The sequence below is a fragment of the Lissotriton vulgaris genome, chromosome 4_1 (genome assembly GCF_964263255.1).
Source record: "Lissotriton vulgaris chromosome 4_1, aLisVul1.2, whole genome shotgun sequence".
Taxonomy (NCBI): Eukaryota; Metazoa; Chordata; class Amphibia; order Caudata; family Salamandridae; genus Lissotriton; species Lissotriton vulgaris.
Window position 1 is genome coordinate 2,077,340,495 of NC_141691.1, and position 121,896 is coordinate 2,077,462,390.

At 47.2% G+C, this 121,896-nt stretch overlaps 1 protein-coding gene and 1 pseudogene across 4 annotated transcripts; both read left to right on the forward strand.

Annotated features, from left to right (window-relative positions):
• Positions 1–463, forward strand: part of LOC147725064 (uncharacterized) — a 755-nt pseudogene extending 292 nt beyond the window's left edge.
• Positions 464–11,345: 10,882 nt separating this feature from the next.
• Positions 11,346–121,682, forward strand: SLC33A2 (solute carrier family 33 member 2). 4 transcript variants are annotated; one of them, XM_086966528.1, is made up of 6 exons: positions 11,346–11,501; positions 22,380–23,166; positions 34,848–34,995; positions 53,499–53,605; positions 100,853–100,962; positions 120,707–121,682. In XM_086966528.1, the coding sequence occupies exons 2-6, from the start codon at positions 22,461–22,463 to the stop codon at positions 120,878–120,880; spliced, it is 1,245 nt and encodes a 414-aa protein (XP_086822654.1). In that variant the 5' UTR covers positions 11,346–11,501; positions 22,380–22,460; the 3' UTR covers positions 120,881–121,682. The 4 variants fall into 4 exon arrangements, with proteins under 4 accessions (XP_086822654.1, XP_086822653.1, XP_086822650.1 ...); XM_086966527.1 differs by having other exon boundaries at positions 11,444–11,718; XM_086966524.1 differs by having other exon boundaries at positions 11,457–11,580.
• Positions 121,683–121,896: the final 214 nt, after the last annotated feature.

Genomic DNA, 121,896 nt, shown 5'->3' on the forward strand with positions numbered 1-121,896 from the left:
GCATGGAGCAGGGCCTTCTGATGAGACCGACCAACTCTACAGTGAAAGGTGCCACAGGAAGGTTCAAGCTGGCACCAGCCAGACCGAAAACTCTGAAGAAGGTATCTGAGAACAGTGACCCAAATGGAGAACCGGTGCCCAAAGCCAAGAAAGTTGTGTCCAGGAAACCTAAAACTTCTGGAGCAGCTGCTAAGAAGCCAAAAGCACCTGGTGATGCGGCTAAGAAGGCTGCGAAAAAAGTGGCAGTAAAGGTGAGACTGCTGTTCCTAAAGCAAAGGTGGACTCGGACAAAGCTAACAAAATTCCAGCCAAAAAGCCCAAGGACAAGGTGGCTGCCAAAGTGTCAACCAAGGAAAAGACCAGTGAAAAGAAGGGGGAACTGGCAGCAAAGGCTGCACCCACAAGCAAAGATAACATCGATAAGGACTCTGCCAAACCTACCGCCAAGCGTGGCAAGAAATAGTTATGAAACCATGTTGGTTATTTTAATTTATTATAATGCAAATTATTTTTACTATTCAATAAAGGTTCTGTTAACTTAAAAAAAAAAAGTAAATCTAAATCTAAATCATGGCATCAAAGTCATCTCCAGGGCCCACATCGAATATTGACTTTTCAAACTTGGAGAGCTAAGTTTCTAGCGCTGAGATGCACAGAGTACAGCAGCAGGTGCGTGAAACCAGGCACAGAATCAGGAGTGAGTGAGGGCCAGGTCAGGAGTAAGAGTCAGGATAGAGTGAGGGTCAGGATTGAGTGAGGGTCAGGAGTGAGTGAGGGTCAGGAGTGAGTGAGGGTCAGGAGTGAGGGCCAGGAGTGAGTGAGGGCCAGGTCAGGAGTGAGTGAGGGCCAGGTCAGGAGTGAGAGTCAGGATAGAGTGAGGGTCAGGAGTGAGTGAGAGTCAGGATGTGAGGGCCAGGTCAGGAGTGAGAGTCAGGATTGAGTGAGGGTCGGGATTGAGTGAGGGTCAGGAGTGAATGAGGGCCAGGTCAGGAGTGAGAGTCAGGATTGAGTGAGGGTCAGGAGTGAGTGAGGGTCAGGATTGAGTGAGGGCCAGGAGTGAGTGAGGGTCAGGAGTGAGTGAGGGCCAGGTCAGGAGTGAGTGAGGGCCAGGTCAGGAGTGAGAGTCAGGATTGAGTGAGGGTCAGGATTGAGTGAAGGTCAGGAGTGAGTGAGGGCCAGGTCAGGAGTGAGAGTCAGGATTGAGTGAGGGCCAGGAGTGAGTGAGGGCCAGGTCAGGAGTGAGTGAGGGCCAGGTCAGGAGTGAGAGTCAGGATAGAGTGAGGGTCAGGAGTGAGTGAGAGTCAGGATGTGAGGGCCAGGTCAGGAGTGAGAGTCAGGATTGAGTGAGGGTCGGGATTGAGTGAGGGTCAGGAGTGAATGAGGGCCAGGTCAGGAGTGAGAGTCAGGATTGAGTGAGGGTCAGGAGTGAGTGAGGGTCAGGATTGAGTGAGGGCCAGGAGTGAGTGAGGGTCAGGAGTGAGTGAGGGCCAGGTCAGGAGTGAGAGTCAGGATTGAGTGAGGGTCAGGATTGAGTGAAGGTCAGGAGTGAGTGAGGGCCAGGTCAGGAGTGAGAGTCAGGATTGAGTGAGGGTCAGGAGTGAGTGAGGGCCAGGTCAGGAGTGAGAGTCAGGATTGAGTGAGGGTCAGGAGTGAGTGAGGGCCAGGAGTGAGTGAGGGTCAGGAGTGAGTGAGGGCCAGGTCAGGAGTGAGAGTCAGGATTGAGTGAGGGTCAGGAGTGAGTGAGGGTCAGGATTGAGTGAGGGCCAGGAGTGAGTGAGGGTCAGGAGTGAGTGAGGGCCAGGTCAGGAGTGAGTGAGGGCCAGGTCAGGAGTGAGAGTCAGGATTGAGTGAGGGTCAGGATTGAGTGAAGGTCAGGAGTGAGTGATGGCCAGGTCAGGAGTGAGAGTCAGGATTGAGTGAGGGTCAGGAGTGAGTGAGGGCCAGGTCAGGAGTGAGAGTCAGGATTGAGTAAGGGTCAGGAGTGAGTGAGGGCCAGGAGTGAGTGAGGGTCAGGAGTGAGTGAGGGCCAGGTCAGGAGTGAGAGTCAGGATTGAGTGAGGGTCAGGATTGAGTGAGGGTCAGGAGTGAGTGAGGGCCAGGAGTGAATGAGGGCCAGGTCAGTAGTGAGAGTCAGGATTGAGTGAGGGTCAGGAGTGAGGGCCGGGTCAGGAGTGAGTGAGGGCCAGGTCAGGAGTGAGTCAGGGCCAGGTCAAGAGTGAGAGTCAGGATTGAGTGAGGGTCAGGTCAGGAGTGAGTGAGGGCCAGGTCAGGAGTGAGAGTCAGGATTGAGTGAGGGTCAGGATTGAGTGAAGGTCAGGAGTGAGTGAGGGCCAGGTCAGGAGTGAGAGTCAGGATTGAGTGAGGGCCAGGAGTGAGTGAGGGCCAGGTCAGGAGTGAGTGAGGGCCAGGAGTGAGTGAGAGTCAGGATAGAGTGAGGGTCAGGAGTGAGTGAGAGTCAGGATGTGAGGGCCAGGTCAGGAGTGAGAGTCAGGATTGAGTGAGGGTCGGGATTGAGTGAGGGTCAGGAGTGAATGAGGGCCAGGTCAGGAGTGAGAGTCAGGATTGAGTGAGGGTCAGGAGTGAGTGAGGGTCAGGATTGAGTGAGGGCCAGGAGTGAGTGAGGGTCAGGAGTGAGTGAGGGCCAGGTCAGGAGTGAGTGAGGGCCAGGTCAGGAGTGAGAGTCAGGATTGAGTGAGGGTCAGGATTGAGTGAAGGTCAGGAGTGAGTGAGGGCCAGGTCAGGAGTGAGAGTCAGGATTGAGTGAGGGTCAGGAGTGAGTGAGGGCCAGGTCAGGAGTGAGAGTCAGGATTGAGTGAGGGTCAGGAGTGAGTGAGGGCCAGGAGTGAGTGAGGGTCAGGAGTGAGTGAGGGCCAGGTCAGGAGTGAGAGTCAGGATTGAGTGAGGGTCAGGAGTGAGTGAGGGTCAGGATTGAGTGAGGGCCAGGAGTGAGTGAGGGTCAGGAGTGAGTGAGGGCCAGGTCAGGAGTGAGTGAGGGCCAGGTCAGGAGTGAGAGTCAGGATTGAGTGAGGGTCAGGATTGAGTGAAGGTCAGGAGTGAGTGATGGCCAGGTCAGGAGTGAGAGTCAGGATTGAGTGAGGGTCAGGAGTGAGTGAGGGCCGGCCAGGTCAGGAGTGAGAGTCAGGATTGAGTAAGGGTCAGGAGTGAGTGAGGGCCAGGAGTGAGTGAGGGTCAGGAGTGAGTGAGGGCCAGGTCAGGAGTGAGAGTCAGGATTGAGTGAGGGTCAGGATTGAGTGAGGGTCAGGAGTGAGTGAGGGCCAGGAGTGAATGAGGGCCAGGTCAGTAGTGAGAGTCAGGATTGAGTGAGGGTCAGGAGTGAGGGCCAGGTCAGGAGTGAGTGAGGGCCAGGTCAGGAGTGAGTCAGGGCCAGGTCAAGAGTGAGAGTCAGGATTGAGTGAGGGTCAGGAGTGAGTGAGGGTCAGGATTGAGTGAGGGTCAGGAGTGAGTGAGGGTCAGGAGTGAGTGAGGGCCAGGTCAGGAGTGAGAGACAGGATTGAGTGAGGGTCAGGATTGAGTGAGGGTCAGGAGTGAGTGAGGGCCAGGAGTGAGTGAGGGCAAGGTCAGTAGTGAGAGTCAGGATTGAGTGAGGGTGAGGAGTGAGTGAGGGCCAGGTCAGGAGTGAGGGTCAGGAGTGAGTGAGGGCCAGAGTGGGTGAGGGCCAGGTCAGGAGTGAGAGTCAGGATTGAGTGAGGGTCAGGATTGAGTGAGGGTCAGGAGTGAGTGAGGGCCAGGAGTGAATGAGGGCCAGGTCAGTAGTGAGAGTCAGGATTGAGTGAGGGTCAGGAGTGAGGGCCAGGTCAGGAGTGAGTGAGGGCCAGGTCAGGAGTGAGTCAGGGCCAGGTCAAGAGTGAGAGTCAGGATTGAGTGAGGGTCAGGAGTGAGTGAGGGTCAGGATTGAGTGAGGGTCAGGAGTGAGTGAGGGCCAGGTCAGGAGTGAGAGTCAGGATTGAGTGAGGGTCAGGATTGAGTGAGGGTCAGGAGTGAGTGAGGGCCAGGAGTGAATGAGGGCCAGGTCAGTAGTGAGAGTCAGGATTGAGTGAGGGTCAGGAGTGAGGGCCAGGTCAGGAGTGAGTGAGGGCCAGGTCAGGAGTGAGTCAGGGCCAGGTCAAGAGTGAGAGTCAGGATTGAGTGAGGGTCAGGAGTGAGTGAGGGTCAGGATTGAGTGAGGGTCAGGAGTGAGTGAGGGTCAGGAGTGAGTGAGGGCCAGGTCAGGAGTGAGAGACAGGATTGAGTGAGGGTCAGGATTGAGTGAGGGTCAGGAGTGAGTGAGGGCCAGGAGTGAGTGAGGGCAAGGTCAGTAGTGAGAGTCAGGATTGAGTGAGGGTGAGGAGTGAGTGAGGGCCAGGTCAGGAGTGAGGGTCAGGAGTGAGTGAGGGCCAGAGTGGGTGAGGGCCAGGTCAGGAGTGAGAGTCAGGATTGAGTGAGGGTCAAGAGTGAGTGAGGGCCAGGAGTGAGTGAGGGCCAGGTCAGTAGTGAGAGTCAGGATTGAGTGAGGGTCAGGAGTGAGTGAGGGCCAGGTCAGGAGTGAGTAAGGGCCAGGTCAGGAGTGAGAGTCAGGATTGAGTGAGGGTCAGGAGTGAGTGAGGGCTAGGTCAGGAGTGAGAGTCAAGATTGAGTGAGAGTCAGGATTGAGTGAGGGTCAGGATTGAGTGAGGGTCAGGATTGAGTGAGGGTCAGGACTGAGTGAGCTATGTTTAGATACATGAGCAGATGCCACCCTGCGTCACTGACCGAGCACTTCAGTATGTATAGCCAACAGCGGTCGAGCCGTCGGTTTCCGGTGCAGTATTATGCCTTTGCTTGTACTTTGTTCGCTTTTGTAACCTGCAACCTCCTGTGCACCGTTTGCTCCTCGTGTATTTTGTTTGCTCACGATGGTCACTTTTGTCTCATGTAAAGTAACGTTTGTTTCTGTAACATGCTGGCGTGTAATCTTCTCCTCATGCTTCAGTTCTGTTCCTATTGTGAAGTGTTGGTTAAGTGAGCCCTGCACACCAGGTCTGCAGGAGGCATAGAGGGGGTCTCGGTGGTCTCAGGATACAGGACTGTGGCTCTCGGCTGCATTCACCGCCTGACGTCTCTGCACACGTGCTCGGTGTGAACAGACTTAATGCCTCATCTTGTAAGGCCCTCAGTTCCTGAGACTCATCGGATTGTAGTTGTCAAGTTCACCCTTAGATAAAAGGAACACACCGAGGCAGAGGCTGTTTACTATGTCTTGCTTTATTCCCTGACAGCCTTAGACTGCCTTACAGACTAGGAATACCGCTTCCTGTGTCCTCACTTCCTTTTCCTCCTTCCTGCTCGCCTGTCCTGTCTCGAAGGTCAGGCGAGACGACGTGACATCTCCCCGGTTTCACAAAGGCTTGCTTCTGCTACATCTCCTCTACTAACCGCCGAGGTTTCCTGATGAGGCGGTGGGGGCGTCTCTCTTGTTCCCGTGGTGAGCTCGGACGTCTTGTGGCTTCTACAGTTCTGGCCGGGCTGTGAATGTTTTGGTCGCTGCTGTCACTGTGGTTGTGAGATTCACTTGAGGTTTGGCTCGACGAGGTCCCTCGTCTGGAGTTTTGGTTGCATTTCTTGAAGTGCGAGATGTTTCTCGTTATTTGTTTGTGATCCGATTTGGCTGTAATCATGGTCCCTTTTCTTTTGACGACCTGGAAGGGGATGTCGAGGTACCGGCTGTCTGCCTTGGCGCGCCGATCGCTCCGGACAATCACCCGGTCTCCTTCTTGTATGTTAGTGTCTTTGGCATGTCTTCGTTGGTCAGCGTAGGTCTTCATTCGGTGCTTATTCCTGTGGTCTATCTCGACTAGCGTGTTGTGGTCGACGGTGACAGGCCGCTGCTGGAGTGCGGGATCTGCCATGGGAAGTCGAGTCCGTGGTGTCCTGCCTAACATCACAGTGGCTGGGCATTGATTGGTGGTGCTGTGAGGAGTGTTCCGATATGCTCGTAACACTTCATTTAATGTCTGTTGGACATCTCTGTGGGTTAATTCAGTCTGTTGAATCACCCTTTTGAGGGTCGCCATGAACCGCTCCACCATGCCATTGGCTTGTGGCCATAGTGGAGTGATCTTCTTGTGTTTGAAGTTAAGGTGTGCAGCAAAGTTTGCGAACTCATGTCCATTAAAAGGTGGTCCGTTGTCTGTTTTTACTCGAAGTGGAATGCCCCATGCAGCGAAGGTTTCATCCAGCACTGGGATTACTGTCGTTGCTCGAGTTGATGGTATTAGCTGTGCAAAGGGGAATCGGGAGTACTCATCCATGATGACAATGATGTACTGTCCCGATTGCAGTGGTCCGAAAAAGTCAACTGCTACTTGCTGCCATACTCCTTCTGGTAGGTCCGACATTAGTAGTGGTGCTGGGGGTTCTTCCCGACTGACCACTTGGCAGGTCATACAGTCTTTCAGGGTTGTTTCTACCATGTGGTCAAGTGTGGGGAACCACACGCGTTCTCTTAAGGCTTTCTTGGTTGCGTTGATGCCTCGGTGTCCTTCATGTGCCAAGTTGACAACTCCTTGGCGCAGGTTGAGGGGAATCACGATCCTTCCCCCCCTCAGAAGAAGGCCGTTGTCACTGATGGAGAGTTCGTCACGCACTCGCTGAAACGCAGCCAGATCGTGCCGCGTGGAGTCGGAGTCCTGTGGCGAATGTTTCACATCTCTCCAGGAGTTCGTGCGGATGCGAGCCATGACAGCTTGAATAAGCGGGTCAGACGTGGATGCTTCCTGAATAGCGGCGATGGGGACTGTGGGTGGACAGGCCGCGTCAATGACGAAGTGGAGATATTCATCAGCTACAGACAGGGCGTTCCGGGCTCCGGCCACAGGGTGGCGCGACATGAAGTCAGCTGGGTTCTCAGCTTTGCCGGGTTTATGTATGATTGTGAATATGTAGTCTTGCAAGCGTAGGCCCCACCGTTCGATACGAGGAGGCATCTTGGCGTTGGGATTGCCGAAGATGGTGATGAGAGCTTGGTGGTCCGTGATGATTGTGAAGTGCTTGCCGTACACAAACAAATGGAAGTGTTCACAGGCCCACACTACAGCGAGGCTTTCTTTCTCAGGTTGAGAGTAGGCCTTTTCAGTGTCCGTGAGGCTGCGGCTTGCATATGCGATGATGTGGCGTTGGTCTGAATCATCCCGGTATTGGGCCAGGATGGCGCCCAGACCTACTGGGCTGGCGTCGACTGTGATTTCTGTCTTTTTTTTTGTGTCAAAGTACGCCAGGTTTGTGGCAGATCCTACTGCTTGCTTGATGGTGTTGAAGGCTAGTTGGCATGGTTCAGTCCAGTCAAAGGATTGGCCCTGGCGAGTAAGTTCACGTAGGGGGTAGCTGATCGTGGCGTAGTCGCGAATATATCGCGCACAGTAGCTCGCCATGCCTAAGAAGGAACGGAGGTCACTTACATCTCGAGGTGTCGGAGTGTCTGCAAGTGCTATTACCTTCTCGGGATCGGGTCGCATCCCCTCCTTGGAGAAGATATGTCCGTAAAATTTCAGGGTGTCTCTGTGAAATTCACATTTGCTGGCATTGAGAGTCAGGTTAGCAGTCAGCAGAGCGTGACAGACTCTGTCCAGCGCTGTGTCATGTTCGGTTTGATCTTTTCCGAATACCAGTAGGTCATCGCTGTAATTGAAAGCATTGGGGATGCCTTGAATGACTCATCTGATGGCTTCTTGGAAGATCTCGGCAGCCGAAGAGATGCCAAAGTTCAGCCGTTTGTATCGGAACAGGCCTTGGTGCGTAGTGAATGTGGTGATATATCTTGATTTTTCATGAAGCTCTAGTTGGTGATAGCCTTTGTTAAGGTCAAGTTTTGAGAAGACAGTGGCTCCATTTAGCTTCGTAATCATGTCACTGATGTGTGGCCCAGGATGACGCTCCCGCTCGATGGCGGTGTTGGGTGCACGCATGTCAACACACAGGCGGACTTTGTTGTCTTGTCCTTTCTTGGGGACTACCACAACTGGGGACACCCATGGTGTGGGTCCGGACGTGCGTTCGATAATGTCAGTCTGGAGTAGATCCTGTAGCTCATCGTCCACGGCTTGTTGGAGGTGGAATGGTACCTTCCTATGGTGTTGAGCAATGGGCGTCACCTTCTCATTGATGTGGAGCTTTACTTTGAAGTGGTTTAGTCTTCCAAGGCCTTTAAAAAGGTTTGGGAATTTTGCTGTGATGTCTGGAGCATCTTCTGTCATGTAGAGGAGCTCTACTAGTTTGAGTCTTTCCGCCGTTGGTAGGCTGAGGAGACAATCCGCCACATCTGGACCCTCTACCACATGGATATATGCGTCAACTGTCCGGTCTTTGAATGTGAGGGTGGTGTGGAATCGACCTAGACACGGCAGGGGCTTGCGCGACATCCAGGTGAAGATGCGGACAGCAGCAGGAGACAGCTTGGGCTTTTGTTTCATGTTATGGTATTCCAGGGCACAGATGTAGTTTAATGATGCTCCTGAGTCCAGAACAAATTTCGCCGGATGGTTGCCAATGAGGATGTCCAGTTTCGGGTATCGTTTTAGACGGTCTGGGTCGGATACCATGCAAATGTATTCATCGCTTTCTTGAGATGTCGGGGTGCGTGATGAGGAAGACCCGCTGGATGTGTCTCTACGTGATCGATAGGATTCAGATGTGTGATGCCTGGTTCGATGGAGACTCTCGGAGCGGCTTCTGGACTGGCCAGAGTAGGCAGACCGGGCGCTGGAATTTGATGAGCTGGAGGATCGGCTGTCTCTTCCCTTGATGGCCCTGGCATGATGGCGGGTGTCACGATGGCGAGTGTCACAGCTTCTGGTCGATGATGCGTGGGGTGACCGCTTGGCTTGGCACGCCACTTCGAAATGATTGTCGCGCCCGCAGCGATGACACCGCTGGCCAATTGCTGGGCACTGCCCTGAGTGTGGGTAGTCTTGACCACATCGGTAACAGGTGGGCGCGGATTTGGCCGAAGTGGAGTGGTGCGAGCTTCTTTTGGATGGTGTCTTTCGGGAGGAATGGAATTTGTGAGAGCTCGACGTGGTCCTGGATGATTTGGATGTTCGGCGTGACTGAACGCGTAGTGCGTGATGATCTTTGTGGTCGGATTTCTGCGTGCCCATTCGCTTGGCATAGTCTTCTGCCTGATCGTTTATCCTGGTCAGCTCTTCAATTTCCTCCAGCGAATGCGGTTTCTTGAGCAGTCGTCGGCGGAGGGTTTCGGAGTAACATCCACTGATGATGCGGAGCCTCAGGGCATCCTCAGTTTTGAAGTTGTCGAAGTCGCAGTATTGGGCTAGCCTCCTGATGCGCATGATGAAATCACTCATGCATTCGTCTTTGTCTTGTGCGGCTAGATGAAAGGTGTGCCGTTCGTAGTCCACATTGCGTTTGTGAAGGAATCGTCTGTCAAGAGCAAGTTTCACTTCATCATAGGTGGCGGTTGCTATATTTGGTAGTTCTTTGATAATTTGTGCAATGTCCGGACCGACGAGGTTTCTTAGGGCTACTATTTTCTGTTTTGAATCTTCTACTCGGGACCCAATCATGTAGTCCTCGAAGTCTTCACTCCATCGTTTCCACGCGGGGCCCATGCTGTTGCCTGGTGTTAGAGGTAGGGGCAGTGGTTGGCGCATGAAAGACGCTCCAATGGGATTGTTGGCCATGGTTGGTGCGTCGCCTGGAGTATGTGAGGTGGATGAAGGACCCCTTGGGTTTGGTTGTAGAGCTGCTGTGGTTGCTTGCCCTGGGTTTGGTGGTAGAGCCGCTGTGGCTGCTTGTGTTGGGCTCGTGCTACTGGATGAGCTGTCAGGATGTGTGTCGGACATCTGTACTGTCCCTTCGGAAGGATGAGTGAATTGGCCTGGATGCGCAGTGGTCTCAGTCTTTTTAAAGAATTTTCAGGGTCCTCTGTGGCTCTGTGCGCACTTTGTATTGCTATCTGCACGTGTTGCTTGTCACTTGTGGGTTTTGAGAGCGTTTAGGCTTGTATAATTGTATTTTTGCGCTCTTTTGACTAGGAATGTGTGATTCTTAAATGGCGCCTGACCTCAAGATGGCCGCCATTGTTTGAGCGTGTGCCATGTGAAGCGCCGGCGCCTGACTTCAAAATGGCCGCCGCGCGGGACGTCTCACGTCTTACTTGTGTTGAAGGTTTATCTTCTTTTCACGCTTAGCGTCGCCGAGATTGCTGGTCGCTGGGGCTGCTGGTCGGGACTCACCCTCCGCTCTGAATGTAGGCAGCTTCTCCCTTTCTCCCTCGCGTCAGGATGTCAGGGTAAGTCGAGTCGGCTGGCGCTCAAGTTGAGACCACGTGGGGTAGCGCTCCGGCATATGCGCTCCCTTTCCTCCGTGGGTGCTATTCTTCTTTCGCTGCAGCATGCAGGGATCGCTTGGGCCACTCGGCGGATATTCAGATCCGCGCCTGGCGTTCTGTGGATGTTGGCAGCGCCGGCATCAGTTTAAATTTTCGCGCTCTCCGCGCTACCGGCAGGCAGGCTGCTGAGCTCGGTGGTCGGCCGCTTCATTCGGCTGGGTGATGTTAGGGTTGTGGGTGTTAGGGACATCCCACCCTCGTCGCCATTTGTCAAGTTCACCCTTAGATAAAAGGAACACACCGAGGCAGAGGCTGTTTACTATGTCTTGCTTTATTCCCTGACAGCCTTAGACTGCCTTACAGACTAGGAATACCGCTTCCTGTGTCCTCACTTCCTTTTCCTCCTTCCTGCTCGCCTGTCCTGTCTCGAAGGTCAGGCGAGACGACGTGACAGTAGTGAACTCCTGGTGCAGGTGACTTCTGCCTGCGTTACCCTCTGTGGCCCCATAGGAGCCCTGCCTCACCACACCCGCTGCTACAGCAGCCATCCTCTCAGCGGCAGAGCGAGTGGGGGGGGGGAGGGGGGGCGCGCTGCACTCCAGGGGGGCGGGGGGGGCCGCGCTGCACTCCAGGGGGGGGGGGGGCGCGCGCTGCACTCCAGGTCCGTTGCGGCGGCATTTATCATTTATTTGGTGACACTCAGTGACAGTAGTGTCATTGTCCCCAAATAAATGATAAATGCCGCCGCAACCAGTGTTGCCAGATTGGGTTATTTTTTCCCCGCACAAATGGGAATAATGTCACGAGAGAAAAACGCATAAATAAAATGAATAAACCGAGGCACGCATGCGCACAGTGAGTGACACTCGTGGGGTGTGCAGCGAGACGAGGAAGCACGGATACACAGGCAGAACCTGCATGAATCGACACCCCTCTGACGTAGGGGGTGTGCAAAAATATGGGGGTGGAAATCTAGTTAGAACAGCGGCACCAACTAACCGCTAGATGCTCACCGGAAGTTGCAGCAAGTGCCATCACATCCGCTCCGTCGCCTGTACACCCGCCAACACCTGAAAGGCAAACTGCGTGTCCTCACGTCACGTAGCAGCTCGTGACTCAAACTTCGACAACCGGAAATCCGGCTGCTCTACTGACGTTCTTTCATTCCAACTCTTAGGTGGGCGCCTAAAGTGACACCGGAAGTGCGGCACTGGCCTGCCAGCCTCGCGCCTAGCCCCGAGAGCGGAAGTGCAGGAGTGAGTGGTCTCTCTCACAACAAACTGTTGCGCTAGAGTTGCAGAGACTCAAAGGTCTTCGGTGATTCCGCGGGTCCTCGGACGGGGCTTCAGGCGAGGCTGAGGTACCCGAAATATAGTCCACAACGCTTGTTTAAGGTCTGGAGCTGCCCCCACCAGGTGACCTCGCGGCATCGTGACACCCTCGACCAATGCCGTGTCTTTATGCGTGACCCCTTCGCCTAGTGCCGTCTCTTTATGCGTGACACCCTCGACCAATGCCGTCTTTTTTAGCCAAATAGACTTTGAATGCTCCGAATGCCCAGCCCAGTTTTGCACCGGTAAAAGCGAAGCTGAAGAGCATTATACTGCTAACCTCTATTAGCTATAAAGCCTTGACTGTGTGAAGGTGTCACGCTTGAAGAGGGAGTACTTTTCAGCTGGAAATAGTTGCACACTCCCAGGGGAGGGTCTCCTCCAGATTTTGATAAATAACGAGAACATGCCAGAAACATAGAAGTGGGACTACAATTTTGTGTTGACCACGGATCATACAGTGGTTTAATTGCTTGCACTGACAGAGGCATCTCAGATACTGGAGCACTAAGAACACCTCTCGTCAGCTGGGCAACATCTGGATTCTTCAGGCACTCAAAAGTGGTGGGAGGAATGCTTGCATCACTAGAGTAGTATTCCAAAGTTTGAATCAAACCATATGCAAATCAGTCTTGACCCTGGGAACAGTCCAGCCCGACCTGCTTGGTCAGGTTCTCCCTGAACTGGAACACAACAGCAAACCAAAGACCATGTTTGCCCTGATTAGGGCTCATCAGTGTATAGGTTGGTCTCAATGGCATAGTGAGCAAGGTCTTCACGTCTGGCCATACCCATGCCACTTAAGGCAGTCGGTCAAAAACACAAAAGGTGATGGGAGGCATTCCTACAATCACCTTTTGTCTGTATAATGTAGTGCACCTAGTGGCCAAGAGAGTATATATATATATATATATATATTCAATTCAATTCATAATCTTTATTCGATTGTAGATTTTACAATCATAAAAGTTCATTTTGAAAACGCACAATTAAAAACGGTTACAATTCATTTTCAAAGGCAATTAATGACACAATAGACAGTACAATATATCAGACAATAAAGCATGGGAAGTATATGGTTAAAAATATAAATAACTGTAGACTTAAAAATCACCAGCACATTTTTACAGCATGGTTAGCCGTCCATGCTTTTCCTAAAGCAGATGGCTTTTTTAAAAAAATTACTAATAAACAGGGCACAGTCAATATTCAGTAGTTGTAAGTAATAAAGTGCGGGTTTAATTTGTGTGAAGCTCATTTTTTTAAGACACGGTTTAAGGTATAATTTCCGTGGGGTGGAGTAGTAAGGGCAAATAAAAAGGAAGTGAGCCAGATCTTGAGGAGACTTTCCGTCGCAGCCACAAGCTGGCAACACTTCGCCCCGCTGAGCACCACTTGGGAATGCCAGTAGAAGGTGATAGAGGTCAAAGCGGAACCTTGTTAAAAGAAACCGTTCATAGCTGGACATAGGCCATGTCAAATAAGGTTCTATTTGCAAGCATGTTTTTAGCAATAGATGTTTCCTAACACTGACCTTCTGTGTCTCAGCCTCTTCTCTGTCGGTACATCTTAACAAAACTATGGCATTCTTGACCAGGTTCACATCAGATTTTCTAATTGTATTTGGGGCATAAAACAAATCATGTCGGCCTATTGCCGTTAGGCTGTCCTTTATGTACTTTACCCACGGTACCTTAAATCTCCCGTCTAACTGTAGAGCTTCTTTCAGTAGGGCATGTGTTAATGGAATTTCATTATTTAACCAACATTTCAGCCAGCATGTGACTGGGCTTACTGCTATTCTGTCACCTAGAAAGGGGACCCCCAGCTCCTCGTGTACTGAGTAATTCCCAGTACCCCTAGGCAGTCTTAAGATCTTTTTTAGGAAGTTATTTTCTGCGACCTCTAGGTCTTTAGCCTTGCGATAGCCCCAGAGCTCGCTCCCATAACAGGCAACAGCAACGCTTTTTGCCTGGTACAATTTAAGCAATGCGGCCAACGGGCAATTGCCGATTTTTTTTGCAAGGCCGAGGATGGCCGCATTGACCCTTGTAGTTTCTCCCTTCTTTTTGGAGACTGCTGGCCCCCATGATAACTTGTGATCTATCAGGACCCCGAGGTAAGAGAAGGAGTTGGTTGATGGAATTTTTTCCCCGTTTAAACTGAAATGACCAGGTTTCAGAGTGCCCTTACCTGCCTTCATGACGAAGGACTTGGAGTTATTTATACTTAAACCGCGTGACTCCATAAATTTGTGGAAGGAGTTTAAAAGTTTCTGGAGGCCGATTGCTGTTCTAGAAATAAGAACAGCATCGTCGGCGTAAAGTAGAACAGGTACCCCTTTGCGCTCGACTAAGGGGTAATCTGCTTCTACAAGTAAAAGAGATTCCTCCAGTTCATTAATATACAAATTAAATAAAAAAGGGGCCAAGATACAACCTTGTCGGACACCCCGATTTATTTTAAATTCATCCGTTACCTTAAGGTCTTGAGAGTAACGGACGTTCGCCCTAGTGTCTGTATGCAGATCAGCGAGGAAATTGACAAGGTTCCTCTCTACACCCATTCTCAGCAAAGTGGCCCATAATAGGCTTCTGTCTACGCAGTCGAACGCGGACGACAGGTCCATGAAGGCCATATAGACAGTGCCTTGTCTCGCCAGCGTATACTTGCTTAGGATAAGGTATAGGTTCAGACACTGCGTGATGGTCGAGTGATCTGGTCTAAACCCGTATTGTATGGGTGAAAGGATTTTGTTTTCTTTAGCCCAGGTAGATAACCTGTTAAGAATTACTCCCCCCACCACTTTAACTACTGAATTCAGTAAAGAAATTGGCCTGTAACATAACGGGCTACTGCGATCACCCTTCTTAAAAATGGGGACTATAGTCGAGAGACCCCAAGTTCTTGGGCAACCAGTTGTTACCGCTGCATTTATTACAGCCGTGAGAACCGGGGCCCAAAACGGGATACTGGACTTGAACAGGTCCGGTGGTAAACCATCCGGACCCGGGGCCTTGTTGGTAGTTAGACCCTGTATTCCCCTAACGGTCTCTTGTACTGTGAAACACAGTGGGGTCGCAGTTGGAATTAAAAGATCGGAAACTTCCCGTTGCTCATTGCTCTTAAAAATTGTACTGAAATGGGACACCCACTCCCCCTCAGGGATGTTTGTTCCAATAGCTGTGTCATTTGGGTTTTCGAACATAGGTTTATTAATTATTTGCCAAAACTTACTGCTATTCCCCAACACAGATGGGTCTAAAAGGGATTCAATAACATTTGCCTTAATTTCCTTTTTTCTAATGGCTATTATTTTCCTGTAGGCCATGCGAAGATTTTTTATCAATTCACGATCTCTTGGTTTAGTTTTTAATGCAAGTTTCAAATCCCTGCTTGCCTTTGAGCAATTATGGTCAAACCATTTAGAGTTATTCTCACTATGACCCTTTATTGGCACTGTGAGCATGGAACCAATTTTAGCGACCAGCCCCTCGAACCTAAACAAAGTGTTCGAAGGGATTGAATCAGATGAGAGACAAACGGACAGCTCCTCTTCACACGCGCTGGTTATATTAGAATACAAGGTGTCTTGATTTACCATTGACCATTTAATGCGACGCCTGCCATTTACGCACCTTAACATACCATGATCGAGACGTGACTGGCGTTTAGCAATAAATGGACCACTCAAGTTTATAACAAGGGGATTATGATCACTGTATATACTAGTGAGAATAGAAAAATGCAAGACCCATTGAGCAGCATCTGGAGATAATAATATGTGATCAATAAAGGAACCCTGCCCATGCCCTTTAAAGGTTGGGGTGTCAAAGATTTTTATGTCGGGGACCAGCGACATGGCTACAATCAAGTTGTGCTCGTTCATTAGGTCGTTTAGGTTCTTACCACCCCTACTATGGGAGAAGTGAAAACCTTCCTCATTATGGCACCCTAAAAACCCCATTGGCGTACTAGCTGGGTTACCGCATGGTTGAACATTAAAATCACCTGCTATCAACAAATGCCGTGATACATTATAAACATTTTTGCTCAGAATGTCGTTTAGAGAGGCAATATAGCAAGTTTCATTGTTACTATTAGCATTGTAAAAATTAACCAGTGTCATCACAGTCTTCCCATTTTTTAGATCAATCTTCTGTAAATTCAGATTTGCGCTATGGTAGTTGCTTATATTACATTGCAGATCTTGGCTAATAAAGATAGCCAGGCCACCCTTGGCTCTACCCCTGGTCGAGGCGACTGCTGGAGTAATGAAGCTTAAGAAACCCTCCATATGAACATTATTTTCCTCTAACCAGGTCTCTTGGAGACACACAATACTAAATTTTCTGATAAATGATAGCCATACTAAATCTCGTAACTTATTTGCCAAACCTGCAATATTCCAGGAAATTAGTTTTACACTGTCATTGGGTACAGGACAAACAACAGACTCTCTAGTTGGTTGTGAGGATGTTAAAGTAGGCGACATTACGGCTGCCTCCACCGGGCCCACAGTACACACTGCATCCGGCTCCCGGAGCCCAGATATATCACTAGTAACTACCCTTATGTCTGAAGGAGGTGTGGGGGGCACCACATTTTCCCCTGTTAACACTGTGGGTGGTGTTTTAGGGGGGCTACTGTTTTTAACAGCGGTGGTTTGGACAATATGTGCATTTATATCATGACACCGACCCCCTAGCTTCTCAGATGACCTTGAATTACATGAAGCACTTACCCCGCCCCCCGTAGCTTCTGTGTTCCTTAACCATCAATCGCAGTCCTCTAGGCTGCTAAAGACCGTGAACCTATTGGAGAGCTCTAAGGGCGTAAATGGTAACAGGCTTAACATGTTCCCATTGAAACCAGTTTTGTGATTAAAAGGTATGGTGTTCCACCCAGGTATGGCTGGTGGTGGAGCCAGTGGGTGCATATATACGGGGTTTAGAGCCGACTCAATGTTAGGGAACTGAGAAGAAGAGAAGGTATTACTATTATAGTGTTGTGGAGGGAAGACAGTGGCTCTGGGATAAAAATATGCCAGGGGGCGTGGTACAATGCAGTTCTTTTCATTTCCGTAGGGCCAATTCAAGATATGTTGTACGGCTCTCCTGTCTCTAAAGTTTATTACCACGACATCACCACCAATGTCCTTTGCTCTGCCCCCCAACCAGGATAGGCGCCGGACATGAACTATCTCACCGTTAATCGCAATGGGTTTGGGTCTATATAGAGAAAGCCAATGCGTTATTTTGTTTTTTAACTGTGAGTATCCCTCTCTTTTACCGTTGGGCAATTCTGGGACCCCGGTGAGTATGACCACATACGGTAATGCTTCTGGGGGAAGTTCTATCGGTGGTGTCCTAGACGGGCCCCCTCTTCCCCAGTTATTCTCCTTCCCTTCAGGTCTAGGGGATCTTCCCGGGAGAGTACTAGGTTCCCTGGGTGGGATATTTGCGGAAATAGTTGGTAATAAGGTAGTTGGTTTACCCTGTATATCGGTTGAAGTTGTTATTAAAGAGTTTTTACCGGTGTTACCGCCAAGTGCTTTTGGTGCCACATTTAGGGAGTTAGGGGTGGCTGAGGTTGCTACAACAGCCTGGCTATTACTTGCGCTAGGTTTAGGCAGTGTGGGACCCACTGTATTTTTTAAGAGGGGTTGGGTTGTTGTGGTGCCTTGTTGGTGCTGTACTTTAGACTGACCTTGTAGACGTACAAAATTCCCTAACGCAGTCAAATCCCCCTCAATTTTACCTAAGCGTGCCTCCATCCCCTTAAATCTGTCTGACAGGGCAAGCATGTAACTACGTATGATCAATTCAATATTGTCCAGAAGCGACTTAGGGGTGGCGGGTTGCAAATCCTCCTCCATCTGGATAAAGGTAGAATCAGAGTCTGTAGGTGCTTGAGGTAAGGATAACGGTAGAGTAGGGCTAACTGTTATAGTTTGGTTTGTAACAGAGGATCCCATTAAAGGTAGTGTAACAGTGTTCTTCTTTTTGCCAAACTCAGTGTGACTTGTTTTGGGCTTGTTAGCTGTTATGGTTTTCCTTCTTCTTTTGGGTGGAGGTGGCCCATGCGTTTTATCTGACACTGGCCTCGTACTTTTACCTCGTACAACTTTACCAGGCCTTATTGTGGGGGATATTAGGATCTTAGAAGTATTATTCTGTTCTGTGGTCACTGTAGGGACGATTTCTTGAGGATGAGTGGGTGACAATGCCGGAGCTAGACATTCTTGGAGGAGCAAGGGTATGCTGCAGGTCAGTAAGGTGTTATCTACTGGGGCGCTACTCAGATCGTCGTCTAAAGAAACAGACATTATGGGTTCAGAGAATGTTCTGTTTTTTATTCGCTCAATGGAACGACGGCGGTCTGCCCTCCTCTCAGCTAGCGAAAGCTCCTTGTTGCCATCTATGGATGGTTTAAAGAAATAATCATCCAATGTTCGGTTGGTGATGTTTTTGTCCAACCCCACTAATGCAGGGCTTATTGCCGCAGCGGCCATTCAATAGTGAGGAATGTTCACGAGGTGGGCACACAACAGAGACAGTTACTTACGTACACCTTATACCAGGATCTCTGGCCCAGCCCAGCCTCTTCTGGCCGATGAGGGCCGTAGAGGGCCCGCCCTTTGCCCGGGCTTCGCTCCGGGCGTCCCGCTCGCGTCCCGCGTTGCGGGCGTGTGGCCGCTTTGTAGCGCCGCCTGGCGCTAGATGATGACGCGCTCCTATGCGCGATAGCGGTGCCCCCTGGGAAAGCTAGTTCCTACTACCTGCGGCGCTGTTGCTTCTCGCGTCCCGGCAGGGAGGAACCAGCGGTGAGAGGCAGTCAGGTGCGTGGGCGTCCCGGTCAGCATGCAAACGTTCTCCCTCCTTGCGTGAGCCTTCACAGACCCGTCTGTAAGAATCAGCAGTTCGCCCCAGTCACGGAAAGCCAAAAGATGCACTTGTTCTCCTCAGCGCCCAGCAACACGCTCCAAAGCAGAATAGTCAGTGAGTGGCACCCGCGAAGCGGGTGCCGCGAAAGGTTAAAGGCTCGGTAGATGAGGGGGCGTGGCCGCTGCGGGAAGAGGCTGCAGCTGTTTCCAAGCCTCGCAGTCCCGCAGCGGTGAGTCTACAATCAGCGTCCTGATGCACTCTGGTAACACGAGTGCGACGCTTGAAGCGCCTCTGCAGTTCGCCCCAGTCACGGAAAGCCAAAAGATGCACTTGTTCTCCTCAGCGCCCAGCAACACGCTCCAAAGCAGAATAGTCAGTGAGTGGCATATATATATATATTTGCCGTGCTTGAGAGTGCTTATTTTTCCTGTGACCCGGCTGGGCATTTTCAGGATTTGGGAGCTGTGATATATATATATATATATATATATATACCCTTATGTTGGTCTTGTGCTCACCGAGCCAGCTACACCTGAGTGAAGAGTCCGAATCAGGCAGAAACCGATCTTGGGTTGCTTGTGTTCTGGCCCAGAAAGGACCTGGCTTGGCAGTTGTGGATGAACTGTTCATATTTAAGCAGGGTCTTGACCGATCTGCAAATGTCTGGGTGCAAACTGAAGTGGTGTTGTGGGCAAAAGAATTGTGGACGAATGCCTAAAGTTAGTCTTCGTGCAAGCATTCCTCCCATCTCCTTTTCTGTGTTTAACATGGAGATATATTACAGTGTCTGGACTGGAGTCAGTGTTATGCTAGAAGGAAGTGAAAACAAGCATGTTCAAATGCATTAGATTTGTGAATTATTCTGTGATTTTGCACACATGTATTCAGATAGAACCATGGACTTAATGCATACACAATAAACCTTCCATAAAAAGTACTTGCAGATTTTCACACAACTAGCACGCATAAAGGTATCTGAGTAACTAGTGCAGATATTTAATCAAATAATGTACAAAAATATACCCAATGCATGCCCAGGCCCATATGCCAAAGCACGTTTACATATTCATTCATTAAATCTTTATTTCGGTTAAAAACAAACCATAAAAGATACAGTACAATATTTGACTTTTAACTTGCATTAAAAGACCAAATGGAATAGGATAGGACTTTATACAACCATACATAAAGCATCTGAAAGGGTTGACAGTTAATGGCTCAGGGTATGTCTAAAAACCAGGAAAATTTACAAGTAAGATACATATTAATTGGCGAGGAAATTCCTGATAATATGGATTAATACAATAATTTAGTTTACATTTTTTTTTTAAAAATACCAAAAAACGTAGTTATTAAATGAAGTAATCAGGTCAATATCTAACCATCTCATGGCAACCTATCAGCATTATCGAAAAATAATTAAGACAGAGGATATAGTAAAATTATTGTGGTTCACAGCCATCATACATCAAGTCAGTGAATTAATTTTTCAAGACCAGTACATGTAATAATAGTGCAGACCTGGAGATACAATTACGTTTACATTTTTAGGCCATGTCTTTTTCTGATTATTGCCACAGCAAAGAGGAAACGGCTCAAGCTGAAAACTATAGTCTGCGATGTGACTCCCTTAAAAATTATTTCACCATCATGTATTGTCCTAGGAGAAGACAAATAAGTTTAATCCATTTTTTCCTAGCCTAGATGCTCAATAGAATAATAGAGCTCTAATGCATCTTAAGCAAAATGCGTCCATCACATACTTTAGAACATGTGCACAAAAGGTTTGTTGAACTTGTCCTTACAAAGCAACTCCTTCCTAAAGAAGGAAAAACTTCCACTCGCCCACCACAGGAGTCCATAAATACTACAGATCGAATGCAAAGCAAAACTACAATTAAGCTCCCTATGAACTAAACAGTTTTTGAAAACCATTTTGAGTCATCTTCGTTTCTCAAATTCAGGAGATTCCAGTTAAAAACACACATTTAGTAGAATTAGGTCAGCTTCTCACAAATACACAGGATTTATTTTTATTTTTAATTAATTCTTTATATTGAACATTGCTTCATACATCTTTCCAAAACATTTCACTTAAGATGAAAATATAGAAGGCTACAGATCAGGGGGTCCTTTATGACTTGGTTACATATATAGATCACACAATTCAGAGGAGTATATCCACGGTAGATACTGGCATATATACCAACGCCCCCCAGCTTTGCCCCGCCCCACCAAACTGCACTCTTTACGACTCAGCAATAGTTATAGGTTGGCTTTTCAGAAATGTGTAGTTACAAAATACCCCAGACAATTCAGCTGGCTTGGAATTATTAATAGCATTCTTAGTTTTTTTATTATCGCCTATGTAACAATTGTGCAGGAGGCAAACATCATGGTTGTAAATATACACCAAGATAGAAAAGGTTATCACTAAAAGTGGTTGTATAGATAGTAATAAATTTGGTTATTTGCTGTGGATATGATCCCATGTATATTATGATGGTTCTATAAAATTAATTTGTTGCACGTGCAGATCTCTGGATTTTTTTAACCGAGTTTCTGAAATACTGCAATATCATTTAACTAATGGGCAATAGAAAAATAGACTTTATTATATTGAGTTCATAAAAACATATCAAAGTAATAATCTGAGCAGAATCCTGCAGATGCTGTGCATCATCAATTTATGTTGTGGATCTCATTATACATATACAAATAAGAATACTAACTTTTAAAGGAGTTTAACCAAGTCTTGAACTGACCCAGACTCTTAGACTTTTTATTTTTTGGGTGAACGATGGGGACTGCAGTGCTTGGGTCTCTTGCTCTAATTGTGGACCAGGCATGAAAGCTGAGTCATTTAGTTCTGAGATATAATCTTACCTGTAGAAGAAATGGCCTAGTAACAGAGTTAGCAGCTTCGTAAGAGTCTGCAGAGGTATGAGAACAATTATGTGAGTTTCATCTTGGGAATAGTAACACCCTTGGTGTACACTGGGGTAATTTGTCTCCTTAAATTATGGGCCACGCTTCTCCAGCTACTCTGCCTTTCCCATGCACTTTTCTCTGCTGTCCCGCGGTTCCTCTCTTCTTCCATCTCATGATTTCTTTATTCCCTTAAACTAACACCAATAGTAATGAAAAGCTAAACGTAGGAAAGACAACTAGATAAATTATGTAAAATGTTAAACATCAAATTCGACAAAATAGTACAGTACAGACACGGTGCTTGAAATTATTATCGTTCAGAAATGGACAGAAAGCTATTAGATGTTAATAAGTAATGAGGAACTGGATATTTATGTGTGTCTCGCGTTTTGACCAGCTGTCGCCAGTGAACCATCATTGTTCCACGCCAAGTTTCACTATGATCCTCCTCCTCTATGTAATCACGGTGTTTGTATCCTTGTGCAATTGTAATGGCCAGTTCAAGTGCTCGTTTCCTTTATCCTCTGCTTGCATGATGATCTCTGATCTGGCACTCCGAGTCTGTAACTTAGTTAGCCCCAACATAGAGCCAGCTGACCAGAATTGAAAAACACCTTTTGTATGTGCTGGCATGATGCATATCTCTTCTATGTCCATGGAGAGTGACAGTCTAATTTAATCGGCTGAAAAGGGCTATATTGATGGCATTAAGTTTTCTTTTAAGATTATTTGCAAAACTGGTAAAGGTAAGCCCCATGTGTGCAGTTAAAAGCTAGCTGAAAAGCCAACTATGATTTGTTTTTATAGCAACTCCTATTGTTTGTAAACAGGAATCACTGTGTTTTTTATTATAAAACAACCCTATGCTTATGTTGTTCTCTAATTGATGTACATTGGTCTTTTTAGGTTTAAACATCACATTCCTGCCCATCCATCGCACATTCCAGATTAACCTTGGCAGTCCGAATACTTGGGTTGTAAGAGCAGATGCCGACTTTGCCTTTACAATGGACATCAAGCAAGTATTTGCTTCTTGGAGTGCTTTACTTTGTGCAAGGGTTGCCCCATGGATTACAGTCTGGGTTGTTGCCCATTTACCTGCGAACTGTTGGACATTCCTTCACACGCATTGGTTTAACCAAAGCATTCTTTTTCCCCTGGCTGCTCAAAGTTGTCTGGGCTCCTTTTGTGGATGGATATTGGACAAAACAAATCTGGCTGCTGATGAGCATGTGTGCATTAACTGTGGCCTGCCTAATTTGTGCCACATTATCTCCTGAGGTGAACTTTACTGCCCTTGCCATAGTACTGATTCTGATGAACGTCATGGCCTCAATTCAGGACATTGTAGTTGATGGGATGGCAGTGAAGCTTCTAAACAACGATGAGATTGGCTATGGTAACACCGTCCAGGTGGTGGCATACAAGCTAGGCAGTGTGCTGGCAGGCGGTCTCGCTCTGACTATTATCTACCTTATTGGGTGGTCTTCACTTTTCCTACTTTTGGCCTTTGTCTACTTTTTGGTGATTATCTACGTTTGGCAAGTAGCACCGTTCCAGAGCATCTCCAGTACTTCTGTCCAAGAGGAAAAACTCCACCAACGACGCCTCAACCCTTGGAAGTTGCTGCAGGAGCTTCTCAGAGTACCGGGCACCGCTTGGACTCTTTTCTTTGTTTTCAATTACAAACTGGGTATGTTTCATATTTTACTTTATTGTAAATATACGACATTGTGTATTCACTGCATCCTTCCAGTCTTTCCTTGTTGTCTTGTTTTTCCATGTCTAGCACTTTCCCACCGTTTAACATTCTTTACCACACAGTGCACCATAGGTGATTCTTTGTGAAAAATAGGGAAAGTTATTTTGTTTGTGGAGGCCCTCATAGATATCTGTCTGCAGGCGTTAATACAAAATGTACATTCTTGAAAACATAGAATTGCTGAATTTGTTGTTTCTTTCACAATCCAGTTTAAATTATGTTGGGTACTTCTTCCTCTTGATTCTTCACCTTATGAACATCCACAGACACCAGGCTGAATCTGTAAACCTTTTCATCGAGCAATAGTTTTTCAATACCATCTAGTGTTGCCACATGACTCCATATTTGGCTTCATCTGTCCAAAAGATGACAACATGGGCCTAAATATGGCCTGGCATCTGTTCCTGTTTTTCCTCGCCCTACCAATGTAAGCCTAGAGTTCTTCTTTGGTGTTTATCAAAGACCTCAAACACTAAACAACTCTTCTACAGTACATTGGGTCGCACTGGCATCTGTTCATGTTTTTCCTTGCCATGCCAAAATCCAGTGTTCAGTGCTTACTATATTAAACATTCATCCAGGTTTCTAAAACACTTTTGGTCTACTGCCACCCCCTAAGGTCTCTGGCTTAAAGTCCTTTCAGTGATGTTGAATGATGTATCTCTCAGACTCGCATGAAATTCGCATATGGTATTTGACACCTAACCGTGACTCCTCCGCTTATCGCTCCTGTACTTCCATGCAGTCGAAGACCATCAGGGAACAGAGAGCCAAACTATTTCTGGTACAAGCCTTTAAGGACACTCCCACACTATCTCTTTCCCGTCCTTCAGGTAAGTCCCCTGACAGGGAGAGATCATCGAACAGGTTCTCCTGTAAAAAACAAAAGAGACCCCATCAGAAGGAGACCTTCCCTGAGGAAACAGTCTCACTCCCAGAATCATTCAGAGTTAGTTGTACTGTTCCCTGACACTGGTTTCTTCCTTATCATTCACAGATCCAATTCCACATCTTAAGAAGCTAAAGAGTTTCTGTCTCTAGTCATAGACCCATCTCAGGTTAAGGACTTTGGGAAGGCCATGTTCGATAGCTTCAAAGCTGTCCCACATCATTGTGGGTCAATTTCCCTTGTTGGCCTTTTTCCCAGAGTACAGAGTCTCACTTTTGGAAGAAGTCTGTAGCTCAGATTCAGAAGCACTGGATGTGTCCAACCTGAACTTTAGGTACACACAGGAGAATGCTTTGGAAGCTAAGTGTTCCCCTAGTTATTTTATAGATGTTGGACTCACCTATACTCTCAAGTTGCCATTGAACATGGTATGTCCTCTGAAGAGGAGGTCTTTTATCCTTCAGATCTTCCTTCTGAGGAGCTTTGCATGTCCTCTTGTGGTGCATAAGTCAGTTGAAATTCAAAATCCTTATGGCGATCCGTCAGTCATCTAGGATGGCCCCTGGGCCTCTTTTTAGGTCGAGATTGAGAAAGCAATGCAAAGCATTGCGTCCAGCTCGTTAGGTCGAGCTGGAGAAAGCAATGTGAAGTATTGCGTCCAGCTCGACAACTAATGTTGCCCGTCTCCTGGGAATCTGAGACAGGGGTCAGGCACGCGCGTCGATTGGTGTCTGTGGACGCGCACTTTCAGGCCGGAGCCGTGCACATCTCCTGCCTCAGATTCTCTGAAGTGTGCACACACACACATACACACACACAGGCAGGCAGGCACATACAAGCGCACGCGCGCACACACACACACCCTCGCCCCCCACGGGCTCACGCGCACACAGCCACGCACGCACCCCTCCCGACCCACATATACACACGCACAGCTAACAGACACACAGTCACACATATACATACACACACACAGCTACACCCATACACGCGCACACCCCTCCCCCAGCTGCCACCCCCACTACAACTAAGCCCCACTTACAGCATTGGCGCAACTCCGGACTTCAGCCGCCACCGCGGGGCTCTCCCTCGGGGATAGGAGCCCCGCGTCACCACTGCTCCTCTCCTAGCCAGCCACTCCGTGGGCTCGAGCTTCCAGCAGGAAACTGAAGTCCCGCCCCACGGCAGTTTTCGCCACATGCACATCTTGTTAATTCTGTATAACAATAAAATTGTCGTAGATGCTAAAGACTCTGAAAGCCGGCTCCAAGACATTGTGCATGGGTGCAAAGCCTTGTCATACTCACATCTTCATCCCAAACACTCCTCGTGAAAGACCCCGAGAGGACCGGGCACGAGCGCCTTTCACAAACAGCAGACACACTTATTGTTTTCCCACAGCTCAATAGAATGGGGTGCGTGCGACATTGACACGCCCATCCGCGGGCAGCAGCCAATCATTATTAAAAAGAATGAGACCTGCCGGCTCCATGAGAACCACGGCAAGCAGGAAGTGCTCTAGAAATGTTCACCTCGCAGCGGCATGACAACAATGAGCAACTCCACAAAGTGTGTTCCGAGATCCTTTCCTGCACACTTTTGTCAAAAATACAATATTCAATTAACAACTAAGCCAAGTCTTAACTGCACGTAAAGATAATGTTGGTAAGTTAAATTGTTCTCGTCCGCCTTTTAGATTTTATGGGTGTAGCCTAAGTTCGTGTGCACAAATACATTATTTAGTTTTTTTTAACAATTCATCTCATGAGTAAACAGGATCTCTATTGGTGCAGTGGTGCTGTTTCTTATCAGAAATCAATGATTGTTCTTCTCTGATCATACACATTGGCAGCAGGGACATTTGATGGGTGGAGTATGTTGGGGAGGGGCATACAGTCACATTTATGCAAGTGGTTGCAGGCTGTGGGCTTCAGCATTCATTAGGTGGAGCCTACTACACAACGCAGGCTGTGTGTGTTGCAAGACACATTGTGGGCTTACTCAAAACGTACAGGGATGTGAAGCCTGTCCAATGCTTGGCTTTCCAGTCACTCTTGTTTGCCTGCCTTTTTATTGGTGTTCTAGTTTTCACCGGGGTGACGCACTTTTTAACTTTGACGATTTAAAGCGAAAGTTCTCGATTGCATAACCTGAGGTAATAGCGACCTTGACGTAGGTGCTTTGTGCGTATTCCGTGGCTTCTACCAGCAGAGTCTTTATGTAGATGCATCTCAGGGTGGAGACGTCACAACGGCCAGTGTCCACATTCCAACGCCTCAGGCCAAGAGCAGATGTCCCCCGGATTACATGTCCTATCAACAGCGCACATGCCAGCAACTGACGAATCCGGTGGCGGTGTGGGTGACATCTGGCCGTCATGGCAGACGGTGGCGGGTTCCCTTAGGCCCCGAGAAGAGGCCCAGGTGGCAGAGCCTGCGGGAGAAACCTTGCTGGTTTGCCAGACCTTGCCACACAATGTTCGCACCTAAGAGAACATCCTAAGTACCATACAAAGGTATTCGCCAGCTTACAGGCCTCCCACCTACTACGGGACTCTTCCCAGCGCCTTAGAAAACGACTCTTACCATAGAAAACTCTTAACACAAAGAAAGTGCGCCGCCCCACAAAGAAATTTCCTTCTACCATGGAGAATTTCCCTTCTACCACAGACAACAACCCTCCTCTCGCAATAGACTGTGACAGACAACTTCCCTTCTGTTTTGCCATCTCAACTGGTTTTAAAAGGACAGCAACTACGTTTTTTTTGCATTCTTACTGCAGACAATTTTGCATTCTTACCACAGGCATCCGATTGGCAATTAAGTCTTGTCACTCAAAATGTTTTGTTTTTTTTCAAAATATTAATTATTCCAATATGCCCCCAAAACCTATTTTTCCCCAAATACAGCAACCTGACAAACAGTGCTATATCATGCTTTCTTAGGCTCAGACCTGAGTAGCTAAAGCAGTGTTTCTTAACCTGTTGTTTGTGAACCCCTTGGGGGGTCCGTTATGCCTGGCAAGGAACTTAACAGAGGCAGCAGCAGTAGAGTGGAACTTCATGTACTTGGAATAGAATGCAGCGCACCATAGATCTTCACTCTCAGATCCCAGTAAGATATCTTTCTCCTTACTACTCTTGTAGGGCTAGCATTTCCACAATCCCGGGACCCGAGACAAGGTGTTCCACGACCTGCGCAGAGTGTTGGCCGAGAAGGAGAAGAACGATGTCAGAGGGAGTTCTTCTTATCATACCGCGGTATATGTGGGTGTGGCTAGCCTCACATTTACTCCTGCCCAAGATAGTTACCTTTCCAGTGTTTGTTATCTGAAGTTCCCAAACCAAGATGGTGCTATTCTATTTCCTGAGATGCCATCTCCTGCTTTCACCATACATAAGGACGTTTGACCCGGGGATGGACGCATCACAAGGCATCTGTTCCCTTTTATTTTATTTTTTCCAACCATGTGAGGGTATTTTTGTCTCAGATTTTTTTGTTTTACTTTTAAGCTGGATTACTGCTTGGAATTCTACTTCTGGAATGATCTTGGCTTGGCTGTTTCTCAACTCTTTCCTGGGTGTTTTTTTGTGCCTGGTTTATCAACTCTTGTAATCTGGATTGTCTTCAATGAAGAATCTACAAAACACAACAAAACATAGCATAACAAAACACAACATAGCATAGCATAACAAAACAAAGCCTAGCATAGCATACCAAAACATAGCATAACAAAGCATAGCATAACAAAACACAACATAGCATAGCTTTGAGGAAGCTGCTGCATTTGTTTTGCTCTGACCACCCTTCGCTACAGAAGTAGCTGACGGAGTTCCCTACCTGCTGCTGAACTGATTCAAAAGTGAGGACCAGCATTCACCACCTACAGCTGGGTCCTCTTCCCGCGTGAGCCGCGCAACCTCCCAGTGCCACGCCCCCAGCCAATTGCGATAACTTCTCGCGGCCCCCGCTTCGCGGGCGCCGCTCGCTTTGAGGAAGCTGCTGCATTTGTTTTACTCTGACCACCCTTCGCTACAGAATTAGCTGACGGAGTTCCCTACCTGCTGCTGAACTGATTCAAAAGTCAACACCAACTCCGTGGCCGCAGAGGAGGGAGAGGCGCCGGCCCCGGGACTGTGAGGACCAGCATTCACCACCTACAGCTGGGTCCTCTTCCCGCGTGAGCCGCGCCCCCTCCCAGTGCCACGCCCCCAGCCAATTGCGATAACTTCTCGCGGCCCCCACTTCGCGGGAGCCGCTCGCTTTGAGGAAGCTGCTGCATTTGTTTTGCTCTGACCACCCTTCGCTACAGAAGTAGCTGACGGAGTTCCCTACCTGCTGCTGAACTGATTCAAATGTCAACACCAACTCCGTGGCCGCAGAGGAGGGAGAGGCGCCGGCCCCGGGACTGCGAGGACCAGCATTCACGACCTACAGCTGGGTCCTCTTCCCGCGTGAGCCGCGCCCCCTCCCAGTGCCACGCCCCCACAACTCAATACAGTATTTAAAGAACCCCGTAACGCGCATAGCGGGACGCGCGCGGGCGAGCCGGGCGAAGCCCGGGCAAAGGGCGGGCCGTCTGTTGGTCAGAAGGGCTATTATGTCTATGATATTCCTGCTAAAGCTACAAACCAGGGCCATGCAAAGGGTGGACTGGCAATTTTGTTAAGCGAGGAATACTTATGGGATCAAGAAGTTGTCAAATCTAACTCTGAAAATTTTCAATGTATCAAGGTTTCGTTGAAGACACATAATCTCGATCCAAAAAAGGCTTTTCTAATTTTTAACATGTATGCCCCACCCGGCGCCAACCAAGATGCCACTTTTGCGGACACCATGGAAGCAATTGCAAAGATAATAGAAGATCGAGCAAATATGTCATATCTAATAATGGGGGATCTGAATGGAAAAATTTCAAACGCTGAGATCAGAAAATGGGCAAATCTATACGTAGACGAAAAACTAGAATTGTCCATTCCGAAATTTCCCAAGGGTAAAACTTCAGATAAGAGAGGAAAACTGTTGTTATCATATTTGCCAAATTTAAATGGGACAATTTTGAACGGCAACGTGGAAGGAGACATTCCGGCCTCTTTTACAAGACGAGGAAACGGAACCCTATCAATAATTGACTACATAATTTGTGGCCTGGAGCTAGTGGAGACAGTATCACATCTGAGTATCAACTTTTCAGATGAAAGTGATCACGCTCTTTTGCACTTAAAAACTGATTGGTCGGTTCATCCTTCCTCGACAAATCATATCGCGTTCCATAAAAGCACTGTAGAAGTCAATAAAAATCAGCGACGGATATTTTGGAATTCAGCAACTCTGGACAATATTACCGCAATGATTACATATTCTCAACTTTTAACTAGCATTCATTCTGCTGACTTAATTACAAACTTTGAATGTATTATCAATAAACTCAAGAGTACTCTCATAGACATGTTAAGACAAAATACAACTAGAATTAATAAGAAGCACAATAATAGTATAATCAGGAAAACGCTCAACAAACTCATTTGAGCACTGTAACGGGGTCGGGTCGGGTTTTTGGGAGGACTGGTGGATCCCTGATTGTGCCCCTTCTACTCTACAGACTGCAACTCCGAGGGATGATTGGGACGTGGATCAAGCCGAAGAAACGTCCACAGCCCCCTTTAAGTGGGAGTATGATGACTTCCACGAGGACCCGCCTACCACTGACGTCGACAATCCTGGATGGTTGAAAACAGGGGAAGCCCTGTACGCAGCGTGTGACGTCATCGGCGAGCCGAAGAACAGAGGACGCGAGGAACACCGAACGGAGGAAAAAGACGAGGGAGAAAACAGAAGACGAGAAGAAGAGGGAAAGCCAGGAGGCCAACGACCCTGTGCTCCGCCGTGCCACACTCCCGAGGGAGGAGTGTGGCTTAGCCAGGTACGGCGGCGTTGGGCGGCTTGGGTGGGGAGAAAGAGTGCCCCGTGTGAATAGTGTAAAAAGCTCCCTGTTTGTACTGAACCTCCGTGTTTCCCATTTCCCTCCTTTTTCCCGCTACCCTATCCCCTTATCGTACCTACCCCTCATTCCCTCACTCTACCCTCCCTGTACAATCACATACTCACTAGTGTGCTTGTAAACTACACCGGTGTCCCTCACAACCACGGGAAACCCTTGGGTGCAAACGCTTGTCGGATATAGCGACTAACGGCCTCCCTCTGTACATCTTCTTTCTTCCATGTTGCTGCACCGGGAGGAAAGTAACGTCTGAGACCGTACCTTGCCTGGGGTATCCACGACGCTGCTTCTAAAGAAGATACCACTCATCCTACGCCCCCTGGAAACCGGGAAACTTTCAATCTGTAACCATGCGTGCCCCGAAGACCACCACCACGGATAAAATCGAGTTTGCGAGGGAGAGACTAACGTTCCGTACAAAACGTACCTTAAAAATAAAACCGAGTTATACTGGTCAAGTGTCTGTTGAGCCATCTGTTGTCACCACCAAGAGCGTCCCCAGCCCCCCACCCACGGCTACAAGCACAATACCTGAAATTTTCTCCCTTAATTCAACGAGACATCAACAAACTAAAAAATCAATTGAGAAGAGAAAAGTACAGACACCAAACAATATTGCAGGATAATAACTGGGTAGATATCCAAATTGCTGCAAAAAAACACAATCAACGAAAGTACTGGTCTTTAATTGCTAAAATGACAGGAACAAAAAAGAAACTACACGCCATACCAGTCCCACCTCATGAATGGGAAAATTATCTGACTGAGTTATACAAGGAAAATCTAAATAAATCTGACAGAAAAGACTCGGATATTGGTATGGAAAAGAAATCTTCTCTGATAGCATATACCACAGTATTTTCCATAGAAATGCACATCAAAAAAGCAAGAAGTACCGCTGCGTCAGGTCCAGACCAAATTCCCATCAAGGTCTTGCAAGCAAATCCAAAGGAGTGGAGTCAGATGTTACTACCGCTCTTCAATCATATCTTTAAAACCGGGAGAATACCCAAGTCATGGCAGGAGAGTATTATAATTCCTATCTACAAAAAGGGAAGTAAAACTGCTGCTGGTAACTACCGTCAAATAGCGTTGATGGACGCTACAGGGAAAATCTTCGCCGCAGAGGTACTGGATAGATTAAAAGATTGGGCCTTCTCGCAAGGTTTAATACCCATGCACCAAGCAGGTTTTCGACCTAATCATTCTGTTATTGACAATATTTCCATTCTCCAGACTATCTTAGACAAATACATTGTACGAAATTCACAGCCAGTGTACGCTGCATTTATTGACTATTCTACTGCTTTCGATCGCGTAGATAGACCTACACTGTGGAAAAAGTTAAGGAGATTGGGAATTCCAGAATATCTGCTACAGGTTATAATTAATCTCCATACCAACACTTGGTCGCAGGTGCAAATGGGTAGTGAAAAAGGATTAACAAAATCAATTGGAACGGCTAACGGGCTAAAACAAGGATGCCTTTTAGCACCGATATTATTTTCACTATATCTCAGCGATTTACCATCCCAACTGCAACTAAGTTCGAGCTTGCCTCCTAAGATTGCCTCACAAAGTGTACATGCTCTGTTATACGCAGATGACATAGTAATGTTGGACCTTACGCCCTTTGGCTTACAAAAGCTCCTAGACATCTTAAATGAATACTCAAAAGACCATTTTTTAATTCCAAACTTAACAAAAACCAAAGTGGTAGCTTTTACTTGTATGAAACAAAGCGTTAAATACTGTTGGAAGCTTGACGGGGTAAAAGTAGAAGAAGTGGACGAATATACCTACCTCGGCAGGATCTTCCCAAAGAACTTACAAAATACAAAACAGATAAATAACTTAAAGAGAAAATCAGAGATACACGCCGGGGCTCTTTCCAGACTGTACTCTGCAACAGGAAATAGGCACTTCTCTACATTGTTAAAAGTGTGTAGAGTAAAAATTCCTCCGGTTTTATCTTAGGCTACTGAGAACATTCCAATTAAACAATGGTCTTATATGGACCTAAATGAAGGGAAAATTTTGAAAAGCATAGCAAAACATAGCATAGCATAACAAAACACAGCATAGCATAGCTTAAGAAATCAAAGCATAGGATAGCAAAACATAGCATAACAAAACAAAACATAGCATAGCATAACAAAACAAAGCATAGCATAGCATAATAAAACACAACAAAACATAGCGTAGCATAACAAAACAACCAAATGGTCTGAGAGGTTTGGCGCTCTTCGATATGTAATTGAAGGACCGGTTCCAATTTCTGTACCTATATCCGGATCTTTCATTAGTACATGCCAGTATTTAGAGAGAATTTTTTGAATTTTATAGCTCTCTTTATTGTAGGTAGCTATCATTCTCGGTCGTTCATCCTTGTCTTTCATTTGATTTTGTACTTCTGGCTGTGTACTTTCCAGGTTCAGAGTTTTCAATCTAGTTTTTGCTTTGTCTTTCTCTTGTCCTTTTGTTATATCCATATGTTTGTAGCCTCTTTCAAGAAAGCGATTTTTGGTCTCATCAAATTTTTTCTCTGTTTCTTGTTCCGTTGAGCAGTTTCTCCTCATACGTATGAGGGGAAACTGCTCAACGGAAGAGCTATAAAATTCAAAAAATTCTCTCTAAATACTGGCATGTACTAATGAAAGATCCGGATATAGGTACAGAAATTGGAACCGGTCCTTCAATTACATATCGAAGAGCGCCAAACCTCTCAGACCATTTGGTACAAAGCCATTTCTCGCAGAAAAAACAAAAAGATTGGCTACAAAAAAGGAACATTGGATTTACAAAATGTACAACGTGCAAAGCGTGCAAAATAGGACAAAATACAACAGTCCTATCTGATCCATCTGGAAAAGACTTCTTGGTAAAAACAAAAATAACTTGTGAATCTTCATTTGTGGTGTACATGTTAAGATGCCAATGTGGAAAAGAATACATAGGGAGCACGAAATGCCCCCTAAAGAAAAGAATCTTGGAACACATAAGAGCCATACAAAACAACGACACCACATATGCCATGGCGAAACATTTAAAAACACACAATGGAAAAACATGGCAAGATATCAAGTATCTGGGACTAGCATCCATCCCCGTACAGGAAAGGGGGGGTGATAGACTTCTGAAATTAAGACGCCTGGAGTCTAAACTGATAATCAGATTCAAAACAAAGCAGCCTAGAGGATTGAATGCAGACGAGGAGATGCACGTACACCTATAAGAATTATGACTTTGATATTGAATCTGTGTGATGAGATAAAATGGCCGTAAAATGCTGACATGAAAGGTCAATAATGTGGGGCATGGGGCACTCAGCCCGTATAACAAGGAACTAACCATATGATGAAGTGGTTATATGTCCATCAAGAATTGCTCACTTTAATGCAAATTTGGACAATACGATTTAATTTGTGAACATAACGTTTATTTTATTTCGTATACATGATGATCTCTTTTGTAATGTTTCCCACATTATGACCATTTAAAATGATAAATGTAAAGTGCTGATAAAAATGATTTAAAAAGCATTTAATGTTAAAACCACAAGGCCCACAATCCCTCACTGGGTAATATGCAGTGAGCGTGTATAAAGGGTGGAAAGAGAAAAGGGACTCTTGTAGAACACTGCCGTGACCAAGAACGTTTGTTCGAAACGCGTAGGAGTTTTGCTGAGACCTAAATAAATCTACCGTGATCAGAAGAGTGCCGCGTCCTTGCCTTTGTTACTATATATATATATATATATATATATATATATATAATTTTTTTTTTTTTACAATTTAAGTACTGTTTTATATAATGTAAATGACTGCAACACAGTGTCCATTTAGCCATGTGGTTTTCGGTGTCTTGCATGGGTCAGTGTCTTGCAGGATTTTCAGTTTTTAAAATGGTGTTGCTGAACGGAATGATTTAAAAAATGAAATGTGGTAATACCAAACATCATTCTCTGCAAATGTTGCTGAAGTAGCTGTAATGTCGATTAGATGAATAAGTTACTTACCTTCGGTAACACCTTATCTGGTAGAGTCTCTATGTAGCTGCAGATTCTTTACCTTAGAATTATTCCCAGGTGTCAGACTGGATCCAGAAATTGTTCATGAGCAGTACCCCAGGAAAAATATTTTTCAAACCCAAGTTGTTAATGTGCTATACCTTTTGACATACTTTACATTCCCACTTACTGGATCGTCTGTAATGCCACAACACAAATGTTCCATTTCCTTTTCTTGCACCAACAAAATTATTCCTCTTAAAAACTGACCTAACCTCTAGCGAGTATCATTAGATGGGCATTTTATTTGAAGTGTAGGTCTAGAAAAATGCTGTATCTCGATGTACCTCTTCCCCTTTTGCAGTTCTTCAGGATCGTTATAGCTAGAGTAGGTGACACTCAGATATAGTTGGGTGACATTGGAATATTGATGGAAAATGTGTGTGTTGCAAACAATTCTGTATGTGGTTACATAAAAAAGAAGCTATGCAAGCTCTTTGGTACATTTTACCCAAGATTAAATCAGCCACAGGATAAGCCAACAAAATTATTCTTTACTTTCGGGAGGATAATAATGGCTGAGCTGCATCCTTTGTAGGGGTCATAACAATCTCTGGTTGGTATTGCTTGAGTTCTCAGAGAACATTTGAAAAGAACTATAGGTTCTTGGATATGCTCTTCCGTTTCCTCATCAATAGGTCCTTCTCCTTTCAGGTGAACAGGGTGCTATGTCCATGTTTCCGCTCTTCTTGCTCGATGGCGGCTTCTCATCCCAAGAGCTCGGATTCTGGAGTGGGATGGTGGCCATGTGTTTCTCCATTGCCGGTTCCACTCTGGGCGGAGTGCTGATATCTAGACACAGGTAACATGTGGCTTGAAACATGCTTGTAATACACTGCTCACTGCTTCTTTGAATTACTTTTATTAGTGTATGATTTAATCACTGAATAAAGTATGTATTGTCTTATTATTTACTTATTTACAATTGTGATTTGCTGAAATAATTTGTATTGTGACTGCTGCTTATGCCAGGAAAGGATGTATTGTAGCCTGGTTTCTTTTAGTCCTCCAGGCACTCTGACACACTGCACAGCATAAACAAAAGGTAAGAACAAAAGATGAGAAGATGCTACCACATCATTTAATAGGCCCATCCGAATCAATTTGTAAGTGTGTACGTGCATTGTGACGCATGCACGTGACATGGGCACCATTTTTGTTTTATTTACAAAATAGGTTGGTCAATAGAAAAAAATATGAAAATGAAGTAGCGCGAAAGTACTTTTATTTCTGTAGAGCAAAGGCTGGCTAAAATTTCATGCTTGGCCCTCCAAAACAAAACAAACAAGCATTAAAAAGGCAATAGGTCTCACCTTTGATTAGGTTAAAGCCATTTGCTTTGCTATACAATACCATTAACAAAGCAAATGGCTTTAACTTAATCAAAGGCGAGACCGATTGCATTTTCATGTATTGGGAAACACCACAACTAATTAAATCCAGGCAGAGGCAACACGCAATGGAGGTGGCAGTATACTCACAGAGCGGTTTTTAGAGTTCAAATGGACTAGGAAGTTGGAACCCTTCCTCGACCTCATAGCCAAGCCCTTGGATAGAGCCCTTTATCTAAAACTCAGGTATGGGACCCTTCCGGTGCACAAGTTCACCGCAGGGTGGTCCAATGCTGGTGGCTCACGGCGTACCTGCCCAGGGTGCGCAGCCCCAAAGGAGTCTGTGGCGCATCTATTTTTTGCCTGCCCCGCCTACAAAGTTGCCAGGAAAGTTTGGTTGAAACCAGTATGTATTGGGTTGGGTTTGAGATGTCACAAAATGGCTTTAAGAGTTCTCACTACTGATCGGACCTCCTCTGCCATGGTATGCGGGGTGGCCAAATTCTTGAGCAGTGCATGGTTGACTCGTATTAGAAGGATGAAGCAACACCCACCCGCCAAATAGTTAGTTGGCCCCTATTGGTTGGGGGATACGCTAAGACTAGAACTGCTCTGGTAGTCACTCTTACATTATGTATAGTGTAGTGATGAGAAGGTTGGATGGGGCTCAAAAAAACCATTATCGTACTGTATAAGGTGCAGCTTTACTATTTTAAGGAATTATTGCGTAAGGTTTTATATAATGTTTTTTTATTCTCTTCTCTTTTTAAGTATATAGTAATGTATAATTGTATAAAATGTATTCTTTTATGGTGAAATTTTTACCGAATAAAGATTTACAACAAAATTAAATAAATAAATAAACAAGCGCGGCCGAAGCGAACCGCACTTGTGCAACTAATTAGGGAGGGAAAGCGAAAGCATGCAGCCATCTCTTGTCCATACACGCTCACATTTTGTCCACCCGTACGCATGCACATGAAATCCACATTGATTCCAAAAGGCCCTCGCATGGCGAGAGCAGCGCATGTGCGCTGCAAACACCAGGCGAGACCTAAAAAACTAAAATGAAAAAGAAATAGGGCCACTTGGGGGGTTAGGGAGGCAACAGAGGAGGGGATCTAGATAGCGGGTGGAGGTGAAGGGAAATAAAGAACAGGGCAGAGGCAGACACAAATGAGGGACGGAACAACACAAAGGCGAACGGAGACGCACGATCGCAAGAAAAGCGGTACACAGGCAGAAAGAAGCACACAGACGAGATGCGCGCAAATGAGTCAACTGGAAAACTCATGCATTCTCATGGAGTGCTTAGCTAAAAGAAAAAGCAGTTCACTGAAAGTGAGCAGCAGAAGGACACAATGGTCTGTGATCCAAGGGAGGGACAGACACAAGATGGACAATACAGGCCATTGAATAAGAAGCGAACACATGAGACTGACAATATAGCCAACCAATGGTAAGCTCACTGTCAGTTCTTCGTAAGTTGCAAATAGGCAACCCAACAGTTTGCACTGTCTATTACGCTCAACCTAAAAATTACTTTCCTTTAATCAAGATTGAAGGCAGTTCAGTAAATGAATAAATGAAAATGAATTAATAAAGCGCAACTGCTGCTTCGTGAGAAGTGTCCTGGCGCTAAAATAGAGCCAGTAAGTAAAGTAAAAGAGATTCTAAGGCTCGAAGAACCGGAGGGTCTTCAGTTGGGCTTTGAACAGACTTTTGTAGTGTAGTTCCTATATTCTCAATAAGCTCTGCGCATTGAAATAACATATACTATAGTTCAGACGTAGGACTGAGGTCGACTAGGTCTCTATCGTATATATTAGACTTAATTGTGAGTGCCAGCTAGCTCAGAGGTCACTAGAAACTTTCTCGAAATTAAAAGAAGGGATTAGTTTCTGACATCCGCATAAACATTACAACTTTGTTTCCCAAGAATAAGAAATCAATCTCTAGAGTCGCGGAAACAATAGATAGCTATTTTACCCAGTCATTCGTGCATGCTTTGTTTCACCAGAGGTGCTGAGAAAATAGAGACTGGCGTTTTCAATGAAAGTATTAATTGAACAGTCTTCTTTCTCAAGCATAAGAAATGTACTGCTACAATCGTAGTACCGGTAATAAAGTACGGAGTATATAATACGAACAGCATTATAAAGTAGTACTGTAAAAGCATGATATGGTTTCTAAGCCATAAATTGCCTTAAAACTGATAAAATACATACAGTGTTAAAATGATGGCTAAAAGTACTCAACTGGTGCTTCTAAAATACGCCTACCCCGGTGTACCTGACCTAAGCCTAGCACAAGGGAAGAAGTAAGTGAGGAGTAATTTTAGGTTTAGTATTTCTTGCCAAGAATCTAATCAAGAATTCTTTAAGGGTCTAATCAGCTCCGTACCTTGGTTTAGAAGGAAGGATGTCTTGTATCTCTCTCTCAGGACTCGATTTCTCAGATACCCGCAAGGGTAAGCCGGAAATACTGGGGCTGGATTTCTCGGCAAGAGAAAAGACAGCGTCTCTCAGTGCGTCAGCTGGAGGGTCGGCTTTCTTCGGCACTTGCTGCTGCAGGGTGTCGGGCAAGTAGTTAGTCGATCTGATCCAAACCACTGTGTGTTTGTCTGGGCAAACCTAGGCATATTTATACTTTGAAGGTGCTGAGTTTGACGTGTGATTGGACTTAATAACGTCATCAAAGACTCAGTTCTCTGAAAACTCCATGATTTCCTAGATAAATTAGTATTCAGGCAAGGGGAAGTCCCTAGCTGCTGAAGGCGGGTTTTTCTAAGAAATCGTTGGTGATTCTTGGAACTTAGTGGAAGTAGCCATGCCGTATTTGGGCTGCATATCCTCAGTCTAAATATGGTTATGATTTCTATGCCTATATAAGGATTGGATAATGTATACCTATATAAGGGCATGAATCGGGGACATTTACACTAGGGTCCTAGATTCGTTTACAACACTTTCACTAGGAAGATTGTGAAGGTACAACAGTAGAAAGTTCTAAATGGCGGGTGCAAGAAAGGTAAACAATCTTCCACCTGATTTGACTCTTCGCACTTTAGGAACATAAAGTACATTATGATTTGATGTGCGAACTGTTATTGATGTACACCGGGTCATTCTCAAAGCGTGATCAAAAGAGTTTTACATTTAATTCTACGCGTGATTGTGATTTTAAGCAAGACCTGATGGAATGTATTTTTGTAATATTCAGTACAAGATGGCCAGCAGCGTTCTGGACGCTCTGAAGCCACGTAAGCAGATCTTGAGAGGTTCCCAGATAGAGAACATTAACATAGTCTATTCTAGATGAAATAAGGGCATGTATAATTCCCTTGCGGGTGACTAGAGCGAGATACTTTAAAAACGTTTCCAGTGATTTCAACAGACCGAGGAAGGTAGCAGCCATGGTAGGTACTTGGATTTGAAGGATAAAGTTAAATCCAACAACACCCCAAGAATTCTAGCAACTGTTGAAGGTGTAGGTACTTGACCAAACTTAGGAGGCCAAAGTAATGAAGAATCAATTGGAGAAAGTGTACCAAGTATCAAGACTTCAATTTTGCCAGTGTTAGGCTGTAAGCAACTGTTGTGCATCCAGGTGACAGCGCAGTAAGACAGCCCTGAAAATAAATGGCCATGGAATCATTAGGCTTTTGAAAGTCCAGCAGAAGTTGTGTGTCATCTGTATATGATACGATGGCCAGGCCCCAATATTGTGCCAACGGAGACGTGTACTTAAAAACAGTGGGACTCAAAGATGAGCCCTAGCGGACACCACAACATACGGATCTGGGCTGAGATGTAAAAGGAGATAAAAATACTTTTCAGATAGGTAGGAATACAGCCAATCTAAGGCCCTGCCCACTGTTCCTATTTTCTCCAATCTCTGAATGGCAATGTTATAGAACACAATGTCTAAAGCAGCTGAAAGATCTAATAGAATGACAACTGTCTTACTTCCCAAATCAAGGTTTGTTCTTATATATTCTCTGAACTCCAAAAGGGCATATTCCGTGATAAACCCAGCACGGAAACCAGATTGGGAGAGATGGAGAATGCTATTCCGCTCCACATAATTGGTGATTTCACAATTCACCAAAGATTCCAGCATCTTCCCTAAAACAGAGAGATGGGAGATTGGTCTAAGTTGCTCAAAGTTAGTCGGTCAGCATTTGTTTTGTTTTTATACTTGTACAAATGCTTCTAGCATGTTTGTACCCTACCTTTGGAATTAAAATGCCTGATATGACATGCAAAACCCATTAAGATAGGTCAATGACTTAAGTGGTTCCTGCTGAAGTGGATGTCCTTGAGTGTGCGTACCCACTTGCACACTGAAAGCTAGCCCCGGATGCTGCCAATGCATATGTAGCTTATCAAGGGAGATACATTTAATTCCATTCTATTGAGTCATGACACCTACCAAATTTTGAGCACAAGTATCGTGCAATTTATTCTTTGTATATTTCTTCATTCAAATATTTATTTTCAAAAACATATTTACACAGAAGTGTAAAATAAATCAAATGCTAAATCCAATACATAACAAAAAAACATTGTACAATAACACTTTCAATCGCTGTGGATGTTGATGGCCCAATGCATTTCGGAACGTAGACAAAGTCCCTTCGTCAGAGGCAACACTAAAAAAACAAAATATTACAAGCAATTAAATCTGGTTCCATAAGCATAATCGTGTTCAGTTAATGTCAAATTATTTCATACTTTTTAGAAGACCAATTTGTCAATCAGAAAAAAGTTACCAGAAAACCGACGTACACTGCTGACAAAAAAAGACAAAATGGAAACCAAAAGGAATGTTTTTGTTTCAAAATTCTCCATGAATTCACAAAAAATGAGGAGCATCTTCATCAAGCGATGGGAGCCTTTGCAATTAGAAACGGATTTTCTGAACATCTATTCCCAAATACCACTATTTGCTTACACTCGTTCTAAGAATATCATGGAACTGTTGAGTAGTGAAAAGAGTAATCCAAAAACTAGAGAAGGTACTGGCATGCGAAGATGTGCTAATTGTGTACATTGCAATAACGTTATTTATGGCAACATCATTTCTCACCCACATACTGGAGAACAAATGTAACTACAATTTAATGGAGATTGCAATACCAGTAGCGTGATCTACGCAATAAAATGTCCATGTGGTTTACTCTACGTGGGCAAAACCGAAAGGAAAATTAAAACACGAATTTCTGAGCACAAAAGCAGAATTCGCAACAAGGTCACTACTTCTGCATTAGCAATGCATTGGTTAGATAAACATCACACAATCGCACAAATCAGATTCCAAATCATTGAGGTAGTGCCACCAAAAGAACAAAAAACTGCTCCAAAGGGAGACATTCTGGGTAAAACGATTAAGCACTTTGACCCCAGGAGGTCTTAACGACCGAATTGAACTGAGTTGCTTTTTGTAAATGTATTCGTATGTATTAAAAGACTAATTGCATTTCATCACACATGATGATCACAAACTAGTTTGTTTTCTTTCTTTCTCACACCACACTTTGTCACTTCTTTTTCCTAAAGTTTTCTTTTGTTGTAAAAGTGCACATGACTCAATAGGCAGCCGATCAATAACCGTCTTGAGTATATTCTTAGCAGATTAATAATTATCTGAGGCTTGTGCTCTTTGGGTTAAGCATAGTACCGGAATTCATCGTAAATATCAAGGTCCATATAAGTGAGGTACTATTTTCTCACATAAAAAGGGCGACTTTTATTTTATTTTATTATCACTGTATGCGGTATTGTTTTAACATTATGTGGACCTGTTATGGCAAGCATTCGACTATTTTTTTATTTTTTAATGTCTGCACGGTAGCCGTGAAGATACAGTGGTGTTTAGTTGTTATGCGATGTTTTACGCAGAACGCATAAAGTTTTGTTTACAAGAGGTCTTGTTTGATTACATGGTAGTTGTGGTTACGACGTGCCCACGACGAATTGGACCTATTAGGGCAATTAGTAGGATGACGCAATGACGTTCAAATACACGTTGGGATTGCGATCACATGACCCAGCATTGCGCGAATGGAGGAAAGGATAGAGGCGTTTTCTGTGTGATTCCGGTAAGCGTTGTACTAGTTATCTATTGACAAGTTCGGTCGAATATGGTGATCTAGACAGTCGGTAGTAGCTGACTGCTGGTTTTTTAATTAGAGGGACCTGTTACCAACGGCATTTCTGCCATAAGACTTGGAAACGACATCGATAAACTTCTCCTTGTTTACACGGTATGTGATGAGATTGCGTGGTGGTGTTATGATCAGGTTACGTGTTAACATTGCGTAGAGTGAATTTTATGTCTTTTGAATTGCATTCACAGATTGAACAAATCTCAACGTGCTTGGAATGGCTTTACTTTTTCAACATCATATACATTGATGGTGAAGGTATTTTCCAGTACTATTTTGAATATTCCTTTAGGACTTCGGTGTATCAACCGTTTAGTTTTATACCCAGTGGGGTGCAATATTCTACAGATTGGAGTGAGTTGTAAAGCTTTTTTGACATTTCACATTTAGGCATCTTATAAGGTGGTGGCTTTTTTCTACACTATCTTGTTCTTCACAATTATAATTTTCTGGTAGCTTTTTTCTGATTGACAAATTGGTCTTCTAAAAAGTATGAACTAATTTGACATTAACTGAACACGGATATGCTTATGGAACCAGATTTATTTGCTTGTAATATTTTGTTTTTTTAGTGTTGCCCCTGACGAAGGGACTTTGTCTACGTCTCGAAATGCATTGGGCCATCAACATCCACAGCGATCGAAAGTGTTATTGTACAATGTTTTTTTGTTATGTATTGGATTTAACATTTGATTTATGTTACACTTATGTGTAAATATGTTTTTGAAAATGAATATTTGAATGAAGAAATATACAAAGAATAAATTGCACAATACTTGTGCTCAAAATTTGGTTCAACTTTTTAAGAATTGTAAATTCATAATAGTAGTGCGTACCTGAATCTAGCAGGCAATCCTGCAAGCTAGCCTTTTCCACTTTATTTACCAGGAGTAACCTAGGTACACTCTGTCAGGCGCAGCACACAAAATATCAGGACAAAATCATGATTGATAAAGCCTAAAACGGAGTGCTCAGATCACCAACTCACTATATGTTAATTTTTATAGCACCCTCTCACCCTTGAGAGTATCCTCATGCTTTTTGGGTATGTGGAGTTGCTTCGAGGGGCATTGTACGAAGAGCCTGGTCTTTAGTTTCTTGTGGACTTCAAGAAGCAATGAGGAGGCTCTAATGTGGGAGATCGTTTTATGCTTTAGGAGCGACGTGTGAGAAGTGAGACCTGCTCTGCTTTTGAGTATTTATGTATGGTATGTGTGCTAGTGAGAGTCTGGCTCAGCGAAGGTGCCAATAGGGGACTGTGGAACTGTACATGGCTAGTCAGGTAGACAATACCTGTGTTGTGTAGTACTTTGTATTTGTGGGTGAGGAGCTTTAACAGTGGGCGCTGATGTATAGGGAGGCAGTGTTATTGCCTTAGGTGTAGTGTGACGTGAGACCGATGTGGGAGGTTGAGGACCTGTCTGGCAGCTCCGTTCGGAACAGTCTGAAGTGTTTTTATGAGTTGGTTGGTGACTCCTACATAGAGGACATTCCCACAGTCCACTCTGCTGGCGATGAGGGTTTGAGTGACGATTTTCATGGTGTTATTAGGTAGTCACTTGAAAATCTTTTTCAGCATTCTCAGGGTATATTTCTCCTGTTTTTTTTTCAACCGTTTTTATTGGCATTTTTCTCCAAACTGAACATTGCAGTCATCTCTACAGTAAAGTGCATTATGCATTTCCCCCCTGCTCCCGCCCCCCCCCCAGTCATTACCCATAGTGAGGCATACAGTTCACATACAAAGGTGAGCACAAGGCGGGTTCTCCATAGTATCATCAGCGTTTCAATTATCATAAAGTCTCTTTGTCCTCCAATATGCACCTCTCGTAATGAACCCTTACAGTCCGGCATCCAGTCCGTGATAGTTTCGCCATTTCCCCCACACTTTTCTGAACTTCCTAGGACACCGTCTTGCCTTGTATGTAACCCTCTCAGCCGCCATATACATATCTAGGCCTCCCCTCCATTCTTCCAGACGTGGTATCACTGGTGCCCCCCAATATTTCGCAATGTCCCTCTTAGCCACTACTAAGGCCAGTACCAGGAAGGTCAGCAGAGGACGTGGAAGGTCCACATCGATTGTCATGCCCAATAGAGCCAGCTTGGGGTCGACCTGTAATTGAGTCTCTAGTACTGCTGACAGTTCCGTGAAAACATCCGACCAGTACCCCTGTACTTTAGGGCATGACCACAGGACATGGAAGAAATCCCCCCTGGGGTCCTGGCATCGCAGGCATTTGGCATCATCTGTCTTTTATTTCTCCTGAGGTTTAATGCGTGTGCTGAGAGTGGGGGTGCATCCTAGGTCCTTAGGCCACCAGGATGAGTCCCACAGCGAGCCATCCTTTCCGAAGCAGCCCTTCGCTCTTGTCCGTGTTAAGTTTGAGGTTGTTGTACTTCATCCAGCTGGCCACTTTGGTCATGCACAAGTTTAAGTTGTCCCTGGAGTTTGTTGGAGAGAAAATCTTAACAAAGTAAGACAAAACAATTTTACACATTAATATGGTTTTAATTAATCCATTGGGAAAGTCAGCCACTTACAAAAAGAGACTAAATTCGGAAGTTCCAAGTTCTGTATTACAGGCAGTAGTATATACACTGCAAAAGCCACAAAAAACACGGGTTACAAATTCCTACTTTACGCAAATAGCAATTTGGGCAGGTATGATATTACCTAAACAAGTAAGTATTTCAAAGAATATACGTGCTTGTGTTTAGTAGAAGCTCCCTCTTGTGGGTTAGTTCTTAGAATAAGGGTGACATAACGTAGAAACACATTTTTGTTTTTCTGCATAGCGAGTTATTATCTCTTGTTTTATGTCAATGGACCCAGCCCAGCCCACTTTCACATATTCTCAGCATGATTGTGCTGAGGCAAAATCCACAATTGTTTACACCCTGTACTCAGTGCTCCATGACAATGCAAAAAACTATTTCTACTGTTGGCCTCATTGTTTAACAGATAGAAAGGTGGTGGCCTTTTCTGTGACATAAATACTAATTATTGATGTCCTGTCAAGTTTGAACCTGAAAAGACATATAATCTGTTTATTTGTTTCAGTGCAGCTAAACTGACCATAGAACATTGTATGTGTATTTCCTAAAACTAAAGTGAGAACTATGTATTTCTGCAGAACCCACAGTTATCTTTTTCAGCTCGTCCATGTATTAGCCTAGGCAGGTTCACTACTCACATAGGTTTAAAACTATCCTTCACCTGAAATGTTTGTCTTAGGGTTTGGGATTTCATACCTGTGTGTATGTGTCTATAAAATGTATTCCTATTTGTGGGTGTTCGAACAGACTCACAGACACTGGTGCTCGGGGCAAAGACGGCTTTATTAATTTATACGAGCGCTTCTTCTGAATCGTCTTTCGATAGTATGGGAGTGGCGTGTCCGTCTCTTCTGCCAGTCGATCCAGGCGTTTCAGTGCTCCGGTTCGTCAGTATTCCCGGGGAGTTCTGGGACTTGTAGGTCGCCTCTCCTCGTGATGCCGTGTTGTCCCATCCAGCGTACCAGGGAAGAAAGAAAGTAGGATTCGGATGGGGTTCGTGCACAGGGAAGGGAGTGAGAAACACACGTGCAGTTTAATCGACCCAGGATCAAGTGAAGGGCTCGTGAGGGTGGGGGTTTTGCATTAGGAAATGGTCGGTGGTTCAGGGAGGCTTGACCCACCTACGACCCGCCCAGCCCGCAAAGCGTGACCGTACCTGCTCAAGCCACACTTCCTGTGAAGCGTGGCAGGGTGAAGCGCCTCTCCGTTGGCCTCCTGGCTTGTCACGGACGTCTCGTCCGGGTCTCCGCTCATCCCTGCTCTTCTCCTCGTCTCCCCGACCTGCGTCCTCCGTCTCCCGCTGGTCTCCACTTGCCTCCTTTTTTCTCCGATCCTCTTCTCCACTCGCCTCCTCCTTCCTCCAATGGTCTCCGCTCTCTCTCCAATCTTCTTCACTCGCTCCGTACTCCCAATCCGTTCCGTCCTCACGCCAATCACCTCCGGGTGTAAAACACACCTGCTGGTTCTCTGGGCTGGGTTTTACCTCTGACGGGAGGGCGTGGTCCTGTTCCAGTTCCGCCCAGTTAAAGAAACATTGTTCCGCCGTTGTCTCTGATCTGGGTTTGTACACTGCGTCCGGTGTCTTCCAAGACTCGGCGTGCTGTTTAAAGAGAGGGGACACAGGTGAGCCTGGTGGGTCCGGGTCCCCCTCGTTACACTATTATTTCCCTACGTCATGTTGTGTGTTTTGTACCCGAGGGACAGCATGAGTTGTATAGGTGAGTATGTTGCAGACGTCAGCCAGAGGCATCTTGTAGATGTGGAAGAGGGTTGGGCTGAGTGAGGAACCCTGAGGGACTCCCCAAATGAGTTTCCGGACTTCTGAGAAATAAGGTGGCATGTTGACTGTCTTTGTTCTTCCGATAAAAAAGATGCATATCCATTGAAAGGCAAGCCCTTAGATGCCATGCTTGTGAAGTCGTCTGATCATGATGGAATGGGAGACAGTGTTGAAAACTGCAGAGCGGTCTAGTAGGATGAGGGCTGTAGTTTCTCCTTTTGTTGAGGATCATTCAGATGTATCTGTTGCTGTTTTGAGAGTCATCTCTCTACTGTGGTTAGGTCTGAAACCTGATTGTGTGGATTGGAGCGCGGGTGGTTGGCGAGGTGGTCAGAGAGGCGTCTATTGATGGTTTTCTCTAGAACTTTGGCTGGCTATGAATGGAGGGAGATCGGTTGGTAGTTTGTGAGTTTGGCTGGGCCTGCTGAAGTCTTCTTCAGGATGGGCAAAGGTTAGACAGGGGCCTGGAGTGGATGGCCTTCATGATAGCTGTGGTTTCGTCCTTGGTGATGGGATTCCTTGTTATCAGGATGTCACCTTTGTCTGATACAGGAATACGTATTGCAAGGTTGATGGTGTCTGGATGTGGGTCCAGGTTGGTGTAGATGGCCATGATTTAATTGCAGAAGAAGTCTCAGAGGTCATTGCCGAATGCTCCATCAACCCAGTTGCTGAAACTCTATGATACTGTTGCTGATCTGTCACTAAAATATACGAATTTGACAGTCCTTGGTGATTTTAATGTCCATATGGACAATTCCAACTGCCCCATAGTTACTCAGCTGATGGACACCCTGAAAGGGCTGAATTTGACCTAAAGGGTACTTGCACCTACTTATGTGGCTGGCCACATGTTAGATCTACTCTTCACCAAAGATTATGCGACACAGGTAAAGGACCCGCTATCTCTGACCTGGTCATATCATTGGCTGATTGCTTTTAGTATTAGTGGGCTCTCCCACTAGGATGTGGTAAAACCCATCCTGGAGGCCAGTAGGAGTTGGAATAAGGTCTCTACTGAATCAATGGGCCTTATATTACAGAACCCCCTCCCCCGGCTAATAGGGGACCCTAGTCAAGATGCAATAACCTTTAATCAGTGGGTCACGTCAGCATTGGATAAAACGGCCCGCTGAAAAGCAGGAAACTCACTAGGAGCAAACAGTCAGCCCCTTGGTTTACGGGCGAGCTCCAGAAGGAGAAGAGTCTATGTAAAAGGTTGGAGCATGTTTGGCGTAAACACTATGAACCCTCTGCTAAATGTGTATATAAAGTAGCGCTAAGAAAATTTAATTCCCAAAAGCGTAAATCCATATGGACTTTTTTTGCCAACCAGATTAATTCCTCTGGCAGAGCCACGAATTACATTTTTTAATATTGTTCAGGGCTTTATTAAACCCAGGGCACTAAAAAGCACTATTCCTTCATCCAAAACTCATTGTGTAAAACTAGCAACCTTCTTCCAGACAAAAATTCAGGACATCTACTCCTCCTTTCCACCCTCGGAAGCACCGGTTGGTCCACTCTATATACCCGGCTCAATTAGCACGTGGACAGTTTTCCACTCCCTAAGTCCAGAAGCTTCTCTAGGAGAACTTAACAAGATAAACTTAGGCTCTCCTGCGGACCCTTGTCCTGCCAGATTTGATAAACTACTTGCGCCTTGGGTTCACCCGGTACTAAATGACATCTGGAATTCCTCGCTGGCGATAGGGGTCTATCCATCTAGCTGGAAACATGCATATGTCCAGCCCATCCTGAAAAAAGGTAGATGGAGATCATACAGAGCCCAAAAACTTTAGGCCAATCTCTCTTCTTCCGGCCCCAGCTAAAATCCTAGACAACGAAGTCCAGAAACAATTAAGGGATTTCCTAGAGTCGAACCATCATCCTGACGACTCCCAGTCTGGTTTTAGATCCGGGTACAGTACGGAAACGGCCTTGCTGGAAGTGGCAGAGACTATCCGGGAAACTGTAGATCAAGGTAGCTGTGCAATGCTTGTGCTGCTGGACTTGTCCACAGCTTTTGAAAAGGTGTCACACAGGATCCTCCTAAACAGACTTATGGGTTTAGGGGTGTCAGGTATAGTTTGGGCCTGGTTCTGCTCTTTTTAAGAAAGGGTGCACGCAGCAAGTGGCCTTCCATCCGTATACCTCTACCTCCAGCTCCCTCAAGTGTGGGGTACCACAGGGCTCGGCTTTGGGCCCTACGCTCTTTAATGTGTATCTTACCCCTCTCGCTGCAATAATTGAGAACCACTGAGAGAAGGTCGTCTCCTATGCAGACGACACACAACTTGTGTGTTCCTTTAAGGATCATAGTGAGATGGATGGCCTTTCCTAATTTTAAGGAGTTTCTCCTAAACGTCTCATCTTGGATGACAGAGAACTGCTTGAAATTAAATACAGAAAAAACAGAGGTCCTTTTTTTCATCAATCCATCATTCCATGGCCAGAGCTTAGGTGGCCGGTTGAGCTAAATATGCCTCCGTGCCCAGCTACCTCTGCCTGAAATGTGGGTTTTAACGTTGATACACAATTGTCCGGCAAAGTATAAATCGCCCATGTTTCAGGGCAGTGCTTCTGGAAGCTGAAAGCTCTTTGGAGTTTTCTTCACTATCTTCCTATGGACAGAAGGAAGACTGTGGTTCACGCTTTGGTCACTTCCCAACTTGAGTATGCAAATAGCGTTTATTTAGGACTTCCGGAGTATCTACTCAGTAGGCTGCAGATTATTCAGAACGCAGCAGCCAGGCTGGTGCAGAATGTGCCAATGCGTCACCATATAACCCCCACCTGATCAGTGAAAAGAAGAGTAAAGTACAAAGCTCTTATTTTGGCACACAGAGCAATGAACAATATTGGGCCGCATTATCTGAGGCAAATTCTTCGGAAGTACACCAATAAGAGAGCACTCAGATCAAATGACCAGAATCTTCTGGTCACCCCACATTTTGCAAAGGCCAGGACTGGAGGCCGTTCTTTTACGGTCAAAACTACCACCTTGTGGAACACCATGCCGGAATATATAAAAAAGATCAATTCTGAACAAATGTTCAGGAAGGCACTAAAGACTTGGCTCTTTGCTCTCCCCTAACAGTTCTTTCTGGTTCCCCATCACCCAGGTCAATCTGCTCTACTAGCGCCGGGACACCTCCGTTGGAGGTAGTTGTGCGCTCTACTAGATGTTTTATTGTTATTATTGCATAGTTCTTGGATTAGAGGCTGTTGCAGATGGTTGCTACCAGTGTGGTGAAGCACTTGATTATAGCAAAAAGTTCTTTGCTGCTGTTTGAGCTGTTGTCGATGTCCTCAGTTAGAGCTTTTCTTTTGGATTCCCAAATTTGCTAGTGTTACCATTCTAGGCAGGTTTGAATGCTTCCTAGTTCGATTCTTTGTGGCTCGCTCTTCAGCTCCGTTCCAGTTATTTGTATTCTGAGTTCTTCAGTGTACTAGCTGGCTTGCATTTGTATTCCTGCATGGGAACTCCTCCTATCCCTAAAAAAGAAATAAAGAGCCTAGGTATCTGGCTTGACCAGGACCTCAATTTCAAGACACAAGCCAGAAATTCTGCGGGAATATGCTTTGGCCTTTTGCGCATCGCTCGCAAAATACTCCCCCTTATACCCTCTCAGTCTAGGAAACTTTTCATTCAGAGCCTCATCATATCAAGGTTGGACTATGGAAATGCCCTACACTTGGGCACCCCAAAATTGGTCATTCATAAACTTCAACATGTCCAAACGCAGCAGCAAGGCTGCTGACTGGCATTAAACTGAAATGCTCCGCAAAACCCGCCCTCATCTCACTACACTGGCTTCCAATCCATGAAAGAATCACCTTTAAAGCCCTATGCATCACCCACAAAATCCTTCATGGCAAGGGCCCCCCTATTCTGAGACCCCTCATCAAACCACATAAAGTCAACAGACAGCTGAAATCTAACATCCTCTCCTTGGCTAGCGTCCCTAGAATTAAAAGAGCGCGGTCAGGGGGGCGTCTTTTCTCTTACAACGCCCCTAAACTATGGAACGCCCTACCCCTCGACATCAGGAGGGAAACTAATCTGTTGGCCTTCTGCAAGCCACTGAAAACCTGGCTGTTCCGCTGAACCATCCTGCCCTAGATCTAATATGACGAGTCATAGCGTTGGGACGCCCTCGGGTAGCTTCGCACTCTAAAAATTTAATTCAAATTCAACTTTTCTTCTTTTTCCAAGGGATCAAAGTGTTAGCATAGGAGGTGATCCAGTTGTTAAAGTTATTAATGTGGATTGATAGGTGGCTTGTTGGCGCTGGTTTGTTTTTGTGGAGGGCAGAAGCCCACTCCACCTCTGACTGTTTGTTCCAGTATCTGCAGCTGATGATAGTGTGGTCGGCCATGTGGAAGGAGTTGGTGTGTTTATCGTGATGACGTTGAATGAAATGAAAACTGAGTTCAGGATGTGTCTGGCGCATGATATGTGTTCGGTTAGTCTGAGATTTCCAAGGCTTTTGAGGAATGCTGCTGAGTTGTGGTCAGTCAGGTCTTCTAGGTGAAAGTTAAGGCCTCCTAGGAGGATGTAGGTGCTGGAGTCTATGACTAGTGGGATGTTGAAATCCAAGATGTTGCTGGTGAAGTCGGCTCAGGTTCCTGGGGGTTGGTAGATCAGAGTTCCGCTCAGGTTGATATTGGCTGTGACTTGCATTTTGAAGTTGAGGTGTTCTATGTAGTTGGTTCTGGTTTCTGAATTGGTGCTGCAGCTGATTGCGTCCTTGAAAATGATGGCTATTCATCCTCTGGGTCTGTCTGGGCGTCCTGTCTGATGATCTTGAAGCTAACGGGTATAGCTGAAGCGATGTCAGGTGTTGATGCTGTGGTCCCAAATCTCTGTGGCATGTTTTCTGAGACAGCAAGTGTTGAGGAGCACGCATGATACAGAGAGGTGGAGTGCATGTGGGTATAGTTTTGTGCGTGGGGTGTTGGGTGCTGGCTCTGTGGTTGCAGTGGTGTTGGAGTAGTGGGTGTGGTGGTGCAGGGGATGCGGCAGGAGGTGCCGGTGAAGGCTCCTATTGTATTGTAAGATGTGGTGCGGCAGCAGCGTGGCCAGCAGCGGCCGGGTTTGAGGGCGTGGAGGCGGACAGAGACATAGAATGGTCAGAAAAGGACCAGGGTTTTAGTGATTGGCACGGTCTAGTCCAGGATGGGCGCAGACAGGCTTGCCCCAGGAGTGTTGTGGACATGCCCACTGCTGTCCGCGCTACAGCCACCTTTAAGTAGGTCTTTGGTAGGGGGGCGGGAGCGCAGGGCATTACAGGCGGAGATTTCCGGTGAGAGCGGGAAAAGGTGTGCAGCACGTAGCAGGTGAGGAGTAGAGGGAGGGAGGAGGTGCGGAAAGGGCAGGAGCAGCGGGAACTGGGGCACAATGTGAGGCAAAAGACAATGGGACAAAATGTTGAGAAAAACGTGTGATTCATAGAAAAATGCAGGCACGTAAAGGAGAGAATGGCTAAAACAGGGCAGAGTAAGAAATGGCAGAGAAAAACAGGAACAATGTAACGAAAACACACTGGCTCGAAAAGTGGTGAAAGCAGTGTAGAGTGAGAGAGGGGCGAGGCAGGAGCCTCAAGGCGCTGGATCAGGGTCTGAGTGGCCTAGACCCTTCAGAGGACTGGTCACATCACATGTAAGTCCTAAGGAGCTAGGGCAACCACTTGCTTAATGTACGTTTTTTGAAAATAGAATATTGTCCTCGTTGTTTTGAGTACCTGAAAAGCATCAGGATACACTTATGGGTGATAGGGCGCAATAACAATCAACATGAATTAGACCTCCTTATTTTCTATTATATCTTAAGGAGGCAGCATTAATTAAGCCGGTTTTGCAACGGTTGATGTATGGGTGTACACCATGACAAAAGAGATGGATGTGCTTTGGTGATCTAATAAAATATGTCATTGCACAAACAAACAGTCCATCAGTAAAGGGCTTTGGTCTGCTCAGGTAATTATGTAATGTTGGAACATATTAGTAAATTATGTATTATTGGCTGTGGACCATAGAAAAGCTTTCAGATCTATAGATTCCTCATTTTTGTACAACCCAGTGAATCAATTGGTGCAAGAAACATTTTTAATTCTAATTTTTAACGCTGTTACTCATTTATCTGCTACAGGCAAAGTCTCTCACTTTCAGACATTTACACCCTTTTCTCTCCACCGCTCTGAAATTCTTCGTCTCCAAATGTGGCACATCTTCCTCTTCATCACTGACTTTTCACTGTGCTTCTGCATGTATTCTTTCTCTCACACTCACAAGTGCACACATACATACACTCTTTCTCACTCTATCTTTCTCCTCACTTGTAAGCACAACATTTACTTTTCTTATAGTTCTAATAACATTTCAACAGCTGTGTACCTGCTTCAAACACTTCCACTTAAAATGGTAATTACAATTGCAGCCGGAAGTAAACACCTTTATGAACTACTGTCAGAAACATGCACTGCCTTCAACCTCTACTCTATTGTTGTCAATCGTGCTTTGTCATAAACATCCAACCACAACTTGAACTCTCCCAGACTCGTAGAGGGGACTTAGCTCACATTATGCACTATGCAAGAGTCCTATGGTGTATGAAAAAAGTACAAAAACGCAACATCTCAAAAAAGTGAATACTCTCATTGAATGCACGATGAAGTTAAACCATATGAAATGTAAATAGGAATGCTGTCGCTTACACGGATCTCCTTAACATTTGTTTTTAAGTCATTGTTGAGAAATCAATGCCTCCGACTCTGACCCCCGACTTCTAGCTCGATGCCAATTCTTTTTTTACGGTGCCCCAGTTCATGCTGCAGAACCTATCGCTGACACCAATGCCGAAAGGAGATCGGATTGTCCTGTCTGTTCACGTTCATTCATGCCTGTGTTTGTATTATGAATTAGTGCATTGGTCGTACCTGTTGATTTTGCCAATACTTGTTAAGATTTACCATGCCAGGACTCTGCTAATATCATTTGGTGGGAAAGGGGTGGATGATTTGAGTTGCAGAGGATTCAGACGTCTGCGGCAATGTGCCTGAGGACATGGCAACGGGAGAAAAGTGGCTCCACCTAGGAATGCTGTAAGCCACATAGATGTCTGAGCAAAGTTTGGAAACTTTCAGTCATTGTTGTTTTGTTGCATTCTACGAGGCCCAGGTGTGCTATATGAATGAGTAAATATATAAATGCAATATTGACAGGATAACTATTAATATTTTAAATGAGCTTGTTAGGTTCATTGCATATAATTGTGGCATATGTGGATATCCTTAAAGACTGTAATGGATAGTACCTTATAGCACAATTGGGCGCCCTACTTTCAGGTAACTGGAAAGTAAGCTTTCTGCTGATAGGTGCAGAGGGTAGTATGTGCTGCGTGCTAGAAACTATCAAAATGACTCTTTTTTCTCCATTAGTTCATAGTCTGTGCTCTCTTTCAGATCCCCGCTTTCACTTGTAAAAACGTCATTGATTTGGCGTCTCGTCAGCCTTGGCTTCCAAACCATCATCATCCTCACGTTTACCAGCACGTCCAGTGTTCTGAAAGGTAATTGCGATTAAGAAAGTTATTCTCCTCTAGTAAAAAAAACAACTGGTGCATGGACCTCCATGGGGGTAAATTGTTACTTTTACTGTCACAGTTCATTGTTTGAATTCACAAGGGTTTCCCAAGTAAACATGCCACAGTTGCAGGGTACTATATATACGCCTTAAAACCTCCTGACATCGGTGAGGGCCAGAGGCTAGGGTTATGTTTTAATATCTTCACATGAACTAAGCTGCTATGAGCATCAACAAATGAATATTAACTACACTTCCCTTAATACCCTGAAGCTAAAGCTGCAACACGAAGGACTGCCATAGTTCAGTAAGATACCAGCAGTCCATGAAACCTATATCGGCCTCCTCCTTTGCCTTTTTTTGCTGCAGCCGTCTTGGATAGGGGTTTCCTTTCCTTTTTTGTCTGTTTCCGTGTATTTGGTCTGTAGTGTTGTTTTAGCAGGAAGAGTTGCTTAGAGTTCTGCTTTGACTTCTAATGCTTCTTGCTGATTGCTTGAGATGCTGTCCTTGTTCGGTGAATTTCATTTCAGATTTGAGCCAATAGGTGTTTGACAATAGCAGCTGGGGACATGAAGTGATTTGTGTGCATTTGTCAGAAGTGGCACAGGAGGCGAGTTCTGCGTTTCACAAACCCTCTTGACCTTCAGCCAGGCACTTTTCACCCACCTGAGACTTTTTTTTAACGTAGGTTTCTGCACCAAACTGTGATTGGACCTAGGAGTTAGTGCTTATGTTGACTGCCATTTCCTCCACCTGCAAGCAGTAGCGTGTTAGCACCGAGGGCAGAATAATTGTTTGACATTCTGTAGGGCTACATTGGATCCCCTTATATATTAAAGTGAAAATATAAAAAGGTCTAGATAGCTGTCATGAATTGTCTGTGACACACTTAAAGTGTGTGTTTAAGGTTCCTGCTAGGAAATGGTGGAAAGTGCCATGAAGATGAGTATAAGCAGGAAGATAGCATATAAAATGCGGCAAGACTCACTACATTATATGATGGCCTCTCTGACGCCATTGATGACTTGGTTCAGCATGCTGTGTTGGCAGCTTTGATAACCCAGGTTGAAAGGCTGAAGAATTTGTCAAACGTGGCACCTTTCCTATCCTTCTCCCTGAGGGAATTAGATGAATGAGTGCCTATATCTATTTGAACAAGGGCAGGATAAAGGCCTCAGGCCACTGCAGGGCTAATTAGAGGTCCATGTTGACTCTACAGAACCCTTCTTCCTTTGACAGAGGTGAACCCTTTTCAAGAGGAGAGATGAGCTCCCAGGCTTGCCAGGAGAACTTCCCTAAAGTGAAGGCACTGAAGACGTATGAGGGGAATTTCTCCGCCAATTCCGAAGCTTGGGTTTAAAACACATGCAGCTGGCAGCACAGCTAAAAAACTAAAATCCTGAGACAGACTCAGGAATTGGAAATCCTACCATGAAGATTAACAGGATGGCTAGCCTAGGGATCAGGGGCTTTGTTTAAACTCCAACAACCTGTATCACCATACTTGAGCAGAATGGGTCCCTTCTGAAAAGTGGAACTTTATATATAGAGACGAGTCCATAGTTCGGGAACTAATTAACTGCTTCAAGGCAGAGTGCTGCCGGTGCTTGGTAGTAGATACGGTTGCCTACGGCCTGATTATTTCACTTTTTTTTGTTCCAGGGAAGCAAAATAACACAGTCATAGATCCTGGCAAACCAGTGAGGACAAACAATAACTCGCCCTACTCTCTCTTCAAATGAATTTCATATACACACAAATATGACGTTACCACCTGCTACGTTTATATAAACAAGAGAACATTTATTTTTTTATGTTAAAAACATGTCCTGTAAGACTCTGTAACAAGTTAACATTATCATACTTATCATACCATCTGTATTTGCATAGCAGCAATAATAATTGCTTTAAGTTGTATCACCTCATCAACCGTTCATCAAACGCATCACTCACTCAGATTCTGTTAATGAACATCAATACATCATTGTGAACATTTAATTTAACAACCTATTGTGCAAACAGCGACTCAGTGTTTGGTGGTACTATTCCTTCCCGTCCACCTCCTTCTAGATAACTCCAGTTGTTTCGAGTGATTCTTATGACCCCCAGGTTCAGGTACAGAGAGGATGTATTGAATCAAGAAACTTCTACAGATGGAGATTGAGGAAATAGAAATTTTTGTATGGTCAATGTGTCCCCCACTCACACCCTATCCACGTACATATGCTCCGTGTATGTCCATGTTATCATGTAATTCCTTTCCCATGCCTGGCATAATAATGTCTCTGCATTTCCGTCTAACGTTGACATGTCAGTTATTAGGCCTTCCATGAATAAAATGTTAATTCTGCACCAAAGCCTGCTTTGCCAATGCATTTACATGGTACACGTTTAGATAACGCGAAGCACACGTTTTTGTGGCCCAGCCGAGCCAGGCCCTGAATTCAGGCTCCGAGCCTCTTCTGTCTCCAAGCTGCAGTTTGCATCCCTGACCTCTCCCTTACTTCCTGCTCAGCCGAGAGGTGCCCGGCCTGGCCTGCCTGCCAAGACGGTATTTTGCCTACAGTTATCTGCTCAGCCTTCGCAAAAACACATTCCAGCCTAGTGAAATAGGTAAACACTTTCCGCCTGCAGAGCATAGGGCCTAGCCTTTCTGTCTCCATGTAAGTGATTTACTGAACCCGTTGCCATAGTAGGCCCATGCCCCCACGTAATGCACGAAGAAATGTATGCACACACTAGCATTAGTGATGAACGGCCTCTGCTCGAGAGACCTTTGTTTCAGACGACACATCCTCCAAACACAAGATATCAGATATGCCAAAGGTGCAGGTCGTTCTGACATCCCAGACTACAGACTCCTCTTCTAGTGCTAAAGGCAACCCCCCAGCTCTCCCCAGTTACAAGTCAATTACACGTCATGACTAGTTGCGCGCGCATGTCAGGTAAAGGTTTCTGCTGACCCTGCAGATCTCCCCCATGCATCCACCCACCTGTGACACTCCTATGACACGCCGAGTGAACACACCTACGTGTACGCCTCTTTACACGCCTCTTTCTACGCCCATATGTTCTTATCTCTCTCTTTTCACTTGCTCCGCCTGGAGTGTTACGCCTACTGTATTCATTGCAATTATGTGATTTTACTATATATAATGTGTGATGTTATTAAAACGTTAGATATCCCTTCCTGAACCTTAGTGGTGATGGAACCCGATTCTCCCCTGGCTCGAGCCTTTGGAATAAAACCCTTATGACTCAGATACCACGGACTCTGTCTCTCATTTTTATGAGTTATCCTTATTGATATTAATGTATAGAAAAATGTATAGGTAATTTAATTTACCACATAATCTGGCGCCCGAATAGGGACCTGTCCCCTTCCCCACGCGCCGGTGATGTAGGTGCAGCCCCCTGACCCCTTCTATAGCCGCGACGGACCCATACAGTGCACATCCGCGGGTTTTCCTGCTAACTCCCTCAGGCCCACGGAGGAGACGGAGACTGCGACCAGGCATCCATACGAGGCGGTGAGGATTGCGGACTATCCCGACCAGAGCCCGAGACGAGAGAGCAAGGTCCGAGGTATCCGGAGGCCCACCAGTTCCGAGGCGCATGCGCAGCAAGAAGCTGTAGCTGTCCAGTCCAGTATCGAGTTTCCGAGGCCTTCAGTTTTGCTTCCCGGTGAGTACCGTTGTTGGGAACGCATATAGACGGGTTCATTAAATTGAGCCCGGTCAAGACGGGTCTGGGTACACAGATCCGGTATAGACGTGTTCACTTAGGTGGATGCGGTATGACGTGTCTCTTTATGGGACCGGTATGACTGTACTGTTCTAGCAGTGCATCCAGTATAGTATTGTATTTTAGGGTTGTTAATAATTGTGTTATTCTATGTACTAGTTAGTATCTGTTTCAAATATTTTAATATCGTGGTACGAATGATTGTTTGTAGTCTATTATTGTGTTTATTGTGTTTGTGTTCAAACTAGTTTAAACATGCCGCTGTTCTCGAAATTACGTCAGATAGGAACCAGGAAAGGGATACTCGAAGAGGCAGTTCCCGTCCCGCCTAGGGACACTCCCGGACATTTTATGTACCACAAACATGGCTTAGACGCCATACTGTACTTAGATTTATGGGTTGATTATACTAAAGATCTAGAAGAGAAATATAGATGGCCTGTCTCAGGGACATGGGATGCTGAGTGCATCATGAGAGTAGAGGAAGCACTGTGGAAAAAGAAAGCCAGACAATCGCAGAAAGATGCCATAGAATTATGGCGTAAAGAAGCGCATAGAAGAACAGAGAAAGAAATTAAGAAAGCAGAGAAAAGTAGAGAAGCATCAGAAAAAGCCAAAGAAAAAGAACTACTAGAAGAAGGTGAACGAGTTAAAGCAGAACAATTCGACAGACAAAGAAATGCTCTTATTAAAGGCATGTATCCCCTCCTCGCCGAGGGCTTACCTAAAGTGACCCCGGAAATGCCCAGTAACTTGCCGCCACCATTGATCCCGACTAAACTCCGTAGTCATAAACAGACCGCAGCGGAAATTTTCCTTTCTTCCTATTTAGACGACGCTGCCCCAGAGTACGTAAATGTAAACCCTCCTCATCCTAATAACCATCCTCCTCCAAATAATCGTCCTCCCAACCCCACCGTTCCTGTCGATGCTCCTCATACTGTTCCTCCTACCACTGACCCTACCAATCCTTTTCATCCAACACCTGTAACCCAAGATCAACCTGCATTACCTACACCAACATTACCAGCGTCAGCGCTGCCAGTAAAAGCTGATTCAAGCTCAGGCGACTCTAGTTTAGGAGCCACAGGAGGGGGTCCCTCTACCCCACCTCCATTAAAACGAACATCACTACGGGATTTAGCACTACAGCACACGCCAAAAGCGACATACGCAGCCCTTAGACGGAACCTTACCGATTGTATATATGATCCAGTACCCGGTGAGGGTTCAATGGTTATACACTCACTACGATTAAGACGCGTCGCAGACTATTTGATCACTTTACCAGGCATGAGGGACCATCTAGACAGAATATACAACTTGATTAGAACGGGGGAGGGACCAGAAAGTATACAGGAGGCCATGGCACATAGAAATGTGGAGACTCAATGCATGATTTTACAGTTTTTGATAAATTGTTTTCTCAGGGAACAAGATCAACCAACTAGAGAAGTAACTAAACGTATGTTAGATTGGAGTGACAACATAGCGGTTGGGAAACATGATAAACAAAGCTGTGTAGAGGCAATGTACAGGAAAATTCGTAAAGAAATTATTGACGTACGTTCGAAAGAACAGGCCGATGAGAACGAAGCCGAGAAAGAGGACGACGAAGTTTCAGAGGAGAAAGATGTAGCGCCTAAAGACACAAGTAAAATGAATTATGTAGGTAGGGCGAGACCTTTTGATAGACCCATACGCCTAGAATACAATAAACGTTCTCTCTCTCCCGTACCAGAACAATATTCCCTTGAACACATATTCCAAGCCACTGACCAAGCACGGAAAAACCGAGTAGGGAGTAGCGAACTTAGTACTTTGCATGAACAGGAACTAGCCCGGTCAGCAGTTCAATGGGCTAGCAACTCTACCATATATAAAGATGACGTAGTAGCGCAAACATTTTTGAGTCTTACTCCAGAAGAACAGCGATTAGCTGGTATGTACATGATTCAGTACCTCATCACACTATATGAGAGTCAGCATTCTGATCCAGGTCCCTTATATAACTTATTGGAAGATTTACTCCTAGCTAGATGGAGAGGTTTGGGTACCGAATTAATTCATAAAATTCTGGAACAACGACATAGATACATGACTTTCCTAACTCCTCACTTTGTTCCTGTCCCTAACCGAGAAAGAAAGACTTTTTACATAGACAGACAGAATCCCTTACGAGAGGTTCATCCCGTTCGGACTGCAGATGGTGAGCTTGAACGAGTATTCGTTTACACACCCTTAACGAAAATGGAATTATTGGAAATGAAAAAATTGGTGCCCTGTCACGATAAAGACCCAGGGGGGTTCCACCGTGAATTAAAAGACATGCTCCGCATGGGGGAGTATACATATGCCGATATCCTGAAAATGTTGAAAGTATTGCTGTCAGCAGGCATTTACGAAAAACTTAAAGAAAAAGAGTGGGAGGTGGGAGAGAAAAAGATGAACTGGGCAGAATTAGAAAACGAAGATAATACACGAACCCCTGGTACTGGTCTCGGGGAAAAAGCTAGAGAATTGCCCGAGCTATTGATACAGGTTTTGCCGAGATTACTAGCTACTAAAAAGGAAGACTGGGATGCTATCTCAGCCTGCAAACAGAAACAAGATGAAGACACTAGTGATTTTTACTCTAGATTCGAGAAATGTTTTATTATTAATAGCGGCCTGAAGACAAGTAGTGAATCGTACCCACATCTTTTTGTGACCAAATTAGTAGAGAATTCCTTACCACAGGTTAAAAATAGAGTACTGAAGGTTGAGAGTACCTGGCAAGCAAATAGCCCTTCCCAAATGTTACAAATGTTACAGTACCATCAAACCGAATTAGAGAGGAACACGAACACGAACAGAGACGTATAAAAGACACGAAAATGAAAGTATTAGTTGCTCAGTCAGTCCCAGCCGATGGTCAGAAAAGGGGTACGGCACCGCCCGGTCATTCGGCAGCTCCTGTTAAAGGGAACTGCAACTACTGTAAGCAGCCAGGTCACTATATAAATGAATGGGCTGTCCTGAGACACAATATCGCTACAGGCAAGACGAAAGAAAGACCGCGTCCTCCTAGACAAGAACATATCCCACAAAATATCCCGCAGAACACGCAACCTCCACAGAACGCACAGCAGACAGTAGCTGTACCCCAACCTCAACCCATTGCTGCCACACAACATGTCACGCAACAAATGTACCAGTATGCACAGTCGGACTACCCAGATTATCAACAGTACTCATGAAACAGCCTAGAGAGGGAGGTTGGCTTGCCCCTTATTGAAGTTCCTGTAGATCAAGAGGGTCCCTATGTACATAGTCGTGTATTGGGAAAAGACAGAACATTTTTGATTGACACGGGGGCGAGCAGAACTACCATCAGTCATGACGAGGTTCCAGGGGCACCCCTCTCAGGCTCACAGAATATTTCCCTGGGATTTTCAGGAAAGCCTATTGTTAACGAAGTGTCAAAACCAGTTCCCCTAGGAGTTGGTCCATTGTCCCGAACTACAGACTTGTTGCTTACGAAATCATGTCCTGAAAATTTGCTTGGTATAAAAACGTTGAAAGAACTAGGAGCAGTGATTTGTTGTTCTCCGGAAGGAGTGAGATTGTTCTTACGTGATTTTAAAGGACACTATGTATTGAGAGATTTTGACCCCAGACTTCAGAATGTTCCACAGCATTTATGGGCGCAAGGTCCAACTGATGTAGGTTACATGCACATTACACCATATTGTGTCACACTCAAGCAAGGAGTTGTACTACCACGAATCCGACAATACAAATTACCACCTGATGCTATAATAGCCTTACTGAAAATTGTTGACGAGCTCATTGCACAAGGAGTGGTTGTAGAAACTGACTCCAATGTATGTAATTCTCCTATCATTCCGATTCTTAAACAAACTGACCCGAATGCACCACCGGTCTACAGACTAGTGATTGACCTCCGGGAATTAAACAAATGCATCATACCCCAGTACCCAGTGGTCCCAGACATTTCTTCACTATTGACTGCTATCGACTCAGAAGCAGCGTTCTTTACTGTAATTGATCTCAAGAACGCCTTCTTTAGTGTCCCAATACATCTGGAAAGCCAGTATCTCTTCAGATTCTGTTTAAATGGCCGAAGCTTCAAATTTGCGAGAGCTCCTCAAGGATTCACAGAAAGCCCTAGTATTTACAGCCAAGCATTAAAACGACAACTTGACAGTATTCACATGCCTACTGACACTGCACTGCTCCAATATGTTGATGATCTACTGATCACAGCACGGACAGAACAGGATTGCGAACGTGCATCACTGACAGTCTTATACTTCCTGGCGGAAAAGGGGCACAAGGTGTCCCCTTCTAAGTTTCAATTCTGTGCCCAGCAAGTGGTATACCTTGGACACTTGCTGTCCAAGAGGGGTAGACAGTTGACACCTGATCGCATTCAGTTAATTGCACATCTTCCACAGCCCAAGACACAAAAGGAAGTACGGGCCTTCATTGGCCTCACTTTTTACTGCAGACAATGGATTCCCCAGTATGCATATCTAGCCAAGCCACTCATACAGTTGACAACACAGGAGGCAGCGACTTCGACTGTCCTCCCATGGACTCAGGAACATACACTTGCTTTTGATGAACTGAAGAAAGCTCTATGTCAAGCACCTGTTTTAGCGACACCATGTTACAGTAAACCTTTTACACTTTTTGTCACTGAACGCGATGGCACAGCATTATCGGTTCTCACTCAAGATCAGGCAGACAAACACAAGCCTTGTGCTTACTTTTCTAGTACATTGGATCCAGTGGCCCAGGCTCTGCCTGCGTGCCTAAAATCAGTTGCAGCAATAGCTCTAGCAATCAGACAAAGCGATTCTATAGTATTAGGACATCCCCTGACAGTACAAGTTCCACACTCAGTGGAAGTTCTCCTGAATCGAACCCAGACACAGCACTTGACCATAGCAAGACTGACAGGATATGAATTGACACTGTTTCAGCCACACATTGAGATCAGACGTTGCAATACATTAAACCCTGCTACACTTTTACCTTCAAGCACAACAGACCCTGCACCACATGACTGTGTGGAAGTAATTAACACTGTAACAAAACCAAGACAAGACTTGACAGACATTGCATTACCCGACCCAGACCTGACGCTTTATGTGGATGGTTCATGCATGAGAACAAGCAAAGGAGAATTAGTGGCCGCATATGCTGTGGCCACTGATACTGAAGTCATAGAAACACATCGAATTGACACCCTGTCTGCCCAAGCAGCAGAGCTTATTGCTCTGACCCAAGCCTGTATACGAGCCAAGAACCTGAAAGTAAACATATACACAGATTCACAGTACGCATTCGGAGTCGTTCACGACTTCGGTGTCCTCTGGCAAGAGAGAGGTTTTCTGACCTCCCACGGAGCCAAAATTCAGCATGGTCCCCTCATTCAAGCTCTGTTAGAAGCAATACACTTGCCTACAGCCATAACAATCATGAAGTGCAAAGCACATACGAAAATCACTGATACTATTTCCCAGGGTAACGACCTGGCAGATCGAACAGCTAAACTTACAGCTCAGACTCAAACAGACATTCCGACTACCACGACTAAGACTGATGTACCATCACTGACACATTGTATGACAGTCAGGGATCCCTCACAAGATGTACTAGACATAGAGACACATGCCACTCCAGACGAAATCAAGAAATGGACTGAACAAGGAGGGGTCCAGACAGATCAGGGATGAATGACGAAGGGCAAAGCTACATGGTTTCTACCTGACTCCATGGTTCAAGTTATCATAAATACAGCACATAGTCCAGCACACTTAGGAGAAAAAGCCATGTTAGACAGTATACAGAATATTTGGTTCAACAAGCATTTACGTGCAGCAGCAAAACAGAAAGTGCGTACCTGCATGATCTGTTGTCAGTTTAACCCAGGCAAAGGCATTCCCGTGGAACAAGGTGGATTTCATCCTCCTGACCACCCTTTCGAAGTCCTCCAGATGGATTATATTCAGATGGACAGATGTCGAGGATTCAAGTATGTCCTCGTAGTTGTATGTGCCCTTTCTAGATGGACAGAAGCGTACCCAGTCCCAGATTGCACTGCTGTGACCACTGCCAAACAGTTGGTTCGTGAATTCTTCCCACGATACGGCTTGCCCCGTGTCGTGTACTCAGATAATGGACAGCCATTCTCGTCTGAACTGATGAAACAAGTATCCCTCCTGTTAGGATACCAGTGGAAATTCCACTGCGTACGACACCCCGAAGCAGCTGGTCTCGTTGAGAGACACAATCAGACTCTCAAAACACGGTTAGCGAAGGTCTGTGCAGAAAAAGGTGTAGATTGGATGGTAGCCTTGCCGGTTGCCCTCTTTTACATGCGTATGGTAGCTCATTCCAGAACCGGACTATCCCCGTACGAAGTGGTCTTTGGCAGACCACCGAATATGTGGGGTACGCCTATGCCGCGCAAGATCACCGATGTTGATAGTAATATGCTGACAGATTACCTGGCTTCCTTGATGTCTGCACTACTTTCTTGTCGTTCACAGGTCGCGGCTGCCTTTCCGGACAACACCCAAGTGAAACCGCATGAAATTGTTCCAGGTGACCTTGTTTGTGTGCGCAACTTTGACCGTTCAAGCCCTCTGGAACCCAGGTGGCGGGAGCCGAAGTTGGTGTTGATGACCACGAGGACCGCAGTTAAAGTCGAGGGAAGGAAAGGCTGGCTCCATTCCAGCCACGTGAAAAGATTCCATGGACTTTGCCCAGAGACATTTTCTAAGAACTGTCCCGATACGGACACTAAACTCCCCTTGCTAGAAAAGACTCCGCAACAGGAATACAGGTCGAAGCTACGGTCTAGTAAGTCAGACAGCGTTTAATTGTTTAAGTCCCCCTCGGGTGAAGTGGTTAGACAGGTTCCTGACATGTATGAGACTGTAGACCCAAATAGTGAGAGAGATAGACAGAAAGTAATGAAAAACAAATACTGCAAGAACTTGTGCAGTAGATGCATTATATCCCTAATCATTATGTTTTTTCTAAGTATATCGATTATATGTATAAGCTTAATACTACATGTTTTCTTTCCTCCTCTTGGTTCACATGTACATTCATCTTTCAATGGCACTGTAGAGCACACATTCAGTGACCTGCCACCTCACGAACTCTCCTATCGACTAGCACTGCGCAACAACATTTTCATTCGTATGTTACACCATACTCACCAGACCAGCAATGCCACAAATTGCTGGGTATGCGGCAGACTCCCACCTTATCAGAAATTTAAGGGAGCTCTGCCCCTCTTTCCCTATCCGTTTACACACAATGGTTCGTGCGGAGCATGGTTTGCTTTAATGTCATCACTAGACAGTAAGTCCACAGTTTCCCAGGGCGATTGGATATGGGGAGACCTGAATACCGTCATGAATAAAGCATGTTTCCCAGACGCAGATGGTCTTCCCCAAAGGAAAGGGACCGATCTAGAAAATGAAGTGTACGAATTAGGCAATTTTTCCCTCAACCTCATGATTCTGAACGTCCAGTCCGAGACCAATACAGGTTCACCGTTTATTACAGTTTTACCAGTGAAAGGTGAATTATGCGTTAGGAAAAATGGTTCAGTACATCTAGGACACAGTGATTGTAATACTGTGGTCGAATTCAGTGATAAAGGAAAGTCTACTTTCAAAGCTTCCCGCCATTCCTATTTTATCTGTGGTCAGACAGCTTATGTACGTCTGCCCTGTGATTGGGGTGGAACGTGTTATATTGTGTTCCTACTGCCACCTGTTTTTCTAGCCCCATCCGGTTATCATCGAGATACCCGACTTGTACATATAAGACACAAGAGAGACCTTCCTCCAGTTATCGATTACTCTGAGTCAGCATGGGACCAGTACAAGGATTACATTAAAGGGTACTTCTGGTTCATAGGTCCCGTCCAAAATAGTAAAATTATACGCAGGTTAACCAGAACTCTTGAAGCAGTAGTGAACGAAACTACTTTTGCCTTAGGCAACTTGACCGAAGAGCAGTCTGCTATGAGACTTGTTGTTCTTCAGAACCGCCTTGTTCTTGACGTCATCCTGGCCGATAGGGGTGGAGCTTGTAGAGTGATCGGCTCCAGTTGTTGTGTGTTTATTCCAAATAACGCACCATCAGTGTATGCAGCAATAACAAAACTCCATAAGATAGCCCGTGAATTGCATCAGGACCCGTGGTCTTGGTCCGGCTGGCTCTAGAGTGTAATAGCAGGATGGGGCTGGACCGTACTGTCATTTTTAGGGATAGTACTGCTCATAGTATTCAGTTGCTGTCCCTGCCTGCAATGTGGCCCAGCGATTTGCGGCTTGTGCGCCACCGCTTGCATTCCCCGTCCACGTTCACGTTCCCATGCTCGAATGAAAAAAGACGAGCAAATGATGTTATATGAACAAATAGATGGTCTCATGAAAATAGACATATCCTAAAGGGTGCAGTAGGGGCCAAGGAGGGAATGAGGAAATAGAAATTTTTGTATGGTCAATGTGTCCCCCACTCACACCCTATCCACGTACATATGCTCCATGTATGTCCATGTTATCATGTAATTCCTTTCCCATGCCTGGCATAATAATGTCTCTGCATTTCCGTCTAATGTTGACATGTCAGTTATTAGGCCTTCCATGAATAAAATGTTAATTCTGCACCAAAGCCTGCTTTGCCAATGCATTTACATGGTACACGTTTAAATAACGCGAAGCACACGTTTTTGTGGCCCAGCCGAGCCAGGCCCTGAATTCAGGCTCCGAGCCTCTTCTGTCTCCAAGCTGCAGTTTGAATCCCTGACCTCTCCCTTACTTCCTGCTCAGCCGAGAGGTGCCCGGCCTGGCCTGCCTGCCAAGACGGTATTTTGCCTACAGTTATCTGCTCAGCCTCCGCAAAAACACATTCCAGCCTAGTGAAATAGGTAAACACTTTCCGCCTGCAGAGCATAGGGCCTAGCCTTTCTGTCTCCATGTAAGTGATTTACTGAACCCGTTGCCATAGTAGGCCCATGCCACCACGTAATGCACGAAGAAATGTATGCACACACTAGCATTAGTGATGAACGGCCTCTGCTCGTGAGACCTTTGTTTCAGACGACACATCCTCCAAACACAAGATATCAGATATGCCAAAGGTGCAGGTCGTTCTGACATCCCAGACTACAGACTCCTCTTCTAGTGCTAAAGGCAACCCCCAGCTCTCCCCAGTTACAAGTCAATTACACGTCATGACTAGTTGCGCGCGCATGTCGGGTAAAGGTTTCTGCTGACCCTGCAGATCTCCCCCATGCACCACCCACCTATGACACTCCTATGACACGCCGAGTGAACACACCTACGTGTACGCCTCTTTACACGCCTCTTTCTACGCCCATATGTTCTTATCTCTCTCTTTTCACTTGCTCCGCCTGGAGTGTTACGCCTACTGTATTCATTGCAATTATGTGATTTTACTATATATAATGTGTGATGTTAATAAAACGTTAGATATCCCTTCCTGAACCTTAGTGGTGATGGAACCCGATTCTCCCCTGGCTCGAGCCATTGGAATAAAACCCTTATGACTCAGATACCACGGACTCTGTCTCTCATTTTTATGAGTTATCCTTATTGATATTAATGTATAGAAAAATGTATAGGTAATTTAATTTACCACAAGATTCAGGACACATGTATATACACAACAAATGTTAAGTCGTTTTATGTGATCTAGGCTGTGGCAAAGAGCCTGTGCAGAATTAGTACATTTTAAAGATATAGAACAAGGATATGTGCACATTTATGATACAGTTTAGTTTTGTGTTTCTTCAGTGTTGCACTAGGGTAAGGGTCTAGTGTCTGTCACTGGTGATCCAAATGCCCAGGTATTTAACCTCTCCCGAGCACCACTTTATTGGGTAGTCCAGGGTGTATGGAAGGACAGTTTCGCTAAGCGGTAAGAGCTGAGCTTTTTCCCCAATTTATTTGTATATCGGTGTTCATATTCACCTGCGGGTCTCTGAGATATAATATAACGTCGTCTGCGTACAGAGACACTAGAATATGTCTACAGGAGTACTGTAATGCATCATCCTGATGGTGCTGCCGTAGTTTGGCTGCTAGTGTTTCAATGGCAAGCGTTGAGAGGAGGGTGATAATGGGCATCCCTGTCTCGTGCCTCTTGAGATAGGAAAAGGGGACAAGCTTAGGCCATTTATGAGAACCTGTGCTTGTGGCTGGCAGTAAAGAAACTTGATCCATGAGAGGAAACACACAGGCATTTCCATTCACCTCAATATGCAGAGGAGATAATCCCATTCCACAGAGTCAAAAGCCTTATAGGCATCCAGAAATACTCCCACTGTTGCCAACTCCGGATCTATATCCTGCATCACAGAGAAGAGAGTATGAAGATTATGGGATGTAGCCCGCCGTGGAACAAAGCTCGCCTGGTCTGGTAGTACCATGGATTACATGGGAAATTCTGAGGTGCCAATGGCAAAATACTGCATTCTGTTGAGAGTGAACAACATGTTGCCAGTCAGTTAAATCAATCAAGTTGAAAGCACACTGCTGTGACTCCTCACTGAACTGGCAAAGGGATTTTGGAACTAGTGCAACCAACAGATATCCATGATAGCAGACTGTATGCCAGGGAAAATTAACTTAATGGCTGGTTCACCCTCCTGGTACCTGACAGATTACAGAAATTGAAGTTGAAGTTGAAGTTAAAATACTTATAAAGCGAACGACTACCAGGCGGTTTGTTGGCGCTGCGGATACAAAACTAGGAGAGCAGAAGAAAGAGGCCGCTAGAGCAGATAAGCTTGTGAAAACAAGAAGGTCTTCAATGCTTTACGGAACTGAGGGTAAGAAACCGAGGATCTAACAGTGAGGGGAAGGGAGTTCCAGAAGGTAGGTGCAAGGGTAGAAAACCTAACGCCCCCAAGTTTCTTCTTCTTAAAACGAGGAGTCGAAAGAAGGGACTGAGTAGAGGAGCGAAGCTCTCTACTGGGAGTGTAGTTTTGGATCTGGGAATTGATAAAGGCTGGAGCAGTGCCTGCACTGGCTTGAAAGGTCGTGCAGCCCATTTTGAAGAGGGTGCGTTCCCGAATAGGGAGCCAGTGCAGGGCCTTAAGTAAGGGATTGACATGATGTGATCTGGGGAGGTTATAGATGAGTCGGGCGGCTTGGTTTTGGACCAGTTGGAGGCGCCGAAGATCATAGACAGGAAAACCAGTGTACAAGATATTGCCATAGTCAAGGCGTGACATGACCATGGCCAACATAATAAGTTTTAAAGCAGAGGGGGAAAAGAACCGTGATATCTTACGGATTGTACGAAGAATCAGAAAACAAGATGAAACCACAGAACTAATCTGGGAGTGCAAAGTGAGATGACTATTGAGTTTTATCCCTAGTGTTTTAACTGAGGGAGAGGGTGAAGGAGAGGTACCCAATGAAGGGGGCCAAAACAGAGGGGTCCAGGGACTGGAGATGCCACCTGTAAGTACCAATTCGTTTTTTTCCAGGGTTTAGCTTAAGGTGATTGCAGTTCATCCAGTCCCTGATAAAAATCATAACGGATTGAAAATTGTGAAGGGACTCCGGGGAAAAAGAAAGAGTGAAGATGAGCTGGAGGTCATCGGCATAATTGAATACCGTGACCTCCATTTGCTGTATGGCAAAAATAAGAGGGGAGATATATAGATTGAAAAGAAGAGGAGAGAGGGAAGAGCCCTGAGGAACACCACATAAAACTTTGCGTGAAGGTGCAGAAAAGTCGGCCAGATGGACGGCCTGCGTACGATCTTTCAAAAAGGAAGTGATCCAGGCCAAGGCGGGCCCCCCCATGCCAGCCGCCTCGACACGGGTAAGAAGGATGGAATGATCAACCGTGTCGAAGGCGGCGGACAAATCAAGGAGGACCAGCGCCTGGGGCAGATTGACGTCCATCCCCTCTCTGAGCTTGTCCATAACAGAGAGAACTACCATTTCGGTAGAATGGGATGGGCGAAAGCCCGCCTGGCAGGGGGCTAAATAGCCACTGCCGTCAACAAACATACTAAGAGCTTTGGTAACGTGGCATTCTAGGACTTTGCCCAGGAACGAAGAATGGAGATGGGCGATAGTTAGGAAGGGAAGTGGGGTCTGTACCGGGTTTCTTTAATATGGGGATTATTGTGGCTGACTTATGGAAGTCCGGGACAATGCCCTGCGCCAAGGAGTCATTAAGGAAAATAAGGGGGGCAAAGGGGAAGCAGAAAAAATCGATCTCAGGATATGTGCGGGGCAGATGTCAGAAGGGGATCCTGACTTGATACTGGCAAGCAGAAGCAGGAAAGATTCCCTAGTCAAAGGGGGTATTTGGTCAAAATGAAGCAGGTTGGACAGGGGATAGGGATCCCGGAAGGAAGAGGAGGGTGGTAGTATGTTTGACTTAATGATTCTGATTTTCTCAATAACATAATCATTGAGAGAGTCACAGAGGGATTGGGAAGGGGATGGTTTGAGAGTGACTATCTGAAGAGGCCAACTCCTGAACAGTGGCGAAAATTTCCCTCGGCTGGTTTTCTGCCGAGAGGATTTTAGAGGAGAAGTAATTGATCTTAGCAAGGAGAATCGTTTTTTGTATTCACTAAGAATAGAAGTATACTGCAATTTAAGCGTGGGGCAGTAGGCGCGTCTTCAGGTGCGTTCTGCTTACCGCACAATGAGTTTTTTCTCCTTGAGCTCGGTGTTAAACCATCTGTTTGCGTCATGAGCACGTCTGGTTCTGACGAGTCTAAGTGGGGCCACTTGGTCACATGCTCGAGAAAGCCATTTATTAATCGTGTCTACTTGAGACGAGGGGGATAGCTCGTCAAGGTTAGGACACGGGGCTAAAAGAGCGGAGCTAAGGGAAGCCACATCTACATGATTCCAATTTCGCGCTCAAATGTTTCTGGGAAGGGGAGGTCTTTTAGCAAGTCTTTGGTCAAAGAAAAAAGAGACCAAAGAGTGGTCAGACCAAGGACAGGGGGAGATAACAGGGGGGAAACAGGAACATTGAGTGACCAAAGCTGGTCCAAGATGTTGCCGCGAACATGGGTAGGGACGTGAATATGTGATGAAAAATTTAAGCTAAGGAGAAGTTCAGTGAATTCTTTCGACATGAAATCCTCAAGAGGGTCAGAGGGCCAGAAATTGAAGTCCCCAAGCACGAGGACAGATGAGTTGTTCACTGCTAGGGTAGCCAACAATTCCTGAACAGCAGGAATAAAGTGTGGCATTGGCTGCGATGGGCGATAAATAAGTATACAGGTAAGGGGAGTTTGGAAAGAGGCAGAGCGAACAACTAAACAACTAAGAATGGAGATCCGAGCGGACAATCAGAGCAACGCCGCCTCTGACCTTCCCCACCGAGCGGTCAGCGCGTAAGGCGTAGTAGGAGGAAGAGAGAGCCGCTAATACATTAGACAGGGAGTCAGGCAGAACCAAGTTTCTGTAAGAAACAGAAGATCTGGTTTATGAGTGTCTAAGAAAATAAACAGTTCCAAATGGTGCTTAACAGCAGACCTAGTATTGAGAAGAAAAGCTGAAATGGCAGGACCGAAACACAGTGGGGAAGAGGGCCCCAATGGGGTGATAGGGAGGGAACTCTGTGATGGCATATTAGAGGGAAGGGAAGGAACGGAGGTGGATTGGCTAAGGCCAAGTTCATCAATATGGGCAGCAATGGAGGCACTAAGCGGCCAGGGCCCTTGGCACGAACTAAGTTCCTCCGGGGTGTAGGTTAATGAATGGGCATAGTGACATGCCCCTAGCCCCGGACGGGCGCAGACGGGCTTGCCTTTGGAGCGCCGCCGGTGCGCCCGTTGCGCGCGTCCTCTGTGCGTGCGCATGGGCCCGAACTAAATAGGTCAGAAGAGCGCGACCACTAGAGCGCTGACCTATGTGGGCGGAAGTGACGTCCTAAAAATGGTGGTCGCAGCCCCGTCAGCCCTCCGATTACAAGCGGCACAACAGCTGTGTCGGAACGAGGCTAGGGGAGCTAGTACACAGAGCAGGTAGGTTGAAGAAAACGATAATCAGGAAAGTGCGTTTTTTTAAAAGTCCTAGTATCATAAAAACAAAGCAGCACGCAGCATGCCCAGCCAACAACCTCCCTCTGCCACTGGGGTTAGTTGTATGTAAATTGATAATGGGAATCTTGGATCTATGCCAGGTGGACCTGGTCACTTTAAGGATAAATGTTCAGTTACCAATATTTTATTCCAGGAGGCTAAATCCAGTTACATTGGTGACTAATCCCTATCTACAGAACTGGTTACTTTCACCCAATTGCCTTTCTTCACCTAGCCATGATCCCATGAGGAGGAAAGAGGCACATTTATTACTAATAAAAACATTTTGCGGGGTGCAAATTTGGATTCCTGTTCTTCTAGACCTCTATGGGATATTCTAATTTGTGTACCCCAGTGTCATTGCATTTTTATGTTTCCCAGAGGCCTTATACATCCATTTGTGCAGTAGGAATAGTGCACATGGAGGAATACATGGCTGATGCAATTTCAAAACAGGATGCATTCTGTTTATGGAGCAAGCATGGGCAGCCAGCAATAATAACAAGTATATGTCAGCCTGAAGAAGATGTTTTTTGGGTTTATGGAATGGAGTTATACTCCTTTGAGAAAGACAATGACCAACATTATTAACTTTCTCTCAAAGGTAAAGAAGAATGCCTGGTCTGTGGTACAGTTAATTCCTTTAGGTCGACCCTTTTGCCTGGCATTGTGGATGGTTGTTCTGTGGGGTGACAACCCTTGGTATGTAAACCACTAAAAGGGATAAAATTGACTATTTCCCAGAGCCCAAGTAATCAACAATATGGGCTGTAAAACTAATTTTTTTCCCTTTTTAGGTCTCGCCTATGCAGCGCATGCACTGGCTAGGAGAGCCCTAATGCCATCGGCACAGCTTTCGGGCAAAAACGTGCACGCGTTGCATTGCTTGCAATGGCAACGTGTGCACGTCTGGCCATTTCTTTCCCGGAGCGTGCAGCGCCATACGGTTGCAAGCTCCCTCAAGGGAATCGCTCAGGCCCCCTTCTCTGCTGCCTTGCGGAAATTCTTCTGGTGTCCGTCGTCAGCGTATAGGCCTCCTTATAGTCCTTCTTCGGTGCCACTTAATTTATTTTTCTAGTCTCCTCTCCCTGTCATCACGTTCTGTTTCACGCTGGCGCATTGGTGCTGGCAGCGATGGCGGGCTCTGCGCGAGTGCTGGAGGCTTTCAGCGGCATGATTCAACGGGAGCGGCTCGGGGGTACATTTCCAGGTGTATTGCAGGGTGTCCGGGACACCGGGTGACTGCGAGGGACACAGGTGAGTGGCTCAGTAAAGCAGAAGGCGTACTGGTTGCAGGATCGGTATAAACTTGGGAGTGTGGGGGCAGTTGTGAATTTGGGAAAATTGTCAACCTATTGAGATTGAAGATTAGAAATGGGTTCTAGTTACCAGTTGTCTACACTAGGTCATTCTCTCCAACTAGCAGGAGCGGCTACACTTAAAAGACAGGGCTGGCTTAAAGCCACGAATTTTCGCCCAGAGATCCAGACAAAAGCCCTGGATATGCCTTTTGATGGCGATCTCTTGTTCGGCAAGCATATTGACGATGCACTACAGGATATAAAAAAGGACACTGATACTGTGATCATTGGGTTCCCTGCAATATCGGAAGACACACTTTCGGGGAGCAAGAGGCAGAGGTTCCTATTCCTTTCTGGAAGGTTTCCAGAAATACCAGCAAGGGAACCAGGGTCGATACGGATACTCCTACCAGCAACAACAACAATCCTACAGAAACCCTCCAAAAGCCGCCTATAGGCAACAAGGCAAGAAGCGTCAACCCCTGGGCAGAGACTCTGCCAGAAGGCAGTGACATTCCTATTGCACCTGCACCAGACATGCCTCAAACATACAAGATTCCTATTATTTCCCAACATTTCAACAATTGGATGAAAATAACCAAAGACAAGGGTGTATTAGATATCATAAAATGTGGACACACCCTGGAGTTCACCAAATTTCTCCCTCCTCATCCACCTCCAAAGAAAAATCCACCACATCTTTCTCTACTCAGGAAGGAAGTAAGATCTATGTTGACAAAAGGGGCGATAGAAAGAGTTCCTCACTCTCAAACAGAAAAGGGATTCTACTCTCGCTTATTCCTGATACAGAAAAAGTCTGGGGATTGGAGGCCGATCTTAGACTTACGAATGCTGAACAAATACCTACAAAAGAAATCCTTTCGCATGGTGACACTTAAGGAAATTCTTCGGCTTCTGGACCATGCGGATTTCATGACAACCTTGGATCTCTAGGATGCGTATTTTCATATCCCTATTCACCCCAAACATCGAAAATTTCTGAGATTCCCTGTGGCAGGTGCACATTTCCAATTCAAAGTCCTTCCATTTGGCCTGCGCTTCGCTCCCAGAGTCTTTACTAAATTTCTAGCTCTGGTAGCGGCTCATCTCAGGCTTCAAGGCATCCAACTATTCCCATATCTGGACGACTGGCTGATAAAAGCTCCATTCTTTCGCCAGGCTTCTCTTGCAACAACAATTGTCTGGGCCTCTCGTTAAAGGCCCAAAAGTCAATCCTCTATCCTTCTCAAGTGATACAATTTCTGGGAGCAAAATTAGACACTGTTCAAGGCAAGGCATTCTTGTCCACTGACAGAATATCTCGCCTTCTCTCTCTGGCATCGGACCTCCTAAAAAGAAAGTTTGCTTCATTGAGAATGATCAAATCTTTTTGGGGAATTTTGTTGTCAGCAATTCTGTTAGTGCCTCACGCTCGACTGAAGATGAAGCCATTTCAAGAGGAGCTGGACAATCAGTGGCTCCAGATATCATGTTCTTTTGACAACATGGTTCAAGTAACTCCAGTAATGAAAGAAACGCTTTCTTGGTGGAGGTGTTTCAAGAATGTCTCAGTAGGGCTCACTTTTCAGCCTCCAGTTCCAGATTATATCATCACCACAGATGCTTCCCTGGAAGGTTGGGGTGCGCATCTTCAAGATCTAAGCGTAAGAGTGAAGTGGCCCTCAGCAATGGCAAAAATGCACATCAACTTTCTGGAGCTTCGAGCAATTTAACTGGCCCTGCAGTCATTTCTACCTCGTCTCCGAGGATCTACAGTTCTCATCAAAACCGACAACACCACTTACATGCATTACCTAAACAAGCAGGGTGGTACAAGGTCTCACATTCTGTCCCAGGAAGCTCAAGACATCTGGAAGTGGTTTCTCCGGCACAATATCACGATCAAAGTGGAACATCTTCCAGGGGTCCAAAATGCCTGGGCAGATTCCCTCAGCAGGGCAAAGAAATCGTGTCACGAATGGGAGCTGGATCAAACAATACTAGACAGTGTCTTTCAAAAGTGGGGCAAGCAAAATCTGGATCTCTTTGCCACCAAAGACAATTGGAAGTGCCTTTTCTTCGCAAGTTGGGAACCGGAGAAGGGTTCCTGAGGGAACGCTTTCATGATGAGATAGACGGGAATCTTTGCCACGCATTCCCTCCTGTTCCTCTGATCCCGAGGCTTCTACACAAGATGAAGAAGGAACCATGCTGCATGATTCTGATTGCACCGAAGTGGCCACGTCAGCACTGGTTCACAGAGCTTCTCCTTCTCTTCAAGTGCAGGCCATTCCGCCATCCGATACTGCCGGATCTCCTAACAATGAGCAAAGGACAGATTCTGCATCCTTGCCCAGCTCAATGGCAACTCCATGCTTGGTTCCTGGACTCACAGATTTCAGGGATGTAGACTTAACTCAAGAATGCAGAGACATTCTGAATAAAGCAAGAGCCCCTTCTACGTTGCGGACCTATGCCTTAAAATGTAAGAGATGTTGTTGCTGGTGTTCTAATAACAGCTTGCATCTGCTGGAATGTCCTCCCGATAAGGTTCTGCCTTATCTGTTGTCGCTTTCGAAGTCTGGTCTAACGTTTGCATCGTTTAAGCTGCATTTAGCCGCTATTTCTACATATAGAAGATCTTCTGGGATGGCATCACTTTGTTCCAATCGTCTCATTAAGCAGTTCTTGAAGGGACTTTTCAGAACTTTCCCACCGATTAGAGCACCTAAATCTGGTTCTACAGCAACTGATGAAACATCCATTTCAACCCATTCATAAAGCGGATATCAAGTATCTCTCATGGAAGACGGCTCTTCTGTTGGCACCTCTTCCCGACCAGTGAGTGAAATACAGGCGTTTACTATAAGGCAACCATATTTGAAATTTGCTAATGATTATGTCCTCCTGCGGACGAATCCCACATTTATACCCAAGGTTCCTACTTCATTTCATCTCAATGAGCCGGTAATTTTGCGAACATTCTTTCCTAATCCGACTTCAGCAGCGGAGAAGTCATTGCATACCTTGGATGTCAAAAGATGCTTGAAATTCTACATATCTCGGACTGTGTCCATCAGAAAATCTGATCAATTATTTCTCTCATATGGTGGACCCAAACCAGGCTCAGCTGTATCAAAAGCTACTATCTCAAAGTGGATTGCGTCCGCCATTCAGTTTTACCATTGCAATGCAGGCCATCCATTGTCAAGCAAGCCTAAAGCTCATTCTACCAGGGCTATGTCCTTATCTACAGCATTATTTGCTGGTGTGTATTTGGATAAGATTTGCCGAGCTGCAACCTGGAAGAGTGTGCATACTTTCACTCGGCATTATTGCCTGGATCTGACAACAGAAGCTGAGTCAGCAGTTGGACAAGCAGTACCTACCACAAAACCTTTTTAGATAAGGTAAGCCTGATGGCAAAATATTTTGTTTCTGATATTATGCAAAGTCTTTATTGTATACAATCATTCTTGGTATGTGTATGACTTACTCTTTCTCACAAAATAGGTTTGCTTATACATCCATATATATATTTTGCAATGGTTTGACATGGAATCTCTTGAACTTCTTATGATACCCACCATCCACTATATCTATAAGTATTATTTACTGCTAGCTACTCTGATTCTAAGCATGTGAATCTATGAAAGATACCCCAATACTGGATAAGAAAACGAGTTACTTACCTGTAACTTCAGTTATCCAGTATTGGTATCTTACATAGACTCACATGCGACCCTCCCTCCTCCCCGGAGAGGCTTACCTTATCGTTATGGCATACTTATTGTCACTTGTGCTATGAAAATCTGAGGGTTTGCCTCTCTGTGGGGAAGGTTCTAAGAAGGGCTGATGCCTGATTGGCTGGTTTCCGAATTTAGTTCTTTTTGCAAAAGGACTAAGATAGGCTAGTGTAGTGACGTTGCTATCTACTGTAGCCTATGGTGTAATGTTATTATTACTATGATGTATATATATTTTATTGTACCGTGAGACTCCCACCTCGTCGGCGGGGATGATTCTAAGCATGTGAATCTATGAAAGATACCAATACTGGCTAACTGAAGTTACAGGTAAGCAACTCGTTTTCTTCTGCTGAGTGCAACTCAAACAGATTTCTTTTTCTTGCAAAGCACCAAGAACAAACTGAACTATCTCTTGTTCTACACCCATTCTCATCACAGCATTTCTTTAACCATGTAATAAGGTCTTGCAAATGTTATGCGGGATCAGACAAGCCCCATGCGGCAAGCTTCACTCTTTGAAGCTTGCACGCTACTCTCACAAAACTCTTGTTGGATCACAACAGACTTGTGGGGAAATACTAGTATATAGGAGGCACTAGCCTCACCGCTAAAACCCTCTATTGGATAATGGATGTGCATACTGGAGAATGATCTCTCAATTTCATCTCTCACGTCCTCTCCCCAACTCACAACCAAGGCCACATTCTCGACCCGATCTGGTCCCTCCACTGTCCTATTACGTCCCTATCCATTTCCCCCTGCTCCTGGTCCAACCACTTCCTGATTTCCTTCTCTCTACAACTTGGCCTACCCACCAAGCCCTCGCATCCCAAAAACATCTGGGTACGCTCCTGGAGCCGGGTGGATGCGGCCTCTGTAGCTTCCTCTCTTTCCTCCTCCAGTCCAGACTTACTTGGTCTGCCTATCTCAGAACAAGCCGACTCCATCAATTCCTGGCTTCTATCAGGCTGTGACTCCATCGCCCCTCTTAGGCGAGTCTCCTCCAGACGCACGAACGACTCCAACCGCTGGTTCAACGAGGAACTGAAGGCTCTAAAACTTACAGTCCGTCACGCCGAACGAGCCTGGAGACAACAATACTGTCCCATCCTCAAAGCCCAGTGCACTTCCCTTCTGTCGCAATATAAAAAAACTATTTTGACCACCAAAACGAACTAATTTTCCTCGAAAATCTTAGCCGCCGAGAACCAGCCCAGAGAAATTTTCTCTATTGTCCACAAACTCGCTTATTCTGACAGAATCACATTCAAACCTCCCCCGTCACAATCCGTATTTCCTGGATAAAATCGCAAAAATCAAAGCCAATATCCCCCCCCCCCCCCCCCGTTCTCCCTCATTCCTCAATCCCTCCCGCCCTCCTCCAGAGGCTCGTCTTTATTCTTTCCCTCTCCTAACGGAAGAATCCTTTCTTTCCCTTCTCCCTTTGGTCAAATCAGGTTCCCCACTTGACCCGTGCCCCGCCCACATTCTCAGGCTCATCTTCACGATCTGCCCACTACCTCCGCTTACCTTTCTCAACAGCTCCCTGTCGCAGGGCGTTGTTACCCCAACTCTCAAAACAGCTATAATTCTTCCCATTCTCAAGAAACCTGGCGCCGACCCCTCTGCTCCCGTCAACTATCGCCCCATCTCTCTACTACCCTACTTGGGGAAAGTACTGGAGCGACACGTGACCAGAGCACTCACCACCCACGTGGAAGCAAACCGAGTTTTTTTTATTTTTTTATTTTATTTATTATGAAAAAGCACATCACAAAGTACACACAATTGCTCGCCTACAACCCATCTCGGGCCGGCTATAGGTCTCCGTGCAATAACAATGATATGGACCATGACATTTTACTACCATAGTGTCCAATGTGAAAGTTCGCCGGAGATCAGTAGAGTCAGGGCCTCCTCTGTAGGCTCGTACCAACTGCAAAGTAGCGTGCATTGTGAATTAATGAAAAAAAAGCAGTACAGTTTTAATGTTTTTCGCCCAACCAACCCCAGACCCCCTAAACACCCCCTCCCCTTAACTGGTCCCTCATTTGTGCTCCCCAGGCAAGCCTTCAGGCGTCACTATCACCTGTTGTAGCTAGTGCGGCATACCGCCCTCCCTCAGTCCGGGGTGCCTCCCCCCTGTTCTCACATCTATAGGAATGGGGTACCCCCTGCCATGTATAGAGCGCTAGTTGTGCGGGGGAACACCCTGGTCATGTGAATCAGGTGGCTCTTGCGCATCACTCCCTCGGTCCTCCCCCTCTCCCTCCTCCGAGGCATCCCCGTCAGGCTTGGAGGACAGGTAGGTCTGATACAGCCCCCAGAAGTTCTTGGGGCGACTTCTGGGCGGAAGGAGCTCACTGTATGTTTCCGCCTGTGTGTTGCAGTACTTCATGTCGCTAACTCATCGCTTAAGTGTAGGTAATGGCCCCCTCATCCAGCATAATGCAACTACCCGCTTCGCCAGGAGCAGTCCCATGCTCACCAGTTTCCTAACAGCAGCGGGAACCGATTTCGTGTAACCCAGTAGAGCAAGGGCTGGGTCCATCGCCAGGTCCAATTCCACTATGGCGCTCAGTTCAGCGAATACGCCGGTCCAATACCTCTGGACTCCCGGACAGCTCCAGGCCATGTGCAGGAAGTCCGCAACCTGGGCCTGGCATCTCTCGCAGTGTGGGGTGTCACGAAGACCGTACCTGTGGAGCCTTTCCGGTGTATGGTATACTCTTTGCAAGAACTTAAAGTGGACCAAGCGGTGTCTCCCGTTCAGGGAAATGCGCCTGGTGGCCGCACAGCAGTAGGCCCACATGTCGTCATCGACGTGGGTGCCCAGGTCAGTCTGCCAGGCTAGTCGCGCCCTCGTGTAGAGCAGGGCCGTGTGCTCGTGTCCTATCCTGTATAGTCCAGTAATCAGCTTCTTCGGAGATACGGTATCTATGACGTACACCAATTCCGGGACTGCGGGGGGTTCCTCCATATCAGGGCCCAGCAGTTCCAATAGGGCGCTACGGACCCGATGATACTGAAAGCGTTGGAGCAGTGTGGAGCTCTCCCTCCGATGCGAGATCTGTGCCCACGTCTTCACCTGTCCGAGCTCAAATAGGTCCCCCAGTGTGCGAGCACCTAGTTCGTTGAGGGCCCTATGGACACCCGGTTCCGCCAAGGTTGGTAGCCAGAGCGCCCATTGTATAGGCATGTTAGGAGCGTACATCAGCTCTTTGTTTTGCCTCTGCAGAATGGAATGCCATGCGTGATTGGTGGACAGGAGGGAGTCCAGCACGCCAACCCTGCGGTCTCGGGGGCCACAAATGGTAGCAGGAAGCGGAGTAGGGTCTGCGAACAGCCTCTCCAGGATCACGTGCGGTACATCTTGGCTGCCATGTATCCAAGTGTGGAGGTGGGAGGCCTGCGCTATCCTGTAGTATCGTTCCAGGTCCGGGGCAGCTAAGCCCCCCTGCTCATACGGTAATTGCAGTACCTTCCACTGCACCCTAGGTTGTTTCCCGGCCCACGCCAATCTCACCAGGAGTTTGTTCATGGTAGCGAAGAAGGCTTTCGAGAGGACAATCGGAATATTATTGAATAGGAATAGAAACCTCGGGAGAATGACCATCTTCATTAAGGCAATCCTACCCATCAGAGACAACGGGAGTTTAATCCAGAGCTCCACATCATCTGCGAGTTTGCTGTACGCAACCCCGTAGTTTTCCCGCAGCATGACATCAGGGTCCGTGTGGAGCATAATGCCCAGATATCTAACCGGTTCCGTGGACCATTGAAGCGGGTAGTCCATCTCGAAGGGGTCAGTGATTGGGGTCAGTGGGAAGGCGACTGATTTTTCCCAGTTAACCGTCAGTCCGGAGAGCGCACCGAACCTCACAACTTCCCTCAGCACCGACGCAAGGTTATTGGCCGGATCCCTGACATAGAGCAGGGTGTCATCCGCATATGTGGAAATACCAATCTTGTAGGTGGGGTAGTTGATGGCTTCATATGAGTGGTATTCCCGAATCGCACACGCCAGTGGCTCCGCCACAAGGGCGTAGAGTAGCGGGGAAAGGGGGCAACCCTGTCTCGTGCCCCTGCTGATGGAGATCAGCTCCGAGACTGCATCCCCCAATCTGACTCTGGCCGTGGGCCGGTGATAAAGGGCGCCCAGCAGCTGGAGGAAGAGCTCTCCCAGCCCCAGCTTCTGCAGTACCTTGCGCATGAAGGGCCACTCCACAGAGTCAAAGGCCTTCTCCATGTCGAGAAAGACCGCAATGGCTTTGGTGTCATGCCTAGTATGCTGCATGGCTCCCATGACTGTGCGAATATTGTAAGTGAGGTTCCTAGCCGGAATGAACCCAGCCTGCTCCGGGGCTACCAGCTCGGGCGCCACCAGTGCCAGCCTGGTAGCCAGCACTTTTGCGTACAGCTTTGCGTCCACATTAAGAAGGGACAGTGGGCGGTACGAACCTGGCAGGTCGCTGGGCTTACCAGGTTTGAGTATGGTGACAATTAATGCCTCCCGCATGGAGGGCGGCATGGCGCCGTTTTCGCAAATTTCGTCAAAGAGGGTGGAGAGGTGGGGGAGCAACTTACCTTTATACGCCTTGTAAAAGGCTACCGTCAGGCCATCTATCCCGGGGGCACTGTCCGCTCTCATGGTGGCTAACGCATCGGATATCTCCTCGCAGTGTATGGGGGACATCAGGAATTCCCTCTGCCAATTCTCAAGGAATGGCATCTTGATATAGCTGAGGTAATTGTCAATTTGGTCCTCCACCCCCGAGATTTTAGTGGTGTATAGCTCCTCGTAGAATCTCTTGAATTCCGCCAGGATGTGTGCCTCCTCCGTGAGTGTTTCCCCCCCTGAGTCACGCATTTCCGCGATTGTCTGTGTGCGCCTAGTGCCCTTCATAATCCTGGCAAGCAGTGCACCCGGGCGGTCACCCTCGCCATACGTGCGCGCTGTCGCATACTTTCCTAAATGTCGTACCTCCCTGTCAGCCTCCTCATGGAACTCTCTCAAAAGGTCTTGCAGGGTCCCATCCCCAGACAGGTCCGGGTCAAGCAGCTGACGGCGTTCATAGTCTGCTATCTGCCCCTCCAGATATTTCAGCCTGTTCCTAATTGCCTTCAGTACCCCGGAGTGCTTCGCCATGACCACCCCCCGCACATATACCTTAAATGTCTCCCAGATCGTCCCAAAGCTGTCCACTGATCCCAGATTGGTGGCGAAGAAAGCATCTATGTCCTCTCCCAGGTCAGCCCTGAATGCCTCGTCCAGCAACGAATAGGGTGGAAAGCGCCACGTGAATGGCGGGATTCTCTGCTGGGGAGTATGCAGCACCAACATCACCGGTGAGTGGTCCGACAGTGTGCGGGGAAGCACACTGCAGCCCCTGACCATGGAGAGCAGGGAGTGTGAAGCCAGCCAGTAGTCAATCCTGGTATGTATATTGTGGTACGCTGAGTAGTGTGTATACCCCCCTTTGGCGCTATTTCTTTGTCTCCACACATCTACCAGACCCAGCTTCAACATTTCTGCCTGCATGTACTACGCCGCCGCCGCCGGGCGCCTGGCAGGGCCCGCAGACCTATCTAGATCAGGGCAAAATGTAAAATTGAAGTCCCCACCCCAGATCATGTTACCAGCAGCCCATTCAGTACAATGTTCCGCGACCGTTGCATAGAAGTCAGGGGAGTCATAGTTCGGGCCATAGACATTCATGACCATCAGGTTGTGGCCCTTGCCCGTACACTTGCTCAACACAAATCTCCCCTCCGGGTCCGCCTTTACCAGGGCAAGGGATAACTTAGATTTCGGATTGACCCAGGTGAGGACCCCTCTAGCGTGTGTAGTAAAGCCTGCGTAAGTGGAGTGACCCTGGAGCCCCCTGTGCATGAGCATCTTGCTAGCGTTGGGCAGATGTGTTTCCTGCAGCAACGCCAAGTCTATGTGGTGTCTCTGTAGGTAATGCAGCACCTTGCGGAGTTTCCGGTAATCATTCAATCCCCTCACATTCCAGGTAAGAGCCCTGAGGGACTCCGAGTCGCATAGTAAGTCTGCCTGCGTCGTGTTAGCCATTAACAGTGGAGGAGAACAACAATTGTAGTGTAACGATGTGGGCCACCCCCCACCGGGAGCAGCAGCCGCCCACCCACCCTGCGAAACATAACATTTCAGAGCACATATCGGACCTTTCCCCAAACATCTCAAACATCCCCAAACTCAGAGTCCCTGTTACCCCCCACCGCCCACAGTCAACCAACCCCAACCTGGTGTGACCGAGATCCCTACATTCACCCCCCCCCACCCATCTTCAAACTTCCCCAAGCAGTCTCAAGAAGAGCCGCAAGCACTATAAGCGCCAGGGCAGAGGTAGCGCACTAAGTGTCCTAATCGACCACTGTCCGGTCGTTCCTTCTGCGCAATATCAATAGGCCGCCCCTACGCTAGCGCCCCCAATCGCCATCGCGGCTCTAAGTAATGAGAGCAGTATCGTACCCGCCTTAACGGGCTTTCCCCCCCCCACACCCCCCCCCACCCCCAGGCCACATCGATCTTTCCACGTTGTAGGGCTCTACCAGCACCACCCCGGAACAGGTTAACAGTGTCATGGAAAGTGCCGCCCTCCACCATAACTCGTGTGGCCCGTGTAGTTCTCACCCGCAGTACCATGTCCAGTAGGCCGCTCACAGCAGTGGGGCGCCCAGAGTGGGCTCCCCCCGGATCAACAGGCGTGGATTATCGCAAGTCCTCGATTAGTCGAGCCCTCAGAAGGGACCACCGCGCCCCTCCATCTCACTAGTCCTGCTCATCCAGGTCCTCGTTGCCAGCGCGCTCCTCCGCCGGCGCCGTCCGGTCTTCTCTGTGCTCCTTGATCCATTGCTTCAGGGATTTTTGCAGCTCCTTAGGGTCGGTGAAGAAATGCGAGTGGCCCTGCCTGTTGATGCGCAACCGCGCCGGGTATAACATGGCATAGTCCAAGCCCAGGTCTCTGAGCTGTTGCTTATAGGGGACGAATCGCCGTCTCTCTTCCTGTACCTTGGAGGTGAAGTCCGGGTATAGCGAAATGTTCATTCCCTCGTACTGCAATTCCCCCTTCTCTCTAGCGGCACGGAGGGCAGCGTCTCTGTCCCTGTAGTTGAGGAGTTTCGCTATTATCGGCCTAGGGCTCGCCCCTGGAGGAGGCCTCGGTCCCAGGGTGCGGTGAGCTCGTTCCACTATGAACATGGGGGAGAAGGTGTCGTCCCCCAGTAGAGTTTTGAGGAGTTTCTCAACAAATAGTTCCATTTTACCCGTTTGGGTCGACTCCGCCACACCCGTGACGCGTATATTGGACCGCCTGGAGCGAGCTTCTAAGTCTTCCGATTTTTCCTGTATCACCTGTAGCAGCCTTCCAAACTGCTTGCGGTCAGCATCCCATGTTGTCTGGGCTTCCTCCGCTTCCGTCAGCCTGCGCTCTGCCATGTCCAGCCTCTCCGCATGCTTATCCACCCTCTCCGTCATTCGATCCATCCGGTACGCCAGGGCGTCAATCTTGGTGCCAATGGCCGCCATGCCCTCCTGTAGTCCCTTCTCCATCGTGTCGAGCAATCCTTTGATTTCTGCGCACAGCGCGGTGCTCGGGTCTGCAGCTGCACCCGGGGACTGGGCCGCCGGTGGCTCCGGCGCCTTCTGTCTCCTTTGATCAAACGAAAGTTTCGTTTGCGTCCTGTCGCCCTTGCCCATCGCTGCCGCGGATAGGGAGGCCAGTATTCACAGGCCCTACAGTGCCGATGCGGGAGCTCTCCCCGTGCCTAGGCCGGCACCGGAGGCCGTTCATCCCGGTCGCTGTCGCTTTCAGGCCTACGTGTCCAGCACTGCCACAGGCCCAGGTAGGCGCTCGCTACTTGCTCACCCCCTCAGAGTGCCTCAGTGCCAGGATACCGCCAGTCAGATCAAGGGTGTGGGGCTCGTGATGGGGGTCCTTTGGCCCAAAGCTGTCCGCCGCTCCTTAAGGTGCCCTCCGGTCGGTCGGGCTGTCGGGCCGATCCCTTCGGCAGAATGCAATGGCGCCCGTGACAACGCCGGGCTCCGCCGGCGCCACGTGTGCCCTCCCGGCGGGTCAGCCACTCCGCCGGCGCTCGCTCGATTATTCCGTGCTCTTCCGCGTGTGCAGCTGCCACTGCAGGGGTCCGCAGCGCGATCGCGGGGCGCTGAGTGGGTCGCTGCCACCGCCGGCCACGATGCACGCACCTCAGCGGGGCTTCCTCTCTCAGTGGCCGCACGTCGGGTGACGCAACTCGGCTTCGATGCCCAGGACAGAGCGGGGATCCTGGCCTGGTCCGGAGCTCTTCAGTCGGCGGCGTCGCCGGGGGGGACCCGTTCACGCAACTCCTCAAAAGTCGCGTCGGAGGTCCGCGGGGGGTAGGGGAGGCAGCCCCCGCCGGAATTTCACAGTTTTAGCCGCTTTTGGAGGATTTTGGACGGATATTAGGCAGCGCTAGCGCAGAGCTCCGCACTTAAGCGTCCGCCATGAACGCCGGCTAGCTCCGCCCCCCCCAAGCAAACCGAGTTTTAGCCCCCCGTCAGGCCGGATTTCGCCCAGCTCACTCCACTGAGTCCGTAGTGTTATCGGTGCTCGACAACCTTAGAGAAGGATTGGACACCAACCTCCCACAGGCCTTGGTCCTCCTCGACCTCTCCGCCGCCTTTGACACGGTGGACCATTCCATCTTACTTTCCCGTGTCAGGGCGGCAGGAGTCGGCGGCTCGGCCTTGGCCTGGCTGTCCTCCTTCCTAAGAGACCGCACCCAAGCGGTGCGCCTGGGCGACTTCTCGGCTGAACCTCGGAAGGTCCTATGTGGGGTCCCTCAGGGCTCCTCTCTTTCCCAACTACTTTTCAACTTGTACATAGCCCCCCTCATCTTTGCTCTTCAGCAAATGGAGGTCTCTGTATACAACTATGCGGATGACCTCCAGCTCATATTCTCCCTATCTCAAACCTCTGACTCTAAGGCTAACTTCCAATCTACCATGATCTTCATCCGGGACTGGATGAATCACAACCACCTGAAACTAAACCCTGATAAAACAGAGCTGGTTTTGACAAGTGGTTGCTCCAGTCCCTGGTCCCCCCTCTTTTGGCCCCTCTCTCTCTGTCTCCCTCCGTCCCCCGCCTCCTCCGTCAAAACACTCGGTATCAAGCTCAACGATCAACTCACTCTGCACTCCCAGGTGAGCTCAGTAGTTTCCTCTTCCTTTCTTTCACTCCGCACTATCCGCAAGGTCTCCCGCTTCTTCTCCTTCTCTGCCCTCAAACTAATCATACTAGCTATGGTCGTCTCTCGCTTGGACTATGGCAATGCCCTTTACTACGGTATGCCCGCCTACAACGTACGACGACTGCAACTGGTTCAGAGCCAAGCCGCCCGCCTAGTCCACAATCTGGCCAAATCCCATCACGTCACCCCCCTCCTAAAATCCTTTCACTGGCTCCCCATCCGCGAACGCTCCCAGTTCAAGGTGGGTTGCATCACTTTCCAGGCTCAGCTAGGTTCTGCCCCAGCATTCATCTCCTCGGAGATTAAAGCCTATACCCCCACTAGGGAATTGCGCTCATCCTCTCAACACCTGTTGATAGTGCCCTGCTTTCGCCGTAAAAAATGGGGAGGCTCAAAATTCTCCACACTTGCCCCCACTTTTTGGAATTCCCTTCCAGCTCACCTCAGATCCCCTACCCAATATTCTCTTTTCAGAAAGGCACTAAAAACCTTCTTGTTTTCACAAGCCTTCCCTCAATAATCTCTCCCATGTCCACCTTCCTCCCCGCCCCTCGAGGCTTCAGTAAACTGTAGCGCCAAGAAACCGCCAGGTGTACGCGCGCTTTAGAAATATTTTAAACTCAAACTCAATGAGGAGGGACTACCCTCTGCTATCAAACCCCTGTCTGAAACAACTACTATGCATAGTTGGGTGTGTGCAGAGTCTGACCTCTCCACTGAGACCCCCCTGCTCCTGCATAACAGGTGTACATAGTTAGGTGTGTTGTGGGACTGGCCCATCCTTTCAGACCCCTCTCTCAGATAACGGGTGTGCATAGTAGTCAGTAGGGAGGGACTGGCCTCTCCTCTCAGCCCTCTCTCTCAGATGGCAGGTGTGCTCAGTAGGGTGTGTGTATAGAGTAAAGTCTCCTTTGAAACCTCTCTCTCTGAAGATGTGTGTGCATAGTAGTGAGTGGAGAGGTTCCTAACCTCTCTCTCAGATCGTGTATGTGGTATGGTGTGGGGAGAGAGACTGGGCTCTCCGCTGAGACCTCTCTCTCAGATGACAGGTGTGCTCAGTAGGTTGTGTGAATGAGCAGGCCTTTCCTTTAAGAGCTCTTTATCAGATGACATGTGTGTGTAGTAGTGGGCAGAGAATAACAGGCATATCCTTTCACACTTCACTCTCAGATGACAGGTGTGGGTAGTAGTGCTTGGAGAGGGGCTGGCCTCTCCAGTCAGACCTCTCTCTCAGTTGACAGGTGTGTGTGGTAAGGTTTGTGGCGAGACTGACCTCGCTGTTGAGACCTCTCTCACTTATGACAGGTGTGCGTATTAGGGTTTGTGAATGGACTGGCCTTTCCTTTCAGACCTCTGTCTCAGATGACCGGTGTACATAGTAGAGTGTGGAGAATGACCGTCCTGTCCTGTCATACCTCTCTCACAGATGACGGGTGTGGATAGTAGGGTGTGAAAGGGACTGGCCTGTCTGCTGACACATCTCTCTCGTATGACGGTTGTGCGGCGTAGTGAGTGGAGAGGGACTGTACTCACTGCTATTACCCCTCTCTCTGATAATAGGTGTGCATAGTAGGGGATGGGAAGGGACTGTGCTCCACTCACAACTCTTACCAAAGCCAATAGGCATAACTAGTAAACTCCAATAAACACCATCTCCAGTAACATTCCTTCCTACAGTAACAAGTGTGCATGCCAGAGGTATTCAAACATCACCTACATCTTCCTACTTTTCACAATCCTGCAGGAGGCTCTCAGGATTGTAGCATTTTCTTTTTGTTGTAAAGTATTCACATTCTAATCACCACAGTACTTGTAAATGTAAATGTATGTATACTTGTAAAGCGCACTGTTACCCCATCACTCGGGGCATCCTGGCGCTGTATACCGCTGGGGAACCCGTCCTGGCTTTCCCTGTGAGAGGGCACCACCAAGGTGAAGCCAGGCATCCCCGGCGCTGCTTGGGCCGTTGTGTAGATTAAGCAAGCTATTGCCCAGAGTTGCAGAGTGGGACTCATGGTTAGCGTAGGCACCTAGGCGAGAATTATCGAGTCCGCGGACATTGACCCAAGACCCTGCTGCGTCAGGAATTGAACCCTGGTCAAGGGCCGACCTCTGCTTCAGGGTCTGCCGCTTCTAACCAGTGAGCCACACTTCTCCGAAACCTATCTCTTACACATTTCCTCTCCTCAAACAAGGGCCTCAATATTCATTTCTACTATTGAAAACTCATCTACTCCTTTTTACTATTCACAATCCCGACAGAGCCCCACAAGATTGTAAAAATGAGTCAAAAACAAAATGTATTTATTTTCTTCACAGTAGTTATCTCTTAGACACAACATCTCTGTGGTCTGACCACGGGGGGCGTGGCTTGGTAAGCCACGATGGCGGCGGTGTTTTGCTGAGGCTCCGCGATCGGGCTTGCATCCTGCCCATTACCAGGGATCGCCGTGAGCCTCAGCCAAAGAAACGGTAACTGACGGAAGCGGCAACACCAGGGGCTTCACCCGAAAGAGTCGTGACCGCTGCTGAAGTGCGGTATCGACAGGAAGAAGCTTTGTTTGCCGGAGCGGGGAGCCGGACCGCAAGATGGCGGCCGCGTCCCCGGCCACCTAGACCCCGAGTGTCCGCACCCCCGCAGCCGGTCCGGAGACCCCGGGGAACGCGCACACATCGGGGCGGCGGAAATCCTAACAGGTCGGCGTGCCTGACTTTTGGAGGCTTGTGCGGCACTGGACTCGCCGCGGCGAACGCGCATCGGCGCGCAAGATGGTGGACGCCAGCCCGGAGCCTCGCCCCACCTGCACTTCTGCCCGACTGGTTGCCGGTCTGGCCGCCGGGCACTGAGGGACGCCAGCCAGCGCACCACCGTCGCGGCGCCCGGACCCTTCTACAGCGGAGCAGCTCCTGACGAGTGGTGAGTGCCGGCTCCCCCCCTCGGAGCCCCCACCACTACCTCCACAGCGACCTCCGGGCCCCCCCTGAAACCCCCAGCGGTCATCCCACATCGCGCGCCATGGGCGGGGGACCGAGGCAGCATTGACCCCCCTGGCGCAGCGGACAGCACTGCTACTCAAGCTGCCTGACCTCGGCATGGCGCCCGGAGGGGCCTAAGCGCCGGGCCTGGCCCGGGCTTCCCTACAGCAGCGGCGGCGGTGACCCGCCCTCCGGGACACGGCGGAGACACACCGCAACAAGATCAGCGCCTCACCACCACGGTCCCACGGGAACCCTCCAAGCAACCCACTTTACCTCGACTCCCGCCACGAACTGTTCACGGCTTCGGGGGGAGGGGTGTGCAGCTGGCCCTATACCACGTCCATAGCCTGCTGCCTTGGACCCGCAGACACCAACGCAGGCCCCACCACCGAACCGGGGGAACCCGAGCGAACCCCGGGGGCCCTGACTGCCACAAGAGCCTGCTTGCTCGACCCCCACAGGATTGACCCTCGACCCAACTACCCGTGGCCCCCGGACCCCGAGACGCCGCGGCGCCCTCTCCCACAGCCCAATGGGGAAACCAAGGGGCACGCAGGTGACCGCCGTCCCTGAAACGGCCATCGAGAACATGCCGCACACAAGGACATGGACTCAGGCAAACACGCCGAACGCTGATCCATCGCTATCGGCGAAAACTAGATCAGGTGCTGGCGGCTATCGAAATGTCCCGGCTCTCTATGGAGGAACGTCTAGGCGCCCTGACGACGGACATCAACCTAATACGCGACGATCACCGCAAACTGGTGGATAGAGTGAAGGAGGGAGAGCGGAACGTGGCGGCGCTTCAGCCCACGGTGAAGACGCAAGAAGTAGACATGAAGGAAGTCATGCGCCGAGTGGCGGCCCTCGAGGAGCGCACCTTCGATTTGGAAGGACGCTCAAGACGCTGCAACATCCGCGTCCTGGGTCTGCCGGAGGGGATTGAGAACTCAGACCCGCTGACCCATATGGAATCATGGACCAGGTCGTTTACCCCCGACTCGGAGCGATCAGCTTTCTTGTCAATCGAAAGGGCACATAGGGTCCCAGCCCGGAAACCCAAACCGGGCCTACCCCCACGCCCTATGCTGGCCAAGTTCCTGCATTTCCGAGATGCGGTGCTCCGCGCGGCCCGGATGGCGGGCCCCTTGCAAGTGGAAGACCAGCAGGTCATGGTGTTCCCAGACTATGCCCGCGAGGTACAACAGCAACGCTCGACCTATCAGGAAGTTAAGAGGCATCTCCGTGAAAATGGTCTCCAGTACTCCCTACTGTTCCCGGCCCGCCTCAAGGTGCTTCATAACGGGAAATCCATATTTTTCACCACGGCGGAGGAAGCACAGGACTGGGCGGAATTCCACTGTCCGTTGATCCCTTAGCCCGGTCCCCAGCGGAGACAAAACAATGACTCACGACGTTCTAGAAGGCGAGGCATGAATCGCACCCGAACAGACAACTCCAAGAGTCAAGCATCCTCACCCTCGGGCTCACCAGATCTCACGCAAATTATGCAGGAACGACGGGACGCCCTACGGGCAGTGACTGAACTACACACTTCTCCTCCAGCTTCGGACCTGGAAAACCAACCACACCTGTTCACCCCCGAGAAGGACCGGGACAGTGATGGCACAATGTCAGGATTTGGTCCGATTTCATCTCCCCTCCTTGCGGTGCATACCACGGACACCACCCATGCAGGTCAACCAGGCACCTCTTCAGGATGAACAATTGGACGATTGCTGTATCCTCTTTCCTTTTGGCTGTTGATCACGCTATGCGAAGACTGCGCGCCGAAGAGGCATAGTTAGTTGGCTATACATACACACGCGCGAATGCCATTTCTCCTACAACAGCCCGATCTGCGAATAGCCCAGCAGTAACACACGCTACCACCCCCACAGAATTTTGTTATATTTCTCCCCTAGTGGGACACTAGTTTGGATATGCCACCTCCGGTGATATATCCCTGGCATAGGGACTGTTCCCCACTTTTGGTTCTACACGTTGTAGCCCCCGTTAGACCCTCCCCCACACATATGGCAGCATGGCGCGCAGGAGCACATACGAGACACAGGCCCACACGGTCCTTGGGAGGTACAAGGGTTCCCCACTCGCAAGCACGAAACCACAGCAATGGCGACTTCACGGTCAGATGTTAACGTCCTCACGCTGAAAGTACGGGGCCTCCACACGCCTAGCAAACGCTATTCCGTCTACTCTTACATTAAACGCATGTCAGCTTGCGTAGCACTGTTACAAGAGACACACACCAACGCTACCGAGCTGGCCCGATTACAGGCCAAATGGTGGGGGACCTTTTGTGCCACGACCTACTCAGCATTCGCTCGTGGCGCCTTAGTGTGGGTTAGGCCAGGCACCCCTTTTCGGACACTTAGACGGGTGGTTGACAGGGAGGGCAGATACGCATTATTAGAGGGAATCTTAGACGCGCAAGGGGTCCTCCTGGGCAGCATTTACGCCCCTAACACCGAACAAGATAAATTCTGTGATCACCTCACAGTAGTCCTGGCCCAATTCACTGCCATTCCATGGATTTTGGGAGGTGATTACAATTGCACGCTGAACCCCGCTTTGGACAGATCACACCCCCCTCCCACAGGCTCCCCAACCCCCCGACAGGCGGAACTCTTCAGGGCCTGGGCTACACACTGGGCACTCACCGACGCGTGGCGGCACTTACACCCGCTGGCCCGTGTCTATTCGTTCCGCTCGATTCCACACCACCTTCGGGTCCGTCTGGACAGGTTCTTATGCTCTGCACTTATCCTCCCAAGGGTCACGTCCTCGGACTATCTGGGTCGGATCCTCTCGGACCACGATGCTCACATTTATGCCTGACCTGGCGCCCCCCACGCCCGCCGGTCCCCACCTGGCGCCTTCCTAAGGACTGCTTGTCAGACCAAGTCTTCAGAGACACACACAAAACCAGAATCCAGGATTACTTCCTACACAACGCGGATACAGCATCATCGGCGTTAATGGAATGGGATGCATTCAAAGTGGTGGCGCGGAGGGAATGCATACAACAAATCGCAGGGGTTCGTCGCACACTAGAACAGACACTCCTCACGTCGGAACGGCGTCTGGCTGCGCTTACGAAACAAACCGATGACTCGGAAGAGAGCGTTGCGCTCACGGCCGAGGCGAAGTCGATATACCAGGCTGCTTGTGCCGATCTCCGGAAGTATAATTTTCGCGCCTATGCCTCCAGAGTACACAAAGAACGGGACAAAACGGGGGCACTGCTTGCCTGGATGGCACGACAGGACACCGAGACCAAGCCGATTACGGATATTATCAATCCGGAAGGCATATTGGTGCGATCCCAGGCCGAGATTCTCCTAGCGTTCCAACGCCATTACGCACAGGTATACGAGGCCCCAACCCGCTACGCTCCATCATGCGTGGATTGCTTCCTCGATTCGCTGACGCTGCCCACTATATCGGACGCTGACAAGCGCACGCTTGACGCCAAAATAACACCCTCGGATGTCACTCAGGCACTACGTGCCCTTTCCCGGAATAAAGCCCCGGGACTCGACGGCTTCCCACTGGAGTACTACTCGACGTTCTCTGCCCTGTTAGCTCCCCGACTGGCTCGGATGTTCGCAGCGGCTCTCCATCTGGGAGTGCTTCCTCAGTCACTACGGGAATCCGTGATCGTGACCTTCCCCAAGCCTCACAGGGACCCTCTCCAACTGGGGTCATATCGTCCTATCACGCTCCTCTCGGCGGACTGCAAGGTCCTCGGGAAGATCCTGGCTGACAGGTACACCCAGGTCATATGCCCACTGGTCCACCCTGACCAATGTGGGTTCGTACCGGGCAGGAACACCTCACAGAACATCCGCCGTGTCTTCCATGTACAGGATCAGGTTCGGGACAGATTCCCGCGCGCCGCTTGCTTGATCATGGACTTGGAAAAGGCGTTTGACACTCTCACCTGGCCGTACCTATTCGCGATCCTGAGTCGTCTCAACGTTGGCCCGACACTCATGGCATACACTCGCCTCCTGTACACCGACCTAACCTCGCGAGTCCGGATTGGGAAACACATATCCTCTGCATTCGAGGTCCGACGAGGCACGCAACAGGGGTGCCCCCTGTCACCCCTTTTATTCGCCCTGGCCGTCGAACCGCTGGCGGTTAGACTGCGTCAGGAGGGAACCCACTGGGGCATCCCGCTCGCGGACGATACGCATTGCGTCTCTCTGTACGCAGATGACCTCCTGATATATGTCTGGGATATAGAGGCGGATCTAACTCCCATAGGGGTGGCGCTGACAGAGTTTGCGGACGCTTCAGGATTCCAGGTGAACTGGGACAAGTCCACGGTCTACCCATTCCACCCGCACTTACCGCCCCGAGACGTCGAGCTGGGAACCCATAAGCTCTCGTGGTCCGCGGAGGCCCCTCGGTACCTCGGTGTCCGCCTGTACCACTCTCCGGCGGACATCTTTGATGGCAATCACCGAAAGGTGCTTGCTAATCTACGCCAGACTGTAGCCTTCTGGAACAAGCTCCCGTTGGCCCCGATAGGACGGATAGCCCTGGCAAAAATGGGGATGCTCCCCCGACTTCTCTATCACTTCACAAACCTGCTGGTGGTACCGCCCAGATCTTTCTTTCGGGACCTCAACTCTCTGCTAGGCACCCTTATCTGGGGCGCGAATCGACACAGAGTGGCCTTGAAAACCCTCCAACTCCCCACAACACAAGGCGGACTTGGAGCTCCTTCCTTCGAGTCCTACTTCCTGGCGGCACAGCTCCAATGGCTATCGTATTGGACAGCGGACCGCTACACCCTGGAGACCACTACCCCGACCGGCAGAGTTCCAACCCGGGAGCTCATCCGTCTCCTTCTCCCGGGCACCAAACCCAGACGGACATACCCCCGACAAGTCACGATAGCGCGCCAATGTATGATGCGGATCCACCGGATGGCCCCTAGTAGGACCCCATACTCCCCACTGCTGCCGCTGGTGGGCTGCCCCAGACAAGACTCCTATTTCTCGGCGCCAATGTTAGCTGAGTGGACTCGTTGCACTATCATGGATATGGAATCGCTCTTCGAGGAAGGACAACTGAAACCAATCACTCAGCTGGCCGCAGAATACGACCTTCCCCCAGGTCAATTCCTCAGGCACCGACAGCTGCTTGAGGGATTCCGTCCCTACCATAATCTTAGGGCAGGGGAACCAGATACGCACCCAGTAGTGCACACTATCCTACACATGGGAGTGGGTCGCCACCTGATCACCTGGTTGTATAAATCAATCCAGGAACTCTCACACGCCCCCCTGGCGGCCCTGCGGGCCACATGGGAGGAGGACAACGGTCGCGCACTACACGACTCAGAGTGGACCAAGGCGCTCGAGGCCCCGAAACGTGTCTCCAGAAATGCCAGATTCAAAAACATCCAATACTACATACTACACAGGGCATACCTCACGCTTGCGCGCCTGCAACGGTTTTACCCATCCACACAATTCCTATGCCCCAGATGTCGTTCCCCTGATGCAGATTTCCGTCACATGTTCTGGGACTACCCTGGCCTACACTCCCTATGGAAAACTGTGCACGACACACTGGCGGATCTCACAGGCCTCACAACACTAGCTTCCTGGGAATCCAGCGCACTGGGCATCCTACACATCCCTAAACAGGAACCTGTACACAGGCGGTTCGTGTCCTTGGCGCTGCTGCTGGCAAACAGATGCATAGCTATGCATTGGCGGTCCCCGGAGGGTCCCCCCATAGCAGCCTGGACAGGAGCAGTTTGTAAGTGGGCAGCAGCGGAGGAAGACGCCCTTAGGGAGGAAGAGGCCAAGGGCGCGCGTAAACATCCCATTTCCATGGAATGGGCCATGCTCCTACACAGCTTCCGGCAGTCCCTGCGCACAGAAGACCCACCTACGCCCCCCCCACCCCCCCTCCCTCTCCCGAGTGAACATATAGCTCCTGTCCAAGGCCCTGACCCCACACTGTAATCCCACTAGGCTCTAACATGGAATGCCCCCGCTCTCTGACTACACTGCCCTGATATAGACGCACTTTGAGGGAACCCTTCGTCTCCCGACATCCGACACCTGCTCCTCTTATACCGTGCACCTGCTAACGCCTATATGCTCCCCTCCCCAGTTGTGTTTCCCCAGTTACCAGCAATACAATCATAAGAACTGTACAGACTCTGACACTACGCCATCAAGGCGGGCATTCATGTATCCTCTAGTATCCACCCTTCTCCCTTATGGAGCAAGATTATAGGATCCCAGCCTGAGACTGTATCAAGCCAATCTGTACTGTTTCACAGAAGAAATGTCATAAATTCATAAGTTTGCTCACAGAAAAGTTGCGCGCATGGCTGACCGTGGCTGAATGTTGAGGCCACGCCAGCAGTTGATTCTCTATGTACCCAAGTATTATGATGCAACAATAAAAACACATTTACAAAAAAAAAAAATCTCTGTGGTCTGACCACTTTCTAATCTCTTTTTGTCTTCTGATCCCTCCACCACCCCCCCACAGCCGAGGCCCTAGCCTTCTGGCTCGCAACTGGAATAAAGCAGATCTCAATCGCTTCCTCACCTCCTTAACTTCGTCGGCTCCGTCCTGCCTAGGCTCCATAGAATCTCAAGAATCCGCATTAACTGAATGGTTAGAATCTGCCAGCGACAAGGTCGCTCCCCTCAAACTAGTCAGAGCCAAGCGTCCCCATGACGCACATCGGTGGTTCTCAGATAGCCTCAAATCCCTTAAACTGGGACTTCGCCAAGCTGAACGTCATTGGCGTAGAAACTACGATCCTTCAGAGAAACTTCATTTTCTAAAACTATCTGGAGAATATAAACAGGCTATTTCAGCAGCTAAAACCACCTACTTCTCCTCAAAAATTCTCAACTCTATGCAAAAATCCAAAGAAATTTTTGCCATTGTGGAAGAGCTTTCACATCCGGATAGGGTGACTATCAAACCCCTTCCGTCCCAGGCCCTCTGCGACTCCCTCAACTGTTTTTTTACAGAAAAAATCTGTAAAATCAAAAACAGTATATCTTCCGGACCGCCGGCGACGGCCCTCTCTGAGGTCACCCCCTCCTTTAACCCCCACTCCCTCACTCAGCTCCCCCCATACCAGAGGAAGACTTTCTCTCCCTACTTAATACAGTTTCATCTGGTTCCCCCACAGATTGTTGCCCTCCTACGATTCTCCGGGCCACCTTCTCGGCTTGCCCCACCCCTCCGCTGGCCCTCCTGAACAACTCTCTACTGCTCGGCCAGGTTCCCAGCCAGTTTAAGAACGCTGAGGTGGTTCCTATATTAAAAAAACCCCAGCGCTGATCCCGGGGTTCTGGGCAATTTCCGCCCCATTTACCTGCTCCCTTACTTGAGTAAGGTACTTGAGTCTCACGTGACCAGCGTCCTCAGTTCCTTCATCGAAGACTCCAACTTCATTGATTCCCAGCAAGCCGGGTTTAGACCTGCCCACTCGACCGAGGCGGTTATCCTCTCTGTCATGGAGGAACTCCGTAGAGGCGCTGACTCCAACATCAGCCAAGCCTTGGTCCTTCTGGATCTGTCGGCTGCCTTTGACACGGTCAACCACACCATCTTAGTCGCCCGTGTCAAAGAAGCGGGCATCGGTGGGACGGCCCTTAATTGGGTCCGTTCCTTTCTGACGAACCGCCACCAATCTGTCCGACTCTCCCAGTTTTCGGCTGACAGGAGGATGCTTACCTTCGGTGTTCCACAGGGTTCGTCCTTGTCACCACTTCTTTTTAACCTGTATCTCACCCCCCTGATCCGTTCCCTCCGGGGTAGGAATGTCTCTGCATTTAATTATGCAGACGACATTCAGCTTGTTTTCAACCTTGACTCCTCTGACGATGCGGCCCAAAATTTCCAATCCACCCTCTGCCATATTAGCAATTAGATGGGCGCCCACCATCTCAAACTTAATCCCGACAAGACGGAGCTTGTTCTTGTCGGAGGCCCATCCAACCCTTGGAACTCCACCTTCTGGCCCCTCTCACTTGGCCCCCCTCCCCACCCTGCTGACAAAGTGAAAAGCCTAGGGGTTTACATCTCCCACGATCTCTCTATGAAACATCAGGTCAATGCCACTGTGTCTTCTTGCTTTTTTCAGCTTAGGAAGATCCGAAAAATAGCCCACTTCCTGACCACCGAAGCCCTCACTCTGGCATTGCTGGCCCTAGTCATCTCTCTGATCGACTACGCTAACGCTTTGTATGTAGGAATCCCTCAATATCAGATCAAACGATTGCAGTTGATACAAAACCAGGCAGCTCGCCTAATTTATCATCAACCCAAACATCATCACGTCCACCCTCTGCTCAAAACCCTTCATTGGCTTCCTGTATCAGAGCGCTGCAAGTTCAAACTTGGCTGTCTTACTCATAAATCTTTGGCCAGCATCGGCCCTTCCTTCATCTCTTCCCTCCTACATCGCTATGTCCCCTCCAGGCACCTCCGATCCTCTGACCAAGCACTCCTCTAGGCACCCAGATACAGGCGCAAAAAACATGGAGGTCTCAGATTTTCTTTTCTGGCCCCCTCATTTAGGAACTCTCTCCCATTGGAACTTAGACTCTCTCGCTCCCATCTTCAATTTAGGTCTCTCCTTAAAACCCACCTCTTCCACAGTGCCTATTCATAGGCTTTTCTCACCCCCCCCTCTGCCTCCCACCCAACATAGTGAACAGCGCCAAGAAACCGTCAGGTGTATGCTGCGCTTTATAAGTAATTTTTACATTACATTTTACATTACATCTCTAAATCTAGAGGGACGGTATGCCTTTCTGGTGCCCCCTTATATAGCTCTTTTACTTAATTTCCACAACACCTTTAATTTCTAACAGTAAACTAACATTTCAGCAGCTTGCCAATCAGAGTGCTTGCTCTCACAGGACTTGCAGGAGACTGTCCCTCCCGCGAGAACATGAAGGCTCACAAGAAAAACGGGTCTCTTGACCAATCACAGGGCTCAATTTTTGATTTCACGCTCTTGCCAAAATATACAATTATTCATGACCCTTAACAGCTCACAACCTACTAACCTGATTTACACCAAATCACAACAACACAACCTGCGGACCAAGATCTAGCTTCCTGCCAATTTTGTGTAATTTCGTTCAGCAGTTTTTGTTATAATCAATCTTAAAGAAGTCTGTGGAAAATGCTGGAGATTTTACGTTTTGATAGCCCCTTTTTTCTTGACCCCCTCTTGACGGATCACCGTGAAACTTTCCAGGAAAGAGCTGAGGTGGTTGAACTATTTTGGGGAAATTTTCGTGAAGATTTGTCAAACATTGCTAAAGTAGTTCGCAAACCAATTTTTTTTCCATCTATGAAAAAGCAGACCTAATTAAATGACCTAGTAGCGACAGCCAGTAGGTAAAATATACATAAACACTTACCTTGCATGCTAAAAGCATGCGTGTTAAAGATATGCCTGTAGAAATGTCTGTCTTCTAAAAGCTGTTTACCGCAAGACAGTAATTGCATTAGGTGTTCAGTGTTTTACATTAACTGGTAACTGCTAGAAACACAGGTCCAATAATTCCATAAAGTTACTCCATCAACAAGGTCTCCAGTCACCTTAGTTTTCTTACAGAATTTATAAAAAATATTGTATATTTAGTTTTAATTTTCTTCACCTTTAATTGCGTTGGAGTTAAGTCAGGCAGATACATGAGGTGGTTGGGGCAAGACTGTTTTCTAGCTCAGTCGCCCTTGAGGTGACAGACTGCCCCACAAAAGACTCTGCCCCTATCTCAAATGCTGATTCAGAAGTGACCCTGCCATGTGAATGATATACCCAGTACCAGTATTCTTTCAGTCCCGCTTCGACATGCGACTGGATTTGAGCCAGCCCTAGATTCATTTAAGACCCAAGTCTGCCAGCGGAACGACCGTTACCCAGCCCTACTGGCCTTCTGTTGCTGATTTTGGCTTGTGACTGACTATTCCTCAGTTCTACCAGCCAAAAAGGGCAAATACTGACCTTTGACATCCCTGACTCTTCCAATGTTTTTCAAAGATGAGTCTGACGTGAGAGCTTTGCTGTTGAGCTTCCCTTTACTACTGGCGACACTTTCAGTCAGTCCAGCCTACTTTTACCAGCAGCACCCAGCTTCTCGGAGTATTGATTTAGTGTTTCTCTATTATACGGTCGTGCTGCAAAAGCTCGGCATGTAAAATGCTGTAGCCCCAAAAAAACTTGGTGTCTATGGGTGCACCTTTGGTATCGAGCCGCTTTCCAGATGTATGTCTGTTTGCTTCCCAGGCTGGTAAGGGACAGACAATATTTCAAGAAAAACAATACTTGTATTCCACTAGGATCACTAAATTCAGAAATTTCAACTTTGAGCACTGCATTGCCAGGATCAAAGCACACACTCACAAACATCTCATCACTTCCTGCCTTTACCCCCTTCACCAACAATAGTCCTGGAAACTACCAGTCCGGCAGGATTTCCAGCAGTACACATAGAAAGTCATCTGCAAAGTCATTTTCTCGCAACTTGGGTCGCGTTACGAGATCAATACAAGTCAAGCTGCAATCAATTCCCATTTTCAAGAGGCCAGAAATATTTTTTGCAAACTTTAGGATTGCAAAATAGTCCACGACCTATAGAAGAGCAATGACATTGATTCCTTTCTAATTTTGCTGTACCATGATTGTAGAACATCGTTTGCAAGTCAAACTCCTCTAGTAGATACTCTGTTCCTCCTTCTCCTGTAGCTCAATTCGAATGTCTCTGCTCGCCAGTGTCCTGAGCTGCCCCTCAAGCCTCTTTTGTCCTTCTTTCTCCAAGCCCCGGCCCTCTCTCTAACATTTACTTTTCCTGGCAACAGATTTTTGCAGTTTTTTGATCAATTCCTTAAAGGGGCACCAACACATTGACTGCTTTACATAGCTACACAAATTAGAAAGGACCCATGCTCTACCCTTTAATGGTCCAAAGCTGTATTCTGCCATTCTGTGCTCCCAGTGCCATCTTCCCTTTATTATTTTTGAACCCTCTCTTATCAGAGGAAGCTGTCTGCTAGGCTAGGTAGAATCCTTCACTACACATTCCACATTTGGGAAATCCTTTAGTAAGACTATCCCAGAATGATCCTATCCAGGTGAACTACCGCAAAAAAACCTTCAGAAATTCTCTTCACACCTAGATCAAGCATGCCCTTTCTTTTCTCACCCTCAAGAAAAACGTCAACATTGCCTTCTTTAAAGCCATGGACTCCATGGATATATTTTACCACTGTTGTCTTTTTCCTCTTTCCAACATTGGCACCATTTTATGTAACATTGTGTATGTTCTGCAGTTTCTTTAATAATTACTGTCTTATTTTTAAGCGCTCTTTCGGCCTAATTTAGGTCTACACTGTGCTGAACAAATCATTTTCAACTGCTGTTTATTCACATTTTGTCTTAACTATTTAAATGCATTTATGGACGACTGTATACACGACAATGAGATACTACTGTCTTATCAGGGAAACCTGGTTAGTGCTTCCTAGAGACCTGTTTCCCCTCTATGAGTATGTTCTGCTTTGAGTGTCTCCTCTCTTCTGCTTCTTCTCCTGTACTTCTGACTTCTCATTTCCATCTGGTGAAGTCTGTTTACCTCCACCCTACCCATCTGTCTTTCTCTAGCCCACTCTCTTCCCATTCCCAGTTTTCTATCTAGTTCCCCATTGAAAGTTAGGTAAAGAGGGATGTACGTTGTTACAACGCATGCTTTTACCACGCATACCTTTACAATGCACGTTTTTCAACGCAAGTCGTTACAGCTACTTGCGTTGGGGGGTACTGGATAGTGAATAGTTTAATTTACTATTCCAACTCCAGTCCCCGTGGATAGTAGGGAAGGTGTTGGATAGTAAATTGAACTTTACGTTGTAATGACTTGCGTTGAAAAACCTGCGTTGTAAAGGCACTGCATGGTAAAAGTTGCGTCGTAAAGGATGTTTCCCGGTAAAGAGCCACTGAGAGGTAACATTTTGTTTTTCTTTCTTTCTGTGTGTGACAGTGGCTGCAATCTTCAGCATCATCATACAGCACTTTCTGGCGGGGATGATCACTACTTTCACTTTCAGCATTATGATGCAGTGCACACAGAAGGCGCCAGAGAATATCCAGGTATTTCTGTCCTGTACCAGAGGTTTGAATGTATGTGACCCAGTGAGAGTGCTGGTGTGGCTCACCTACCCCCGAGCAAGAGTGTACAGGTGAGCGAGCAGAGAATGGACAGGTATGTCTAACCTTAAAACCAGAGCATGGGATAAATGTTATCGAGTTTGTGGGCCATGGCATACTTACACCGGAGGACGGGATATATGAGTTCTCTCATAGGGATTTCTATTTATAGTCATAAGCTCTGAATAGTACCGCCGACTTGCGGGGACCCTGTGTCACTTCAATATATCATCTTAAGTGTAGACTTTTGCCTTCTTGAGGAAGGCCTGCAAAGACACTTAAGAAAGAGACAGATTATGCAGCCTATATACCAAGGCTACAATGGCCAAATTCTTCATCATGAAGACAAAAAAGGCCAACATAAAGTAAATAAGGACAATATGAGATGATTTGCAAGCAGCATTTCATCCCCCTCACAACCCCTTTTTTATGATAGGAATGAAGGAGAGCAGGACAGAGTAGCCTCATAGGCTGTCATTATCTGGCTAAAAAAGAAACTGCGCCTTTAAGAACCCAGAGACCACCAGTATTCCATCATGCTCAGTAGATGGTAGTTGCTTCAGTTCTTTTTTTCCGGCTGCTGCTGACAGGATCCTGGAGCACTGAGCTCTGCTTTTTTTCTGACAGAAAATTGTGATTTAATTTGTCAAATAAAAGGCCCTTTTTTATTTGTCCAAATGACCTGCCTGGGGGAGCATCTCTCAGAAGATTTATAGCATGCAGGAAATTTCTAGCATACTTTGAAGAAAAGAATATGGTCTGAAGGTAGGACTTCAGAGCAATGAGAGGGTCAGTCCTCTACCAGGGCTCTTCCATTTACCTTTGAAGAGCGAGGAGAGGGTCAGTCCTCCACCAAGGCTCTACCATTTACTTCTAAAGTATGTGTAAGGTCCAAACTGAGGCTTTCAGCTCGAAAACAACATATTTTACGGTCGACGTCATTACCATCAACGTCATGGCCATCAACGTCATAGACGTCAAGAGTGCCGACGTCATGGGCTTCACCGTGAGTGTCAAGAGTATCAACACCATGACCATTAACGGCATGACCATCAAAGTCATGCTCATTGTCGTTATGGGCTTTGACGTCAAGAGCTTCGACGTCATGAGCTCCGACATCATGAGCTCCGACATCATGACAATCAACGTCATGACAATCGACACCATGACCATCAACGCCATTACCCTTGATGTCAAGACCCTCAACGTCATGACCCTCGATGGCATGTACATCGACATCATGGGTTTCGAAGTCATGGACCTCAAGAGTGTCAACGTCATGACCATCAACAGCATGGCCATCGACGTCATGACCATCAATGTCATGGGCTTCGGCGTCATGGGCTTCGGCGTTATGGACGTCAGGAGTGTCGACATCGTGACCATCACCGGCATGACCCTCAACGTCTTGACCATTGACATCATGACCCTTGAAGTCATGACCCTCCTCGTCATGAGCTTCGACGTCATGACCATCGACATCATGACCATTGAACATCATGGGCATTGAACGTCATGACCATCAACGTCAAGGTCAGAGTTGATGTCGAGGAATGGGTCCGCGTTGAGGCGAGTCAGGACGTTGAGGAGTATACTTAGCGCCGGGAAACCTCCGGGTAGCTGCCCGCTCAATAAATGTAATAACAATAATAATAATAATACTTACTTTGAGATATATCAACGTCGAGGCGTTGTTACAGGAGGTCAGCATCAAGTAGCATGTCACCATCTAGGTGCTGAGAAGAGCTGATGTTAAGGTAATTTATAGCTCTGTTCCTCTGCCTTCTCTACCTCTACCGTCTGTTCTCAGATTCATTCCGGTGCTTATACTGCCTGGAACAGTTATTTCCTCCAATAAATAAATACATAATAATACATTTTATAAAATAAGCACCATTATTTGCGCCATCACATCTCATCTTTCTCTGCTAAAAGAGTGCTGGTCCAGGCACTAATTCTGTCTCGCCTGGACTACGCAAATGCCCTATACCTAGGAGCTCCTCTTTCTACTATCAAAAAGCTGCAGATTGTGCAAAATTGTGTGGCGCGTCTGCTTACTAATTCTTCCAAACGCACTTCAGCCAAACCTGCGCTTACTTCGCTCCATTGGCTACTCATTCAAGAAAGAATACAATTTAAGGCGATGTGTATCAATCACAAGGCCTTACTAGGCAAAGGCCCAACGATCATCAGATCTATCATTCAACCCTATCGCCCCTCTAGGTCTTTACGGTCTGACAACAAGCAGTTGGCAGCAGTTCCTACAATAAGGAAATCAGGAAGCGGAGTGCGCCGATTCGCGTGCAATGCTGCTTAACTGTGTGACCATTTACCCCTATGGATTTGCCTTGAACCAAACTATCTGACCTTCCGCAAGCTTCTTAAGACTTTTTTGTTTTCTTAACTTAACTCGAATCTGCCTTGCATTTAGCACTGGGATGCCCCCGGGTAACCATGCCCTCAAGAAATGTCTTTCAATCAATCAATCATAGGTGTTTTCACCTCCGAAGTCATGTGTCTTGATCAAGTCAGATCACACACATGACCTAGGCATCTATCACAATACTCTTCCTCCATTTCTACAGGGAGATTTATGCCAACTCTGTTGGACTCTCCACCGTCTTGCTTTTTTTAGGTGGCTGGCATTACAGATGTCAGTTCCGTTGTCTTTGGCTCCAGAAATAGTTTGAGGCTCCTCTGCTTCCAAACGGCTCCGGAAAAAGATGCAGCACCATTTAACATATCATGGTCAGCGTCGTGACCATTACGTTCTTTAGTACCGATGCTCTTAAACTAGCATAAGATTGTGTTACATCCGGCCTCTGCTATATCGATTTCTCCTGAGGGGGTCTCTTGTCCTCTGCTCTGAATCTTCTGTCTCACAGATCGTATTGACCATCAATCACGGCCGCAACCTCCATGAAAGATACCAGTACAAGAGGATGTTATGAGACAGCGCTCTGGGAATCCATTGAGAAGTTGGTGAAAGATCTTCCTAGGGTCCAACGGGAAGTCTTCCTACAAATAGTCAATACAGGCTTCACAGTGCTTAACAAGGTCTTCAATGCGGTAACTGATTCCTCCTTTTACCCAGCATTCTTGGCTCCGTCTTAGGGCTCCCACTCCACAGTCTCAGCAGACAATACTCGATATTTCAGATTCAGAGTTTTTCCCCTCTTCGGCATCAAGATGCCACACATAGAATATGTAAATGGAGATTCGTACGGCGCTCGGCCTGGAAAGACTCAAGGAACAAAAACGTTCCCTCATACCCATTTAGTATCAAGCAAGGGACAATAGGCACTGGAGCAGCCTCTGAGCAGTTCCGACCTGTAGACAACAACATTCAAGAAATAACTTGATATAGTCACATGTCTAAAAAAAAACCTTGCTACACGGGTTCTTTCCCCACAGCCTACTTAACTTTATTCTAAGTGGCAATGAGATGACTTATACATTGGCCCTTTAGGTTCCCGTTATGAATGTCTTTACCACTCTACACCGGGACCCAATTGTTACCTGGCGTCAATGATCAATTGAGTTTAAGACTCAGAATATGCCATAGACACACAATTTATGATCAATTTCATATGTGGGATCACTTTTGTCTGGGTCTCTTCTATTTAATATAGCTTTATGACCCTATATACATCTGGCGGTCTCATAACACTCCATTGACCACAACATGCAACTCCGGGCTATACACTACAAAATGGCCGCCATCAATAACGTGACTAGCTAGATACTACACAGAGCGTGACTCCGGCTCTAACCTCTTCAAATAATTCTTCCGAGGTCTCACTATACATACAAAGTCTACCGATCCTACCTTTGGTTACCCCTCCCATGAAACCCCTTGAAAGGAAATGCACTCCCGGTTAGCGTGATACCACACTTTAGGTTAGACACTATAAGATGGCCGCCACACTAACTCCACAGTCACGTGTAGGCTCTAACCTTTATAATTGGCCCGACTCCGCCTTCCGCCTCCACCCGGATCCAGCGGCAAGGGGTAGGCGCTAGCGACACAGCTCAGGCACTCCCAAGTAAGTTCCTTAACATTAGCTGAGTTACTGCCACCATCAGCTAATGTCTTAACTTACAGACCCGCCACTCTGTTTAAGCAGGTTTCCTGACATCTAATATGTTTTGTTTAGCGTTAAACCCTATGGCGGCTTCGCTCCTCTGAGCTAGCACACCAACACCTATATTGAATTCCCGTTAGCTTCAACTCTGTCCCTCCGGAATATATGATGTTCTTATGGACACTGGTTTGTTCAATTCCTTTAACCATGCCTCGATCCTCCCCAGAACCCGCAAGACAGTAAACACGGCAACGGGTGAATTCACGAGGGTTTCACTCTGTTGTTAAATAATGTAGATGTACACCATTTACCCTGGCCATACGCCAGTTTCAGTCCGCCTGAAACCCCAATGCAAGTGCCGGCTGGTACCTAGTTCTCCAAAGGTTTTTAACTATTGATGCCACACGTACATTTAATTCAAATCCCTGATATGAATTCTTTGTAATGTATGCCACAGCCACTTTCGTGACATGGAGTGTCCAGGCTATTCTGTTGTCAAAAATGTAGATGTACACCTTTTACCCTGCCCATACGTTAGTTCCAGTCCGCCTGGGAACCCCAATACAAGTGCTGGCTGGTACCAAGTTCTCCAAGGGCTTTTTAACTAAGGATGCCACACGTACATTTATTTCAACTCCTTGATATGCATTCATTCCTATGTATGAATTCGTGACATGGAGTGTCCAGGCTATTCAGATCAATTATACAGACAGTGTGACCTACACACACATTACAATACTAACACACCAATGAATGCTGATTAATAGTTAACCTAGACTCCTCCCTATACATGGCCTTGCGGTGGAAGATCTAACCTAAAGCTTTACCCGCTGGATACTGTTGTTATCTGACCATTACACTTTTTAGGTGAGTTTGGATATGTTGCTGCAACCCGTACCAATTAGGTATTTTATTGTTCTTTGTATATATGTTTTTATATTCCTTCCACATCACTCTCACTGAATGTTTCACATATGAGAGTGCATGTACACTACTGTTATGGTGTCGATACACGCTAGTGGAATATGACACTGGCATGCAACCCACACATGATATACAGTCATTGATGCAATTGTTACATACCCTGTTGTGATTTGCCTTTCCTCTTTCCTTAACAGGTAATGACAGCTTAACACAGGTTTCAATAGAAGAAGGGTAATATAGGGATAATTTCGATCCCAATTCCCTTCATCCCTAGTTGTTGGTGTTTTGTACCCACACTAATGTACACACACTACACATTAGGGAATTAGAGTAGACAGTTTTCCTCTTTTTAGATACTAGCTAAATAGTCCCATTGGTCCTGAAGAATCGCTTGTTTAAATAACGCCAGCGAGAAACATGTTGACTGGACAATAGCACAATCTGGAGGATCTCTGGAAGCATAATATTCCAGCCGTCTCCTCTAGTAATCCGTTTTTAATTAGAGCAGCGGACCACCCGATTAAATCATTCCCGGTACCCCTAGCTTTTTTTTAAGTCACTCTTCAATGTCTACTAATCCATTCTGGCCCCACACCTGCACTTCATCCATACGGCTGTTGGAAAAAGATCTCCGCCAAAGAGCCCCTCTTTAAGGTGTTGCCCGTTGGGTATTGCACCGCCGACCCAACGAGGAGTAGGCCCAAATGATGAAGCATGACACCTGAAAGGGTGTGTGAGGGCATTAAATCCAACAAAATGGATTCCCAGGGTTAATTTCTCTTTACCCTAACAAACACCACTCGCATCACACACTGTATTGGTTCTTTCCCCCTCTCTCTCTCCAGGAACAGCACAGCAATTTTTGTATTAACGTATCCTTTAAGGGCACGCTGTAGCTGGACCTTCTACTTATGATTAAGTAGTAATAGCCCTTTACTCCTCTCTTTGATACCATACAATAGGCACTAAGCCATTAACTTTTGTTTCTTCTGTTACTATCTTACAATTTTTCATGCAGAAGCCAGCTGCAAAGCATATAATTGAGGTCGCTACTAAAACTGTGCGAGACCATTATCAGTATCAGGTACTTCCATTTGACCTGAAGACAATAATCAGTACATTCTCCAAGTGCATGGCAGTAGCTGCTGCCCTTCGGAGACACAAAATATTTGTCTGCCCTTAATTAAACGATTGGCTGATCAAAACGTCCATCCCTCAAGAAGTTCAGCTTCATTTTCACTGGAATTGCAGTCTCTTCCAAAGGTTGGGCTTTCAGGGTCAACCACAACAAGTCAACACCTCTCCTGGTCCAGACTATACACTATCTGGGTGCCTCCATTGACACTATACAGGCAAGAGTGTGTCCTTTGGAGGAGTTACGATTATAGATCCTTAGGAAGTGTCAGGTTTTCAAAAAAGCCTCTCATCCAAGGGTGAGAACAATCAATCAAAGCATTTGTATAATGCGCTACTCACCCGGAAGGGTCTCAAGGCGCTGGGGGAGAGGGGTACATCACTGCTCGAAAAGCCAGGTCTTGAGTTGTTCCCTGAAGGAGAGATCGTCCTGGGTTAGCCGAAGGTGGATGCGGAGGGGTTCCATGTCTTGGCAGCCAGGTAGGAGAAGGATCTTCCTCCGGTGGTGGTTCTGCGGATGCGTGGAACGGCGGCGAGGGCATGGCTGGTCAATCGTAGCTGGCGGGTGGGCGTGTAGAAGGTCAGGCGGTTGTTGAGGTACTTGGGGCCCAGGTCGTGGAGAGCCTTGTGTGCGTGGGTGAGGAGTCTGAACGTGATCCTCTTGCTGACGGGGAGCCACTGCAGGTTTCTCAGGTGGCCGGAGATGTGCTGTGTCAGGGGATGTCCAGGACGAGTCGTGCGGAGGCGTTCTGGATGCGTTGGAGTCTTTTCTGAAGTTTGGCTGTGGTTCCGGCGTAGAGGGTGTTTCCATAGTCCAGTTGACTGGTGACGAGGCCTGGGTGACCGTCTTCCTGGTTTCGGTGGGGATCCATCGGAAGATCTTTAGGAGCATGCGCAGGGTGTTGAAGCACGATGATGAGACAGCGTTGACTTGTCTGGTCATCAAGAGGGAGGAGTCCAGGACCTTGCCAGGAAAATGTAATTCTCCCATACTTACTCCATTTGGTTCAATCTGGCTTGCAATTCTCTTCTAGAAAGGTTCACCTAGTATCTTTTATTGCCTACAGAAAACGTCCTTCAAAACCCTGTTTTTCTTCAGAATTCCCATCATCATGGATTTTCTAAAAGGGGTTAAAGAAAGTTTTTCTTTCCCATTCGGTGCCCTTCCCCTCCAGTAGTACTTACTGTAGATTTTGTATGATTTACACAGGACTCGTTTTGGACCCATACACAAAGCCTCTTTCCAACATCGAGAACTGATATATAGGGATGACAACACACCCAGTCAAAACCCGCATCACAGAACACTGTGAGATGCAGCACTAAGATGAGTGGCCACTTTGTTAATCTTAGACACTCTTTACGCTGGACAATTATTAAATCACTTCCTGAACTGACCAAAGCACCCTCTTCAAAAGGAAACAAAATTGGATCTTCCGCCTTTCAACACATACATGGGTTGAATGTTATCATCCCATGTAGGTGAACTTAACACATGATATCGCTAATTAATTATACTCCCCAATGAGTTCCTTTAGTTGTGGCTGGCAAATGTGTTTTATGGCTATGCTTCCCTGACCCATTATTAGCCCTATTTCATTTCCCACTACAATATTAGGACTTGGATTCCACTCCTTGGTTTAGTCCCAGTTCTCCTGCTATTTGGTGTATCGTGGCTTAGCACATTATGACCTATGTTTAGGTTTTTACTGAGCTGTCTGTGTTTGTAGACCCCCTCCATATAGATTCCTATAAAAGGTTATGAACCATCCCCTTAATATAGAAATGGTCTATACCCCAATGGATAACAGTGTTCCTTTCCTTTACTTACGCCTCATATGACTTTAGTGTGCCTCCACTGTCTATCTGACCCACCGGTCCGGTTGTTAGTAATCTTCTTCCATCCGCGAATTCGAGAAACATTATCGCATGACTAGATCATTCCTACTCTTACAACCAAACAAGGCGCTCCATAAAATAACCCTCAGAGACGCCCGTTCCTAGGCAGCTGTGCACCCCTTTGACTTGCCGGTAACGCACAGGCTTGTGACCCACACTAGAAAGTGAACAAAAGAGTCACACCACCGTAGACCCTCTGTACCGAGGTGTCAAAGATGGAGTAGGTCGCAGTGGGAGTTCCGCATGAACGATGTAAGTAAACCTTGTCCTAATTCTTTTAACCGTGATATCTGGATATACCCTGCTCCATGGCTACCGAATGCGGATTGCCTAATTTTAATTGAACCATTCTCTACCACAGCGCGCTGCAGTTTAACGCTCTGCTCCTCACACCATTGAAGAAAAGCACACACAACCCGGATTGGGTAAGCAGTGAGATCGATGGCCTCACTTGCCATTTCACATAATTTTCACCTTTGTAATTTGTCACACTTCTTTTCTAGTTAGTTGGCTCACTCATTCACGTTTTTATATACTCTGCACTGTGATCAGCATGCCCCATGTTCATGCCTGCCTGATTATAATAGTTTGTCTTAAGTCTACCTACTGTTCATTGTTTTTCATGCCTTTTGCTATGTACTCTTTCTTGTCCTAACAGGTCTTTCCCGTCAGGCACCAAATTGGTAAAGCCTGACCAGGTTTTTATGGTAAAATAAACATGTCAGTAGCTCTAACTGTTCGCCTGGACCACAGTTATGAAAATCCTGGGCCCTGGCATTGTGTAGATGCATTATCTAATTAGCTTTCCATATCAAACCTGATGAATTGCCCCAGATCTTTTTTTTTTTACTAAAATAAGGCAAGAAACACGCCGAACTCGCAATAAATCACCCACCAGAGATCATTGCCTCTGCTGGTGGCAACCATACTTTTAAGCAGACATGTGGACAGGCGGGATAAAAAGTCTTTAGTCCTGTACCCTGCCTGATATTTTTTAATCACTTACCACTCTCCTCTAACGCTAACACAAATTTACACCTGGGGCCCTATACAGACACTTCACAAAACTGTCTTGCATAAAAGATCTCTGTTAAAAAGCCCCCTTGTGGTTGCCTGCAGAGAATTGCATCGCCACCTCGACGAGGAGCAAAGGCTCTATGATGAAGAATGACACCCTGTAAGGGTGTCTGAGGGATGTAATTCCAAAAGGGAACCACCCCCCTTGCCTCCGTACTCCACCTGACTTGATTTTTTAGACGTTACTTCTCTTTTCTTTAGGAACTACATACCTATGAGACTATTAGTATTAGTTTGGAGCATGTATGCTGGACCTTTATGCACTCTTGGTCTCTCCTTCCCTTTGTTGTAATTGTTAAGTCCATTATTAGACATTGTAAGTGTAGTAAAGCCATACACAGTATATGGTCTGGGAGTTGGTCATTACGAAATCCACAGCTCCAAAATTGGCTTTACTAAAAACTGGGAAGTTTAGTAGTAAACATCTCAGCACTTTAAACCCACACTGATGTCAGTGTGGGATTTATTGTAAAATGCACTCAGAGGGCATTTTCGAGATGCCCCCTGAAAATCGACCAGCCTGGCGTGGTTCTTATTATAAATGTTCGCCATTTGTCACCGCCATTTGTCCTCCCCAGGGTTGGTCTTAGTCCATGAAAGGGGAAGCTTCAAAGGCCTGCTGCCTTTGGAAGCTATCCCTACCTTTTGCTGCCTCCAGCAGCTGGCACCCACCGGTTCTGGCCACCACGTTGGGCAGGAGAATCAGCAGGAAATCCAAGCTAGGAAGAGAGTTGTGCCCACCTTTGCCAACCCCACCCCTCGGGTGGGGGAGGCGAGGTAAAGCACACTTCGCAGTCCCTTCCATCTTGATGAGGAGGGGACTAAGCCAGTTAGGAAGGGTCTCATGCCCCCTTCCCATTGGAGGGTGGCATATTGTGGGTGTATCCACCACAAGGTAGGGACCCATTGGTCCCCACCTGCAGACTCCTTTAAGGTCCCTAGACTTAATATTTCGGGGCGACCCTGAACCTTGTCTCCTGAAATCTGAGGAAGAAGGACGAAAAGCTGTGCTGAGCCAGGAAGGAGAAGAGAACACAAACTGCCTTGGCACCAGCCGTATCAACCTGTGACGTCTACAGCAAGAACCCCGTCGAGTCCAGCAGCCAGCAACCCACCCCTTGCGCTGGAGGACCCGCCCTGCGACCTTCCTACAGACCGGATTTGCTCAAACAAAGACTCACCTCCAGAAACCGGATTCTGGTGACTCGCGATTCTTCACCACTCTCAATCCGACGCCCACGCCACAGGTTCGAGTGGACCAACACCCTTAGGAGGTCTCCTCCGCGATCCTGACCTGGGATCTGGTGATCCCTGACCTCCCTCAAGCTGACGCCTGCAGCCTCAACCTGAAGGGTCCCCACGACCGTGACTGGAGGCATCCCCCAAGATACAAACTTAATGTATTGAGCTGGGTTGGGGTTGTTTGCCAGCGCCATCAGACTGCTTTTGAAGGGCACATTTGGTGCCCTCCTTGCATACTCCAGTTTGAGACAGCTCAAGGTGCTCTTCGCTCCCGCTCTGGCGTAAAACTGGACAAAGGACATGAGTATCCTCTCCTCTGTCCAGCCCCTCATCTGGGAGGGACCCCTGAGTCGTTTCAACCCTTTTCCCTGGGGTACTAAGGGCTTACCTGTGGGTGGCACTTCAGATTCGTCACGGGACAAGACTCCAGCCTGAACCCAAGTCACTCTTCGACCGTCTGCACATTTGCACTTTGCTGGGCTTCATCTGGAACCGAGTCTGCATCTTCGTCATCTGTGTCTATGCTTCCTCCAGGATCTTCAAAAGACCTGTGGGCATAAAGGACACCCAAAGTAATCTCCCTTGAAGTGAAGGAGTCACTCCCCTGCATCTGCAGGCACCGCAGCAAAGCTGACCGGTCCGCTACTCATGACATCCCATTGACTTTGAAAGGCTCAGCAACATAGGTGGTGGTTATGCAACTCCCTCGAGACCTGATCTGACCTCTCTGCAAGTATCCCTCATCAGAACCGCTACGCCTGAACCCCTATGCACCGCGTTGGCTTGCAGTTACCAAGGCTTGTTGGCTCTGCACTCCAGAGACCTTGGGGCTACTAGAAGCTCCTGCCAAGTACAGCTTCCACACCGCATCTGCTGCACCGTGGGCCTTCCTTATTGGTGAGCTGCTTGAGGTCCTCTTGCGGCTCCTGTGCCTTTGGCTTGTGTGTACTCCTGAGGGACATTGGACAGCTCTTGCATGGCTCCTGGTCTTCCTCAGAGTTGCCTGTTCCTCACAGCTGCAACGACAAGGTCCCCGTTAACTTGTCTGAACTGCCCGATATCAGTGGCCATTGCTCTTCTATGCCTTTTGGTCACTCCTGAGTGACATAGACTCTGTCTCCTTTGCTTGCAGGTACTTCACTTCCAGAATCTGCCCGTCGGTTCCACTGGACTTCTTCACCTTGTTCTCTAGAGCCATTTTTCTATAAGTCCTCCATTGTCGTCTACGGAGGTTTCCTACGTCTCTTCACCCCTATGCACCTGGCTTTCCTGATGTAGGTAACCTAGTCTCTGGAGCATCCACTGGTAGGGTGGCTCTTCAACCTACCGTCCTCCAAAGGAATTCTTCGAGGTCCTCTGGGAAAGGTCCGTCTTCTCCAAAACTGCAGCTGCGACTTCTTTTTTTACTTCAATTGGGCACGCGGTTGTGTTCCCACTCTGCACACAGCCAAGTTGGGGTTCCAGGGAACTTACCGTGGGTGGTTCCTTGCGTACCCGGCTCCTCTGGGTCTTCTGGTGCAAGTCCCATCTTCTCCTACAGTTTGCTTTCCCCTCTTTTAGTATGTGGTTTGGTCTCCCCCTGGAGACCACTGCATTTTGTACTAATAACCATATTGCAATTGAAGTATTGTTGTAAATTATGTTGATATCTCCGGGTAGGAGATATACCAATGTGTTAGTGAGTGTAGTGTAATAAATAGAAGTATTTTCATATAAACATTGTGTGGTTCTTTTTCGTTTAACCTACACTGCATGATTAAACTGGTAAAACGAACTGCTAAACACTCCTTCAAGATAAGCCTGAGGGCTTCTTTCCACGTCTTTCACTTTGAGAGCTTTCTGTGGCTATCAAACACCCATAAATTACTATAAGGGTTGCCTGGATTAGTGCAGGGTGCCTCACTTAAATGAGTGTGCACAATATACTAAGCCAGCCTCCTACATCGACCAACTGTTTATGGCGTACGCTGGAACAAAGAAAGATTGTGCAGTGCAGAAGTTGACTATCTTGTGACTGGTCGTCCTCTGCATCAATGTTTGCTGCGCTCTGGCCAAAAAGCAGCCTCCTGAAGGCTCAAGGGCTTATTCCACCAGACCAAAGGCTGCAACCACGGCGATGCAACATGGAGTACCAGTCCTTAATATAGTCCCCAGGGACAGCATTTTTGGCTGCTCTGACCTGATGGACTTCCAGGTCTAAACTTGTCCTCAGTCCCTCCTCAGGGAATGGTATTTCTTGTGTATCTATAAGGATTCTGTGGCTAGATGTCTCTATCAGATGGACAAGTTACTTACCTTCGGTAAAGCCTTATCTGTTAGAGACATGATCTAGCCACAGATTCCTTACCTACTCACCCATCCCCCCCAAAACTGCAGACAGTTTTCCAGGGTCAGGGCTGACCGCTTTCAGGGCCAGGGCTGACCGCTTTCAGGGCCCTAGTTGTTCACAAACACACCAATGTAAGTGCACTTCATGGCTCCGCGCTTCTGGTGTGGAAAGTTGGGAAAAATTAACTGACGTCAGCGTGCCTAGGTGGAGCCTAAATAGGTGACGCAGACGTCACTTCTAGCGTGGCGACGACGTCACGCGGAGCAGACCGACCCCACCTACTTGCTCGCGGGTTATTGCTCAAAGTAAAATCTTCCGAAACAGTCTGATGCCTGGGAAAATAAAAGGTAAGGAAACTGTGGCTCTACCCAACAAGGCTTTACCAAAGGTAAGTAACTTGTCCAACTGCCTGAGAAACCAGAGAAACAAAGCAGAGCACTCAACTGTTTGCTGAGCAGCGAAGAAAAGGAGCGTACAAGCAGCAACAGAGGACTATGTTGGGACCACACTGCAGACATTAAAGAAGGACTTTTGAACTGTTTGTTTTACCTGATGTTCATGGGAAAATTAGTAGTTGTTCTGAGATGTTTAAAATTGCTGCAGTTTTGAAATAGTGTATATTAAAGTGAAGGAAGAAAGCATAATCTGTGCCTCCAGTCCTGACGTGGAATTGTTGTTCCAGGTAAATACTTGTTCGAGGCATATGAGCTGCAGATTGTACACTTAGCATTAGATCGCCACCTGGTGTTGGGCTTGGATGATTGCATGTTGTTGTCGTCTTGGAAGAAGTCTTTGTAGTCACGAGATAGGTGACTCCTCCCTTGGACGATAGTGCACATGGGCATCGGCTCCATCCTTTGATTGTTTTTTTCCGCCACTGGGTTTGGATGCAACTTTTCCGCTCCGGTTCGAAAATCTACTTTTCAAAGACTTCGACGCGCAAAACTTTCTAAAAACAAACTTTAACTTCAATATATATTGACTCGACGTCATCACTTCGATTCCGGTCGTCGTCGCGGGCCGTTGGGCCTACCCACATGGTGAGGCCTATACCTCATGGAAAGGACACCATTCAAAAGATGCCCCGAGTGTGGAGCAAAATTTCCACACAGCGACCATCACGAGGTGTGTAACCTGTGTTTATCACCGGAACACGACGAATCGAGTTGCACAGCTTGTGCATACTTTCGAGCAAAGAAGACCATTCGAGATCGGAAGGACCGTCCACACGACATGCAGAGATCAGCTCCGGAACCGGTAGATATCTTCGATGAAGGTCCATGAGTCCCCGAGGAAGATTCCGATGATCTCCAGATCGTATCTGATGCAGACGACTCCGATGACTCCATACCATCAGGTCAACGCGTGAGTACAACTGCCCCTACCCCAGCCCCAACACCTAAACCAAAGGCTAAGGACAAAACTCCACCTTCAGGGCCCGGTCAAGACCGAGACATTGCTTCGAAAGCACCGCCATCGAGCCCGGCTCCGAAGAAAATAATAAAGCCTTCCGGTAGCTCCATACCAAGCAAACCGATGTGCCGATACAGCCAGCTCCCTCGGCACCGAAACGGTTCCGAAAAAGACCCAGGAACCGTCGACTCCTAAAGACACTATGCACAGAAACCAATGAAGCCTGTTTCCGATGCTTCCAAGCCGACCAAAACAGCTACCAGTCCAAAATCTTCGGTGCCAAAACCTACAAAGCCTGATATCGATGCCTCCAAGCCCTCGAACCAGGCCTCCACACCGAAAACGATACCTTCGATGTCGAAAACTATGCCAAAGGAGTATATAACAACTCCTAAGGCTAAAGACAAGCAGAAATCAGGCCCGGAACTGAAAAAATTGGCGCCGAAAGCAATTTCTGAAGAAGACCTTTTTAGACCTGATCCTTTGCAAAAAATGATATATATATACCCAGAAACAGGACATGTTTCTACCACACCACACAGGAAGAGAAAGTTAGATACAGCACCTACACCTCCAGTGCCTGTCAAGCAGAAGGACTCTGCCACATCTCCTATGCACCCTTCTTATCCTGTATCTCCCTCTCCTGCTGTTCCTTTAAACATTTCACCTCACAATTCTCCTCTTCATTCTGCACAACATAACCTCCTCAGGATGCTGATGATGATCAGTATAGCATGGGGGGAGGAAAAGACCCAGATGACCCTTTTCCCTACCCAAAAGGTATAGGTAATATGGCTGCCATCTATCACAATGTTACCATGCATTCAGATGAGGCAGAAGAGGATTTTTGACTAGACACTTTTGAACATTCCCAAAAAACTGTGCAAATACTGCCAATGATTAAAAGAGTTATTAAACATGCCCCAGATGTGTTTAAAGATCCTGTACGGGCTAGAATTATAAACCCAAGGATAGAAGAAAAGTACAGAGCAGCTCCTGGGGATCCTGCTTACATTAAGGGACAGCTACCCTTAAACTCCCTAGTAGTTTCAAACGCTAGGAAAAGAGCAAATTCACAAACATCAGGAGAAGCACCACCTCCTGATAAGGAATCCAAAATCATAGATGCTTCAGGGAAAAGAATAGCTGCCCAAGCTAGTACTACATGGCGCATTGCTAACACACAGGCCCTCCTCGCAAGATATGATAGGGCTCACTATGATCAGCTAGAGAAGCTATAACCACATCTACCTGATCAATATAAAACACAAGCAGATGACCTCATACAGGAGGGTAAGCTTATACCTAACGCCTCCATTAAATGCGCACTAGATGTAGCAGACACTGCATCCAGGGCAATAAACACCAGTGTCCTTCTTAGACGTCACACGTGGCTACGCATTTCAGGATTTAAGCAAGGGGTACAGACTACTATCTTAAATCAACCATTCAACCAACACCAGTTGTTGGTCCAGAAGTAGTCACAGCTCTTGAAAAAATGAAAAAAGGCACTGACACAGCCAAGTCTATGCGAGCTTTGCAGTCCACCCAAGCAAGTGGCTCCTTTCGTCGCTCCTTCTACAGAGGAGGCTCCAAACAAACTGGAGAAGACAATTCAGCTTCCTTTAAAGCAAATTTACAAGCATCCTCCAATAAGGGATACTTTAGAGGGGGCTACAGAGGTAATAGCAATAAGGGAAGAGGTCGAGGTAACAACACCAATCACTCCTCTTCCACCACTAAACAGTGACTTCCGTCAGCTCCCCCAACAGCATACCAATCCTGTAGGGGGGAGATTAACACAGTTCCTACCTGTCTGGAATTCCATCACAACAGACAAGAGGGTAAGACAGATTATCCAGTATCGTTACTGCCTAGAGCTTACTGCTACCCCTCCAAATATACCGTCCAGACAGCATCCAATGTCCACAGAACATCTAACGCTTTTCCAACAAGAGGTTCTCTCATTTCTACAAAAAGATGCAATAGAGCTAGTTCCATTGCAACATCAAGGAACAGATGTTTACTCACTCTACTTCCTAATACCCAAAAAGGATGGGACACTAAGGCCAATTCTAGTTTTAAGGCCTCTCATTCTGTATATACACTCAGATCCTTTTCACATGGTCACTTTACAACAAGTGCTCCCATTATTGCAACAAGGCAACTTCCTCCCTACACTAGACCTCAAAGACGCCTACTTTCACATTCTCATACATCCTTCTCACAGGAAGTATCTCAGGTTTGTGCTACAAGGACAACATTATCAATTCAAAGTCCTTCCATTCGGGGTCACAAATGCACCAAGAGTGTTCACGAAGTGCCTAGCAGTAGTAGCAGCACATCTCAGAAGACAACATATCCACGTCTTCCAATACTTAGACGATTGGTTAATAAAAGCCAAGTTATTCAATCAGTGTGTCCAACACACATCTCAAACAATTCAAACACTGCACGACTTGGGGTTTACAATCAACTACACCAAGTCACACCTACAGCCCTCTCATGTACAACAATACCTAGGGGCTACCATAAACATCAATACAGCTATAGCTTATCCCAGTCCAGCCAGGATACAAAGCATTCAAGCCTTACTTACAAGGTTTCAAAACCAACACTCTCTCGCCAGAGTGTTCATGCAACTAATAGGCATGATGGCATCTTGCATTTTTATTGTAACATATGCAAGACTGCAAATGTGCCCATTGCAGGAATGTCTAGCACATCAGTGGAATCAGGCACAAGGACAACTAACAGACCTGGTGTTGGTGGACAGCCACACACAACGCTCTCTGCAGTGGTGGAACACCAAAAACTTGTCCAGAGGGTGGCTGTTCCTCGAGCCTGTTCCACAAATAGTAATGACGACAGACGCATTCCTGACAGGATGGGGAGCACATCTGCTCCACCACACAACTCAGAGAAGATGGACCGCTCAACGAAAGGTGCTTCACATCAACCACCTAGAGTTGCTAGCAACTTGCCAGGCACTAAAGTCCTTCCAAGTACACATACAAAGCAAGGCTGTCTTATTCGGGACGGACAACATGACTGCCGTGTACTACGTACAGAAACAAGGAGTCACACATTCCCTGCAACTGTCCCAGCTCGCACAAAACATTTGGAGATGGGCCATTGCACAAAACATATATCTGCTTGCAGAACACATTCCAGGAGTTCACAATCAGATAGCCGCTCTGTTAAGTGGACAGACACAACAGATTCACGAATGGGAACTACATCTGCTAGATCTTCAACCATTCTTTCACAAGTGGGGTCATCCAGACATAGACCTGTTTGCCACACATGAAAACGCAAAATGCCCAACCTTCGCCGCCAAGTTTCCACACCCGTTGTCCAAGGGCAATGTGATATGGATGAACTGGTCAGGCAGATTTGCGTACGCTTTTCCGCCAACCACGCTAATACCACAGACAACAGTCTCTCAAACTGATCCTGGTAGCTCTTACGTGGGCACGCAAACCGTGGTTCACCACACTACTGGAACTCTCTCTGGTTGCACACCAAAAACTGTCTCTGACACCATCCATGCTAACGCAGAACCATGGAGACATCAGGCATCCAGATCCAAGACGACTGAATCTGGCGATCTGGCTCCTGAAGTCTTAGAGTTTGGTTACCTTAACCTACCACCAGACTGTATGTATATCATTAAAGAAGCCAGAAGACCTACTACTAGAGCTTATTATGCTGCTAAATGGAAAAGAGTTGCCATTTACTACAATAATAATCAAATTGATCCTTTAGATGCTTACATCCAAAATATTATCTGTTACCTTCTCCATTTACAAAGATGTAATCTAGCTTATTCATCTATACGTTTACATCTGGCAGCTATTGTTGCATATCTACAAAACAGACAACATATGTTGTTGTTTAGAGTACCAGCAATAAAAGCTTTTATGGAAGGACTAAAAAGAATTATTCCTCCTAGGCTACCACCCTCTCCAGTGTGGAACCTCAACATTGTTCTTAAAAGGCTCATGGGACCCCCTTTTGAGCCTTTACACAAATGTGAAATGCAATTTCTCACATGGAAAACAGCTTTCCTTGTTGCTAAAACCTCTCTTAGAAGAGTTAGTGAGATTCAAGCTTTTGTTATACAAGAACCTTTCTTACAATTACACTGTAACAATGTGGTTCTAAGAACTAATCCTAAATTCCTTCCTAAAGGAATTACTCCTTTTCATTTAAACCAATCTGTTGAGTTACCATTGTTTTTTCAAAACCCAGACTCAGTAGCAGACAAAGATTTACACACGCTAGATGTCAAAAGAGCTCTTCTTTATTACATAGATAGGACCAAGTCCTTTCGTAAGACAAAGCAACTATTTGTAGCCTTCTCTCCACCACTTAAAGTCAATCCTATTTCCAAATCAGGAATTGCAAGGTGGATTGTTAAATGTATACAAATATGCTATCACAAAGCAAACCGCACATTAACAGTTCCTCCTAGAGTGCACTCCACACGCAGACTAGGAGCCTCCATGGCTTTATTAGGAAACATTCCTTTTGAAGACATCTGCAAGGCAGCAACATGGTCTACAACACATACATTTACTAAACACTATTGTGTTAACACCATCAGTGCTGCAGCAATTCCCCCTCTGTGCTGACTCTCATTTATTCCCATTGTTCATGACGAGCTCAGCTCGTCATGAGCACACGAGCAGTGTACTGCATGACGAGCTGAGCTCGTCATGAGCATCGAAGGGGTTAATGTGCAAGCCAAGCAGCAAGCTGCAGTAGGCCAAGCTGTCCTTAAAACTCTTTCAAACTACTGCAACAAATACAGGTGACCACCGCTAGGGGAGACACTGCTGCACAATCGATGCTAAGTGTACATCTGCAGCTCATATGCCTCGAACAGAAAATGCTACTTACCAGTATGCATCTGTTCTTGGCATGTAGAGCTGCAGAGTTGTACACGCCCTCCCACCTCCCCGGGACCTATATTTCCAGTTTTTATCTTAATTAGATATACACGCATGGACATCCCTTCTTTCTTTCTACTAACTCCATCATTTCCCATCATGGCGAAAAACAATCTAAGGATGGAGCCGATGCCCATGCGCACTATCGTCCAAGGGAGGATTCACCGATCTCGTGACTACAAAGAATTCTTCCAGGACGACAACAACATGCAATCATGCGAGCCCAACACCAGGTGGCGATCTAATGCTAAGTGTACAACTCTGCAGCTCTACATGCCAAGAACAGATGCATACTAAGTAGCATTTTCCTTTTCATATAGGTTACATATTCTGTGGAAAACGAAATCAGCAGTGGCAGAAAGGGATCAGGATGCAGCTAGCAGATTTGAGGAGGGATGGGACTGGAGGGAAAATATTGATCATGATGAGCAAATATGTTAGTTTTGTAATTGAGGAACATGCAGAAGTGTTTACATCAGCAGAAAAATGGCACATGCATGTTAGTTCTCATAGAGAACAAGGATCAACCTGAAGAATGCCAAGGGCAGGGTAGTAACAAGATCGGAAATTGAAATATATGTGACACATCACAGTGAAAGAGCACTCAAGACCTACGTTTTCTCTTGCAGGCCACTCACTACAGCTTTCTTGCCACAGTGGAAGTGTTGGGGAAACTTACATTCAGCGCGTTTGCTGGTGGACTCGTGGATGCTGTTGGTTTTGTTCCCAGCTATTTCCTTTTCCTTCTGCTGTCTGGTCTGACTGTCATTCATATCCGTAAAGCTCCTGTTACTCTAAGCTGACCACGCGTGAAAGAGACATGTTTTTTATATCCTGGTCGTCAGTGGTCTTGGCTTCCCAGTGCAGAGCCCGGATCATGTGTCCATCGTAGAGCTGTGCTCTGGATGACCCTATTGGACCTTTAGTATTTGGAGCCTGTGACTGCTGTCTACCATACACCATCCCACATACGTACGTGAACAGTGCATGAAGCACGGCGTGATGAGAGTATCACCTGCAGGAGATTCCCTGGAAACGTAGGTGGTTGTCTTTGAATGTAATAAAATGTTGTACGTGATTGGTTAATCTGAAAAACTAACTCTAATTGAGTGTCATTTTGTCAGTCTGTCTCTATTTACTAGGCACACGCCACTATACTAACATAATACTGTTTTTAACAAAACGAGGAAATGACACATTGTTGAAGTACAGAATATTAACTAGTTCATTTGCACAAGACTGCCCAAAATATCATCATAGAAGTGTGCATTTCTACAGAGCCCTTCTGTTACACATACTGTAGGAGGCTGGCTCAGTACATGGTATACACCAGCAACCCTTACCGATAGTTATAGTGGTCCCTGATAACCAAAGCTCTCAAGGGGTAGCTGTGGAGAGCAACTAAGGGTGTAAAGCGGATGCATTACCACACAGTCAGTCAGTGAAGCTTACACGCTAGAAAGAATCAGTCCAGTCCTCTTCATCGTATAATTCTTTTCAACTCCTCGCCACCAGTTGTTCCCCCATTTGCTCCTCCATTATCCCACCCTGCATTCTTTGTTTGTAAATGTGCACTTTTGCGCAAATAAATCCAAATTACCAATCCATTTGGTGTCTGCCATTTAAGAGCAATAAATAAAAAAACTAAAGCAAATGGTACCAGCGTATGACATCATGCATCCTCAAACCAGTGCAAATATACGACTGCCAGTAGCAATCACCCCATGATGCTTTTGTTTTTTGATAATGCTGCACAGTGTCGGGAAAAAGTCAGCCGCTGTAGAGCATCGGCAGAAGGCATTGGCAGTACATATAGATC

Coding starts and splice junctions, on each gene's coding strand:
- SLC33A2 (XM_086966528.1), top strand. CDS start 22,461: ATGCCGACTTTGCCTTTACAATGGACATCAAGCAAGTATTTGCTTCTT. Junction 23,167..34,847: donor TGTTTTCAATTACAAACTGG/GTATGTTTCATA, acceptor TTCTCCTTTCAG/GTGAACAGGGTGCTATGTCC. Junction 34,996..53,498: donor GTGCTGATATCTAGACACAG/GTAACATGTGGC, acceptor GCTCTCTTTCAG/ATCCCCGCTTTCACTTGTAA.